The sequence below is a fragment of the Castor canadensis genome, chromosome 8 (genome assembly GCF_047511655.1).
Source record: "Castor canadensis chromosome 8, mCasCan1.hap1v2, whole genome shotgun sequence".
NCBI lineage: Eukaryota > Metazoa > Chordata > Mammalia > Rodentia > Castoridae > Castor > Castor canadensis.
Window position 1 is genome coordinate 109456746 of NC_133393.1, and position 144179 is coordinate 109600924.

General features: G+C 39.6%; 3 protein-coding genes, 2 non-coding genes and 2 pseudogenes across 6 annotated transcripts; 5 read left to right on the forward strand and 2 right to left on the reverse strand.

The window, feature by feature from the left end:
* The first annotated feature begins 38661 nt into the window (after positions 1–38661).
* Positions 38662–39093, forward strand: LOC109688762 (oligosaccharyltransferase complex subunit OSTC-like; annotated as a pseudogene).
* Positions 39094–41166: 2073 nt separating this feature from the next.
* Positions 41167–45726, forward strand: LOC109688756 (lysozyme C, tracheal isozyme-like). The gene is made up of 4 exons (XM_020167289.2): positions 41167–41349; positions 43024–43188; positions 44856–44931; positions 45536–45726. The coding sequence occupies exons 1-4, from the start codon at positions 41214–41216 to the stop codon at positions 45600–45602; spliced, it is 444 nt and encodes a 147-aa protein (XP_020022878.1). The 5' UTR covers positions 41167–41213; the 3' UTR covers positions 45603–45726.
* On the reverse strand, positions 45326–45429 carry LOC141410669 (small nucleolar RNA U13). Its single transcript, XR_012435491.1, has one exon. It is a non-coding gene; the product is annotated as a small nucleolar RNA U13 (small nucleolar RNA).
* Positions 45727–69783: 24057 nt separating the features above from the next.
* LOC109702794 (oligosaccharyltransferase complex subunit OSTC-like) lies at positions 69784–70214 on the forward strand (annotated as a pseudogene).
* Positions 70215–71989: 1775 nt separating this feature from the next.
* On the forward strand, positions 71990–76500 carry LOC109688757 (lysozyme C-like). The gene is made up of 4 exons (XM_020167290.2): positions 71990–72159; positions 73811–73975; positions 75626–75704; positions 76309–76500. The coding sequence occupies exons 1-4, from the start codon at positions 72027–72029 to the stop codon at positions 76373–76375; spliced, it is 444 nt and encodes a 147-aa protein (XP_020022879.2). The 5' UTR covers positions 71990–72026; the 3' UTR covers positions 76376–76500.
* Positions 76099–76202, reverse strand: LOC141410671 (small nucleolar RNA U13). Its single transcript, XR_012435493.1, has one exon. It is a non-coding gene; the product is annotated as a small nucleolar RNA U13 (small nucleolar RNA).
* Positions 76501–87924: 11424 nt separating the features above from the next.
* Positions 87925–113045, forward strand: Yeats4 (YEATS domain containing 4). 2 transcript variants are annotated; one of them, XM_020167293.2, is made up of 9 exons: positions 87925–88072; positions 88767–88929; positions 99374–99493; positions 102155–102261; positions 102685–102751; positions 102851–102945; positions 107739–107831; positions 107927–108014; positions 112403–113045. In XM_020167293.2, exons 4-9 carry the CDS (start codon positions 102196–102198, stop codon positions 112570–112572), a joined length of 579 nt encoding a protein of 192 aa, XP_020022882.1. In that variant the 5' UTR covers positions 87925–88072; positions 88767–88929; positions 99374–99493; positions 102155–102195; the 3' UTR covers positions 112573–113045. The 2 variants fall into 2 exon arrangements, with proteins under 2 accessions (XP_020022882.1, XP_020022881.1); XM_020167292.2 differs by lacking the exons at positions 87925–88072; positions 88767–88929; positions 102155–102261 and adding an exon at positions 96674–96974.
* Positions 113046–144179: the final 31134 nt, after the last annotated feature.

The following is a 144179-nucleotide window of genomic DNA, read 5'->3' on the forward strand; positions in this document are numbered from 1 at the left end:
TTCATCAACTTCCTCTCCCTTGTCTGTAGGATTTGGGAGTTTTAGCCTTAGATCATCAGACAGACTTTTCTTTCTTCTGTGGGGTTTGAAGTAAGACAAGAAGACAAGCTGCATGTCAAGAGTTGTTCTGTGGATGTCAATGGGCTAAGATGTGCCCTCTTGGAGAATAAAATCAATACCCATCCATCTTTTCAGCCATTAAGTTTCCTCACTCCCAGCCTAACTCTGCATCACCTGAACTAGCATCAGTGTGTCCATCAGCCTACTATGGCTCCTGCCTCTGGGCGCTGCACATGTTTTTTAGGTCCCCTCTGCTCCCAATTTCCCACCTCTTCATTTAACCAACACAACTCATCTTTTTCAGCTGGAACCTCCTACTCCAGTTTCTCAGCTGTGTAAATTTCTCCCATAAACACTGTGCTCCCTTGCTATAAATTCACTGCACTAAAGGTGTTTTCAATCACCAATACTAATTTCTAGAAACTCCATGAGGGCAAGAATGATACCTGCCTGGTTCCATACAACCTGAGGTCCTTGCACAGGGATGGCCTAGCAGAGAGTAGCTGTGAGGTAAACTGTGTCAAAGCATTATTTCCCACTAGGAGCATGGGAAGATGGCTCATGGCAAAGACAACTGCTCTAAGAAGAGTGCTAATAGGAACTTAAGATCTTAAAAGCCAGGATGCCTTTCACAAAAATGTTTTTAAACTTTGACAGACCTCTTAAAGTGTCTTAACTTTTATGACTTCTGTAGTAGGGAGGAAGATCAGCAGAAAGTCTAGGCCTGGGTCCTGAGAAATAGCAGGGAGGTAGGGATGGCATAGCAGAGAGATAAAACCTGAGAAAACTGAACATGAGGAAGGTCATGTAGCACCAGGGATAGGAAAATCATGTAGCACTAGGATAAAGTAGCCAATAAAATTAAATATAACCATATATGGATTAGACCTTGCTTTTTGCTTCTGTAACCTGCTTGCACAATAAATAATTTTTAAAAACTGGAATTTACCTGCTTGCAAGGGTATATAAAGTGAGATGCCTTTATTTTCGTGGCTCAGCCTTTGGACATGAGTCTGCTGAGTCTGTGCTGGCACAATAAAATGTTGCTTCTTGCTAACTGCCTCAGTGTCTCATATCTTAGCTAGCTAACTCCAGTAACACTTCTACAGAAATCTCCTTAGACTATGTTTGTGATTCCTCCAGCTGCGGTCCCTCTCTTTGCTCCCTGCCTCTGCTCTCATTGCTTCCTCTAGCCACGACACTGCCCACCTGCCCTCAGACCTCTGCACTGTCTGCTCATAGCTCATAGCTTTTAAGCAAGTCAGTGGGCGTCACTCTCCTGCCTCCTACCCCTGGCCTCCATGCTTGCTCTGTCATCCTAGAATTCCCTGCACCTAGCACAGAGAGGTCCTGTGAGGGCTCAGGTTTTTGGTAAGTGAATGAATTCAAGGTTAATGAAACACTGAGATTTTTTTCTTAAGGGATTGGTGCTCTGATGATTAAAGAAAGACCCAAGGTGCAGATGTGTAGAGCGTCTATAGACTTTAAGTCTCCTGTCATTTCCAATTCAGCCATGGTGGCCACTCCAAGAGCTGGTTATCACTATAAGCCTATCATGTACCAAGATCAGGGCTAGGTGCCATGAGAGACAGACATGTGAGGACCTTCTAGCTTAGAACAAGAAGGAAAGAGACAACCAAGTGAATGCATGGAGCTGTCCTGCAAATTGTATTAGAATAAACATGACAGAATATTTCATTCAGATGGAGCCAAGGGAGATTGATAGAATTAAGCTCTGACAGGCAGAGTGCATGGGGCAGAGCACAGGGACTAAGAACAGAGCAGCAATGAAGTCACAGGGAGAGTGCATACAGCAAGCAGCAGAGCAGTGCATTCCCCTGTGAGGCTGCAAGTAAAATGTACACAGCAGCCACCTACTTGGCATTTTCTTAGGCTAAGTCATCGAGCAACATGTTTCCGACACACTAACCTGTGGTTCTTGATGGAGACTACAGCACGCTGTGGTCTTGGCGCTACGGTAGAAATAATTCCTTTACCCAGGGCTCTGGCGTATGTTGAATGATGTTTTATATCAGTGTTATCCAGTACCTGATGGAGAAGGCAACATCAGCGAGACGAGAGCACCAGGTAACCTCAGATGACTTCTGGAGCCTGGATGGTGTGAGAACACCCAGGAAGGAAAGCTTGGGTCTTGTTTTATTGACTATTCAATGAGCAGGAGCTTACATTGCAAGGGTATTTGAACACTAGAAAACATGAAGGTATCATGGGACTCTGTGTAACCAGATAATATCATGGGACTCTGTGTAACCAGAGTTCCTTATAATGCTTTTGAGCACGACTGGTCACTTATTAAGAATCATTTACTAGGTCTTGATCCATTCCATAATGCATCATTGGATATGTAAGGAAATGTGGGCCCCAAAAGTGACCACGTGGAGAGGAGTGATCTGGCCAAGAGATTCTTTATTGCCAGGTGGGAGAGGGAGAGAGCAGAGAGAGCCAAGAGAGAGAGGGAAAGAGGGGCAGGGGCTTAAATACCCCTCAGTGGGACTCAGCATGATCTGATTGGTTAGGATCTTATGGTTCATGCTGATTGGAGGTTGGGGCAGAAGGAGGGTTCAAGCTAGACTTGAGGCAGGACTGTGACCCTGGGAGGCAGGACCATGACCCAGGAAAACAGAAGCTTAAGGATGCAGTAAGAACTGAAACCTATCGGTGCCATTATTGTCAACATTCCTCCCTTTTTTGTTTGTTAAGGAAGGGGGCGTTGTGTTCACGCTGGCTTCTTCGAGCTGGCAAGGGGCGGCGTGGGGGAAGGGAGGGTTAGTTGGCAGATGACGTCGGAGTAGTGAGTCTCATAATGGCATACACCCAGGCTCCAAAAATGAAGATTTCCTCTTCCCTGAAGTTGATGAAGGTCCCTTGTAGCCATAGGTCATAAAGAGTTGCGGGCCAATCCTCCGACCTCTGCATGGTGGGTATCAGCTAACTATCCTGGCGTTTTGGAGAGGTTGGTATCCCTGGAGGTACAACTGGTTAAATTTTTGATCAGCAATAGCAGACATGCAGTATGATACAGGGAGGAAGCTTAAGAGTAGGAGAGCAAGAAACATAGGCATCAGGATGGGCATCAGCCAGGAGAACCACTGTGAAATGTTGTTCCCTAGACAATTTCAAGAGTCCTCCAACTCCCTTCTCCATTTTCTAATTGTTTCTTGAGAGGTGTAGCCATTGGGGGAGCCCATTGAGCTTGACAGTAGTGGGTGTCAGGAGAATGACCAGATGAGGGCTGGTCCATCAACCAATGGAGAGGGTAGAATATCCTTTTTGGAGAACAAGATGCCCTGGTTTAACAGAAATTGTTATAGGGTGGGACAGGATCTGGTCTGCATGCTCTCTGAGAAGTTCCCTGAGAAGGCAGGTAGTCAGCCAGAGGAGCAGAGTCTGTTGGAGGCAAGTTTTTCTAAGAGAAATGGGTGGCCAAATAGGAATATTAAGAGGAGCATAAAAAGGTGTCTGTTCAGGGACTACATACTTAGGGATCTAAATTCTGCAAAATCCTGTAACTGCCAGGAAAGCTGTAAGCTGTCTTATGGTATGGGGGTTGGGAAATGGAAGATTGGGTTGATGCATTTATGATTCAGTGAATAAGTCTGTCCCTTTAAGGCCACATCTAGGTAGGTGACCTGTGGGAAGCAGGGGCTGTCAGGATTTAAATGTAACACTCTTGGATAAAAGAGAGCTTTAGCTCATTATTTTATATAAATTGACACTTTTAACCCTTTAAATGTTTGTAGCATATTTAGATAAAGTATAACATAGCACTGTTACAAGGTGGTCATTTAAGACACATAAGCAAATATGTAAATGAACTCTGATTTAGTAGTACTTAAAGCTTGACAAGATCAGCAGAAAACACAAATAATTTCTTTGATAAAATCTTTCTCTGTAACAGTTTTTTGTAGATGTTACTCAGAGCAGAACAATATTAAGATAACCTTGTTATTTTATAGACATAGAGGATTTAGTTTGACATGACCCTAAAAATCTTTTAGGCAGCTCTTAGATTATATTCAACTTTAACTTTATCACACACTGAAGCTTTTTATTATACACTTTTAAACTTACTCAGACCTTCATACAACATACTAAACCCTTTGATGGTTTGTCCTCATCTTTCCAATTTGAAACAATCTTTCGGACAAACCCTTCTTTGCAAAATCCCTTCTCATCCAAAAACCATTCCTTTTTCTTTAACTTCTCAAAAATACATTTATTACCTATCTATATCCTTTCCAGTTGTTTACTTTGTAGCTTGTATTTTAAAATTAACTTTTCCCCTGTTAGAATAGCCATCATCAGCAACACCACCAACAACAGGTGTTGGCGAGGATGCGGGGAAAAAGGAACCTTCTTACACTGTTGGTGGGAATGTAGGCTAGTACAACCACTCTGGAAAAAAATTTGGAGGCTACTTAAAAAGCTGGACATCGATCTACCATTTGATCCAGCAATACCACTCTTGGGGATATACCCAAAAGACTGTTACTCCAGAGGCACCTGCACATCCATGTTTATTGCAGCACTATTCACAATAGCCAAGTTATGGAAACAGCCAAGATGCCCCAGCACTGACGAATGGATTAAGAAAATGTGGTATCTATACACAATGGAATTTTATGCAGCCATGAAGAAGAACGAAATGTTATCATTCGCTGGTAAATGGATGGAATTGGAGAACATCATTCTGAGTGAGGTTCAGAAAACCTGGCTCAAAAAACCAAAAATCGTATGTTCTCCCTCATATGTGGACATTAGATCAAGGGCAAACACAACAAGGGGATTGGACTCTGAGCACATGATAAAAGCGAGAGCACACAAGGGAGGGGTGAGGATAGGTAAGACACCTAAAAAACTAGCTAGCATTTGTTGCCCTTAACGCAGAGAAACTAAAGCAGATACCTTAAAAGCAACTGAGGCCAATAGGAAAAGGGGAACAGGAACTAGAGAAAAGGTTAGATGAAAAAGAATTAACCTAGAAGGTAACACCCACGCACAGGAAATCAATGTGAGTCAACTCCCTGTATAGCTATCCTTATCTCAACTAGCAAAAACCCCTGTTCCTTCCTATTATTGCTTATACTCTCTCTACAACAAAATTAGAAATAAGGGCAAAATAGTTTCTGCTGGGTATTGTGGGGGGAGATGGAGGGGGTGGAGTGGGTGGTAAGGGAGGGGGTGGGGGCAGGGGGGAGAAATGACCCAAGCCTTGTATGCACATATGAATAATAAAAGAAAAATGAAAAAAAAAAAAGAGATAGCAAAAAATAAATAAATAAATAAATAAAATAAAAATAAAATTAACTTTTATAAAAAATTTAAATTTATTGTAGGGGCTGGAGCAACTAACTAGTAGCCCTTGTTGTTTTAAGGAATTTATGATGGGCATAAGCCCTCATCCTCCCTCAGGCTTGAGGGGATATTGTTTTGGGTGTGGAAACTGTGAGGGATTTTTGAGTTTTATTTTATAGGGAGGGCCAACCAGGCTCACCCTACACTCATCTCATCAGTCCACACTGTGGAATCTCTTTATTCCTGAAGGAGGGGGCAGCAGAGATAGCTGCCTGGGGGGAGGAGAATTTGAGCTTTTAATTGAGATCGTAAATGCTGTCCCATCAGGGGCAGTAGAGTTTCAGGTACTATGGGGAAAGAGTGACAGAAGAGCAGGTCTCCCCAAGAGCATGCCAGAGGCCAGGTAAACTAGCGCTCTAGGGGCTGTCCAGATTTGCCCTGAACGATAACTTTTGTCATTGGACCAGGGACCGGAAGAAAGAGGTAAAACAGAGAAACGGGCTCCACTGTCTAGGAGGAAAATGGCCTTTTGTTTTTCTGCCATTATGGCTCCTCAACACTGATGCCAAGAAGTGGAGTGTGGACAGGAGGCTTGGACCCATCAATCCATAGAAGGTGGCACCTCGCCTTCCATCTGGTGATGGGGACACTTAGACCTCCAGTGGTTATCCTTGCAGAGGGCAGGGTCCTGGTTGGGGGTGTGCTGTCCCCCCTTAAGCATTCTCTGCAGAAGTGCCCCTCCTGTCCACCATAGTAGCAAGTTCAGGATTCAGGCCCCAGTCAGGTGGGGCCCTCTGAGAGCAGCAATGAGGCCATGGTGTCTCTTATCTTTTTCTCTCCTGTTAGTAAGGTCCTGGACATACAGACTTAGCCATAAATACAGATATGGCTGTATTACTTGGTTCGATGACTTTTCTCTTCAGCCACAGTCTGAGTTTTTTACGATTATCTGTGACTGACTGTTAGAAATTTATCTTTGAGGAGAACCTCCCTCACCTGTGACTCTGAGTCCATCGTGGTATGCTTTCTGATAGGTTGTTGCTGTAAAGTTGTTATTTTACATTGACACCTGACACTCTGGAGAGCAGGTCTCTGAACTGTTCTGGGCCTCAGTTTCCTTGCTTGAAGAATGAGGGATCTGGTCTAGGTTAAACTACATTTTTCTACTATAAGATGGCTGAAGTGACATTAATGCCACTTATCTTCTTTACCGTTATTTATTTATTTATTTATTTATTTTTAGTAATGCTGGGGAATTGAACCCAGGGCTTTGCACATGCTGGGCAGACATTCTCCCATTGAGCTACTTCCACGGCCCCAAATACTATCATCATTATTTCTTACTTTGGCTGTACTGGACTTGAACTCAGGACTTTATGCTTGTAAAGTGGCACTCTACTGCTTGAGCCACATAATCATTTCCAACCTGAGTGGACTGGGCCCAAACCCATTGCTTTTCTAATGAGATAAGAGTCTGGTCTAGTAGAAGCAAAATATCCTTTCTTGTCAGTTGAAAGGTTTGGATCACAGAGCTAATGGCTTGAATGTATTTGTCTGGGCATCAGTACAGCTGTTTAGATGTTTTTAAATTTCCCTTAGATCTGATAACTGGAAGGGGACATAAGATTTGCCCTCTTCCTACCATTGCCTGTTGGAGAGGGAAGCACTCATTAAGAGGTTCTGAGTACTGGGGTGGCTTAGAAGGTAGAAATTTGTATAGGGGACCTCAGTTTACTTTTTTTACTTTTATAGAAAAGGTCTAATTGGAGTATGGTATTGTAATATTTTAAAATTACAAGCTCAAGTGTTAGCGATGGAATGCTAGAATTCCAGTAATAGGTGGGGAAAAGTTTTGGGAGGGAATTGCTGATGGTATAGCATCTTTGAACCTTTTAAAATATTTTTAAATGTATGTATTTACCCTACTTGGAGCTGTCATAATTATACGCTTGTGTTTTGTGTTCTATATAGTCTGTCAAGCCGATAGAGAAGAATAACAACCTAAGAACCACTGGTTCCGAAGCTTGTTATGCTTATCTTGGTGGTGTTAACTTCTGAGTAAAGCTTGCTATGCTTACTCTGTTGCAAAAACAAAAAGGCAAACATGTGGGAGACCATGTGGTGTAATTAATATCAGAAGTTCATGAACTTGCAGCCAGATTTGCTTGGAACACTGAGCATCTGGTTATGGGATGTGATACTGCAAACAGTGTCCTTCCAGCATTGTTCTAATAACTATGAATTCCTTGCATGCATGATTGTTCCTACATTCAACAGTACTAAGTGCTATTTTTCAGAGCACAGAAGCTTAAAAATATATCTTATTATACCCAGAAGTTAACTATTAAACCACATATGCTTCATGAGCGATAGCTATACACAGGCACTCAATAAACACTGAGGGAGTGGGGCTCTCTTGGTCTGAGGTCCTTTCTCAGATCCCCAGCCTTTCCCTTGCTTGCAAATTTTATGCTGACTCCAAGTCCTTCTTTGCAATACACACTTCCTCCCGCTTCTCTATAGGTCCGTGGCATGTGCTGACCTTAAACTCCTGTACTCAGGTTACCCTCCCAGCTCAGTCTCCCATGTAGCTGGAGCTAAAGTTGGGCCACCATGCCAAGCTTGGCTTATGAGTATTGAGATTTCTTTTCTTGATATTTTAATGATAGTTAGAAAGGATCAGAGATAGATTTGTGTGCTCAACCTACCACTTTCGACAAGGCCCATTATCATTCTTTAAACTATCATAAATTTTGGCAAATCTTTGTCTCTTAAGGTTGGTTTCCATTTTGGAGAATAGCCCAATGCCTGAGACATCCTAGGTCAAATTCTGTTTCCTGGGCCTAAGCCCCATAAAAGACAAAAATTAATTATTTTTCTCTATCTTGTGAAACAAGCTGAATTAATTATGAATCACGAATAATTTATACATTATTATCCATAATAACATATCAAAATGAACTGGGATTTTTAAGCACCTTTCCAAAGAAGAAAAAAAAATTCAAGTCAGGTGCAGTGTATCATTTCTTTAATTCCAGTTACTCAGGACACAGAGATTCGGTGGATTTCCCTTTGAGGACAGCCTAGACAAAAAGTTAGATTCTTATCTCAATCAGCAAGTCATTTGAGGTGGCATGCACCTTTCATCCCAATTTATGGGGGATGCTGAAAGGATTGCTGTCTCAGGATAGCCCTGGATAAAAATGCAAGACCCTAGCTGAAAAATAACTAAAGCAAGGGCTGGGAGGAAGGACGCATTCAAATGGTCGATCAACTGCCCAGCAATTGCAAGGCCCAGAGTTCAAACCCTAGTTTGAAGGAAAAAAAGTATAACTTGCACCAAATAAATCATGAAGTACATATAACCTGCTGGGGAAAAACTCTGTCTCAGAGGTGACAGAGTGCCTGCCTAGCAAGTATGAGGCCCTGAGGTCAAACCCTAGTTCCACCAAAAACCCCCAAAACTCTGCCTCAAAAACATGCCTACTTGTTATTTTATTTTCAAATAGCTTGCTCATTAATTCAAATTAAATAATATTATAATTAAATATTATCATTGCCCATAACTCCTACTGTAGGAGAGTAGACTAAGGGGATAAAAACACCTCTTCCCTTGGAGCAGACACATTGTATCAGTGCTATCAGTTTGGCTTTGGCTGGCAAGCAACTTTTTGCTTATTCCACCCTAAGAGAATATAAATCCATTACTGTCCAGTTATGGACAGTTAAAAGAAAAGACAATGTAATTTTCTAAGTGTAATTTTCTAAAGTGGTGACATTTACTTGACTCAGAATCTGTCCTTATAGGCAGATCCAGGGCATGGTTCTTTTTGAGTTCTGGTAGTGCTGTTTCTAAGAATGTGCATGTAGCTAGGTGTGGTGGTGCATGCCTGTAATCCCAGCTGCAAAAGGCAGAGGCAGGATGATCATGAGTTCAAAACCAGCCTGGGGAAAGCAATGGAGCGCCTGTGTTAAAACAAAAGCAAAAGAGATGGGGTATACTTCAAGTGGTCGAGCACTTGCCTAGCCTACAAAGGGACCTGGGTTCACTTCCCATATTCACTTTTTAAAAAACATGCTCAGCCCCCTGAGGTGATTATTTTTAAAGGTAGCATTTAGTTGAATATATGTGAATTGATTTTTTGGGGGTTGGAGGACAAGGCTGGGCATTGATCCGAGAGACCCACAAATGTTCAGCAAGTGCTCCACCACTAAGCTAAATTCCATGCTCCAGTGGGCTTGATTTTTTAACTTATTTATTTATTTTTGCAGGACTAAGCATTGAACTGAGGGCTTCATTAATACTAGGCAAGTGCTCTAAATCCCAAGCCCCAGTGGGTTTGATTTCAAAGTCCTATTGCTTTATAATGACCTTGATGTTCTAACATAGAAACGGGAAGCAAGGCATTTTGGAAATGGAGTTGGGAACATTGTTCATACCAGCTTTCTTTTTAAAACACTGATTTATGACAACATTAGAAAAGAACCTTCCTGTTTTGAAAACAATGGTAATTTATACTTCTTCCTGAGTCAATTGTTTAAACAATATTATTTCATTATTTTCGTGTGCATGAATGCTTAGGATATCAGAACCTCTCTTCAAATATGTATATAATTGAATCAGTGGATCAGTAACTGCTTCCTGCTCTGCACACAGCTCAAAAAGGTGGAGCCCCCAAACCACTACAGGAAGAAGTTAAAAGTCATTAAATACCAGGCTGGCTTACCCTAGTCAGCCTGGTGATCTGACTTCCCTGTCAACATGAAGGGTCTCCTTCTTCTGGCTTTCTCTTCCTTTCTGTCACTGTCCATGGCAAGATCTATGAATGGTGTAAATTGACCAGAACTCTAAAAAGACTTGGAATAGATGGCTTCAGGGGAGACACCCTGGCAAACCATAAGTCTACTCCCCTTCATACCTCTAGATAGTTAGCCACGTAAGGAACAGGGTAGGAGGGAATGGGTGACCATGTGGTGGGGGGGAGGGCACTCCAGGGGTTCTTGTCTTCACTGGGTTTAGGACTAAGCTCACAAGATGCAGAGTGCACACACAGGTAGATTTATTAGGGATAGAAAAGGCTGCAGGTAAAGTAGCACAGTGGAGCACAGAAACCAGTAGCTCCCTGCAGTAACAGCAGAGGGGCTTTTTTATCTTCTGTCAGAAGGAGGGGGGTGGAGGTTTTCTTCTTCCTCCATCTACATGGTCAGCACACATCATTAGCCTATAGGTGGCAACAGGTCAGCACCCATCAGCAGCCTATGGTGGCAATGTCCTGTTTTCCACACTGGTGTTTTTTGTCCTGGTGCTCCTTTCTGGGGACCACTTGTGAAACAGCTCAACTTGTAAAGCAGCTTAACTGGTTATGGGAAGTAGACTAACATGGGGCCTGTACCAAGTTCTATTGTTTGAGACCTAGTAAGTCACCAATTCCCAACAAGTCCCTCCTCTGACAGGGACACCCAACTGTTGTTGGGGTGGGTGAAATGACTCATCTAGCTACTTCCTGTTGAGAGGGGGCAATGTGGGGTGGGGGTGAATGGATGCAGGAGTGTCCATCTCATGGGCGGCCTCCATGTGGTCTCCAGTGGGCCACAGTAAAAACTGGCCAAGGAATCCTGTGTTGGTACTGGGGAGTACTCCTGAACGAGGAACTGGAGTAGGTCCAAAAAAGGCCATCAACCATGACATAGAAGGTAGCCAGCTCTTAACCTGCTCCCACACAGTTATAGAAGTCTCCTGGCTTAAGGCTGTGGTGTTTAGAATTTTAGATCATGACTTACCACAGGAGGTGCAGAAGAGGCAACAAAGCAGACAGAGGCAGAAATAACAACCCATAGCAACCTTTTTGGAAAGCATTCCATGATGGGGGGCTGGCGTGGAAATCAGTCCCAGGCCCAAGAGGAGTGCCAGTAGGATGTAGAAAGACCAGAAGATGATCACGGGTTTGGCAGTCACTTAAGGTTGTCCTTTTTTCTTTTTGAAGAGCAGTTTTAGATATTCCAGGGCCTCGCAGGAATAGGTTGAGGATGTTGAATGTTGATCATCAGGAGTGGGAGTGTCCCAACATTTGACCCCAGGAAATATGGATCCAGGAGTCTAGTCCGGAGACTTTGATACCTGTGGGAGTGGATAATAAAACTGGGTATGACCCCTCCCAAGTGGCTTCAGAGAGACCCTGGGGATCAGGAGACGTTTGATAAGGACCAGATCTCTGGGACAAAAGGCAGCCAGAGAGAGATGTTGGGGTTCCTCTCTCCCCACTTCAGAGAGGATCTGTTGAGACTTGACTAGTCCAGTGACGTGGGAGGCTAAGTTTGCTGCTTCAGGATCCAAGATTAGGTCTCTTTGGAAAAAGGGCCTCCCATACAAGGCTTCAAAGGGAGTAAGGCCCATTTTATTTAGGGTGTTTCTAAGTTGGATTAAAGCTAGAGGTAGTACTTTTTGCCAGGGAAGGTGAGTTTGTTGAGCTAACTTAGCCAAGCTCCTCTTGAGTAGTCCATTGGCCAGGTCAACCTTACCTGAGGATTGGGGCCTCCAGGCACAGTGGAGATGGCATTTGATTCCCAAAACCTTACAGATCCCTGAGTGACCTTGGCTCAGAAGTCTGGCCCATTGTCACTTTGGAGAGTCTGGGGTAGTCCAAATCTAGGAATAATCTCGTTAACTAGGACCTTAATTACTTCCCAGGCCTTTTCAGAGGAGCAGGGGAACACTTCAACCCATCCAGTAAAGGTATCTACCAGAACCAGGACCTCTCCGGAGGTGGGCCCCCTGGCAGGTGGATGAAGTCAAGCTGCCAGCCCTCTCCTCTGAGTTCCAGGGACAGGTAAGCAGTGTTGTGGAGGTTGTTAGGTTGACAGATTTCACATCTTTTAATCATATCTTGGAGGGTATCTTTGATCTTTATCTCCTCAAATAACCTCCCTGCCAAGGAGAGTGTACTATGGACCCCTAGCTGATAGGTCTGATATAGGGTTTTTAGGACCTATTGGCTACTCTGTGGAAGAAATAATTTGTCCTCAGGAGTTATCCACCATCCTCTATGATCTAAGTGATAGCCCACTTTGAAGCCTGTGAATGCTCAGTAGGCAAGTACTAAAGGCATTCAGAAGGAAGGAGGGTTTGTTCCCACAAGAAGGGAGCCTGAACATAAGGTCTTCTGGCAGCCTCCTTTGCTGTCTTATCAGCTCTCTGGCTCCCCTTAGTGACCTGGTCTTCTGACCTCTGATGTCCAGGGCAGTGGATTATCACTATTTGTTTTGGAAGTAAAACTGCTTTTAAGAAGTTTAAGATTTCCCTGGAATGTTTAATATGGATCCTTCAGTAGTTAACAATCCTCGCTCTTTCCAAAAGGCTGCAAGGGCACGTAGGCCCAGGAAGGCATACTTAGAGTCTGTGTAGGTGTGGCAGTTTTTCCCTCAGATAGTTGTAATGCCTTAGTGAGAGCTATCAGCTCAGCCAGTTGGGCACTAGTGGAAGCAGGCAGAGGTTCAGTCCAAAGGGGCTCAGTGAGAGAAACCACAGCTGCCCCTGCTTGTCTATTTCCCTCCTGGACAAATGAACTTCTGTCCGTGAAGAGACTGAGGTCTGGGTCTGGGAGTGGCTGGTCAAGGAAATCAGGCCTAGCATTTGGCTAGCACCTCCTCACAGGAATGCATGGGAGGTTCTCCCTCAGTGGGGAGGAGTGATGCTAGATTTAGGGCAGAGCACACCCGAAGGCTCACATCTGGACATTCTAGTAGTTGGTCCTGATACTTAAGTAGCATGTTGTCTGATAACCATAGTCCTCCTTTAGCTCTTAGAAGCCCTCCTAGATCATGTGGAGTATACATGGTTAAGGACCATCCAAGAATTAATTTCTGGGCCTTTAGGATCAAGAGGCAGGTTGCTGCCAGGGCCCTTAGGCACCCAGGCCACCCTTTAGACACATTGTCTAGTTCTCTGATCAGATATCCCACTGGTTGTGGAGTGGGTCCTCGGAGCTGGGTTAGTACTCCCAGGGCTTCTCCCCGCTTCTTATAGACAGATAGTTGGAAGCAGTCTTGGGTCAGCAGGCTCAATGCCGGGGCTGTTTGGGTGACCGTTTGGGTCTGAAAGGCTTTTGTGCTCTTAGGGTCCCACTCCAAAGGGACTGAGAACCCCACTGAGCATCTTTTAGGAGCTGATATAGGGGCCTGGCAAGGGCTGCATATCCAGGGATCCAGATTCTGCAAAATCCTGTAACTCCCAAGAAAGCTCTAGGCTGCCTTATGGTCTGGGGCAGTGGGTAACTGAGGATCAGGTTGATCTGCTCATGACTCAGGGAGTGAATCTGTCCCTTTAAGACCATGCCCAGATAGGTGACCTGAGGGAGGCATAATTGGGCCTTTTCCTTGGAGACCATGTATCCCTGGGAGGCCAGAAAGTTTAAAAGGGACTCAGTTTCCCTGAAGATGAGGGGCTCTGTGGCTCGCACAGAAGTAAGTCATCAACATACTGAAGAAGGGTGGCATCTGGGTAGTGCCAATCTAATAAGCCTCTGGTTAGGGCCTGTCCAAAAAGATGAGGGCTGTGTCTAAACCCTTGTGGCAAAACTGTCCAGGTTACTTGCTGTGAGAGGTTAGTGGGATCTTCAAAGGCAAACAGAGGCTGACTGTCAGGATGCAGAGGAATGCAAAAGAGATCATCCTTTAAATCTTGTACAGAGTAATATTGGGCCTTTGAGGGTATTTGAGCCCTTTTGGGCTGTCCCCCTTTTGGGCGTTCCCTTCAAAAGTGCCCTTCCTGTCACAATGGTAGCAAGCTTGGGATACAGACCCCCATTGGGTGGGGTACTCCTTGAGAGCTACGATTAGGACATGATATTTCTTATCCTTTTCTCTCTTTTTAGTGAGGTCCCAGTTGTAGTATACAGACATGGCTAGTTGCATTAGTTGGTCCAGTGACTTTTCCCCTTTAGCCACAGACTTTTGGAGTTTTCTATGGATATCTGGAGCTGACTGAGTTAGAAATTTATCCTTGATAAGAACCTCTCCCACTTGTGACTCTGGGTCACTATGGTGTGTTTTAGGACAGCATCCTTGAGATGCTATAGAAAGGTAAGGGTTTTTTGTTGTTTTTTTTTTTAAAATCAGGGTCATCTTGTACTGCAGTTACTTGGGAATAATTTAGAGGCTTAACCTTGCCCTTTTTAGTCCTTCCATTATCAGATGGATAAAATGGTATCTCATGCACTCATCTTTTCCATCATTTTGATCCCAGTAGGAGTCCACCAAAGGAACTGCTTGTGCCCCTGTGAGGATAGGAATTTCTATCCCTTCATTTCCTGGTGCCATGGGTATTGGGGAACAATGTAGGTGGAAATTATCCCCAACTTGGGTGGCCTGGGCCAGGTCTCATTGCTTTTCTAATGAGGAAAGAGTCTGATCTAGGAGAGGTATGAGATCCCTCCCTGCCAATTTAAAGGTTTTAATCAGAGAAATAAAGGCCTGGATATACTGGTCTGGAGTGTCAGTATAATTACCTAGATCTTTTAAATTTCCTTTTTAGGTCTGAAAATTGGAAAGGAACATAAACTCTCCCTCTCCCCACCATGGCCTGTTGAAGGGGGACAGCATCCATTTGAGGTCCCTGGGTAGTGGGGAGGATTAGAGGATGGAGAGGTAGATGGAGCAGTAGTGATGGGGGCCTTGTCACTGGTAAGGGAACTTTTTGGTCCTCCTTCCCACATTTATCTTGTGGCTTGCAAAGAACAGCCAGGGGCTGAGTATTTGGACAGCAGTTATAGAGCCATGCTGGGTGGTCCCAGAGAGAAAAGAAAAGTTGTACATACGGGATCTCAGTCCACTTTTCCTCCCTTTTACAGAAAAGGTCTAATTGGAGTATGGTGTTATAATTTAAGGAGACCTCTAAAGGCCACTTTTCCTGGTTACCCAAGGGATATTGGGGCCAGGCCTCAGTACCAACATGAGGGTGTTTTTTTTTTTTTAAGATTATCAGGGTCGAGATATTTCCAATGTTTTAGTAGACTGGCCAGCGGAGACCACTTAGGTATTGAGGCTTGAAGACCAGAGAGGGCAGGACCCATTTAGAAAAACAACAGAAAAGATTGGGTCTGCTCCCCTCTTGTCAGTGTCCCTACTGGGGATTGACCTGACAGGAGCAGGAGTCCTTATCTCATGGTTTCCTTCTGCCATCCGTGGCCAGGACCAAAGGAAATGGACTAACTGGTCAGATTGTGACCACCCTATTGACATGGTGAACACCTCTAGGATCCTACCTATTGGCCTTCTATCCCAGGTATTTAAGGTGTTTTTGCCAAAAGTAGGCAGGTGTCCCTGTCTTGTGGTTACCTTCTGCTGTTCATGGACAGGACTGAAGGAAATGCATGAACCGGTTGGATCCTACCAATGTGGTGAGGACCTCTAGGATCCTGCCTGTTGGCCTTATATCTCAGATATTTAAGGTGTCTCCACCAGAAGCAGGCAGCCAAATGGAAGGCTACCTCTTTAATAAAGGGGTGGAGTACTTGGAGAAGTGCCTGGTTCTCCTCTACCAGCTGAAGGCTGGTAATTTAAAAATAACTTTATCAGGAAGGGGTTTTAAGTACCAAGAGGGCTTGCATGGCCAGAGGGAGGGCCCTTGTGGAGGCATGAATGGGGACTCTTGATGAAGTAGCCTTTTTGTTCCCCTACATACCCTGTGAGACATATATTTTATAAGAAGAGAGGGAGCATATGAAGGCATTGTTTACCCCCTCCCTGTGGTAAGGAACCTACTTAATCAGATTAAACAGATGCCTAACAAAAACAGTTAAGCCCATTAGAGAACATCACTTTTTGGTATACTCAATTGAAATAGGGCTGTAGAAGAAACACGGGAGCTCTTGAGGACATAGTATAAGGATTAGGCTTTGAACAGGGGATGTAGGGCTCTCTCCCAGACTGAGCTGAAGAAGGAAGCCCAGTCGTGTCCAGGACAAAGAGGGAGGCCACTCATCCTGATCTACTTGGGAAAGAAGAAGGAGAAGCTGAGAATTGTGAGAAAGAGGGTTTCCAGTCTCAACACATGAGGGATTATTAGTCCTCACTGCTGTCCAGGTCCATCCCACCAGAGACAGTACTGCAGCTCTGGAAGCAAGGGGTGACCTCCACTCTCGGGCTACCAGAGCTGTGAAGAAAGTATAGAGATCTAGTTGTCTGTTTGCAGCAGATAGGGCTGGAGGGATCTGACACTGAGTCAACTTTGGAGCCTCAGGGAAGGTCAGGAAGTTGCATCTTCAGCCTTCAGATCCCACTGGGGAGTTGCCCCGGGCAGAGTACACTTATAGCTTGAAGAGAAACTTTCCTTTCCACCGGCTGTTTTTGGACCTCCTCCTTAGCAGGTCAGATCTGAAAGGGAGAGAGTTTAAGGAGGGAGGGAGCCAAGAATTGAGAGGAAAAAAAGCCTCAGTGCGCTGAGCTTTCACCTCCACCCCCATAACACTGGCAACCTGTTTTAAGCCTCTGCTGGCCCTTGATTTCTCAGGTTGCCTACCTTCACAGCTGTAGAGAGTACAGAGCTTTTTCCCCAGGTTCCTGAGGGAGAAGCCCTCCTTAGCAAGAGACAGACAGAGAAAGAGAGAGAGAGAGAGAGAAAGAGAGAGAGAGAGAGTCAGCCTGAGAGATTTTCCATAGCTAAGCCACAGTAGGGGGGCTCTCCTGGAGTACAGACTCCACTGGAGTGCTGGATGGTTATGACCACTTCCTAGGCAGTCCCCTCCAGTTTGGTGCAACCTGTACTGACCTCAGGTGAAGAAATGTCCCTTCATGGTCACCACAAATGTTGGGGGGGGGGTGTCACTCCACGGGTTCTTGTCTTCACTGAGCTTAGGACTAAGCTCACAAGACACAGAGTGCACACATAGGTAGATTTATTAGGGATAGAAAAGGCTGCAGATAAAGTAGCATAGTGGAGCTTGGAAACCAGTAGCTCCCTGCAGTAACAGCAGAGGGGCTCTTTATCTTCTGTCAGAGGAAGAGGTAGAAGCTTCCCCATCTACATGGTCAGCACCGGTCAGCAGCCTGTAGGTGGCAACAGGTCAGCACCCGTCAGCAGCCTATGGTGGCAATGTCCTGTTTTCCACACTGGTGTTTTTCATCCTGGTGCTCCTTTCTTGGGCCCACTTGTGAAACAGCTCAACTTGTAAAACAGCTTAACTGGTTATGGGAAGTGGACCAACAGAGCCTCCCTCCCCACTGGGGCCTGTACCAAGTTCTATTGTTTGAGACCCAGTAAGTCATCAATTCCCAACAACTAGAAGGAGCTTTGAATGATAGACAGTTTTAGTTCTTTATGAGTTTGTACTTATAATGTTTTAAAACAACGATTTGGTCCTTTGGAATCAGATACCTAGTGAAGCAATGATGACCTATGAGGGGAAAATTCTATTTGATTTTAAGTCAAACAGGATCTGTTAACTTTCCTAATTCACTAGATTGGCCAGTACCCTCAGCTTCAATGGCCCATGTAGGCTGAGTAATGGATACATTGAAAGACTTATGTGGAACTTGGTTCTGAGACCCTAAAGTCTCACAATATTTTTCTTAAATTTTGCTGCCATGACATAAGATTTTTTTTCTGAGATTTTTTTTTAACTTCACCACCAAATTTTTGGGATGCTTGAAAATATGTGAGTGGATTCTACATGTGACCAGCCTTCATCATTAATATCCTGATAGAGAAGTTTGCAAAACCTCTGGACTAGATAATGTTAAACCTTCTCCTACTTCTACTATCCTCTAATTTTAAAGGCCTATGAGAGCACAGCTGGGGGAAATTCACTAAGAGTCGCAGAAAATATTTCTGGAGTAAACTGGGATACAAATAAGACCTAGTAGGTGAAATTACTTTCTCTTAGATATCTATGACTATCTATTAAATTCTGAACTTCCTTTTTGAGAAAAAGAAATGCATGTCCTCACCTGGAACTGACCAGATATGGTTGAACACAGCCAACATCACAGAGCATCAACATGAGGCAAGATCACTGTGGGATCAGCCAGGATGGATCAAGACAAAAACAAGGATTTGGAGGGAAGTGGATGGAGGGAGGAGGGGAAGACAGGCCTGCAGGTTACAGATGTCATCACAACTTGGGCTTGGAGCAGCTATGGGGTTGGAGATTCCAGGAATGACAGAACTTCATCTCACAAACAGGGAAAACTTCAAGAATGATGTTGAACTCTCATAAAAGGGCAGGAGGACTGTACTTTCCTCATCACTGTTTGTATAAGGTCCTGTGAAGTTTAACATGAAATGTTTTATTATTAAATGATTAGAAGGGGTTTTGAGTGATTAGATGTTTATATTTCTTTGTGGCTTTGTATATTTACAATGGCTTAAAACATCAGTTTGGTCCTTAGAATCAGAGATACCTTGTTTTGGACTGAGGGCCTAACGGGAAAATTCTACACCATTCTAAGACAAAATGGGGCCTGATGTACATTTCTAGTGTCACTAGATTGGCCATGTAGGCTGAGTAAAAGGTTTATTGGGGGACCTGATTAGGACTTGATTGGGGTCTGAGGCCTTAGAGTGACACAGTAGTTTTGTCTTAAATTTCACTGCCATGACATGGGAATTTTAACAAAATAAATTTGAAAAATTATGTTGAACTCTTAAAGAGGAGCAGTAGGAATCTATTTTCCCCTAGTCTCTCTGTATATAAAGATCTCTGAAATTCAGCATGAAATGTTTTATTGTTCTTATCACCCCAGCTTGACTAATTATTTTTCACTTACACTGAGTCAATTCAAGATGTGACATGAGAGAGCTGTCAGCAGTGGCATGCACATGCAGTCCAGGCTACTCTGAAAGTTGAGACTGGAGAATGACTTGAGCCTAGGAGTTCAAGGCCATCTGGGCAATGTAGCAAGGCCTTAATAGTAAAAAAAAGTGGGGGGAGGGATTGGAGGGTTGATTCATGCAGTTTAGCACCTGCTTTGTGAATGTAAATCCCTGAGTTCAAACCCCAGACCACCCAGAAAAAAAAAAGTCCTAAGGAGAAAAGTTATATTATAGCTTACTCCATATTTTTCAATGTAGCCACTGTACTTTTTAGACTGAAATCAAGCATTTTCCCTTGATAATTATTTTTGAATGGATGAGTAAATAGATGAATGGATGTGTAGGTGATCCCAGTATAAACTTTCCTATCCTATAATTTTTATTTTCCAAATTCATGTTTAGATATTAGAGAAAATTTCTCTTTCTCAGAGAAATCTTTTTTTATTTTTTTTCCTAACGAAAAGCATTTATCCATCAGGCTATGTATCTGCTGTTGATTTGCAAAATCCAGTCAACAATTGTTGATTTTCCATTTAGGCTAAAAGTTGCCTGACAGATAAGAGCAGGGCAAGAAGGGTAAAAACAACAAAAGAAGCAGCTATTTTAATATATATTTTTAAAAACTTATCTTTCTTCACTCTTCTGGCAAATTTATTTGCTCTATGTAGGGTTTCTTTCAGGAAACCTTTAAAGCAAGTTACAAAGTGGACTTGGTGTCCACATGTGTAGCCTCAGCTACTCAAGAGGCATAGATGAGAGGGTCACTTCAGTCTAGGAGTTCAATATCAGCATGGGAAATAGCAACCTTGTCTCAAAACAACAAAAAGAAACTAAAGTGTTAAGATATTTTATAATTAAATACATCTTTGTATCATAAAGTAAGTTGCTAGTAAATAGTAGTAGCTAAGTAAAACTGATTTTGGAATACAACCTAACTCTTTTAGTGTTGGTGCTTATTACTGAAAATAATTTTTTTCAGGGGTGTGTATGGCCTTGTTGATGCTTCTTCCAGAGCAATGCCATTACTCCTATTTACTTATGGGTGCTTAGGGAATATTTGGTCACATGGTTCTTTCTTTCTTGTTTTACCTTTTATCATAAAATGCCCCAAGTTTAGATATTAGTGACATAAATAGCTATATGACTTTGTACTTTTAGCAGCTATTAAGATTTTACCATAGTTGCTTCTTCTATGTATATATGTCTGTATATATAAAATTGTGCTGATTTTAAAGTGAATTAGAAATGTTATATTTTATTTCTAAATTCTTTATTTCACATCTCCAAAACCATAGTTCCTTTCCTAGATTATCATTATCACACCTAACATATTAATTTATGGATTTATGTATATAGGATAAAATTCCTTTTTATAATATACAGAACAAACAGAACTTAGTACATGCCTGAGGCATGAAAATACTAGACTACAAAACTCATATTAAAATAGAAATAATATGTGGAATCTTTATTGCTTGGTATTGTTAAATTGGTAAATGTTGAAATTTCCAACAGAGAAATTTAATTTTAGGATATTTCTTTTGAGTGTTGTTTATCTATTTAAAAATATTTTGGCTCAGTGACACCATAAAGCAGCAAAGGCTGAGAGCAGGGATGGGGGCAGACAAACCAACCGCCTAGAGGAGCCACTGGCACCCAGCAGAGATTGGGAGAGGCATAAAGGCTAAGAGAGGGAGCGGAGTGACAAACTAACCTCCCAAAGCAGAGCAGGTGGTGGATCCCAGAGCCTGGACAGAGGGCAGCATTTAAAACTGAATCATCCCACCTTGCTAGGAGAGGAGCTGACCAAACAGAGCTGCAGCTGAAGAACAACACAGCTGCCTCTGCTGAAAACAACTCTGACCACCCTGCATGAGCTGGCAATCTTACCTCAACTCACAACTGCAACTAACCTTGTGGACAGAAGGTTCAAATACCACTCACAAGCCAGTCACCTGGTGAGATCACATCAGAGCTGTCACTTGAACACCAGTGCCAAGATTAGACACTTAAGGAATCACTCCAGAACTTTTATTAATAGACTGAACTGAACCAGGTTCCTGAACCTGGTGTTTTTTCTTTAATTGCATTTCTTTTTTTTCTTCCTATATTATTAACTCCATCATCTCTATTCTCTTATCCCTATTCTCATCCTCTTCACTCTCCCTCCTTCTCCTATACTACAACCCATTGCTCTCCCTCCCAGCTATTCTTTCTACCCCTTCTCTTTCACTCTTTCCCCTATCTTCACTTCTCCCTCCCATCCTCTCCCAACTTGTCACCACACTACCCCCCTCTCCAACACACTCACCACCTTCTGACTAGCCTATTCTACTAATTACACACAAACCCATCCCCCTGCATTCCCTGGCACAAACACCCACCACTACAACAACAGAAATACACCTAAACACACACAAGTACCACAAAATCCAGCAGCCCCCATAACACTTAACCCACCCACCCACTCCTTTTCCCACATCCCCTTTTTGTAGTGACACCTTCACCAATTCCCCATAATCAATAACTAGCCTAATACCCATTACCCCAACAACTCCGACTACTTATAGATATTATCATCAAGGGGTTTTCTATGAGTACCTTAACAACTGGTTTGTCATTGAACCTGTGAACTTATTATTGCTAAATTACACCCCCAGACCAGGGTCAGATAGACTATGTCAACCTAGCTAACAACTAAGTCAGCCAGAACACAAAAATTAAATCAGGGAATGAAATCAAGCAATCAAATCCACCAACTAGCCTACCAAAAAGTGGAGCAAAGGGAAAAAGAAGAACGGATGGAAACCACTCTCCTCAAAAAAATAATTCAATACAGGATTCAGTGGTAAATGAAAAAACTAGATCCCAGTTCCTGACCTCAACAAAACAATGATAAAAGTAACTAAGGAACTCAGTAATGCCCACAAAAATAGAAATTAAAGAAAAATCAGAAGAACTCTTAGTTAAACAAGTCAAGAGCTGTGAAAAGAATATGCAAGAACTCAGTGACTCCATCAAAAAACCAAACCTGAGAATCATGGGCATTGAAGAAGAGGTGCAAGCCAAAAGGATATGTAACATATTCAATAAAATCATAACAGAAAATTTCCAAAATCTTGAGAAAGTTTTACCCATTCAGGTACAGGAAGCCTCCAGGACACCAAACAGACTTGACCAAAATAGAACCTTCCCATGGTTATCATTAAAGCAACAAGCACAGAGAATAGAGAAAGAATATTGAAGCCTGAAAGAGAGAAAAAATAAATAACATATAAAGTTAAACCCATCAAAATAATAGCAGATTTCTCAATGGAAACCTTAAAAACAAGAAGGGCATGGAATGAGGTATTTCAGGCACTGAATGAAAAGAACTTCAACCCTAGAATACTCTATCCAGCAAAACTATCAGTCATAATTGACAGAAAAATAAGAATCTTTCATGACAAACAGAAACTAAAACAGAATATGACCACCAAGCCACCACTACAGAAGATTCTACAAAGAATTCTGCACACAGAAGCAAACAAATCCCTGAGAGGACAGGAAGCATCAAACCACAAGACAAGAGCAGACAAGCAGAGAGTAGCATTGATTTGACTGCACACAATCAAATCTGTAAACAACCAAAACACTAAATGTCAGGAATCATCACATACCTATCAATATTAACAATGAATGTTAACAGACTCAACTTCCCCATCAAAAGACATCATTTGGCAAACTGGATTAAAAAGGAAGATCCAAAAATCTGTTGTTTATGAGAGATGCATCTTATTGACAAAAATAAACACTGGCTTAGGGTGACAGTCTAGAAGAAGATTTACCAAGCCAATGGCCCCTCCCAAAACAAGCAGGAGTAGCAATACTTATCTCAGACAAAGTAGACTTCAAACTCACATTGGTTAAACAATGGAAGGACACTTCATTCTAATAAAAGGTGCAATACATCAAAAGGAAATAACAATTATCAACCTATATACACCCAATGTCACTGCACCCAATGTCATCAAACACACACTAAAGAACTTAAAACCATATATAGACTCCAATACTGTGGTAGTGGGAGATTTTAATAATCCTCTAACACCAATAGATACATCATCCAAGAGAAAAATCAACAAAGAAATCCTAGAACTACATGACACCATAAATCAAATGGACCTAATTGATATCTACATAATATTTCATCCAACAACAGCACGATACGCATTCTTCTCAACAGCCCAGGGAACTTTCTCCAAAATAGATCATATCTTAGGACACAAAGCAAGCCTCAGCAAATATAAGAAAACAGAAATAAATTCCTGCATTCTATCTGATCACAATGCATTAAAACTAGAAATCAACAACAAAAACAACAGGAGAAAACATGCAAATAACTGGAAGTTGAATAATACATTGCTAAATGATCAATTTAGCAAGAAACAAGAGAGAAAATAAAAAGTTTCCTGGAAGCTAATGAGAATGAAAACACAACATACCAGAACCTATGGGACATAGCAAAGGCAGTCCTAAGAGGAAAGTTTATAGCCATGAATGCATATATTAAAAGGACAGAAAGATCTCAAATATACAACCTAATGCTGCATCTCAAACTCCTAGAAAAGCAAGAGCAAGCAAAACCCAAAATAACTAGGAGAGAAATAATAAAAATAAGGGCCAAAATTAATGAAACAGAGACCAAAAAAACCCCCAAAGAATCAATGAAACAAAAAGCTGGTTCTTTGAATATAATAAACAAGATTGACAAGCCCCTGGCAAATCTGACTAAAATAAGGAGGGAAAAGACCCATATAAGCAAAATCAGAAGCGAAAAAAGGGGAGATAACAACAAACACCAAGGAAATCGTGAGAGACTACTTTGAGAACCTATATTCCAATAAATTTGAAAATCTTGAAGAAATGGACAAGTATTCTAGATACTAATGACCATGCAGAACTGAACTGAGAAGATATTAACTACCTAAACAGATCTATAACATGTAATGAAATTGAAGCAGCAATAATGAGTCTCCCAAAAAAGAAAAGTCCAGGACTTAACAGATTCTCAGATGAATTCTACCAGACCTTCAAACAAGAGCTAATACCAATACTCCTTAAACTTTTCACGAAATAGAAAAGGAAGGAACATTGCCCAACTCATTCTATGAAACCAGTATTATACTCCTCCCCAAACCAGAAAGGACACATCCAAAAAGGAGAACAACAGGCCAATATCCTTAAAGAACATAGATGTAAAAATCCTCAACAAAATAACAGCAAACCGAATCCAACAACACATCAGAAAGATCATTCACCACTACCAAGTTGGTTTTACCCCAGGGATGCAGGAATGGTTCAACATACAAAATCAATAAATGTAATATAGCACATTAATAGAAGCAAAGACAAAAAATACTTGATCATCTCAATAGATGCAGATAAAGCCTTTAATAAGATTCAATATCACTTTGTGATAAAAGCTCAAAGAAAACTAGTAGAAGGAATGTACCTCAACATTTTAAAGGCTGTATATGACAAACCTATAGTTAACATCATAATAAATGGGGAAAAACTGAAACCATTCTCCCTAAACTCAGGAATGAGACAAGGGTGCTCACTGTCCCCACTCCTATTCAACATAGTCCTGGAATTCCTAGCCAGAGCAATAAGGCAAGAAGAAATGAAAGGAATACAAATGGGTAAAGAAACAGTCAAAATATCCCTATATGCAGACAACATGATCCTATACCTCAAAGACCCAAAAAACTCTACCTAAAAACTCCTAGACACCATAAACAGCTTCAGCAATGTAACAGGATACAAAATCAACTTACAAAAATCAGTAGCCTTTCTGACACCAACAATGAACAAATTGAGAAAGAATACAGGAAAACAATTCTATTTACAATAGCCTCAAAAAAAAAATTAAATACCTGGGAGTAAACTTAACAATGGATGTAAATAAATTCTTCAAGGAGAACTACAAACCACTGAAGAAAGAGATCAAGGAAGACTACAGAAGATGGAAAGAGCTCCCATGTTCATGGACAGGTAGAATCAACATAGTAAAAATGGCTATACTTTCAAAAGCAATCTACATGTTCAATGCAAAATCCATCAAAATTCCAAGGACATTCATCACAGAGATTGAAAAATCTACCCAAAAGTTCATTTGGAAACACAAAAGACTGTGAATAGCCAAGGCAATACTGAGCAAAAAGAGCAATGCTGGAGGTATCACAATACCCAACTTCAACTTATACTATAGAGCCATAGCAATAAAAACAGCATGGTGCTGGCACAAAAACAGATATAAAGACCTTTGGAACAGAATAGAGGACCTGTATATGAACCCACACAGCTGTGACAAAAGGCACCAAAAACATATGATGGAGAAAAGACAGCCTCTTCAACAAATGGTGCTGGGAAAAGTGGCTATCTGCCGGCAGAAAACTGAAACTAGATCCATGTCTATCACCCTGTACTAGTATCAACTCAAAGTGGATTAAGGACCTTAATATCAGACCTGAAACCTTGCAGTTAGTACACAAAACAGCAGGGAATACCCTGGAAACAATAGGAATAGGCAAGGACTTCCTCGGTAGAACTCAATCAGCCCAGCAACTAAGAGAAAGGATTGACAAATGGGACTACATAAAATTAAAAAGCTTCTGCACAACAAAAGAAATGTTCTCTAAACTGAAGAGATCACCCACAGAGTGGGAGAAAACATTTGCCAGCTATACAACAGACAAAGGACTGATAACCAGAATATACTGGGAGGTCAAAAAACTAAACTCCCCAAAAACAAATGAAACAATAATGAAATTGGCAACTGAACTAAACAGAACTCTTTCTAAGGAAAATATCCAAATGGCCGAAAAAACACAGGAAAAAAAGCTCACAATCCCTGGTCATAAAGGAAATGCAAATCAAAACCACACTAAGATTCCACTTCACTCCTGTTAGAATAGCTACCATTAAAAACACCACCAACAAATGCTGGCGAGGATGTGGGTTGGGAAAGGAACCTTCATACACTGCTGGTGGGAATGTAAGCTAGTACAACCACATTGGAAAACATTATAGAGGCTCCTTTAAAAAAACTAAACATAGAGCTATCATATGATCCAGCAATACTACTCCTAGGGATATACCCAAAGGACTGTGACTCAGGTTATTACAAAGGCACCTGCACATCCATGTTTATTGCAGTGCTATTCACAATAGCCAAGTTATAGGAACAGCCCAAGATGCCCCACTACTGACGAATGGACTAAGAAAATGTGGTATTTATAGGAATTTTACTCAGTCACCAAGAAGAATGAAATTTTGTCATTTGCAAGTAAGTGGATGAAACTAGAGAACATCATCTTAAGCGAAGTTAGCCAGACTTAGGCCAAAAATCACATGTTCTCCCTCATATGTGGATTATAGACCCAAAACAAATGCAGTAATATTATTGGACACGGGTCACACACTAAGGGGAGAACATGCAGGAGAGAAATAGGGAAAGGAAAGGAAACCTAAAACTTGAATGTGGTTGACGTGCTCCCTGTTGAGGAGCAAATAAAATAATCTTAAATTGGCAGAGTCCACTATGGGAAGGGGAGTAGGAAGTAGTGAAGAGGTCTGGTAGAGATGAACCAATGTGGGTTGCAATACACAAGTGTATGGAGGCAATGCTAGGGATCTCTCTGCATAGCTATCTTTACCTCAAACTAGCAAAATCTTGGTCTTTCTTATCTTTTCTGTTTTCTCTTCAAAATCAGAGTAGAGGGAGGAACAGGTTCTTCCTGGAAGTCGGGTGTGGGAGGTGGGGAGGAGGTGGCACAAATAATGTATACACATGTAAGTAAATGTAAAAGTGATAAAAGGAGAAAAATATTTCGTGTTATATAATATCTGTGGTCATTGAATAAAAGTTAGAAAATATAGTGAGAACAATAGCACCCCAGACCTTAGTTCCCAGAGATTTAAAGCAATTAGTAAATTTGGTAAATAGTCCTCCAGAATGTAATCAGTCATGTATATTAATGTAAAGTTATATCCTGCATATATAAAAACATGGACGCAACATGATTTTACAAAATCTAGTTTTATTGTACATACTGATTTACAGAATGGTTCTTATCACACAGAACTATTTCCATGTCAACAAATGGAAATCTGTATCGTCATTTAAATGGAGGATAGAATTCCACTACAAGAATATTCTATGACTGACTGATCCAACTCTGTTAGGAATTTAGTTAGTTTCCATTTTCCCTTCTTAGATGGCTATGAGCAGCTTTGAGCATCATGTTTGGGTGCATTTCTTATTGTTTCCTTAGGATAAATTTTCAGTGGGAGAATTTCTGAGTAAAAATCAACACTAAGCATATTCTTGTCAGTCTTCGGTCTAAAGAGGACCTTCCATCACATTAGTTAATAATTTCAGAATTCCAGTCTTCGGTAAATGAGAAGAAGACTGTTGATGTCTAATGGGATAGAATAAAGAGGAAATTTCCCCCACCTCAAGAATGGACTCTTGGGAACAAGTTTTAGTATTTTTTATTCTTTATTCCTTCCTCACCCTAAGTAAAGCTGGCCAAATCTAAACGGAAAATTAAATTCTTATGACTGTCATTTCCATTCCTCACCCCCCTCTTTCAGATTTGTTGGAAGATGACATCACTTAATCCATAGCTTGTGCAAAGAGGGTCGTCAGTGATCCACAAGGCATTAGCACATGGAATGTTTCACCCTTTTTACCCTACTGTTGATATATGCAGGGGAGCAGGCTTTCACAGACCAAAGCGCCATGTGAGAACTGAACATTGCAGTGTTTGCTTATACAAAGTAATGTACTTCCACCACCCTTGAAGGAGCAATCACTATAACTGACTGAGACGTTTATCCATTGAATCCTGGAATTATTCAAGGGGTATCCAGGGTTGTAAAGATTTTCCACATTTCTACCACTTCCTTGTGATTCCTTGAGACGATCAGCGGAATAAGTAAATGTGCAATGCACATAACTCAACATTCATGTTCAACATTCTGCATTCTGCTGAGGGTTTGGGGAGAAGCGAAGTACTTTGAAGACATTATCTCTGTTTACTCAATACCAATATCTGCCCGTATTTTATTTATTGATGACCTATTTTGTTTCTACAAAGGATGTGTATTACAATGAGATCTATCTCACCTTTTCTCCATGTGTTACATTTCTCTCTAGGGTGGCATGGAGAAAGCACTGATCTCACTCCATATATTCAGGGCTGTGGAGTGTAACTGCAGAATTTTCCTTCTTCAGTTCATTCTGTTTCTTTACATTAGGGAGTAGCAGATAAATGAAAGGTTGCACTGCCATTGTGTCCCCTTCAAACACATCTTACTTTATAGAAGTAGGAGAAAGATACAGCCAATCTTCTGGGAGCCTTACTCTTTACTACTGTGCTTATTACTTGATACTAAACCACATTTTCAAGTTTGCTATGTAACTAACGCTGATGAAAATTTATTTCACTTGACTTTCAAATATGTCTCCAGCTTTCAGTTCATCAATGAAATAACCCAGACTTACTCTTGAATGATACAAGTTACCCACAGTACTACCTGGAAATATAATAAAAGTTTATCATAAAACAAACTGATATTAGGCAAAATCCTAACTGCACAGGCATCTGAAGCCTTTATCTGTTCATTCCCCTCCAAAAAAAATGGTAAAAACACCCATTCTATTGGGCAAGATAAAAATTTTAAAGGAGCAGAATTCCAAATGCCTGAAAATGGAGGCTGCTTGAATTAGGAATTTTGTTTTCATAAAGTATGTGACCTTTGGCTTTAGTATTGTCTTAGAAATGTTGCATTCACAGATTTTAAAAAACAGATTCACAATTTATATATATGAATATGTTTGAACCCTTGAAAGAATGTTTTCATGCATCCTGTTAATTAGGAAGGCATTGAGGAAGGAATATGAGCTGTTGCTATTCCTTAATGTTCTTAACTTAGATTTGTCCGTTTCAGGTAAATCTCAGGCAGATAAGTTTACATTACTAATAAACACTTGAGTGAAATTATGCATATTGTAAAAAATACAAACATTAACATTAAAAGATTTGCCATGCATACCTTATCTATCATTTTTTAGACCTATCTAGTGTCTCTAGGGAAAGAACTATATAGGTTTAAAAAATGATATCACATTCTTAATATCTTCTGCATTATTGCATGTGCATAAACATTTAGATATTACTAGAGAAAAATCCACTCACATACTGACGAAGCTCACTTCAATTCATAGCCACAAATCTCAGACGGGCCTTCAGTTGGGCTGGCCATCCCCGTCCCTTCTCTGGTATTCTGTGCAGGTGTCCCCACTCTCCAATGACTATGACTATTTTACTTCTCCCTTACTCTGTTCAAATCCCCAAAACACATCTGGCCTCATCCTCCGCCCTCCTCTGCTCTCAGCAGATAATCTGACCTGTTGTTTCACAGAAAGAAAAGAAGTAACTTCATACAAAGTTGTCCCCCCTGTGTCACCAAAACAGCAGTCACTCCTCCTCATGGCTAGTCCTCTCTCTCCCCCCCAACCCCCCTCTTCCAGGGTGAAGGAACTTTGCCCATCAAAGGCAGGGTCTCCACATACAGTCAGGAGCCCACCACTCTCTGCTCCAAGGTAGAACAAGTTTCTCCCTCATTTCTGCATCTCCTCCACGATGTTGTAAACTGCCACAGGAGCCTCATATCTTAAAAATAACACTCCACTGACCCTACAAACCCTCCTATGTACTCATATTAGAAATAATAAATCTCTCCAGAACTTCATATTCCAATTTCATAACACAAGGTTTCATTCTAGAGTTTGTCCTTTTCCAAGCTTTAACTCCCTCTTCAAAGGCATAATAGTCATCTTTCTCTTTCTTTTTAAATTTTTTTAGGTTTTTTTTTAATTTGGTAGTGTGGATGGAAGTCAGGGCCTCACATGCTCTCACAGTGAAGAGAGTGCCTGGCATCCATTATATTTAGTGTCATTAAAATGCATCCTTAGTACATTAATTTCGTTGATTTGTGTGTAGCCAATTTTCCAACACTGACTTACCACACGACAGATGCCCTCCACTCAGGCTCTGAAACCCCTCAGCGGCTGCTCCCTCCCTCCATTCCTGAATGCCCTCTTTACCATGGTACATCTCTCACACACTATGCTGAACCACTGTCCTGCAGGAAGGATGGCAGAAATTTTTTTATTCATGTTCACTTCCATATGCCAAACACCTTGAACAGGGACTGGAATGTAACAGACACTCAATGAGCATAAACTAATGGAAGAATCTGTTGCTGGTTATTTAGTATATTCCCTCCATGTTGAGAAATGTAAGATTTTTCTTGTTCTTCAAGTCCACATGGCTCCAGTACAATAGCTTATGGGATTCCAAGTCATATCTCCAGCTTATGTAAGTGTATTACAGAGACCAACCATGGAAAGGTAGCAGAGGACCTCTTAAACAAGTGCACTCTGAGACTTCAAGAGTTTTGGAACACACTTATGAGAATAAACTCAAAAAGAACCGTGAAGTTTGAGGAGAACAAAAGGGGGGGTTGGCTAGTCAAATGGCTGAAGTGGTAGATCACTTGCCTAGCAAGCATGAGGCCCTGAGTTCAAACCCCCATACTGACAAAATTAAAGGGTTAAAGTAAGGGAAAGACATGTGTGTGACACCAGCAGAGATAGGACATATCCAAGAAGTATTGGGATAACTTAACAAACTGATGAAAGAAACAACTCAGATTACCAAGAGTTGACAGAGGAGAGAAAGCAGTACTTGTGGAAGATTTCATTTTCATGTTTTTCATAAATATTTCTTGACTAGTCTTACTGTAATTAAACATGCAAAGAACTCTTTGTGTGGCACTAATTTTTTTTGTACAAGCACATCACTTGTACGTCTATTAAGTGCAACCACATAGAAATATTTTCTTAAAAGTTGCTATATAGAATTATTAAATATTAGGATCAGTAGTGAATTTCTACTTTTACCTTAATATGAATGTTAGTTCTACGCTATTAAGTATTAGGCTTTTATTGCTTCTTATTGATTTTTGCATTTTAACATATTGATTCCCCAAGATAGAAGATAAAGATTAAGCTCTAAAAACCTCCTCTCCCAGCACCATCAAACATGGCATCCTTTTCCAAAGCCCATCTTTCCAAATGTGTATACACACACACACACACACACACACACACACACACATATATATTCCAACACACACTTACATATATTCTCTACTGTTACTAGATTAAGTTCTAGAAGGTTGTTTCAGTCCAGGATGACTTGAGAAAGTTAAGCCTGAAGTATTGGAATGATTTTGCACCAAAAAATAGTCATATAAAACTTTAAAATTAGAGATTTATTTATCCCTGCTGAATGCTGTGCACTCCTATGGGCATCTTTTTTTTCAATTTAAATAAATTTCATTCAGGTAGAAAGTCTTTGGACAAGTAACACCTTTTTCATCACAGGTGAGCTCTGCACATTCCTAACAATGCCATAGAAGTTTGGACCTGCTCCTCAATTCAGCATCTTCATACCCATTCAATCAGGCCTTGAACCTGAGACCCCATCAGTGATTGCCAACAGCATTGACTGTTCTTATTCAGATTCACATAAGACCTTCCAGCCTTCTGATTTAACTTTAGTTTTGTAAATTTGGGGTTTAGTTAGCTTACCCAGCCATGATTTGAATTTTTTTCCACTCGTTTTCCTTATTTCTTATTAATATTTATTGATTTTATTGACACAGCATTTTTCAAAGATGATACTGCTTCAGATACATTCCTACTAATGGGCAACTGGCCTCAGATTCACATGCAAAACTCCTTATTTTCTCTTCACTTGAAATTTTAAATCTCTTCTGCCACCATCATCTGTCAACACTCACTTCATTGCCTTTGCTGTAATCAAATGTGATGAGAAACTGTACATTCCAAAGCTGAGCACAAATACAGCGAACCTGCCACTGGGTCAGTGCTTACCAATCTTGAGTCACCCAAGTGCCACATTATTGTAACATTTGTATTTAAATATATTTATAAAAGCTCCTTACTAAGCTTTGAAATTGTGAGTTGGAATTTTAGTTACAATTTTTTTTAATGTGGACACAAAGTAAATATGTTAGCTTTTCATTACTGTGACAAAATATCTGAAAGAAACAATTTTAAAGGAGGAAAGGTTTATTTTGGCTCACTGTTTCAGAGGTCCCAGTCCATGGTCTCCCCTGATCACTGTAGGCCTGAGACAAGGCTGAACATCATAGCAGGGAGCGCAGAGTTCAGTGAAGCTGCTCGCTTCCTGGTGTTGGTGGTAGCCAAGAAGCAGAGAGGAAGGGTCAGGGACAATATACCCCCTTCATCAGCACCATCCCAGTGACCTGCTTCCTCCAACTAGGCCTCACCTTCCTAATTGGCCATTCAGCTGTGAACTCATCAGTGAATTAATCTGTTCATGAGGTCAGCACCCTCATGGTCTGGTCACCTTTCGGTAGCACCACCAGCTGGGGACCAAGCTTTCAACCTATGAGCCTGCATGTGGGAAACTTCGTATCTAAACCATGACACACATAGTAATAAAATGGAAAAACAACATTTACCCTTCTTATACTTAAAATTCAGTTCCAAACTGCCTCTGATTTGTGTACTGTGATAATCACAAACCAGTTAATATGATTGTTACCATTTATTGCCACAATTTTTTTTTTTTTTCAGAAACCTTGCTTTCAGGTTTGCAAATAAAGGGCCTTTTGTGTTTGGTTTAACAAAACTCTCAAGCACTTTACATGGTGATTTAAAACATTTTAAAATCTGGAATATTGTAATTAAGCTGGTGTTCAGTATTTGTGTTAATATGAAATAAAAACCCGTGTTTTAACTGAAGTAAATTGTTACACGGCCATTTCTTAAAACAGCTTTCAAAGTTCTACTTTTATTTAGGTAATGATACAACACTTAATGGCTTTTAAATTATCTTTCTTTGAGGGAGTTACTATCGCTAAACCAGTAGTTGGTTTATGGTAATGTTGCTCAATATTTTGGAAAAAAGAGAGAAGTCTTTTTTTCCATCAGTGGACAGTCTATGTAAAACCTTACAGAAATGAGGTAGGCACCTGTTTCTACTGCACCTTTTTTTTTGAAGCTATAGTTTGTTTTGTTCACAGATAAATTGGCCTGTTATAGAAATGTTGCCCACCCCATTTGAAAAACTAAAATGAGAATTTAATCTTTCAAATCTTCATGGAATTAGTAGAAATCAGTCTTCAAAAAATGTTTTCTAATTAAAATTAAGGTAACAGTTATCCTGCTATAAATACAGTACTGGTACACCTTCCAAACATTACACTTAAAATAGTACGTAATCAGATATTTCAGGAATAGCAGTTAATACTTAATGTGATAAAATGAAAAAAAAAAAAAAAGAAAAGCCATCAGAGAATGTGAAAGACATATATCTGCTACAATCTAATTATTGGCAATTTTGTTTTGCTGCTGAGTCTCAGTGTCTGGAAAACAGCCAGTACCTAGTAGATATTCAGCATGTATTTATTGAATTGAATAAAGTTATTCAACTTGTGCCTGAATGTAGGATATTGATTCATAATTACCAAAAAATAGTTACAGCCCAAATGTCTCTGTGATGAATGGATAAATGAAATGTACATCCATGCACTGGGATATTATTAAGCAATGAAAGGAATTAAAGTGGGTGAGGGTTGTGGGCGTTATGCTGAGTGAAAGAAGACAGACAGAAAATGCCACATTTTGTATGATACCATTTAGAAGGAACGTCCAGAACAGACAAATCGATAGACACAGAAAAAGAGATTAGTGGTTGCCAGTGGTTGTGGGTAGGAGGGCATTTGGAAGTGAGTGCTAATAGGTATGGGGTTTCTTCTTGTTCGATAAAGTGTTCTGAAACCGAGTAGGGTGCTGGTTGTACAGCTCTATGAATATACTAAAAACCTCTAATTGCACACCTTATCTAGATGATGCCCAGTGCCCAAGGCTAAGACCCTATTTTACATACAATTGTTAATTAGCATCTGACACAACAATATTGGTAGTCACTCAAGTATTTGTAGAATGCATGAAGTATCGCCAAAGAAGCTTATGAAAATCTGCCTCAGAAGAAATCTTTACAATATAACAGTAGACAAAGCCAAGGTATTAAAGTGTAATCCCAGTGTACAGAGGGGCTACTGGTTTTTGTAAATTGATTTTGTATCCCACTACTTTGCTGAATATGTTTATGGTGTCTAGAGCTTTTTTGTTGCTGTTGTTTAGGTATAAGATCATGTCATCTGCAAACAGGGATAGTTTGACTACTTCCTGTCCAGTTTGTATTCCTTTTATTTCTTCTTCCTGCCTTATTGCTCTGGCTAGGAATTTAAAGACTGTGTTGAATAGGAGTGGAGAGAGTGTACACTGTTGTCTCATTCCTGACTTTAGAGGAAATGTTTTCAGTTTTTCCCCATTTACTATGATGTTGGCTACAGGCCTACAATATACCAAGATCATGGCTAGGTGCCATGAGAAACAGACAAGTAAGAGGGCCTTCTAATCCTAGAAGAAGATGGAAAGGGGCAAACAAATGAATGCAATGGAGGTGTCATGAAAATTCTGTTTGAATAAATAAGAAAGAATATTTCAATCTGATGGCACTAAGAGGAACTTTATAGAATTAAGAGGCTTCCCCGGGCAAAGTGGATGGGGCAGAGTATAAGGATAGAGGGCAGAGCAGCAGTGAAGGCACAGGGAGTGAGAGTACAGCAAGCACCAGGAGCAGTGAATTCTCCAGCATGGTGAAATACACAATGGGCTCCCACTTTGCAATTTCTTAAGGTAAGTGATCAAGCAACATGTTTTTAACACTCTAACCTGTGGTTCTTACCAGAGACTACAGCACATTATAGTATTTTGTGGTAGAAGTAATTCCTTTACCCAGTACTCTGGCATATGTTGAATGATATTGTTTGCTCTGGATAATAACCAGTTACTTGACTAAGAAGGCACCAATAGCAAGACCACAGCACAAGTTAACCTTGGATGACTTCTGAGGGAGGTCTACATGGGATAAGAAGACCTGGGCTTGTTTCATGTGTTTTTCAGTCCAAGGGAACTTAAATTACAAAGATATTCACCACTAAAAAAAACAGCAAAAAGTGTTGGGCATGAGGGTTTAGACCTGCAATCTAAGGACTTAGGAAGCAGAGGCCATATGATTGGGGGTTCGGGACAAGCCTAGGCTACATAAGGAGAACCTATCTCTAAATGAATGAATATAAATAAATAAATAAGGCCGTGTCTCTAGATGAATGAAAATAGTTGAATGAGTGAATGGATAAATAAAAACAAAAGATAGAAAATGATCATTAATCCTGAAGAAAACATACACTGTTCTGCATTTGGCAACCTAAACTATGTACCATTTTCCAAAACCCATCTACCTTAGGGGTCACCAAAATGCAACGTGTTCATTGGGGTCAAGCACACTGCTGATGCAGGGATGTTCCCACAGGAAGCCACTGTGACCCAGGCAGGAAGCAGCTGCTGCAATTAATTGCTGGTCCTGTGTCACAGACTATTTGCACAGCTAATGGAACTACTAGCAGAGAAAGGAATGACTTCCCCTTAACCTTCAGCATCTCATCTTCTCTAGAGAGCCTGATGAGGCTGTCCCACCTCCAAACCCTCTGCATCTTCTCCAGAAGCCATGCCACCACACAGACATGAACAGGGATCCCTTGTAGCCCTCAGCGAAAACCATCAGAGCAGCACTTATAACCAATGAGTGCAGTGCACCTGACCCAACCTCAGTCTTAATGTACTCCTGTACAAGGAAGCAGCTCAACTGCACTGGTTAAGTGACTGTTGTCAATCTAAGACAAAATGCATGGCAAGACTTTCTTTTGTTATCACAAATTTTGATTTCCCTGCATCAGTTTATCTCTGAGTCAATGTTATTTTCTCATGTGTGTTTCATGTTTTTCAGTTACTGCCTCAAGTGATTCAACAGTAATATGGAAAACAGGATTGCAGCAATGCCAACTAAAAGCATAATGGTGACATCAACTGTCAAACAGGATTATGAAGACAGAAAAGTCTGTCCCCATAGTGTGAATCACTGGAAACCAAAACACCTAGCATACCTCTCGTCTTAATGAGGATCTGAGTCATACAAGGAAAGTCTAATTTCAGGGAAACAGTTTAATGCCTAAGACTCCCAAGTAACATTTCAGTTCCTCATTGCCATTCTCCTAATCAGAACACACAAGTCTAGGTCAAATTGTGTACTGGGGTATAAATGTGCAACAGCACAATGAGACACAAGGAACATCACTCTGCTTTATTTTTCTCTAGCAAGCAAAATTGGACTCTTACGCTCCCCTTGCCCCTGAGTGGTGAGGCAGTTATTCCTGTCCTGGGGCTTCCAGGAGTCTCCAAAGTGCACAGTGAGAAAACCTGGGGAGACTTAAGAGCTCCAGTCCATCATGGTCACACGTGTGATGTTCACACAGCAGTCACTGCCCAAGCTGACGTGGTCATTCAAAGGCAAAGCCTCCTTTTCTGGGCTTGTTGACTGCCAAGGTAGGGCAATGAATGCTCAGTTTCCCTGGAAGCTACATGGCATCCAAGAGGACTACTGCCACCGTCGTGGGCACATATACGAGTGGTGTGGCAGGGGCTTAAAACTGCTTTTGCTGAGCACTGTCTCCTTACTGAGCCCACAAATCAACAAATTAACTAAAGGCAGGAAAACAGATGATTGTAACACCCATTTTCCATAGAAATGGAAGGAACGAATGGATGGTGGCAAAATGTAAGCAGGACTACAAAAGGGAAAAGCTTTTGGTGTAGCCAGCCTGCATGCTGACCGGTTTACGGTGCTGACATTTTTTCTCTCTGTCTACATGCTGGAGATCAAAGGTTAACTCCCTTTTCTCTTCAGTTAAACCAGGCAGTCTTTACCCCTTACCTCTCTCTGACAGCAGAGCAGTTAACCAGTCAGCCAAGACCTTCAGCTTCAGATATGTGGTGCCAGACATGTGCAGAACCAAGATGAGCGGCCATGGTGACCATGCAGCTGGTCGTGCAGTCAAGCTGAGCCTTTGAACTCCCATTTAGAAAGCAGACATTTTCTCTCAGAAGGGGGGACAACACGGTTTTAAGAGGTCAGCTCTCCCTGTGTTCCTCCTCATCTGACAAACAACCTATTTCTTTTTCCTCAAAAGCCTGCTCTCCTTATTTATGAATATAAATTGGCAGTGAGGCCAGGGGACCAGTTTTTCTGTAATAGCAGGATACAAAGTGTCTCTTAACTCTTCCATTAAATGTCTCAATGTAGTTTTATTTATAAATACCAGGAGTGTATTTTTTTTAGTTTTTCAGTTAGCTCTACTTTCTCTGAGTTCCTCTTCTGTAAATGTTTATTTTGCTGTGTCTTTCACATTAGTACTATCTTTTGTCCAGTATCTGCTGCTCTTCAGTTGATTTTATATGAGACGGAAGCACTGAGGAGCTGAATAGAAATCTGTGAGCCTGGTGGATTATCCCACAGGTAATTGAGCAAAACTGGCCATTTCATTATAGGGCCCAAATATTTGCATCAGTGCGTTCTTTCCCAGGATTCACACACTTACCCCAGAGGAGAATCCTCCAAGCTCCTGTGTGGGAGATCAATTTGTCAGTCAAAATCAAGGAGCTCAAAAGGTGCGATTAGAAAGCTAGGGATCTGGCTTAGGGCTAAGAATGCAGACTTTTACTTCTCCTTGTTTACATTATGACACTATAACCCTGCCCTTAGCTGTGAATTTTCTTTTTTCTCCTGGAGCTGACATTTAACCCAGGGGCTTGAGGATGCAGTCCAATCACACTACCACTGAGCTACGTCCCCAGCCCTTAGCTGTGCCTTGACTCTCAAGTCCAGAGTCTGTGGCTCATCCTCTGCTAAGAATGATTTTCCCATCATTGTTCTGGGGTGAGAAGGGGAAGCAACCTAGTTTCCTTGACTAGGAGAGAAGATCTGGGAGTTTAACCACTCCCATCCAGACTTCCAGCAAGTCTTGTTTATAGAACTGCCAACCAGTGCTGTTTTCTAGGCTGTAGGGCCAGAACCAGCTCGCTTCATGGACTTCCCATTTTCTTGTTACTCATGTGTCAGCTTTCCCAATCATGCAAAATTCCCAGTCATCCCCTGTTGGTTACAAAATTTTATTGATGTTTCTCATCTGTTGTAATCTTATTTTTCTATTGCCCTTGTTGGCTCTTACTTTGGTCTTGGTTTTTTTCAAGATTGGGTTTGGATATTTTATCCAGGCCTGTTTTAAGCCCATGGGCTCAAGTAATCCTCCCACATGAGCCTCCCAATTACCAGGGGCTATAGGCATGGATCAGATACCTGGGTTGGCCATGTATTTTAAAACTTCTCTTTCCTGTGACCACCAACATGGAGACTTTGTACCATGTCCAGGTCATAATGTCCCAATTGAAGCTGAGAAAGCCGCCCTGGGTGCACATGCCTTTGGCCTTGACAGTGTACGCTTTAATACACTTTCTTCCTCATCACAGGATGAATGATGTAGATGTTATTGTTGAACGTCCAAGTGTTGACTCTATGACTGATGAACAAGGAGGGCCTCAGCAGCCAGTAGCTTTTTTGACCTACAGAGTAAATGGAGAAGATATTATGGAAGGACTCATATCTAACTTCCTGCTTACAATGTGACATTTAGGGCGCATAATACTGGATGCGTCAATGCAGAAAATATTCCAAAACTCAGAAATTTCTCTAGTCATTGGATTTCTGTGTGTCCTATTGAGTTTTTCCATGGCTAGGGTATTCATGAGAATGATGCTGTTGGGCTCTCTAATGGCATAGAGTGCCTTTTGAGAAGAAATCAAGGGAAACAGGATATGTCCTACTAATGAAGTCTTAAAGGCTTACCAATACTCTATGAAGAGCATTGTAAAAATAATATCCCTTCCTGGGATATTAAAACTTGGACTGAAATAATCCTGTTATCAGAGAAAGGTTTATCATGGTATTTTTTTCCTGCTCTACTGTTCTGTTAACAATGATGTTAATGGCATTTTTTCTCCTTAGTTTTTTGTTTTGTAAAGAAAATGTATGTCAATTCTGAAACTGTAATACCAATAAACTGTAATTCAGAAAGTATGATACAATAATTAATTTTTACAACCCCTTTATCAATTTTTATCTCTGATTTTCAAAAAACAGTGTGAAACCACGAAGTGCCACTAGAACTCAGGCAGTTGACCAGTTTTCCTGACTGTGCTTTGTTTTACACAATATATGTGATAGTGCCTTATGTTTTTAAGACTTCCCTGACTATAAGATGTGTGAGTGTGGCAGAAATGAATAGTTTAACTAATATCGAATTTGTTTTGTTGATATTTAATGAGATTTTGAAGATATCTGAAACATAACTGTGTGCCCAACCCACCCCCTTTAACAGAGATCCTTTCCATAGCACCTCCTGTAAAGTGCCATAAATTGTGGAAAATCTTTGTCTTTCAAGACAGATTCAGTTTGGGGAATAGTCAAAAGTCTGATCCTTTGTCAAATTCATGTTTTTTTAATCCAGAAGCTTCTAATATGCACAATATTTTTCTCTATTTTGTAAGCTTAATTTTATGAATTATGAATAATTAAAAATCATTGTGCATAGTAATACAACAAAAAATCCAAGATCCTTAAAGCTCCTTTCTTAAGGAAACAAATGCACAGATTGCACTTGAACACCAAGTGGACAAAAGACTAAATGTTTAATGTTTTACCTGGTTCTGTATGTTTGGGTAGGAAAATCTGTCTCAGTATTGATTATTAAAGAATCCACATGAGGTGAAGTCTGAAAAGGTGGGATTATTCTCAGTTTTTGAACTGGATTCAACCGTAAGTTAGAGCCAAAGCTGGTACTGCCAATGGTAGAAAACAAGGGTGGTTACCAAGTGATGATGTTTATGTGGCTCTGTCCTCATAGTCAAATCCAGGGCAGAGGTCTTTTGAGTTCTGTAATACTGTTTTTAAAAAATACACAGCTTCTTGAGATGATTATTTTTAAGCTAGAATTTAGGTGAACATATTTGGGGTTTTGGGTAGGTTTAGTTGTGGGTTTTTAGTTTTTGTTGTTGTTTACAGTGTTAGGTTTAAGGGCTTCACTGGGCTAAATCCAAACCCCAGTAAGTTTATAATGACCTTTGTGTTCTAACAGGGAAACAGGAACAAGGCATTGTGGGAAACGATTTAGGAACTTTGTTTACAACAGCCTTATTTATAGTAGTGAAACACTGATTTATAATAATACAATAATTACAGTGACATTAACAAAAAAGCCTACATAGAAAACTAGCTGAGGGAGGAGAGGGTGGGGGTGGGGTCATGGGGAAGAAATGACCCAAACAATGTATGCACATGTGAATAAATGAATTTAAAAAAAAAGAGAGATCCCAGAACATTAAAGAAAAAAACAAAAAAGGAAACTAGCTGAGCCACATGCTGTCATGTTATATACCATTTAAAGGACAGGTACATGTGCTAAATCCATTTTAAGGAAAAGCATATGTATAAATAATTATATTTGAAAAAGAGCAATACAAATTAGTGAATGTAACAAAAAAATTTAATAAACATGACAATTGCTCAAAAGTCACAGTTGATTTAAGCAGTACAAATTGTTATTACTTTTTTCATTGCAGTTACACAAGGTGACTTTAAAACAGAAGAAATTTCATGCTTTGGAAACAGTGCTACAGAGCCAAGTTTTTCAACAACATTTCCCTATACAATACTTTCTTAGGACATCAGAATATCTCTCCTCATGCATAAAAAATGGGGACGGATCAGTAAATATTTCCTGCTTTGCATACAGCACAAAAGGTGGAGTTCCCAAAGGCTGGAGGAAGAAGGAAGTTTAAAGATGCTTAAATACTGGGACCAGCTTACGCTAGGCAGCTTAGTGGTTGGTCTTCCCAGTCAACATGAAGGCTCTCCTTCTTCTGGGGCTTCTCCTCCTCTCTGTCAGTGTCCAAGGCAAGCAGTATAAACCGTGTGAGTTGGCCAGAACTCTAAAAAGCAAGGGAATGGATGGCTACAAAGGCATTAAACTGTCACAGTGTAAGTATACTCTACTTTCTAACTGCAGATAGCCAGGTATGGAGCAGAGACTAGGAGGGAATGAATGGGCAGAAGGAGCTTTGCGTGTCTAAATAAATGTATGTTTTTGTGGGTTTGTGTATGTATTGTGTCTAAAAACATCAGTTTGTACAGACATGGTGGTAGACTCCTGTTCTTGCACTGAGGAGATGGCAGCAGGAAGACTGAAAGTTGGAAACGAGCCAGAGCATGGGAGACATACCAAGACTGGTCTCCAGAAACCAAGGGCGGGGATGCATCTCAGTGGTAGAGCACTTGCCTAGCATGTGAAGGGTCTTGGTTCAGTCCACCCACTGCAAATAATAACAGTGATGATCATGGTGATTATGCTGATTAACAAATACATCATTTGGTCCTATAGGATCAGAGATACCTTCCGAAGGAATGAGGGCCTGAGATGGGGAGATTCAATGAAATTTTAGGTTAAACAGGACCTGATGTACATTTCTAGTGCCTCTAGGCTGGCCAGTTGTCTCAGACTTAAGGCCTATGTATGATGAGTAAAAGAACATTGCAGGGCCTGATTGCAACGTGGGTTCCGAAAGCCTTGGGTCACACAGCATTTTTCTTAAATTCTGATGCCATGCCATGGGGTTTTCAACAGCAAGATTTTGAAAAATTTTGTTGAACTCATAGAAATTATTGGTAGGAACCTATATTCATCCTGTCTCTCCGTATATAAGGATCTCTGATATTCATCACGAAATGTTTTGTAATTTGAACACTGTACCTTGACTAGTTTTGTTTCATTTTCTTTGAAACAGTTCAAGGGGCTATGGTACATACCTGTAGTTCCAGCTACTCTGAAGGTTGAGGCTAAAGGATCGTGAGTCCAGGAGTTCAAGGCCAATTACACAACATAGTGTGTCCCTTTTCAAAAAAAAAAGAAAAAAATGTCTCATGAGACTAGGTTACTTTGTACCTTATTCCATATATTACTCATCATAATCACTGTTCTTTTTAGATTGAAATCTATAACTATTTTTGCATGAATGAGTGTAGAGATGATTGGATGGGTGGGTGATCCCAGTATAACCTATTCTATATTCCTAGTCTATATTTTTTTTCCAAATTCACCTTTATGTATTAGGAGAAATTTTCTCTTTCCCAAAAAAATAAAAAATAAATACCTTTTTATTTTCCCCATGAAAAGTATTTTTTTCATCAGCCTGTGTATGTGTTGTGAAGTTACAACGTCCTCTCAACAACTTGATTTTCCATTCTAGGCTTAATGTTGCCTGAGGGATCAAGCAACATTCAAAGGAATCACCAGCTATTTTAATATTTTCCAAAGTGCTTTATATTGTTTCATTAGTATGACAAATTGATTTGCTCTACAAATGGATTCTCTCAGGAGCTCTTTAATAGGTGTGAGATAGAAATAGGTCCACATGGGTGGTTTCAGCTACTGAAGAGGCAGAGGTGGAGGGATCACTTGAGTCCAGGAGTCTGATGCCAGTGTAGGAAACAGCAATCCTATGTCAAAATAAACAAAAAACTAAAGTGTTAAGATATTTTACAAGTTAAATATATCTTTGTACTTATAAAGTAAGTCAGTAGTAAAATAGAACTGATTGGAATACAGTATAAATCATTTAGTGTTGGTGTTTATTACTAAAAATAATTTATTTTTAGGGATGTGTATTGCCAAATGGGAGAGCAGTTATAACACAGGAGCTACAAACTACAATCCTAGAGACAAAAGCACCGATTATGGGATATTTCAGATCAATAGCCGCTACTGGTGTAATGATGGCAAAACCCCAGGAGCAAAAAATGCCTGTGGTGTGTCCTGCAAAGGTAAGACATGATAGTAGGGGTTTTGGCTAGGAACCATCTGGTTATTCTTTAAAGAGTAGAGATCTGCTATATATGAAAGATTCACTAGCAATGTAGAGGAAATCCATCTCAACTTGGTTTTGTGGTCTGTTCTTATTTTATCTTTTATAATGAAATGTTCTAAATGTATAGAAAATTAGATCATGCTGTAAAAAAAAGAACCATATACCTGTCATTTTTAACACTTACTGACATTTTGGAATAGTTGCCTTTTCTCTATATAGACGTACAAACATTTTTGGTGGTACTGAGGTTTGAACTCAGGGCCTCCACTTGCTACGCAGGCATTCTACTATTTTAGCCACACTTTCAGACCAATATACATACCTTTTTTGTCTGGGAGATTTTATGGTGAATTAGAAACATTATGATATTTTAATTCTAAATTATTTAGATTGCATCTCCAAAAAGTATGGTTCCTAGATAAACATTGGCACACCTAACATTACTTTTTAGATTCATGTATTTAAGATAAAAATCTTTTCTTATAAGATACAGAATGTGGGATTTATTACATGCTTAAGGCATGAGAGAATTATGCCCCAGAACTCATATGAAAATGGAAATAACATTTGGAGTCTTTAGTCCAACATGGTATTGTTAAATTTTTAAATGTTAAAATTCCCACCAGAGGGGTTAGGGGAATGGCTCAAATTATAGAGGGCTAGCCTTGCAAGCCAAGACCCTAGTTCAATTCCCACTACCACCGAAATAATCCCAAGAGAAAGAGTACTTTTAGGAATTTTTTTAAGTATAGTTTATTTTTAAAATATTCTTATTAAATAATTATCCTTGACCATTGAACACATTTAGAAAATACAAATAAGAAAATTAGCACCCCAGTCATACTTCCCTGATGTATATAACAATCGGTAAATTTAGAGGGCTGAGAATTTGGCTCAAGTAGTTGAAAGCTTACCTACCAAGGGCAATTCCTGATTTCAAAACCCTGATCACCCCTAAAAAATTGGTAAACATTCTATAAAATGATAACAATCTTGTAGTTAAATGTAAAGTTATATCATGTATTTATGTACCCATAAAAAATATAAACAATGTGTTTATAATATTTTATTTTTATTATATATACTTTTAAAAAATTTGCTTCTTATCATAAGAAATTATTTCCATATCACCAAACAAATCTGCATTATCATTTTGAAGGGTGAACAGAATTCCACTATATGAATATTCTATGATTGAATTGACTGATTCAGGACCTACTGTTAAATACTCAGTTTGTTTCCATTTCTCCCTTCTGTGGATCACTATGAAGAGCTTTTTGCATACATGTTTGGGTGCTTTTCTTAAGTTTCCTTAGGGTACATTTTCAATGGAAGCATTAGTAGGCAATCTTTTCAATGTTGGGTACAAAGAAGACCGCCCATCATATTAGTTAATAATTCCAAAGTTCTGATGTCTTCAGTAAAAGAGAAAAAGACCGATTTATATCGTGTCAAATTGGGAGGAGCAAAGAGAAATTTCCTCCCACAAATACCAGCATGTGCACTGTTGGGAAATAAATTCTCAGTCTTCTTTCCGAGCCTAACTCAGTAAAACTGGGTAAATCTAAACTAATGATGAAAGTTCTATGAAAATCATTTGCAATCTTCACTCCTCTTTTTCAGATTTGTTGAAAGATGACATCACTAAATCCGTAGAGTGTGCAAAGAAGGTCGTTAGTACACAAGGAATTAACGCATGGTAGGTTTCACCCTGTTGACCCTACTGTTGATCTATGTGGGGGAGCAGGCTTTCACAGACCAAAGCACCACTGTGAGAACTGAAAACTGCAGGGCTTCTACAAAACAATGTACTACTCCATGCTTGCAGAAACAATCTACTGTAGCTGATCAGAATCTTACTCTTTTACTCCTTTGCTTACTTGAGGGTATCTCCACAGTTTTGAAGATGCTCCACACTGTACTGCTTGTCTATCTTCAAATTGTTTGCAGACTAAGTAAATGTGCAATATCTCTAAGTCAGTATTATGTTCAGCCTTCTGTGCTGTCCTGAGGGCTTTGGGGAGAAGCAAAGTACATCTCTTCATTTAGTAAACAGCAACACTGGGGACTGGCTAAGCCTGTATGGTTTTTCACATCAGAAGGGTAACGCGCTGGCATCCTAACGAGGGTGAGGGAGGCACGTGTCACACAATGGCGTGAATACCCAGTCACCACATTGTGATTTAAATAAAAAGACCTGTAATTTATCATTGCTAAAATATTCTGTTTCCTCAACGGTTGTGAGAAAGTACTTCAGTGAAGAATTTTTAACCCTCTTCTCTGTGTGTTTCACTTCTCTCTAGGGTGGCGTGGAAAAAGCATTGTCTAAACAAAGATCTCTCTCAGTACGTTCGCGGATGTGGAGTGTAACTGCAGAATTTCCCTTCTTCAGCTCATGCTGCACCTTTTTCCCATTATGGGAGTTGCAGTTAAGTGAAAGGTCACACTGCCATTGTGTCCCCTTCAATAAAGCAATTTATATAAGTAGAAAGAAGATGCGTCCTTCCTTCTCAGAGCCTGATGTTCACTGATGCTTTCATTATCAGATGATATTAAGTCTACATTTTTCAGGTTGCTCGTGGATCTAATGCTGTGAAAATGTACCTGAAACCTTGATTGGCAAATACATCTCAAATACCACTCTTTATAAGGAAAAACCCAGACTTAATCATGAATCACATGAGTACTCCCTAATATTAGTTGGAAATATAACAAAAGTTTCTTTTAACACAAATCGAGCTTAGCAAAATACCAGATGTGTAGGTATAGACGCCTTCATCCATTCAGTCACTTCCACAAACAGCAAAAATAACCAATGTTTTGGGCAAGATCAAGTTTAAAAGAAGCACAATGTAACAAGCCTAAAAATGGAAATGTCCTGATTTACGGACTTTATTTGCATTAAGTATATGTCCTTTGGTTTAAGTATTTGTTGCTTTCATGGAATTTAAAAAATAAGTTCAGAATTTGTTTATGAATTGGCTTTAACCCTTGAAAGAATGCTTACCTGCATCTCCCAGATCATGAAGGCATTAAGGAACAGTAATGAACTCTTGATTTTCCTTAATTTTGTTAACATAGATTCACGAATTTCAACAAAATCTGAGACAGAGGAGTTTCCATTAGTAATTATCCAGAGGAGTGTAGTGTTATCATATTATAAAAAGAAAGGGACAATGTTATCATGAAGGGATTTGCATGCATACCTTGTCTGTCTTCATTTAGACCCATCTAGTGTCTTTGAAGAAAGAACTATATAAGTTTCAAAAAATGTCAGATTCTTAATATCTTCTGTATCATTACATGTACATAAACATCTAGATATTACTGGACAAAAGTCCACTCATGTACAGACAAGCTCATTTCAATTCATAGCCGCAGATCTCAGATGGGCCTTCAGGTAGGGCTGCCCATCTAGTCCCTTCTCTGTGATCCTGTGCTGGTATCCCCACCCTCCAGTGACTATGACTGTTTTACTTGTTCGCTGCTCTCTTCAATTCTCCAAAAACATGTTTGGTCCCACTCTGCCCGTCTTCCTCTGCCCTCCTCTGCTCTCAGCAAATAATCTTGTCAACTATTACACTGAAAGAAAAGGAGCAACTCTATACAACATCATCCCCTCCACGTCACCAAAGCAATAGTCACACCTCTCCTAGGGGAGCTCCATCCACCCACCTCATTTCTGGGGTGAAAGGTCTTTGCTCCATCATAGGCAGTGTCTCCATATAGACTCACAGTCCTGCTCTCTTGCTGCTCCAAGCTAGGCTGAGTTTCTCCATCTTTCCTGCATGTCCTCCATCATGGTCCAAACTCCCCAGGAGCCTCCCATATGAAGAACAACACTGTTGGCTGCACAACCCTCCCACCACAACTTTACATCTGTTCCTTCACAGCAAGACTTGCAGAACAAGATGTCTGTACTCATCCATGTCCATCTCCTCACATCCCACTCTTTTCTGTGCTCACCCAGCTAATACTTCTTTCCTAGAACTGCTCCAATGACTCCGTGGTGCAATCCCAGTGATCATCTGTTCTCTGCTCTTTCTTGCTCTCTCAGCAGCATTTGACAACGTGAACCCCTTCGTGCATCTAGAAACTTTACTTATCCTGCACTTAATCCTGTCTTTCCCAGTACTCCTTGTCAATCCTGCTGGCTGGTTCTTTCTGTTATTTCATTTCTAAATATGAGTGTCCCTATACATTTTACTTATTATTTATAATATCCCATTATCCAGGAGTTCACTCTCCATGATATAGGTTATCTATGGTCAAAGCAATCTGAAAGTATTAAGTGGGAAGTACCAGAGGTAAATAATTCATACAATTTATCTTTCATGCCATGCTAAATTGTATGATGAAATCTCCCACTGTCCTGCCTAGAACGTGAATCATTGCTTTTCCCATGTATCTACACTGTGTATACTACCCTCTCATTAGTTACTTATTGGTCAACTCAGTTATCAAATTCACTTTGGCAGTATCCAAGTACACTTATACAAGTATCTCATCTTACTTATATTGTGTTGTTCTGTGTTATTACAGGTTATTGTTTTCTCTTAATATGGCTTATTTATAAAATAACTTTATTATGGGAATGTATGTATATGTGAAGTGAAAAACATAGAGTTCTTTATGATCTGCAGTTTCACACCTGCACTGTGGTTCTTGAAATGTATCCCCACGGGGGATTGATCTCTTTCCACAATGCATAACTTACAAAGGAGAGAGTTTTTTCTCCTTTAAAAATATTGAAATGTGCTGGGAATGTAGGTCACTGGTGCAGCTCTTCCCTACCACACAGAAGTTCCTGGGCTCAATCTCTATTATGATAAAGAAATAAGTATTCAACTGTTTTGAATTCAAGTCCTAATTCTTCCACTTACTAGCTATTTTTATTGGGAAAGTGACTCTAACATATGGGAATCATGTAACTATATAATTCATCTATAAAATGAAAATAATACCCATAAGACCCTCATAAAAGTTATACAGTTTAGGCTAGATGTGGTGGCTCGAGTCCACAGCCTTAGACAGTTGAAAGGCAGAGACAGGAGGACCATTGTTTGACACCAGCCCAGAAAAAAGGTTCACAGTACCCCATGTCACTCATCGACTGAGCACGGTAGTGCACGCCTGTCACTACTCCAATGACTCCGTGGTGCAATCCCAGTGATCATCTGTTCCTCACAGATAGGAGGATCGTAGGCCTGCATAAAGTGAGACCCTATCTCAAAAATAATAACCAATCACAAAGGGCTGATAGTGTGGCATAAGTGGGAGAATGCAAGTGGTAACAAGTGCAAGTACTTAGTTGAACCTCCCAAAGACATCCTGTAAAAAATAACTATAAGGTTTATTAAGCGACTAGTATATTGTGCACATTCAAAGGAAGAGAGCTAGTGTATTTCCTTTGGTCTTTCCCTTTCCTTCAAATAGTCTGGATAACCATGAAGTTCTCAGTATTCAACCTCTTGGGTACCTCCTGGTCCCTCTCAGCTCTCTCCATACCCCAGGATCAACCGCCACCTGGATTATTTATGCTTTCTGGCATCTCTCCCTCAGTATAATCTACAGTGACATTTTTGGATAAAAGATTTGGATTCTGCTACTCTCCAGTTTAATACTCATGAAGATTCCCACTACCTTCAGAATTAAGTTCTAAATCCTGCTGTCTTTGGGGATTAAGAACCTAGGTCTGGTCCTGCTGCTTTTCACAAGACAGGCCAATGTCACCTGGTCTGGGGACATGAGGTTCTTGGTCTTGTAGAGAACTCAAGGATGGACACAGAGGAGACCTAGAGGGAGCAGGTTTATTAATGAGAAGCAGAGTGAAAATATGTTCAGGAAACAGGAAAGCAGTCAGACCCAAGAATGAGTGGCGGCCCTAAGAGTATTAAGATTTTTTGGTGTGTGTTGGGGGGGTTCATTCCAGGGAATAGAAAAGAATTTTTGTGAAAACTGGATTATTTACCATTAAGTACTGGAGACTGGATTTTTCATCAACTTCCTCTCCCTTGTCTGTAGGATTTGGGAGTTTTAGCCTTACATCATCAGACAGACTTTTCTTTCTTCTGTGGGGTTTGAAGTAGGACAAGAAGACAAGCTGCATGTCAAGAGTTGTTCTGTGGATGTCAATGGGCTAAGATGTGCCCTCTTGGAAAATAAAATCAATACCCATCCATCTTTTCAGCCATCAAGTTTCCTCACTCCCAGTCTAACCTCTGCATCACCTGAACTAGCATCAGTGTGTCCATCAGCCTACTATGGCTCCTGCCTCTGGGCACTGCACATGTTTTTTAGGCCCCACTCTGCTCCCAATTTCCCACCTCTTCATTTAGCCAACACAACTCATCTTTTTCAGCTGGAACCTCCTACTCCAGTTTCTCAGCTGTGTAAATTTCTCCCATAAACACTGTGCTCCCTTGCTATAAATTCACTGCGCTAAAGGTGTTTTCAATCACCAAGACTAATTTCTAGAAACTCCATGAGGGCAACAATGATACCTGCCTGGTTCCATACAACCTGAGGTCCTCGCACAGGGATGGCCCAGCAGAGAGTAGCTGTGAGGTAAACTGTGTCAAAGCATTATTTCTCACTAGGATCATGGGAGGGTGGCTCATGGCAAAGACAACTGCTCTAAGAAGAGTGCTAATCGGAACTTAAGATTTTAAAAGCCAAGATGCCGTTCACAAAAAAATTTTTTTTTAAGTTTAAGCATACCTCTCAAAGTGTCTTAACTTTTATCACTTCTACAGAAATGTTTTACCTTTAAGACTATTTTTGGTGATTCCTCCAGCTGTGGCCCCTCCCTCTGCTCCCTGCCTCTGTTCTCATTGCTTCCTCTGTCCACACACAACACTGATCGGTGCCCTCAAACCCCTACAGTGTCTTTCTGGCTCATAGTTTTTAAAATCTTAAGTGGGACTCACTTTCCTCCCTTACTACTCTTCCTTGAAAGCTTGCTCTGTTACTGTAGAATTCCCTGAACATAACACAGAGAGGCCTAGTGAGGGCTCAGCTTTTTGGTAAGTGAATAAATACAGGGATAATGAAACACTGAGATTTTTTTCTTGAGGGATTAGTGCTCTAATGATTAAAGAAAGACCCAAGGTTATAGAATCTGACCACATAGACATTAAGTCTCCTGTCATCTCCAATTCAGCCATGTGGCCACTCCAAGAGCTGGTTATCACTAGAGGCCTATCGTGTACCAAGATCAGGGCTAGGTGCCATGAGAGACAGACAAATAAGAGGACCTTCTTGCTTAGAACAAGAAGGAAAGAGACAACCAAGTGAATGCATGGAGCTGTCCTGCAAATTGTATTAGAGTAAACAAGCCAGAATATTTCATTCAGATGGAGCCAAGGGAGATTTATAGAATTAAGCTCTGACAGGCAGAGTGCATGGGGCAGAGCACAGGGACTAAGAACAGAGCAGCAGTGAAGTCACAGGGAGAGTGCGTACAGCAAGCAGCAGAGCAGTGAATTCTCCTGTGAGGCTGCAGGTAAAATATACACAGCAGCCACCTACTTGGTAATTTCTTAAGCTAAGTCATCAAGCAACATGTTTCCAACACACTAACCTGTGATTCTTGCTAGAAACTACAGCACACTGTGGTACTGGCACTATGGCAGAAATAATTCCTTTACCCAGGGCTCTGGCTATGCTGAATGATATTGTTTCATCTCAGTATTAACCAGTTACCTGACTGAGAAGACAACAGCAAGACCACAGCACCATGTAACCTTAGACGGCTTCTGGAGTCTGGATGGTGTGAGAACACCCAGGAGGGGGCATTGTTTTATTGACCATGCAATGAGCAGGAGCTTACATTGCAAGGGTATTGAACGCTAGAAAACGTGCAGGTAGTCCTGACGTGGTGCGTAGGCCTACAATTCTAGCACTGGGGAGGCAGAGGCAGTATGGTTGGATGACTGGGAGTTCAAGGCCAGCAAGACTCCACCTCAAAAAGAAGGAGGAGGAGAAGAGAAGGAGAGAGAGAGAGAGAGAGAGAGAGAGAGAGAGAGAGAGAGAGAGAGAGAGAGAGAGAGAGATTGGTCTGCATTTGGCAAACCCAAACTCTGTTTCCCAAAACCCATACACATCAGGGGTCACCATAATATCACGTTTGGATTGGGGTCTAGCACGTTACTGAGGCAAGGATGTTCCCACAAGAAGCCACCCTGACCCAGGCAGGGAGCAGCTGTTCCAGGTGCTGGGCCTGGGGCACAGTCTGCTGCACAGCTCAATGGAGGGTAAATCTACTAGCAGAGAAAGGAAAGACTTCACCTTAACCTTCAGCAGCTGGTCTTCTCTGGAGAGCCTGATGGAGCTGTGCCACCTCCACTCCCTCTGTGTTTTTTTCCAGCAGCCATGCTGCCACATAGGGATGAGCCAAGGTCCCCTGCAGTCCTCAGCCAAACCCACCAGGGCAGCACTGCTGAGCAATGAGTGCAGGGCAGCTGCCCCAACTTAAGCTACAAGGAAGTAGCTTGACTCCACTGGCAAGTGACTATTGTTACCCCAAGACAAAATGCATGGAAAGGCTTTCATTTTTTTGTAACCAGTTTATTTCCATTGACTTTCTGAAGTGATTTTGTTCATACGGTCTTTCACATCCTCCTAAACTGACCCAGGAAGATTTCAATTATCTAAAACAAATGGAGAATAATTTTATGAAAACAACAAAAGAAACATAGTGGTGACGTAAAGTATAGTGAAAGAAGATTATGAAGACAGAGGGTACAGTCCCTGTCATCTGAGTCATGAAAAGTAAACACCTAGCATAGGCACTAGGGTTAAAAGGAATCTGAATGAAGTAATCCAAGAAGCTTTTTCAAGAAAACAGTATAATCCCCTGGACTCCCATTTACTATCACACTTGCTAATCCCCAATCTGATAGTCAGAGCTATCATGTCCCCATCAGTTTGCCTAGTAGGTATATTTGCTGTGCCATGAATAGATATAAGAAACATCACTTTTCTTTTTTTTCCTAATCCCACAAAATTTGTCTCTAAGTTCTATTTGCCCCTGTGTGGTAAGACAATGATGGTCTTTTAAAAACTTTTTAGCCAATTCCATGTTCAGAAGCTTCCAAGTGTCAAGAAACTACACAGTCAGAAAACTGGGCAGACCTTAGGGAATGCAGTCTCACGGTCAGAGCTGAGGCGTTCATAGATGGTCATTGCCCAAGTTGATGTGGTCAATAAGGCAGGAGGCTCCTTTTCTGTGCTTGTTGACTCTATAGGTCTATAAGGAGTGCTCAGTTTCACCTCAGCTAGAAGCCCTCCAAGAGGACTCTTTGATTGTCCTGGGTCACCTGTAGGAGTGGGAGGCAGGGCATCTCTTAACTCTTCTGTCAGCTATGTTACCAGGGCTGGTGGAGTGACTCAAGTGGTAGAGCACCTGCCTAGCAAGTGTGAGGCCCTGAGTTCAAACCCCATAACCACACACACACACACACACACACACACAAATTTGTTACCACTGTAAACACCATGGGCTCCTTTGTTTTTCTCTGAGTGTTTTCTTTACTACATCATCTTTTCTTGCTCCCTTGCTGTGATATTTTATGCCTCTGAGATAGTCATATAATTCATGTTTTATATTGTGTTGCCTCTGTTTCCTCCCAGTTTGTCTTCTGTAAATATTTGTTTTGATCTCTCTTTCACATTAGTGACTTTTGTGAAGTACCTGATGATCTCTGGCTGATTACATATAAGTCTAAGCACTTAGTTGCTGAGTGGAAAATCTGTGAGCCTGGTGCATCATACAAGAACAAAACTGGCCATTTCATTGTAGGGCCCAAATATTAACATCTGTAGGCCTTTTCTCCTGGTTCAGACAGTACCCCAGAAGATTTCTAACAGATCCTGCCTTGGTGGTGATAGTGGCAGGCAGAAGTCAAGGAGCTCGGTGGGGCAAAGTGAAAGCAGTGCAAGTAGCTTACAAAATGCAGACTTTGCCTTCATCTCCACTTGCAAGATGGCATTATAACCCTGCCTTTTGTTGTGACTTTTCTTTTTCTTCAGTCCTAAGGATCAAACTCAGGGCTTTGTGCATGCTCGAAAGGTACTCTACCACAGATCTACATCCCAGCCCTTTAGCTGTGCCTCGACTCTCAAGTCCAGCAGGCTCATCCTCTTCTAAAAGTGATCATCCTATCATTCTTCCTCATTGAGAAGGTGCAACAACCTAGTGTCCAGGTCTGTGGGAGAAGATCTAGGAGCTTAACCACTCCACCTACAGACTTCCAGCTATCTTCCTGTTCATAGACTGTCATCCAGTGCTGTGTGCTGGGTTAACTAGTATTTTCTAGGTTGTAAGGCAACAACCAGCTTGCTTTTCATTGATTTTTCCTTCTGCAGGGTCTTGGGTGTGAGCTTTCCTAAATTAATACTCAACCACTGTGAATCACAAAATTTTCTTGGTGTATATGTTTTTTTGGTGGTGGTACTGTGGGTTGAATTGAGGACCTCTCACTTGCTAGACAGGCACCACTTGACCCATGACCCCAGACTTTTTTTGTGTTGGTTATTTTTGATATAAGATCTCATTTTATGCCTTAGCCAGCCTGGACTGTGATCCTGATACATAAATATATTCCACATGTAGCTGGAATAAGAGGTGTGTAGTACCATACCCAGCCTTTGGTTGATACGGGATCTCAAACTTTTGCCCAGGCTGGCCTTAAACCAAAATCCTCCCAATCAATGACTGCAGAGTAGCTAGGACACTGGTTTCCTTGGTGTTTCTAATCTGTTTTCTCTTCTGGTTTTCCATTGCCTTTGGTGACTTATACCTTCCTCTCCTTCTCCTCTTGTTTTTATGTATTTATTTTTTGAGACGATGTCTCACTATGTTGGCTGCTCTGGCCTTAAACTACTGGACTCAGTTGTCCCTTCCCATCTCAGCCTCCCATGTAGCTAAAGCTAAAGTTTGGACCACAATGTCAAGCTTGGCTTATGGGTGTTAAAATTTCTTTTCTTGATATTTTAATGATAGTTAGAAAGGAGCAGAGGTAGATTTGTGCGCCCAACCTACCACTTTCAACAGAGGTCTATTATTATTCTTTAACTATCAAAATCTTGGCAAATCTTTGTCTCTTAAGGTTGATTTCAGTTTTGGAGAACAGTCCAATGTCTGAGACATCCAAGGTCAAATTCTGTTTCCTAGGCTTAAGGCCCATAAAAGGCACCCACCATAATTAATCATTTTTCTCTATCTTGTGAAACAAGCTGAATTAATTATAAATTATGAATAATTTATACATTATTATCCATTGTAACATATCAAAATGATGTGGGATTTTTAAGCGCCTTTCCTAAGAAGAAAAAAAAATGCAGGCCAGGTATGGGGTATCATGTCTATAATCCCAGATACTCAGGAGACAGAGCTGAGCGCAGCCTGGGCAAAAAGTTAGACTCCCATCTCAATCCACAAGCCATTCAAGGTGGCACGCATGTGTCATCCCAATTGTGGGAGAGGCTGAAAGGATTGCTGTCTCAGGCCAACCCCAGCACAAAAGGACAGGAAGGATTTACTTTCCTCATCACTTTTATGTAAGGATCTGTGAAGTCCAACATAACATGTTTTATTATATTTCATGATCAGAAGGGGTTTTGAGCGACTATGCGTTTATATTTCTTAGTGGGTTTGTATATTTATAATGATTTAAAACACCAATTTGGTCCTTTAGAATCAGAGATCCTTGTGAAGAAACGGGAGGGTAAATTTCTACACCATTGTAATTCAGACAGGGTCTGATGTACATTTCTAGTGTCAGTAGGTTGGTCAGTTGCCTCAGACTCAATGGCCATGTAGGCTGAATCAAGGATTTATTCAGCCTGGACCTGCTTGGACTTGACTGGGGTCTGAGGCCCTAGAGTAGCATAGTATTTTCTTAAATTCCACTGCCATGTCATGGATTTTTAGCAGCACAATTTTTAAAAAATTATGTTGAACTCTTAAAAATCGAGTAGTGGGAACCTACTTTATATAAGGATCTCTGAGATGCAACATGAAATGTTTTATTATTTTTCTCGCTCTAGCTTGACTATTTTTCTTTTTTCTTTTTTTTCTGTTAAATGTTTTAATACTTCAAACCTTGGAAAGATTTTGATGTAATATGACAAGCCTAAATCAGATACCATCTTAAACATTTTAAGTCACTGATTTCCATGGTGGCTGAATTAGTTCACTTTCCTTTTATTTTTTTAATTTTAATTTTTTTATTATTCATATGTGCATACAATGCTTGGGTCATTTCTTGCCCCTGCCCCCACCCCCTCCCTTACCACCCACTCCGCCCCCTCCCTCTACCCCCCCACCCCCTCCATACCCAGCAGAAACTATTTTGCCCTTATTTCTAATTTTGTTGAAGAGAGAGTATAAGCAATAATAGGAAGGAGCAAGGGGTTTTGCTAGTTGAGATAGGGATAGCTATACAGGGAGTTGACTCACATTAATTTCCTGTGCATGTGTGTTACCTTCTAGGTTAATTCTTCTTGATCTAACCTTTTCTCTAGTTCCTGGTCATCTTCTCCTATTGGCCTCAGTTGCTTTTAAGGTATTTGCTTTAGTTTCTCTGCATTGAGGGCAACAAATGCTAGCTAATTTTTTAGGTGTCTTACCTATCCTCATATCTCCCTTGGGTGCACTCGCTTTTATCTTGTGATCAAAGTTCAATCCCCTTGTTGTGTTTGCCCTTTATCTACTGTCTGCATATGAAGGAGAACATAAGATTTTTGGTCTTTTGGGCCAGGCTAACCTCACTCAGAATGATGTTCTCCAATTCCATCCATTTACCAGCAAATGATAACATTTTGTTCTTCTTCATGGCTGCATAAAATTCCATTGTGTATAGATACCACATTTTCTTGATCCATTCATCAGTAGTGGGGCATCTTGACTGTTTCCATAACTTGGCTATTGTGAATAGTGCTGCAATAAACATGGGTGTGCATGTGCCTCTGGTAGCTTGACTATTTTTCACTGACTTTGACTCTATTCAAGATGTGACATGAGAGAGATGTAAACAATGGCATGCACCTGCAATCCCAGCCACTCCAAAAGTTGAGACTGGAGAATCACTTGAACCCAGTAGTTCAAGGTTATCTGGGCAATATAGAGAGACCTTGCTACTGAGAAGAAAGAAAAGAAAGAAAGAAAGAAAGAAAGAAAGAAAGAAAGAAAGAAAGACAGAAAGAAAGAAAGAAAGAAAGAAAGAAAGAAAGAAAGAAAGAAAGAAAGAGAAAGAAAGAAAGAAAGAGAAAGAAAGAAAGAAAGGAAGGAAGGAAGGAAGGAAGAAAGAAAGAAAGAACAGGGAGGGAGGAAGAAAGGGAAAAAGAAAGAAAGAAAGTGGTTCTAGGAGAAAAGTTATATTATAGCTTACTCTAATTTTCAATGCATTCACTGTACTTTTTAGACAGAAATCAGCATTTCCCCCTCAATAACTATTTTTGAATGAATGAATAAATAGGTGAATGGATGAATAGTTGAACCAAGTATAGCCTTTCCTCTCCCACAATTTTTGTTTTCCAAATTTCCCTTTATATATTAAAGAAAATTTCTCTTTCTCAGAAAAAAATTTTTTTTTCTTAATGAAAAGCATTTTTCCATCAGGCAAAGTATCTGCTGTTAATTTACAAAATTCAGTCAACTGTTGATCTTCCATTTAGGCTGAAAGTTGCCTGAGGGATGAGAGCAGGACAAGAAAGGTAAATGCAATGAAAGAAGCAGCTATTTTAATATTTAAAAGAAACACGTCTTTCTTTACTAGTGTGACAAATTCATTTGCTCTACGAAGTGATTCTTTTAAACTAAGGTGCGAAGTTGACATGATGTCCACATGTGCAGTTTCAGCTACTCAAGCAGCAGAGATGAGAGAGTCACATGTGTTCAGCGTCAGCATGGGAAATAACAACCTTGTCTCAAAACAGCAAAAAGAAACTACAAAGCGTTAAGATATTTTATAAGTTAATTACATCTTTATATCTTATAAAGTAAGTCAATAGCAAAACAGTAGTAGCTAAATAAAACTGATTTTGGAATACAATGTAAATCCTTTAGTGTTGACGCTTGTTACTAAAAATAATTTCTTTACAGGGTGTGAATTGCCCGAATGAGAGAGCAGTCATGACACATGAGCTACTCACTATAATCTAGGACACAAGAGCACCGATTATGGGATATTTAGATCAATAGTCATTACTGGTGTTATGATGGCAAAACCCCAGGAGCAAAAGGTGCCTGTGGCATATCCTGCAAAGGTAAGACACGATAGTAGGAGTGATGGCAGAGGATCCACTCGCTGTTCACAAGAGCAGACATGGCCTTGAAAGATACATCGGGAAACTAGACAAAGTCTGTCTGAATTTCTAGAAAGTGAGTGCTAACCACCTCAAAATTCACTAAGTGAGAAATTTGACCTGGGATAGAGGTAGTGGTAGGGTACCTGCTTAGTATGTATAAGGGCCTAGGTTCTATTTCCAGCACCCAACAAAAAAAATTAAAGAGCTCATATGATACAAAAAAGGTTTGTGCTTTATATGTATACATGTTTCTATAATGATCTACAAGTTTATTGTAAATGGCTTTGTCGATGCTTTGTCTCATAGGAGAACAATACCATTTCTCCTATTTACTTATGAGTATTTAGGGAATGTTTGTTTTGTTTGTGGGAACAATGCCACAGGTCCCATAAGCCAGCAGAGGGCATAGTCTATCTCCTCCTGACTGACTGGACTGTTATGGTTTACATATAGTAGCTGACATACCCATTCCTCATCAGAGCCAAATTTAGGTCAGAATACAGAAGGTCTCAAGATGAATTCTTGTGTCCCAATAAAAAAACAATATTTGGCTTTTTTTCCTCTCAGTTCTGGAATTCTGTGACCAGGATTCTAACATTGGGGCTAGAGGGCTATCAGGTAGAATGGTGGATGACGCATTTATTCTCTTGGGAGTTTTCCTCTTTGGAAGTGAGTTCTTGTTACCCATCTCTTAATCTTGGTTGTGTGTCTCCCCAGAAAAATGCTCAACCCTCTGTATTGGAGGTTTCTTGCACTTGACCTGAAACATTTCCTCCTTCTCCAGCTCCCTTCCCTCTGGCTACCAGAACTATAAATTTGGAATCTGTACTCACTTCATGTCTGAGACACGTCTCAGTCACAGATACACAGCCTCTGGGATGTCCTGACCACCAAAGCAGTACTTGATTTTCTTACCTTGGTCCATGCGTGGAGTTGCCTGGTCACCGCAGTGCTTGCCTGTGGGGACCCTTTCCTCGTGTTGCTGATTAACTTTTCAGTCCATTGTCACCCACAGGGATCGCAGGTTTCTGTCAGCCTGGGGGCCACTGCAGTGGGGCAGTGAGATGGGTCTCCTTCTAGGAAGGGGGGGTCCCTGTGACCCCCTGGACAATGTGAAGAGGTCTATGTTCGATGCCACATTTTTGTAAATACACTTGGAGTTCAGGAGTGTCACATCAGAAATGAAGACACAAACTCAGCAAGGCAAAATTTTACTTCTGCAGAAGGGCATGCTACAGACAGAGTCCAGTAAGCAAGTGCACTGAGCCAGAAATCCAGTCAGTTTTTATCTCTAATGCAAGTCTTCCCCTTACCCTGATGGACAGGTTTGGGTTCACAATCTTTGCAATTGGCTAATTTGAAAAGGGAGTACATGGGGACCTCAGGGCAGGGAGAGCAAGAAAATTTTGGGCAATAATCATCTTCAGCAAGCAGTTTGAGATAAAGACACCTGGTGGTTAACAAGAACTTATTCAGTTGAGAAAAACAGCCCTTTTGTTCAATCACAGAAACCTTGCAAGGTCAAGCAATGTTTCACAAACATGCAGGCAGCAACTCAAGGAGGTTAGCTGGCGTCTACACATGATAGTTGTATTATACAGTAACTCCTTTGCAGAAAAGACCTGACTTTAGTTTATTCTCACATGAAGCTGAGAAGAAGGAGTCAAGGACGATATACATCCTTTAAAGCCACCTTCCCAGTGACTTACTTCCTCCAACTAGGCCCCATCTTCCTAATTGGCCATTCAACTAAGAACTCATCAGTGAATTATTCTGTTGATGAGGTTAGCACCCTCATGATCTGGTCACTTTTCAATAGCTCTGCGAGATGGGGACCAGGCTTTCAGCACATGAGCCTGCACGTGGGAAACTTCACATCTATACCATAACACACATAGTGAGAAAGCATAAAATATTCACCCTTTCTGTACTTAAAATTCACTTGCAAACTGCCTTTGATTTTTGTTGTGTGCTGAACCAAGCCAGTTAATATGATTGTTACCATTAAGTGGTCCAATTTTTTTTTTTTTGGGTACCTTGCTTTCAGGTTTGTAAGTAAAGGATCTTTTGTGTTTGTTTTAACAAAACTCTCAAGTGCTTTGCATGCTGATTTAAGTTTTTAAAATATGGAATATTACAATTAATCTGGTGTTCAGTTACTTGTGTAAATATAAAATAAGAATTTTTGAATAAATTTGAGAAAAATCCATGTTTTAACTGAACTAAATTATTAGACTGTGATTTCTTTTTTTTTTTTTAATTCACATGTGCATACATTATTTGGGTTGTTTCTTCCCCCTGCCCCACTCCCTCACCTTCTCCTCCCTTCCCCACTCAGTTCCAGGCAGGTCGTGTTCTACCTCTATCACTAGTTTTGTTGAAGAAAAGAGACAAGCCTAATAAGGAAGGAAAAGTGTTTTTGCTAGTTGAGTTGAGGATAGCTATACAGAAATATTCCTAACATTGCTTTCGTGTACACGTGTTATGACCCATGTTGATTCATCTCTAACTGATCTTTACCCTGGTTACTGATCCCCTTCTCATGATAACCTCTGTCACTTTAAAGTTTCTGTATTAGTTCCTCTGGAGTGGGGACAGCAAAGGCTTTCATGTTTTGGGTTTTCTACCTATTTCTATATCACCGAAATGTGCTCTCCCCTTATCATGTGATCCAAGTCCAACCACATTGCTGCATTTGCCCTAGATCTAAAGTCCACATATGAGGGAGAACATATGATTTTTGGTCTTCTGAGATTTTGGTCTTCTAAATTATTAGACTGTGATTTTTTAAAACAGCTTTCAAAGTTCTCAATCTGTTTATTTAGGTAATGATACAATACTGACTGGCTTTTAAATTATCTTTCTTTTAGGGAGTTACTGTCCTTAAGGCAATAGTTTATGATAATGGTGAAGGATATTTTGGAAAGAAGAGAGAAAATGGGCAAATCCATCAGTGGACAGTCTATGTAAAACCTTACAGAAATGAGGTAGGCACCTGTTTCTCCTGCAACTTTTTTTGAAGCTATAGTTTGTTTTGTTCACAGATAAATTGGCCTGTTATAGAAATGTTGCCCACCCCTAAATTTGAAAGACTAAAATGAGAATTTAATCTTTCAAATCTTCATGGAATTAGTAGAAATCAGTCTTCAAAAAATGTTTCTAGCTAAAATTAAAGTAACAAGAATTATCCTGCTGTAAATACAGCACAAGTATACCTTCCAAACATCACACTTAAGATAGTATATAATCAATTTTTTCAGGAATAGCAGTTAATACTTAATGTGATAATGTGTTTTAAAAAAGCCATCAGAAAATGTGAAAGACATATCAGCTACAATCTGATTATTGATCATTTTGTTTTGCTGCTGAGTCTCAGTGTCTGGAAAACAGCCAGTACCTAGTAGATATTCAGCATGTATTTATTGAATTGAATAAAGTTATTCAACTTGTGTCTGAATGTAGGATATTGATTCATAATTACCAAAAAATAGTTACAGCCCAAATGTCTCTGTGATGAATGGATAAATGAAATGTACATCCATGCACTGGGATATTATTAAGCAATGAAAGGAATTAAAGTGGGTGAGGGTTGTGGGCGTTATGCTGAGTGAAAGAAGACAGACAGAAAATGCCACATTTTGTATGATACCATTTAGAAGGAACGTCCAGAACAGACAAATCGATAGACACAGAAAAATAGATTAGTGGTTGCCAGTGGTTGTGGGTAGGAGGGCAGTTGGAAGTGAGTGCTAATAGGTATGGGGTTTCTTCTTGTTCGATAAAGTGTTCTGAAACCCTGAGTAGGGTGCTGGTTGTACAGCTCTATGAATATACTAAAAACCTCTAATTGCACACCTTATCTAGATGATGCCCAGTGCCCAAGGCTAAGACCCTATTTTACATACAATTGTTAATTAGCATCTGACACAACAATATTGGTAGTCACTCAAGTATTTGTAGAATGAGTGAACTGTCACCAAAGAATCTTCATAGAAGCTTATGAAAATCTGCCTCAGAAAAAATTCCTTACAATCTTAACAGTAGACAAAAACCAAGATATTAAAATATAATCCCACTTTTTAAAAATATAGGTAGAGCTGTTGACTCACACTTATAATCCCAGCTATTCAGATATTGGAAAGATCACAGTTCAAAGCCAGCCAGGGCAAAAAATAATCACGACTCCACCTTAACAACAAAGTTGGGTATGGTGGCACATTTATATCATCCCAGCAATGTGGGATGGATTATTTGGAGGATGGCAGCCCAGGCCAGCCTGGATAAAAATGTGAGAAGCTACCTAAAAAATGACTAGTGCAAAAAGTGCATGGCTTCAGTAGAAGACATTAGCCAGCACAAGACCCTGAGTTCAAACTGGGATACTGCCAAAAATATATGTGTGTGTGTGTGTGTGTGTGTGTGTGTGTGTGTGTGTGTGTGTGTACATATAAGCACATTTTGAAATTTCTAAAAATAAGAAGATAATAAATGTTACTATTCGGTGTAACTTACTCTGCTTTGCATTTTTAATTTTCCTATAATGAATTATATAAATTGTGTGTGTGTGTGTGTGTGTGTGTGTGTGTTTGCATGTGCACATTTTATAGTTTTTTTGAGGCTGGGTCTGTGTGGCCCAGGCTGGTCTTGAACTCACTATCCTCCTGCCTCAGCACCTCAAGTGCCAGGATTACAGGTGTGCACACCCTGCCCAGCTTATGAAAAAAAATACATTAATGTCAGAAGTGTGGCTCTGTGCTTCTCAGTAAAATTTAGAAAAGAAGGAATGGTTTTATATCTTTTTAAGTTTGCTTTTGTTTGTTGTCCTTACCTTCATGTAATATAACTTTGTTCTTTTTTGGAAGGCGATACTGTGAATTAGACTCAGGGCCTCACACTTACTATGCAGGTGCTCTACCACTTTAGCCACTCTGCCAGCCATTTTTGTGTTGGTTACTGTTTTGTTTTGGTTTTGGCAGTACTGGAGATTGAACTCACTGCCTCAAGCTTGCTTGGGAGGCACTCTGCCATTTGGGCCATTCCATGAATTGTGTTGATTATTTTTGAGATGGGGTCTCACCTTATGATTGGGCTGGCCTGGAACACAATACTCTATTTGTGTTTCCCCCAAGTAGCTGGAATGATAGGCATATAACACCAAACACACCATTGACTGAGACATGATCTTATGAACTTTTTTGCCTGGACTGGCCTCAAACTGAGATTCCCCTTAGTCTCCACTTCCTGAGTAGCTAGGATTACAGTCTTGAGTCACTGCATCTAGTCTATAATTTTGTTCTTTTAAGGTGACTGTCAGGAGGCAGAGGCAGGAGGATCTCTGAATTGAAGTCTAGCCTGGGATACATAGCAAGACCCTGTCTCAAAAATCTTTTAGGGCTGGAAGTGTGGCTCAAGTGGTAGAATGCCTGCCTAGCTAGCCCAAGGTTCAGAGTTCCAACCCTAGTGCTGCCAAAACAAAAAGTCTTTTTTAAAAACTTGAGGACAGATATCCTTTGGTTTATATGATTATTTCTATAAAAATACCAGAAATCTTACTATTGTCCTTGTGAGAAAGTCAAAACTGATTGAGAGTATTATTTATTGAGGTATATAAAATCAGGATTTGAAGCAAGGTGTGGTGTGCACAGCTATAATTCCAGCACTCAAGAGGCCAAGGCAGAATTTTGTTCTTTAAAGGTGACTATATACCAGGAGGAAGAGGCACACTGGGCTGCATAATGAGACACTGTCTCAACCTGTCTTCCCTGCGGAACAACACCCGGGATTGGCAAAAACAAGTGAGTAGGGGTATAGGTGTCTTCCTATATATTATGAATTATGAAAGAATTTGGCATAGGCCTCCTTTGTTTAAAAAAAGAAAAGAAATACCACTCCCTAGGAATAATTCATGACATTGTTTGGGGTTTTATTTTTTTGTCATTTCATATGTTTTAGTTATGCTTTTGGTACTGAAGAATAAACCCAGAACAACTGACATACCTCCCCAGTCCTTTTTAAAGCTTTATTTAGACATAGAATCTTGTCAACTGGCCCAAGCTGACCTTGCTATAGGGATCCCCTTGTCTCAGCTTCCTGATTAGCTGAAATTACAAGTGTGTACCACTGTGCCCAGCTAATCCATGGGTTTTTTTTTTTTAATTGGATTTTACAAAATCTGAAGGGATATGTTGAGTGTTATTTCCATTCTAGTTTTTACAGGTGGAAGATAGAACTTACTTTTTCTATGTTTTAGGATGTCAGCATATGTGAAGAAAATCCAGTTTACAGTTACATGAAAGCTGTTGGAATCCTTTAAGAGGTATAGTACAGTCTTTTGACTTATACTCTACCTTGTGGACTGCTGGTTGTCAGTCATACTTGCTAACTTTCTCTGCTATTTCATTTCTAAATGTGTGTGTCCCAGGACTCAACTGTATAACCGTAACCAGAACCTGCAATGCTTCATGGAGGAGATGTCTGCAAGGGAAAAGCCTCTGCCAGGCCCTTGGGTACCCAGTTCTTGACAAAAAAGAATTTAGGATGCATCAGGGTAGAAACCAAGAAAGTTTATTCGTAAAACAAAGCAAATGAAAGACAGAAGATAGTAGGCAACCAAGACATGGGTATGGGCACATCTGATAACAGATACAATAAGCATCTTAACATCAGGAGTATTTTTGGTGAAAAAGAGGATTGGGCATGGCTTGAATTCACCTTAGGAAAAGTACTCTCTTTGTTCTGATAGCTGGTATAATTAGTTGTTTTTGATGTTACATTGTCTTATCAATTGAGCTCAAAGATTTCAAGGTTGGCCCACTCATTAAATATTGATCAATATGACATAAATGTTTAACATCCCTTTAAACAAAGAATAGGACCTGCCAGATGCTCCCTTCAGGACAGGTGTCCATTCTTGTGATAAGTATTTTTCTTTGTAGACACATTTTTTTGCCCAGAGGAGTTGTTTTCTCCCCCATAATAAATGTATTTAAGATAGTCTTACTCAGTTCTCAGGGTGCACTGTTTATTTTGGGGGGCAAATGGGCAAGGTCAGGGAGAGAAAGCTGCTCTTTTTCCCTTTGTTTTCATTTCAGTAAATGTTGTAGCTTTTTGATGGGAGAGTATAAGGCATTAAGTTATGGAAACAATGTCTATGTGCTTTTAACAAAGCCCTTTATTAACACAGTGTTTATCTCTGAATTCCTTTCTGCTGCTTCCCATGCCTCAATTTTCCTGAACTTTGTAACCATTTAATATAGCCTCAATTGTCCTTATTCATTTACAGTATCCCTCTTATCCAATATTTCACTCTCCAAGATGTCAAAAGGAACTAGAGTCCATCATGGTCAACCATGGTGTGAAAATATTCAATGGTAAAATTCCAGAAATAGACAAATCAGAAAACTTAAATTTAATGCTGTACTAATACTGTGATTAACACACCCCTGGCATGCTCTGTCCTGCCCTGGACATGAATTAGCTTTGCACAGTGTATTTACACTGTATCTACTACCCACTCATTAGTCACCAAGTGGCCAACTCAGTTACCAGATTGACCTTGGAAGTATCCAAGCGTTTATATTTAAGTATCCCTTATTGCTGTCAGAGGGGCTCAAGGTGTAGTGTGCCTGCCTGAGTCATGAGACCCTGAGCTCAAACTGCAAACCTCCCCCTCCCAAAAAATAGATATTCTTTATTTAGTATACTAATCATTCTGTTTTATTATTAGTTATTAATCTCTTAATATGTCTAACGTATAAATTAAACTTTATCATAGTAATAAAGGAAAAAAATAGCGTCTACACAGAGTTCAGTACTATCTGCAGTTTCAGACATGTCCTGGGGTTCTTAGAATGTATCCTCAATGGATGAGGGAGGACTACTGCATTCACTTCTTCTCACCAATATATAACTTTCAAACAGCAGATTATTCCACGTTTAAAACACATTGAATTGAACTGGGGATGTAAGTTACTGGTAGTACACTTGCTTAGCATGTATGAGGCCCTGGGTTTGATCCCCAGCACCACTCCCCCAAAAAAAAAGAAAGAAAGAAGGAAAAAACCCACAAAGGAACTGTCCTCAATTCAAAACCCAGATCTGCCATAACTAACCATTTTTCTTTAAGAAAGTTACTTTACCTCTATAGGGTACATACTATTCACCTATAAAATGCACATAATATAATACTTTTGTAAGGCATAATATTTATTAAGTGACTAAGACTAGATTACCATTTGAAAAACAAAGTATTTTTTTTTTTGCCGTGAGATTTCCAGACAGTCTGGATCACCACCAAGTCTTGATTATTCAGCTCCCAAGAAGCCCTCTGATCCTCTCAGATCTCTACATACACCTATATCATCTGCCACCTGCATTATTTTTCAGGTTTGTAGTAGCTCTCCCCGAGTTCAGTCTACAGTGACTTTTTAAAAGTAGGTAAAATCAAAAGGAAATTTCTAAGTAAGACAATGGGAGTTAGATCAGGCAAAAACAATTAATCCAGGAAGAGTGTTAAAAGGACATTTAGAGCTTAAAACCCAAGACAACTTTCAAAAAAATTTAAACTTCAAAGTTTAAATTTAAAAGTGTCTTAATCTTAAATATACTTTCTAAAGAAATGTTCTTACCTTTAGAAATGTTATAGTTATTCCTCTAGGTGTGACTCACTCCCTCTATCTCAACCTGTGCATACTTTGCTTCCTCCACTACAGTCTGTCCTCCACAGCCTAGAGATCCTGTCTGGCTTACAATTTTTTAATGATTTAAATGGGCCTTCCTCTCCTCCCTCACTACCCATTCCCTCCACACTTGCCGTATTGTCATAGAATTCCCTGCATCCAGCACAGAGGGGTTTAGTGGGGACTCACTTTTGCTTGGTATCAACAATGTCAGGGTTGATGAAACACTGAGAATTTCCTGTTACAGGATTGGTGCTTTGATGATGAAAGAAAGATCCATGATTATAAATGTATGTAGGAATCTTATACAGACCTGAAATCTCCTGGTATCTTCAATTCAGCCATGATAGCCACTCTAAAAGCTGGTTATCACTATAGGTTTACCATGTACCAAGATCAGGGCTAAGTGCCATAAGAGACAGACAAATAAAAGGACCTTCTAGCCTAGAACAAGAAAGTGAATGCAGTGGAGGTGTCTTGAATATTCTATTAGAGTAGATAGGACAGAGTATTTCATTGTGATGACACCATGGGGAGCTTTATACAAGTGGGAGGTTTCCATAGACAGAGTGCATGGGGCAGAGCACAGGGATTGAGGACAGAGCAGCAGTGAAATCACAGGGAAGAGGGACTATACAACACGCACCAGGAGCAGTGAATTCTTCCATGAGGCTGCAGGTAAATTGCACCGCAGATTCCTATTTAGCAATTCCTTAGGGTAGGTGATCAAGCAACATGTTTCTTGCCAGAGACTATAACACACTAGAGTATTGGTACTATGATAGAAATAATTCCTTTAAGTAGCTGTGGCATCTGTTGAATGATATATTCATTTCAGACCACACAGCTCAAGATAACCTTAGATGAGTTCTAGAGTCTGAATGGTGTCAGAAGACCCTGGAAGGAAAGTCTGGGCCTAGTTTGATATGATTTTCAATGAAAAGGAGCTTAAATTGCAACAATATTGATCAGTAGTTTAAAAAAAAAAAGGGGGCAGATAATAGTTGGGTAGGTGGCTTAGACCTGCAATCCCAGCAAGCAGGAAGCAGAGGGCATATAATTAGGAGTTCACAACGAGCCTCTGCAACATAAGGAGGCCCTGTCTTTGAATGAATGGACGAATAAAAATGAATAAATAAATAAAACAAAAAATAGAAAATGATCGTTAACCCTTGAAGAAAACATATTTGACAAACCCAAACTATGTGCCACTTGCCAGCACCCATGCACCTCAGGGGTCAACAACATGCCACGTGTGGATTGGGGTCAAGCACACTGCTGAGGCAGGGATGTTCCCACAGGAAGCCACTCTGACCCAGGCAGGGAGCAGCTGCTCCAGATGCTGTCCTGGATCACAGACTGTTGCACAGCTCAATGGAGGGCAGCTCTACTAGCAGAGAAATGGATGATTTCACCTGTGGGCTGAGCTCCCTGCAGCCCTCAGCCAAACCCACCAGGGCAGCACCCAGGAGCAATGAATGCAGGGCAGCTGCCCCAACCTCAGTCTCAAGGTCCTCACCAGCCACAAGGAAGCAACTCAGCTCCACTGGCAACTGACTGTTGTCACTCTAGGACAAAATGCATGGCAAGGCTTTCTTTTCTTATCACATACAATTTTGATTTGTCTCTGAGGCAATTTTTTTCTCACTCTATTTTTCATGTCCCTCATTTACTGCCCCAAGTAGATTTTAGTTATGTAGTACTAACAGAGAACACAGGATGGTAGGAATAACAACATAAAAACAGTGGTGATATAAATCATAGGGAAACAAGAATATGAAGACAAAGCGTCCCATAGTCTGAACGTTGGACACCAAAACACCTCCGGTTGCCTCTAGACTTATGGGAATCATAACCATATAAACAAAGAGCCAATTCCAGGAGCATAGTTTAATCCCTAGAACCATCTCATTTTCCAATTGATAATCTCCTTTAATCAGAACTAACATGTCTAGTTCCAATTGTTTAGCGGGTATAAATTCGCTTTACCACAAATAGTTGCAAAAACATCACTATGCTTTATTTTCCTAATGAAGCAAAATGTGTCACTAAGGTCCACTTCCCCCTGAGTGCTGAAGCAATGAATGCCTGTCCTGGAGCTTCCAAGAGTCTCAAGAAACTACACAGTCAGAAACCTGAGCAGTCCTTACAGCTCCAGTCTCTTGTTCACACCTGAGATATTGATACAGTGGTCATTGCCCAGGCTGAGGTGGTCTTTCACAGGCAGGAGTCTCTTTTTCTGAGCTTGTCAACTCCCAAGGTAGGGTAATGAGTGCTCCATTTCCCCAGCAAGCACATGCCCTCCAAGGGGACTCTTGCCACTGCCCAGGCCACATATAGGAGTAGGATGCAGGGCATCTCTTAAATCTTCTCTTAAATGTGTTGTCTATGCGGCCATAGAGCATTTTTTATTCTCTGAATGTTTTCTATATTACAGCATCCTTGCTTATTCCATGCATATGATATTTAGAGATGCTCATTGTAAGTTATGTTTTCTTTTCTGTTGCCTCTGTCTTCTCTGAATTCCCCTCCTCTAAATGTTATTTTGATTTGTCTTTCACATCAGTGGCTTTTGTGACTATCTCTTTATATTTTGTGAATATCTATGTATATAAGAGTTAAGCACTGAAGCGCTGAATGGAAAACATATTAGCCTGGGTGGATCACACCAGAGGCAAGTGAACTACTCTGGACTCTTCACTGTTGGTTCCAAATATTGGCATTAATACATCTTTTCTCTTGTGGACATTTACCATAGGTATGAATCCTCCTGGGTCATGAATAGAAGGTAATTTTGGCAGGAAGAAATCAAGGATTCAAAAGGAGCAGGTTGAAAGTGAGGGGGGTGGCTAATGGCTCAGAATTCAAACTTTTATTCATCTGCCTTTTTGTATTATGGCATTATAACCCTGTATTTAGCTGTGACTTTAACCCAAGGTCTCAAGGATGCTATCTGATCACACTACCGCTCAGCTACAGCCCCAGCCCTTAGCTGTGCCTTGACTCTCAAGTCCAGAGTCTCTGGCTCATCCTCTGCTAAGAATGATCTTCCCATTATTGTTCTGGGCTTAAGAGGCAGCAACCTAGTATCCTTGCCTAGGGGAGAAGATCTGGGAGTTTAGACACTCCCATCAAGACATCCAGACAGTCTTGTTGCTCATAGCAGTGTCAGCCAGTGCTGTAGGCAGGGTTACCTAGTGTTTTCCAAGTTGTAGGGCCAGAACCAGCTCACTTTTCGTGGACTTCCCATTGTCTAGTCACTCGTGTGTCAGCTTTCCCAATTGTCCTAAATTCCCACTCATCCACTCTGAATTACAAAACTTTATTGATGTTTCTCATCTGTTGTAAACTCTTCTACTTTCCATTGCACTTGTTGTCTTTAACTTGGTCTTTTTCTTTTTTTCAAGTTTGGGTTTTAATATTTTATGTAAGCTAGTCTTAAACCCATGGGGTCAAGTGACCCTCCAACTTCAGTTCCCAAGTAGCTGGAGCTATAGGCATGGACCACAATGCCTGGGTAGGCTATATGTTTTTAAACTTCCCTTCCTGTGACCACCAATATGGAGACTTTGTACCATGTCCAGGTCATAATGTCCCAATTGAAGCTGACAAAGCCACCCTGGGTGCACGTGCCTTTGGCCTTAACAGTGTATGTTCTAGTACACTTTCTTCCTCATCACAGGAGGAATGATTTAGATGTTATTGTTGAACCTGCAAGTATTGGCTCTATGACTAATGAACATGAGACTCAGAGGCCAGTAGCTTTTTTGACCTACAGAGTAAATGGACAAGATATCGTGAAAGGACTCTTGTCCAATTTCCTTCTTACAACGGGAGGTTTAGGTTTCGAAATCCTGGACCTATTGATGCAACCAATACTCCAAAACTCAATTGATTTCTTCTAGTCATTGGATTTGTGTGTATCCCATTGTGTTTTTCCACAGCTAGAGAATTCATGAGAATGAAGCTGTCGGGCTCTCTAATGGCATAGAGTGCCTTTTCAGAAGAAATCAGTGCATACGGGATTTGTCTTACTAAGAAGTCTTAAAGGCTTACCAATACTCTATGACATGTGGAAAGGAATGAAGAGCACAGTAAAAGGAGCACTGAGTGAAAACCCAGGAAGGATATTAAAGCTTGGACAAGAATGTCCTGGTATCTGGTTTATCACAGTACTTTTTTCCTGCTCTCCTATTCTGATGTACCACTGATATTAAGTGGCATTTTCATTTCTTAACGAAAATATGCCCAGTTCTGAAACTATAATATTGAGTAAAGTAATTATTTTTTACAAGCACTTTAACAAGTTTTTGAGATGACATATCTGATTTTCAAAAACCAATGTGAAACCATGAAGCAGGATCAGGACTCAGGACAGCCCATCAGTTTCACTGAGTATTGTGAATACTCATGTCACTGCCCATAACTCCTGTCCCAGGATAAATAACTAAGGGATCAAACGACTTCCTGCCTTTGAGGAATCACACTGAACCATTGTTGTCAGTTTGGCACTGGGTAGCAAGCAAGTATTTGCTTACTACACCCAAAGAAAGTATAAGTCCATAACTATTCCAATATTTGAAAAGAAACATTAATTTCATCATCAAAAGGCCCAAACAAGCATAGATCACCGGGTGTTCTTTAAGCATTAAATTAGGAAGAACATCCAGTGGACAAAAGGCTAAATGTTTTAACTGGTTCTGTCTTGTTTGGTTCTGAAAATCTGTCTCATTATTGATTATTAAAGAATCCAAACTAGGCCTAGTCTGAAAAAGTGGAATTATTCTCAGTTTTTGAACTGGGTACAACAGTAAGTTAGAGCCAAAGCTGGAACTACCAATGGTGAAAAGCAAGGGTGACCACCAAGTGATGACATTTACGAGGCTCAGAATCTGTCCTCATAGTCAAATCCAGGGCACAGTTCTTTTGAGTTCTGGTCATGTTTTTTTTAATGTTCACAGCCACTTAGATGATTATTTTTAAGATAGTACTTAGTTGGACATATGTATTTGGGGGTAGGTTTGACTGTGGGCTTTGTGGATGGGTTGTTTTTTCGTACTGTTGTTTATAGAGTTGGGTTTAACCCAGGGCTTCACTGAGCTAAATCCAAACCCCAGTAAGTTTATAATGACCTTTATGTTCCAACAGGGAAACTTGAAGCAAGGCATTGTGGGAAAGGATTTAGGAACTTTGTTCACACCAGCCTTATTTATAATAGTGAAACACTGATTTATAATAAAACAGTATTTACAATAAAACCAACAGAAAAATCTAGAGTAGGAAACTGGCTGAGACACGTGGTGTCATGCTATATATCTTTTAAAGGGCACATACATGTGCTAAGTCCATCTTGAGGGAAAAAATTTATACAATAATTTTATGTAAAAAAGACCAATACAGATTAGTGACTGTACATAAAACAATTTAAGAAAAATGACTGTTGCTCAAAAGTCACAGTTGATTTAAGCAATACAAAAGTGTTGTTAATTTTTCATTATACTTACTAAAAGTTACTTTAAAACAGAAGAAATTTCATGTTTTGGAAACAATGCTACAGAGCTAAGTTTTTCAATGTTTCCTGTACAGTTTTTCAATCATTTTCTTGGACATTACTCTTTTAGGACATCAGAATCTCTCTCCTTATGCATAAAAGAATGGGGATGGGTCAGTAAATACTTCCTGCTTTGCATACAGCACAAAAGGTGGAGTTCCCAAAGGCTGGAGGAAGAAGGAAGTTAAAAGAAGCTTAAATACTGGGACCAGCTTACGCTAGGCAGTTTAGTGGTTGGTCTTCCCAGTCAACATGAAGGCTCTCCTTCTGGGGCTTCTCCTTCTCTCTGTCAGTGTCCAAGGCAAGAAGTATGACCAGTGTGAGTTGGCCAGAACTCTAAAAAGCAAGGGAATGGATGGCTACAAAGGCATTAAACTGTCACAGTGTAAGTATACTCTGCTTTCTAACTGCAGATAGCCAGGTATGGAGCAGAGACTAGGAGGGAATGAATGGGCAGAAGGAACTTCATGGGTATAAATGCGTATCTTTCTGGGTTTGATTATATACAAACATCAGTTTGGACAGACATGGTGGTAGACATCTGCTTTTGCACTCAGGAGGTGGCAGCAGGAAGATTGAAAGTTGGAAACCAGTCAGGGCATGGGAGACATACCAAGACTCATCTCCAAAAACCAAGGGCTGGGGATGCATCTCAGTGGAGAGCACTTGCCTTGCATGTGAAAGCTCTTGGCTCAATCCCTCCCACTGTAAATAATAATAAAGATGATAATGGTGATGATGATAAATAGACATAAATAAACACATCGTTTGGTCCTATAGGATCAGAGATACCTTGTAAAGGAATGATGGGCTGGGAGGAGCCATCATTCCATGAAATTGTGGGTCAAACATGCCCTGATGTATAGTTCTAGAGCCTCTAGGCTGGCCGTTTGTCTCAGATTCAAAGGCCCATGTAGGGTAAGTAAATGACACATTGCAGGACCCACTTGCAACTTGGATTCTGAAAGTGTAGGGTCAGACATCATTTTTCTTTCTTAAATTCTGCTGCTATGCCATGGGGTTTTTAAAAGCAAAATTTTGAAAAATCATGTTGAATTCTTAAAAATTAGTAGCAGGAACATACATTCTTCCAGTCTCTCTGTATATAAGGATCTCTGAAACTCAGCATGAATGTTTTATTATTTCATCACTCTAGCTTCACTATTTTTCATTTTCTTCTACACAATTCACAGTGCAATGGCACATAACTGTAGTTCAGCTACTGTGAAGGTTGAGGCTAAAGGATCACTAGAGTCCATGAGTTCAAGGCCAATTACACAGCACAGTGATGCCCTTCTCAAAAAAAAAAAAAAAGTCATATGAGAAAAGGCTACTTTATAGCTTATTCCTACTTATTATTGTAATCATTGTACTTTTTAGATTGAAATCTGTAACTATTTTTGCAGGAATGAGTGTAGAGATGAATGGATGTATGAGTGATCCCAGTATAGACTTTCCTGGCCTATAATTTTTTCCAAATTCACCTTTAGGTATGAAAAGAAAATTTCTCTTTCCCCAAAAAAATCATTTTTATTTTCCCTATGAAAAGCATTTTTTTCATCAGCCTATGTAAGTGTTGTGAAGTTATAAGGTCCTGTCAACAACTTGATTTTCCATTCTGGGCTGAATGTTGCCTGAGGGATGAGAGCAGGGGAAGGAAAATTCAATGGAAGAAGCAGCTATTTTAATATTTTGTAAAGTACCTCATATTGTTTCATTAGTATGACAAATTGATTTGCTCTACAAATGGATTCTTTTAGGGACCCTTTCACAGGTTTGAGGTGGACAGTGTCCACATGGGTGGTCTCAGCTACTGAAGAGGCAGAGGTGGAGGGATCAGTTGAGTCCAGGATACTGACTCCAATATAGGAAACATAGCAACCCTGTGTCAAAACAACTAAAGTATTAAGATATTTTACAAGTTAAATACATCTTTATACTTATAAAGTAAGTCACTAGTAAAACAGAACTGATTTTGGAATACAGTATAAATGATTTAGTGTTGGTGTTTATTACTAAAAATAATTTATTTTCAGGGATGTGTATTGCCAAATGGGAGAGCAATTATAACACAGGAGCTACGAACTACAATCCTGGAGACAAAAGCACTGATTATGGGATATTTCAGATCAATAGCCGCTACTGGTGTGATGATGGCAAAACCCCAGGAGCAAAAAATGCCTGTGGTGTGTCCTGCAAAGGTAAGACGTGATAGTAGGAGTGATGGCAGAGGACCTGTCCGATTATTCTTATAAGAGTAGAGATTTGGAGTTTATGAAAAATTCATCAGAAATCTAGAGAATCATCTCAAGTTAGTTTTGTGGTCTTTCTTGTTTTACCTTTGATAATGAAATATCCTAAATATAGAGAAAATTTGATCCCACTATAATAAACAACCATATACTTGTACACTTTTAGCAATTATTGACACTTTGTAATAGTTGCTTCTTCTATGTGTATTTATACAATTTTTTTCAGTTGTTCTGGGGTTTAAACTCAGGGTCTCCCACTTGCTACGCAGGCATTCTACTATTTGAGCTGCACACTTAAACCAATATACATACAACTTTTTTTCTTGCTGAGAGATTTTAAACTGAATTAGAAACATTAAGATATTTTCTTTCTAATTGATTTAGTTTACATCTCCAAAAAATAGATTTCCTAGATAAACTTTGCCACACCTAACATTAGCTTTTAGATTTATGTATTTAGAATAAAAATATTTTCTTTTTAAGATAAGGAACTCATGGAATTTATTACCTGCCTAAGGCATGGGAGAGTTATACTCCAAAACTCATTTTAAGTGGAGATAACATGTATAGTCTTTAGTGCATAAATTCTGCCAACTTGGTAATGTTAAATTTTTAAATCTAAAAATTCCTAACAGAGAGACTAGGGGCATGACTCAAATGGTAGAGGGCTTTCCTTACAAGCACAAGTCCCTGAGTTCAATTCCCATATCACTACCACCAACAAAAAAAAAATCCCAACAAATTGATTACATTTAGTGTATTTCTTTTCAGTATAGTTTATTTATTTAAAAAATATTTTTACTACATAATTATCCTTGATCATTGAATAAAATCAGAAAATACAAGTAAGAAAAATAGCACCCTAGTCATACTTCCCAAGATTTGTAACAATTGGTAAACTTGGGGGCTGAGGTTGTGGCTCAAGTAGTAGCATGCTTGCCCAGCAAGGGCAATTCCTGAGTTCAAACCACAGTATACCCCTAAAAAATTGGTAAACATTCTTCAAAATGTGCATCAATCTTTTATATAAATGTAAAGGTATATCATGTGTTTATGTACCCATATAAAATTGTAAACAATGTGTGTTTATAAGAAATTTTTTCCATATCACCAAATACAAATGTGTATTATGATTTTGAAGGATGACCAGAATTCCATATGAATATTCTATGATTGACTGACCCAAGTCTTACTGTTAAGTGCTCAGTTTGTTTCCATTTTTCTTTTCTATGGATGGCTATGAAGAGCTTTTTGCATACGTGTTTGGGTGCTTTTCTTAAGTTTCCTTCGGATACGTTATCAAAGGAAGAATTACTAGGCAATTTTGTTCAGTGTTGGGTACAAAGAAGACCTCCCATCATATTAGTTACTAATTCCAAAGTTCTGATGTCTTCAGTAAAAGAGAAAAAGACTGATTTATATCATGCCAAATAGGGTTGAATGATGTGTAATTTCCCCCCCATCAAACACCACCATATGCACTGTTGGGAAATAATTTCTCAGTCTTCTTTCCGAGCCTAACTCAGTAAAACTGGGTAAATCTAAACTGAACATGAAAATCGTATGACAATCGTTTGCATTCCTCACCCCCTCTTTCAGATTTGTTGAAAGATGACATCGCTAAAGCTGTAGAGTGTGCAAAGAGGGTCATCAGAGATCCACAAGGCATTAAAGCATGGTAGGTTTCACCCTGTTGACCCTACTGTTGATCTATGTGGGGGAGCAGGCTTTCACAGACCAAAGCACCACTGTGAGAACTGAAAACTGCAGGGCTTCTACAAAACAATGTACTACTCCATGCTTGCAGAAACAATCTACTTTAGCTGATCAGAATCTTACTCTTTTACTCCTTTGCTTACTTGAGGGTATCTCCACAGTTTTGAAGATGCTCCACACTGTACTGCTTGCCTATCTTCAAATTGTTTGCAGACTAAGTAAATGTGCAATATCTCTAAGTCAGTATTATGTTCAGCCTTCTGTGCTGTCCTGAGGGCTTTGGGGAGAAGCAAAGTACATCTCTTCATTTAGTAAACAGCAACACTGGGGACTGGCTAAGCCTGTATGGTTTTTCACATCAGAAGGGTAACCCGCTGGCATCCTAACGAGGGTGAGGGAGGCACGTGTCACACAATGGCGTGAATACCCAGTCACCACATTGTGATTTAAATAAAAAGACCTGTAATTTATCATTGCTAAAATATTCTGTTTGCTCAACGGTTGTGAGAAAGTACTTCAGTGAAGAATTTTTAACCCTCTTCTCTGTGTGTTTCACTTCTCTCTAGGGTGGCGTGGAAAAAGCATTGTCTAAACAAAGATCTCTCTCAGTACGTTCGCGGATGTGGAGTGTAACTGCAGAATTTCCCTTCTTCAGCTCATGCTGCACCTTTTTCCCATTATGGGAGTTGCAGTTAAGTGAAAGGTCACACTGCCATTGTGTCCCCTTCAATAAAGCAATATTATATAAGTAGAAAGAAGATGCGTCCTTCCTTCTCAGAGCCTGATGTTCACTGATGCTTTCATTATCAGATGATATTAAGTCTACATTTTTCAGGTTGCTCATGATCTAATGCTGTGAAAGTGTACCTGAAACCTTGATTGTCAAATACATCTCAAATACCATTCTTTATAAGGAAAAACCCAGACTTAATCATGAATCACATGAGTACTCCCTAATATTAGTTGAAAATATAACAAAAGTTTCTTTTAACACAAATTGATCTTAGTAAAATACCAAATGTGTAGCTATTTATTGCAGATATTTATGTAGATATTTATGTCCAAAACAGTAAAATAGCCACTATATTGGGCAAGATGAAGTTTGAAAGGAACAGAATGTCAAAAGCCTAAAAACAGAGCCTGCCTGAATTAAGTATTTTCTTTACATAAACTGTCTGACCTTTGGTTTAAGTATTTGTTGCATTCATGGAATTTTAAAAAATAAATTCAGAATTTGTTTATAATTTAGCTTTAACCATTGAAAGAATGGTTTCATGAATCTCCTAGATCATGAAGGCATTAAGGAACAGTAATGAACTCTTGATTTTCCTTAATTTTGTTAACATAGATTCATGAATTTCAACAAAATCTGAGACAGAGGAGTTTCCATTAGTAATTATCCAGAGGAGTAGTTGTCTCCTCCAGGTCACCAAAACAGCAGTTGCATCTTCCCTGGCTGATCTTCCATATCTCCTCTCACTCATTTCTGGGGTGAAGGATCTTTGCCCCATCATAGGCTGTGTCTGTACATACAGTCACGATCCTAGCCCTCTCGCTTCTCCAAGCGAGGCTGAGTTTACCCACTTTCCTGCATGTCCTCCATCATGGTCCAAACGCCCCAGGAGCCTCCCATATTAAGAACAACACTCTTGTGGGCCACCAAAACTCCATCTTCTGTCCCCTTCACAGCAAGATTTCTGGAACAAGATGTCTAGACTCTACCATCTCCATGCCCTCACCTCCCACTCTCTTTTCTGTCCTCACTCAGCTAAAACTCCTCCCCCAGAACTTCTCCCATGGCTCCTTGGTGCAATCCCAGTGGTCATCTGTTCTCTGCTAATCCCTCTTGCTCTTTCAGCAGCATTTGACAACATGAACCCCTTCATGCCTCTAGAAACTTTACTCACCCCTCACTGAATCCTTTCTTATGGACTATTCCTTGTCAGTCCTCCTCGCTGGCTCTTTCTCTGCTGTTTCATTTTGAAATTTGAGTATCCATACAAATTTTACTTATTAATTATGGTATCCCCACTATTCAGGAGTTCACTCCATGATTTTGGTTATCTGTGGTCAATGTGATCTGAAAACATTAAATAGGAAGTTTCAGAAATAAACATTTTATAAGGTTTAAATTTCATGCCATACTAAATTGTATGATTAAATCTCCCTCTGTCCTGCCTAGCAAGTGTGAGGCCCTGAGTTCAAACCCCAGTACTGCCAAAAAAAAAAAACCTCCACCTCAAAGTCATGTCTACTTGTTATTTTATTTTCAAATAGCTTGCTCACTAATTCAAATTAAATAGTATTATAATTAAATATTATCACTGCTCATAAATCCTACCCCAGGAGAACAGACTAAGAGGATAAAAAAACACCTTTTCCCTTTGAAGCAGACACACTGTATCAGTGCTATTAGTTTGGCTCTATCTGGCAACAAGTTTTTGCTTATTCTACCTGAAGAAAGTATAAATCCATAGCTGTTCAGATATTTGAAAAGAAAATGTAATTTCCTCAGCAGAAACTGAAATCTGCAAAGATAACAATGCTTAGGATTTCCTAAGCATTGAACTGGGAAGAGCACAGGGGATCAATGACTGTTCAACTGGTGTCTGTCTCTTTGGATCCCCAAAGTCTGTCTCACTATTGATTATTAAAGAATCAAAAGTAAGTATAGTCTGAAGATGGATTCTATTCTTAATTGTTGATCAGGATTCCCAAACAGTAATTTAGAGTCAAAGCCAGTAATCTTTACAGGCCAAACAGAAAGAAACTGCCATTGATGAAAACTAAGTGTGTCTACAAAGTGGTGACATCTGTGTGACTCAGAATCTGTCCTTATAGGCAGATCCAGGGCATGATTCTTTTTGAGTTCTGGTAGTGTTGTTTCTAAGAATGCGCATATAGCTAGGTGTGGTGGTGCATGCCTGTAATCACAGCTACTTGGGAGAAAGAGGCAGGAGGATCATGAGTTCAAAACCAGCCTGGGAAAAGGCATGGAGAAGAAGAATGAAATGTTATCATTCGCTGGTAAATGGATGGAATTGGAGAACATCATTCTGAGTGAGGTTAGCCTGGCCCAAAAGACCAAAAATCGTATGTTCTCCCTCATATGTGGACATTAGATCAAGGGCAAACACAACAAAGGGATTGGACTTTGAGCACATGATAAAAGCGAGAGCACACAAGGGAGGGGTGAGGATAGGTAAGACACCTAAAAAACTAGCTAGCATTTGTTGCCCTTAACGCAGAGAAACTAAAGCAGATACCTTAAAGCAACTGAGGCCAATAGGAAAAGGGGAACAGGTACTAGAGAAAAGGTTAGATCAAAAAGAATTAACCTAGAAGGTAACACCCACGCACAGGAAATCAATGTGAGTCAATGCCCTGTATAGCTATCCTTATCTCAACCAGCAAAAACCCTTGTTCTTTCCTATTATTGCTTATACTCTCTCTACAACAAAATTAGAAATAAAGGCAAAATAGTTTCTGCTGGGGAGGGGGCAGAGTGGGTGGTAAGGGAGGGGGTGGGGGCAGGGGGGAGAAATGAACCAATCCTTGTATGCACATATGAATAATAAAAGAAAAATGAAAAAAAAAAAAAAGAAAAGGCATGGAGACCATGTGTCAAAAACAAAACAAAAGCAAAAGAGGTGGGTATATTTCAAGCGGTAGAGCACTTGCCTAGTATGCAAGAGGTCCTGGGTTTAGTCCCCATGTTCACTTTTATTTTTTTTTTTTTTTCATTTTTCTTTTATTATTCATATGTGCATACAAGGCTTGGTTCATTTCTCCCCCCTGCCCCCACCCCCTCCCTTACCACCCACTCCACCCCCTCCCGCTCCCCCCCTCAATACCCAGCAGAAACTATTTTGCCCTTATCTCTAATTTTGTTGTAGAGAGAGTATAAGCAATAATAGGAAGGAACAAGGGGTTTTGCTGGTTGAGATAAGGATAGCTATACAGGGCATTGACTCACATTGATTTCCTGTGTGTGGGTGTTACCTTCTAGGTTAATTCTTTTTGATCTAACCTTTTCTCTAGTTCCTGGTCCCCTTTTCCTATTGGCCTCAGTTGCTTTAAGGTATCTGCTTTAGTTTCTCTGCGTTAAGGGCAACAAATGCTAGCTAGTTTTTTAGGTGTCTTACCTATCCTCACCCCTCCCTTGTGTGCTCTCGCTTTTATCATGTGCTCATAGTCCAATCCCCTTGTTGTGTTTGCCCTTGATCTAATGTCCACATATGAGGGAGAACATACGATTTTTGGTCTTTTGAGCCAGGCTAACCTCGCTCAGAATGATGTTCTCCAATTCCATCCATTTACCAGCGAATGATAACATTTCGTTCTTCTTCATGGCTGCATAAAATTCCATTGTGTATAAATACCACATTTTCTTAATCCATTCGTCAGTGCTGGGACATCTTGGCTGTTTCCATAACTTGGCTATTGTGAATAGCGCCGCAATAAACATGGATGTGCAGGTGCCTCTGGAGTAACAGTCTTTTGGGTATATCCCCAAGAGTGGTATTGCTGGATCAAATGGTAGATCGATGTCCATCTTTTTAAGTAGCCTCCAAATTTTTTTCCAGAGTGGTTGTACTAGTCTACATTCCCACCAACAGTGTAAAAGGGTTCCTTTTTCCCCACATCCTCGCCAACACCTATTGTTGGTGGTGTTGCTGATGATGGCTATTCTAACAGGGGTGAGGTGGAATCTTAGTGTGGTTTTAATTTGCATTTCCTTTATTGCTAGAGATGGTGAGCATTTTTTCATGTGTTTTCTGGCCATTTGAATTTCTTCTTTTGAGAAAGTTCTGTTTAGTTCACATGCCCATTTCTTTATTGGTTCATTAGTTTTGGGAGAATTTAGTTTTTTAAGTTCCCTGTATATTCTGGTTATCAGTCCTTTGTCTGATGTATAATTGGCAAATATTTTCTCCCACTCTGTGGGTGTTCTCTTCAGTTTAGAGACCATTTCTTTTGATGAACAGAAGCTTTTTAGTTTTATGAGGTCCCATTTATCTATGCTATCTCTTAGTTGCTGTGCTGCTGGGGTTTCATTGAGAAAGTTTTTACCTATACCTACTAACTCCAGAGTATTTCCTACTCTTTCTTGTATCAACTTAAGAGTTTGGGGTCTGATATTAAGATCCTTGATCCATTTTGAGTTAATCTTGGTATAGGGTGATATACATGGATCTAGTTTCAGTTTTTTGCAGACTGCTAACCAGTTTTCCCAGCAGTTTTTGTTGAAGAGGCTGCTATTTCTCCATCGTATATTTTTAGCTCCTTTGTCAAAGATAAGTTGCTCATAGTTGTGTGGCTTCATATCTGGATCCTCTATTCTGTTCCACTGGTCTTCATGTCTGTTTTTGTGCCAGTACCATGCTGTTTTTATTGTTATTGCTTTGTAATATAGTTTGAAGTCAGGTATTGTGATACCTCCTGCATTGTTCTTTTGACTGAGTATTGCCTTGGCTATTCGTGGCCTCTTGTGTTTCCATATAAATTTCACAGTAGATTTTTCAATCTCTTTAATGAATGTCATTGGAATTTTGATGGGAATTGCATTAAACATGTAGATTACTTTGGGGAGTATCGACATCTTTACTATGTTGATTCTACCAATCCATGAGCATGGGAGATCTCTCCACTTTCTATAGTCTTCCTCAATCTCTTTCTTCAGAAGTGTATAGTTTTCCTTGTAGAGGTCTTTCACATCTTTTGTTAGGTTTACACCTAGGTATTTGATTTTTTTTGAGGCTATTGTAAATGGAATTGTTTTCATACATTCTTTTTCCGTTTGCTCATTGTTAGTGTATAGAAATGCTAATGATTTTTCTATGTTGATTTTATATCCTGCTACTTTGCTATAGCTATTGATGATGTCTAGAAGCTTCTGAGTAGAGTTTTTTGGGTCTTTAAGGTATAGGATCATGTCGTCTGCAAATAGGGATATTTTGACAGTTTCTTTACGTATTTGTATTCCTTTTATTCCTTCTTCTTGCCTAATTGCTCTGGCTAGGAATTCCAGTACTATGTTGAATAGGAGTGGAGATAGTGGGCATCCTTGTCTGGTTCCTGATTTTAGAGGGAACGGTTTTAATTTTTCTCCGTTAAGTATAATGCTGGCTGTAGGTTTGTCATATATAGCTTTTATAATGTTGAGGAACTTTCCTTCTATTCCTAGTTTTCTTAGAGCTTTTATCATGAAATGATGTTGGATCTTATCAAAGGCTTTTTCTGCATCTATTGAGATGATCAAGTGGTTTTTGTCTTTGCTTCTGTTAATGTGGTTTATTACGTTTATTGATTTTCGTATGTTGAACCACCCCTGCATCCCTGGGATGAAGCCTACCTGGTCGTGGTGGATAATCTTTTTGATGTGTTGCTGAATTCGGTTTGCCATTATTTTGTTGAGGATTTTTGCATCAATGTTCATTAAGGAGATTGGCCTATAGTTCTCCTTTTTGGAGGTGTCTTTGCCTGGTTTTGGGATAAGTGTAATAGTGGCTTCATAAAATGTGTTTGGCAGTTTTCCTTCCCTTTCTATTTCATGGAACAGTTTAAGGAGGGTTGGTATCAGTTCTTCTTTAAAGGTCTGATAGAATTCAGCAGAGAATCCATCAGGTCCTGGACTTTTCTTTTTGGGGAGACTCTTGATTGCTGCTTCAATTTCATTTTGTGTTATAGGTCTATTCAGGTGATTAATTTCCTCTTGGTTCAGTTTTGGATGATCATATGTATCTAGAAATCTGTCCATTTCTTTTAGATTTTCAAATTTATTTGAATATAGGTTCTCAAAGTAGTCTCTGATGATTTCCTGGATTTCCATGGTGTTTGTTGTTATCTCCCCTTTTGCATTCCTGATTCTACTAATTTGGGTTTTTTCTCTCCTCATTTTAGTCAGGTTTGCCAGGGGTCTATTGATCTTGTTTATTTTTTCAAAGAACCAACTTTTTGTTTCATTAATTCTTTGTATGGTTTTTTTGGTTTCTATTTCGTTGATTTCAGCTCTTATTTTTATTATTTCTCTCCTTCTATTTGTTTTGGGATTTGCTTGTTCTTGTTTTTCTAGGAGTTTGAGATGTATCATTAGGTCATTGATTTGGGATCTTTCAATCTTTTTAATATATGCACTCATGGCTATAAACTTTCCTCTCAAGACTGCCTTAGCTGTGTCCCATAGGTTCCGGTAGGTTGTGTTTTCATTTTCATTGACTTCTAGGAACTTTTTAATTTCCTCTTTTATTGCATCGATGATCCATTCTTCATTAAGTAATGAGTTATTTAGTTTCCAGCTGTTTGCATGTTTTTTGTCTTTACTTTTGTTGTTGAGTTCTACTTTTACTGCATTGTGGTCAGATAGTATGCACGGTATTATTTCTATTTTCTTATATTTGCTGAGGCTTGCTTTGTGCCCTAGGATATGATCTATTTTGGAGAAGGTTCCATGGGCTGCTGAGAAGAATGTATATTGTGTAGAGGTTGGATGAAATGTTCTGTAGACGTCTACTAGGTCCACTTGATCTATTGCATATTTTAGATCTTGGATTTCTTTATTGAGTTTTTGTTTGGATGACCTATCTATTGATGATAATGGAGTGTTAAAGTCTCCCACAACCACTGTGTTGGCGTTTATATATGCTTTTAGGTCTTTTAGGGTATGTTTGATGAAATTGGGTGCGTTGACATTGGGTGCGTACAGATTGATGATTATTATTTCCTTTTGGTCTATTTCCCCTTTTATTAGTATGGAATGTCCTTCTTTATCTCGTTTGATCAATGTAGGTTTGAAGTCTACTTTGTCAGAGATAAGTATTGCTACTCCTGCTTGTTTTCGGGGGCCATTGGCTTGGTAAATCTTCTTCCAGCCTTTCATCCTAAGCATATGCTTATTTCTGTCGGTGAGATGAGTCTCCTGTAAGCAACAAATTGTTGGATCTTCTTTTTTAATCCATTTTGTCAAACGGTGTCTTTTGATGGGTGAATTAAGTCCATTGACATTAAGTGTTAGTACTGATAGGTATGTGGTGATTCCTGCCATTTAGTTATCTTAGTTGTTTGAAGGTTTGATTGTGTGTACCTAACTTGATGTTACTCTCTACTGTCTTGCTTTTTCTTATCCTGTGGTTTGGTGCTGCCTGCCTTTTCATGGTTAAGTTGGGTGTCACTTTCTATGTGCAGGATCCCTTGCAGAATCTTTTGTAATGGTGGCTTTGTGGTCACATATTGTTTTAGTTTCTGCTTATCATGGAAGACTTTTATTGCTCCATCTATTTTGAATGATAGCTTTGCTGGGTAGAGTATCCTGGGGTTGAAGTTATTTTCATTCAGTGCCCGGAAGATCTCACCCCACGCTCTTCTTGCTTTTAATGTTTCTGTTGAGAAGTCTGCTGTGATTTTGATGGGTTTACCTTTGTATGTTACTTGTTTTTTCTCTCTTGCAGCCTTCAATATTCTTTCCTTAGTTTCTGAACTTGTTGTTTTAATGATGATATGTCGTGGAGTAGCTCTATTTTGATCTGGTCTGTTTGGTGTCCTGGAGGCCTCTTGCATTTGTATGGGAATATCTTTCTCTAGATTTGGGAAATTTTCCATTATTATTTTGTTGAATATATTACGCATTCCCTTCGCTTGCACCTCTTCTCCTTCTTCGATGCCCATGATTCTCAAGTTTGGTCTTTTGATGGAGTCGGTGAGTTCTTGCATTTTCTTTTCACAGGTCTTGAGTTGTTTAATTAATAGTTCTTCGGTTTTTCCTTTAATTACCATTTCATCTTCAAGTTCTGAGATTCTGTCTTCTGTTTGTTCTATTCTGCTGGATTGGCTTTCCGTTTTGTTTTGCAGTTCTGTTTCGTTCTTTTTTCTGAGGTTTTCCATATCCTGGCTGTTTTCTTCTTTATTGTTGTCTATTTTTGTCCTGAGTTCATTTATCCATTTATTCATTGTGTTCTCTCTTTCACTTTGGTGTTTATACAGTGCTTCTATGGTTTCCTTTATTTCTTCTTTTGCTTTTTCAAATTCTCTATTTTTATTGTCTTGGAATTTCTTGAGTGTCTCCTGTACATTTTGGTTGACCCTATCCAGTATCATCTCTATAAAATTCTCATTGAGTACTTGTAGTATGTCTTCTTTTAAATTATTCTTGTAGGCTTCATTGGGTCCTTTGGCATAGTTTATCTTCATTTTGTTGGAGTCTGGCTCTGAGTTTCTGTTCTCTTCATTCCCCTCTGGTTCCTGTACTAATTTTTTGCTGTGGGGAAACTGGTTTCCTTGTTTTTTCTGTCTTCCTGTCATTGTCCTTGGTGTTGTTACTGTCCCTGTACTGTGTGTAATTAAGTATTTTCTAGCTTGTAATAATAACAATGGTAATATTGAGAACGGAAGAGTGAGCTGAGATGGAAAGCAAGAAGTTAAAGAAAAGGGGAAAACAAATATACAGACAAGAGGGAGAAAGCAGAACAAGGTATCAGACAAGAGAGTTTCAAAGGTATAAACAGGGAGTGTTAGTGTACTAATCGACAGTAAGCTGAACAGACAATAGAGAGACAGAGAGAGGATTGAAAATCAAAGATAAAAAAAATAAAAAATAAGTATATGAAAGTAATATCTATTTATAAAAATGAATTAAAATAAAATGGAAAATAGGAAATTAAAAAAAAAAAAAAACCAAAAAACTTCCAAGTTTATATGCAATGCAATTTCAGTCTTAATAATTTGGATGTCCGTCTTAATCTCCAGTCCTGGAGTTGGTGCCTCAGATGTTGTTCTGTAGTTGTCTCATCAAAGGGGATGCATAAAGTAGAACAAAACTACACTCACACACACACAGAAGAAAAAATAAAAAAAAAGCCCCACCAAGTGTCCCCAGTTCAAATGCAATAGTTTCAGTAAGTTTTTCGGCTTGCAGGTGTAATTCGATTGTTCTCTCATCAAAGGTAGGGAGAAAAAGAAAAAAAAGCGTCTGGAGGCAGTTCTGAGAGTGGTATCTGCAACTGTGGCTCGCCTGCCTGCTGCTCTCAGCCTGTAGCTGGCGGCGTTATTTATGCAGATCTCTGGGGTGAGCTTAGCACTCACCTGGTCCCACAGGCTTTGTTTGCTCAGAGTTCTCCTGTGCGGGGGAGGGGGGCCTCTGCTACAGGCTTTTCCCTTTCCAAGCACTGGGAAAGGCGACACTGCCCCACGTTGTCAGGCCTGCGTGTTTATTTACAGTTCACGTGGGAAGTGGGTCTTCCCTCCTCTCACAAGCGTCCCCGCTCCTGGTTGCTGGGCGCGCGCCCCGCTCCCGCCAGAGCCTCTCCGGCCCGCCCGGCTCGTTTATTTACAGTCCTGGGAAGGATTCCCTTCCCCCAATCTTCAGCGCTCAGGGCACCCCACCCTCTTTCCAGCGTGCCTTAACTGTTCTTATTGCTTAGTACTCAGTTTCTCTTTTTTTCCCGGGTGGAGGTCAGTCTGTCCAGGGGGCTATGCTGCTCTGGCCCAGGCTTGTCTGTGGGGCTACCGCGGTACCGCGAAGCTCACCTGGTCCGCGTCTTCCCAAGCCGTATGGGCGCCGGCCACTGGCGGCCCCGGGGGCCTCCTCGGTTCTCCGTTTAACGTGAAGTGGAGATTCTCTGCGCCGGCTGGAGATGTGGAGGAGTCAAAGTTATGCCTTTTCTCGGTGATTATGCCTGCAAAGTGTGTCTCCAGCGTCTCTCCAAGATTTCACTATAGGAGGCTCGCTTTCTGCTTCCTACCTCTAGCCGCCATCTTGGAATCTCCCACTTTTTTTTTAAAAAGCATGCTAAGCCTCCTGAGATGATTGTTTTTAAAGGTAAAAAAGGAGGAGGAGGAGGAGGAAAGAGGGAAGAAAGAGGAAATGGAGAAAGGATACACTTTCAAAACCCCAGCACCCACATCACCTTCCTTTACTGAGAAAGGGTAGGCACAGATGCGAAGGAAGAGAAAGTTGAGAGAGAGAGAGAGAGAGAGAGAGAGAGAGAGAAACACAGAGTAACAGAAAGAGACAGAGACAGAGAGAACTACTGCCTACTGCCTGATACGAAAAAAAAAGTTGCTTTAAATTGATATCACTAAGCCCCCTCAAGGAAGCTGGAACCCTGTCAGAACTGTAAGTCTGAATAATTTACCACTAAAGATTTGTTTTTATTTAGGTTTTTTTTTTCCGGTGGCACTGGCGTTTGAGCTCAGGACCTCACACTTGCTAGGCAGGGCTCCACCACTTGAGCCACTCTGCCAGCCATCACCAAAGATCTGGCCACTGGCCACAGACATGGACAACTGGTCTACTCTTCTTCAGTGCACCCTGGTGTCCACTACACCAGGTGGACACCTGGCTTATATAACCAATAGGCACAGTTGTCCCCCTTATCTGCAGGGCACAGGTTCCAAAGCCCCCAGTGGATGCCTGGAACAGATTATTACCAGTCCTTATGAATGCTATGTGTTTTTCCTATCTATTCACACTTGTAATCAAATCGAATTTATAAATTGGGTAGAGTAAGAAATTATCAACAATAATAAAAATAGAACAATTATAACAATGTACTATAATAAAACTTATGTAAATGTTCTCTCTCTCTCCTGCCTGATATATAAAAAAGCATGCTAATCCTCCTGAGATGATTATTTTTAAAGGTAGCATTTAGTTGGATATATATGACTGTATAATTTTTTTTGGCAGTGCTGGGCATTGATCCCAGGGCCTCCCAAATGTTCAGGAAGTGCTCTACCAATAAGCTAAATCTCACACTGCAGTAGGTTTGACTTTAAAGACCTATTGCTTTATAATAACCTTGATGTTCTGACATGGAAATGGGAAGCAAGGCATTATGGAAAAGGAGTTAAAACATTGTTCACATCAGCCTTCTTTATAACAATAAAACACTGATTTATGACATTGGAAAAGAAACTTTCCTGTTTTGAAAACAATGGTAATTTATAATTCTTCCTGATCCAATTGTTTAAACCATACCATTTCATCGTTTTCCTGTGCACGAATTGTTAGGACATCAGAATCTCTCTCTTCAAACATACATATAAAGAAAATTGAATCAGTGGATCAGTAACTGCTTCCTGTTTTGCACACAGCTGAAAAAGGTGGAGCCTCCAAACCACTACAGGAGGAAGAAGTTAAAAGTCATTAACTACCAGGTTGTCTTACCCTAGTGAGCCTGGTGATCTGACTTCCCTGTCAACATGAAGGGTCTCCTTCTTCTGGCTTTCTCCTTTCTGTCACTGTCCATGGCAAGATCTATGAACGGTGTGAATTCACCAGAACTCTAAAAAGAAATGGAATGGATGGCTTCAGGAGAGTCAGCCTAGCAAACTGTAAGTCTCCTTCCTTTCATACTGAAATCAAGATTTTCCCCTCAATAATTATTTTTGAATGAATGAGTAAATAGTGAATGGATGTGTGGGTGATCTCAGTATAGACTTTCCTATTCTATATTTTTGTTTTCCAAATTCCCCTTTATGTATTAAAGAAAATTTCTTTTTCTTGAAAAAGTCATTTTTTTTCCCTAATGAAATCATTTTTCCATCAGGACATGTATCTGCTGTGAATTTGCAAAATCCAGTCAACTATTGATTTTCCATTCTAGGCTGAGAGTTGCCTGAGTGATGAGAGCAGGGCAAGAAGGGTAAATGCAATGAAAGAAGCAGCTATTTTAATACTTTTTTAAAAAACTCATCTTTCTTCACTATTATGACAAACTTACTTGCTCTATGAAGTGTTTCTTTTAGGGACCCTTTAAAGTAAGGTGCAAAGTGGACTTGGGGTCAACACGTGTAGCCTCAGCTACTCAAGAGGCAAAGAGGAGTCCAGGGAAACATGCATGGGAAACAGCAACCTTGCTCAAAACAACAAAAAGAAACTAAAGTGTTAAGATATTTTATAATTAAATACATCTTTGTATCATAAAACTGGTCGCTAGTGAAATAGTAATAGCTAAGTAAAACTGATTTTGGAGTACAACAAATCCTTTAGGGTTGGTGCTTATTACTAAAAGGAATTTCTTTTCAGGGATGTGAATTGCCAAATGGGAGAGCAGTTATGACACATGAGCTACTCACTACAATCCAGGATACAAGAGCACTGATTATGGGATATTTCAGATCAATGGCTGCTACTGGTGTGATGATGCAAAACCCCAGGAGCAGTTGATGCTGTGGCATATCCTGCAGGGGTAAGACATGCTAGTGGGACCCTCTTGTTAGTCTTACAATAGCAGAAATGGCCTTGAAAGATACATCAGGAACCTAGACAAAGTCTGTATGAATTTCTAAAAAGTGCTTGCTAACCCCCCAAAATTCACCAAGTAAGAAATCTGGCCTGGGATATAGCTAGTGGTAAGGTACCTGCTTAGCATGTACAAGGTCCTACATTCTATTCCCAGCACCCAACAAAAAGACGTTAAAGAGCTGATATGATTTAATCAAAGTTGGTGTTTAATGTGTGCACCTAAGTTTCTGTAAATAGCTACAAGTTTATTGTAAAAGGCCTTATTGATGCTCCTTCCAGAACAATGTCATTCTTACTATTTACTTATAGGTATTTAGGGAATATTTGTTTTATTTTGGTGGCACCTGGGTTTGAACTCAGGGTCTCATGTTTGATAAGCAGCTGCTCTTACCACTTGAGCCATTCTGTTGGCCCTTCAGGGAATATTTCATTGCATGGTTCTTTCTTTATAGTTTACCTTTTATAATAAAATGCCCTAAATATACAGAAATTTAGGTTAGTAACATAAATAGCTATATGACTACACTTTTAGCCGCTATTAACATTTTGCTATAATTGCTTCCTCTATGTATGTATGTCTGTAAATATAAAATTTTGCTGAGAGATTTTAAAGTGAATTAGAAACATGATATTTTATTTCTATATTCTTTAGTTCACATCTCCAAAAACATGGTTCCTTTCTTAGATCATCATTATCACACCTAACATATTAACTTACAGATTTAAGTATTTAGGATAAAATTCATTTTTTATAATATAAAGAACACAGAATTTAGTACATGCCTAAGGCATGAAAATATTAGACTGCAAAACATATTAAAATAGAAATAACATGTGGAATCTTTAGTGCACACAAATAGCACACAAATAAATACTGCCCACTTGATAAATTGCTAAATGTTAAATTTCCAACAGAGAAGGTTAATTTTAGGATATTTCTTTTTAGTATTATTTATTTAAAAAAAATTTTCTGTTGTATAATATCTGTGGTCATTGAATAAAAATTAGAAAATGTGAGAAAAATAGCAACCATCATATTAGTTCCCAGATTTATTACAATTAGTAAATGTGGTAAATATTCTTCCAGAATGTAACCAGTCATGTATATTAATGTAAAGTTATATACTGCATATATAAAAACATGGAAGCAACATGATTTTACAAAACCTACTTTTATTATACATACTGCTCTACAGATTGGTTCTTACAACACAGAACTATTTCCATGTCGACAAATGCAAATCTGTATCATCATTTAAATGGAGAATAGAATTCCACTGTAAGAATAGTCTATGATTGATCCAACTCTGACTGTTAAGTACTCAGTTTCTTTCCATTTTCCCTTCTATGGATTACTCTGAGCAGCTTTGAGCATCATGTTTGGGTGCATTTCTTATTGTTTCCTTAGTACAAACTTTCAATGGAAGAAGTTCTGAGTAAAAAACAATACTAAACATATTGTGTTGTTTGGTACAAAGAGGACCTTCCATAATAGTAGTCAATAGTTTCAGAATTCCAATAACTTCAGTAAATGAGAAGAAGACTGTTCTTGGATAATGGGTTCAAATGAAGAGGATGGATTCTTGGGAAATAATTTCAGTATTGTTATTCTTTATTCTTTCCTCATTCAATTAAAGCTGGCCGATCTAAACTACAAATTAAATTCTTCTGTTATTTGTTTTCCTCACCCCCTCTCTTGTCATTGAGTGATGACATCACTCTGTACCTTGTGCAAAGAGGATTGTCAATGATCCACAAGGCGTTAGCACATGGAATGTTTCACCCTGTTTACCCTACTGTTGATATATGCAGGGGAGCAGGCTTTCACAGACCAAAGCGCCATGTGAGAACTGAACGTTGCAGTGTTCAGTTATACAAAGTAATGTACTGCCATGACCCGTGAAGGAACAATCACTGTAACTGACTGAGAATATTACTCTTTTACTCCTGGAATTCTTCAATATATATAGGGTTTTTAAGGTTTTTCACATTTCTCCTACTACCTTGTGATACCTTGAGACTATCAGCAGAATAAGTAAATGTATGATGCACATAACTCAACATTTATATTTAACATTCTGTGATCTACTAAGGCTTTGGGGAGAAGCAAAGTACTTTGTAGATATTATCTCTGTTTAGTCAAGAGCATATCTATATCTAGCTATAGCCTGTATTTTATTTATTGATAAAATATTTTGTTCCTGCAAAGGATGTGAAGCATGTGTATTGCAATGAGATCCATTCTCACCTTTTCTGTGTTCCATTTCTCTTTAGAGAGGTATGGAGAAAGCACTGTGAAAACCAAGGTCTCACTCCATATATTGAGGGCTGTGGAATGTAACTGCAGAATTTTCCTTCTTCACCTCATTCTGTCTCTTTTTCACATTATGGGGCATATTTAATTGAAAAGTCATACTACCATGTTCCCCCTTTAAACAAATAGTATTAGCCTTTCTCCTAGAGCTTTAATGTTCACTAATGTGCTTATTACTTGATACTAAACCACATTTTCCAGTTTGCTAATGTAACAGTGATGAAAATCTATTTCTTCTTGATTTGCAAATACGTCTCCAGTTTTTTAGTTCGTCCATGAAATAACCTAAACTTAATCTTGAATGCTACAAGTAACCATAGTACTAAATAGAAATATAACAAAACTTTATTTTAATACAAACTGATCTTAGGCAAAATCCAAACTGCACATGCATGTGCAGGCTTCATCTGTTCAAGTCTCTCCAAAAAACAGTAAAAATAGTCATTCTCTTGGGAAGATAAAAATTTTAAAGGAACAGAATTCCAAATGCCTGAAAGTGGAGACTGTCTTAATTAAGAATTTTGTTTTCATAAGGTGTGTGACCTTAGGCTTTAGTGTTGTCTGTTACATTCACAGAATTTAAAAATAGATTTACAATTTATATATGAGTCTGTTTTAACCCTTGAAAGAATGTTTTCATGCATCCTGTTGATTAGGAAGGCATTGAGGTAGGAATATGAGCTGTTGCTATTCCTTAATGTTCTTAACTTAGATTTGTCCATTTCAAGTAAATCTCAGGCATATAAATTTGCATTACTAATTAACAACTTGAGTGAAATTATGCATATTGTAAAAAATACAAACACTAACACTAAATGATTTGTCACGTATACCTTGTCTGTTTTTGTTTTCACCCATCTAATGTTTCCAGAGAAAAAAATATATTTATATATTACATATTATATTATATAGTATATATATTTTATATATTTTAATTATATCGTATCTATCTTCTATATTGTCACATGTACATAAATACATAGATGTTGCTGGAGAAAAAGCACAAGCATGCTGACAGATCTCACTTTTATCCACAGCCACAAATCTCAGATGGGCCCTCTGGTCAGGCTGGCCATCACAGTCCCTTCTCTAAGATCCTGTACAGGTATCCCCTCCCTCCAAAATCATTATGACTGTTTTACTTCTCCCCTGCTCTGTTCAAATCCCCTCTCTGCCCCTCATCCTCCAGCCTCCTCTGCTGTCAGCAGAGCCTCATGTTGCATTGAAAAAAATGAAGCAACTTCATACAAAGTTGTCCCCTCCATGTCACCAAAACAGTTGTCACATCTTCCCTTAGCTGACCCTCCCTCCTTCCCTCCTGCCCCCCCCCACCATTTCTAAAGTGTAGGGAATTTTGCTCTTGTGAAAAGCAGTGTCTTCACATACAGTCCTGGTCTCAGCTCTCTCTCTGTTGTAAGCTAGGCTGAGTTTCTCCCTCTTGTCTGTATCTCCTCCATCATGGTCCAAACCGCCTCAGGAGCCTCCCGTCTTAAAAACAACATTCTATTGACACTACAAACCCTCCAACCTCAGCTATATCTTCCCTTTACAGCAAGACTTCTGGGACAAGATGTCTGTAGTCAACCATCTCCATGTCCTTGCCTCCCACTCTCTTTTCAACTTTTTCTGATCTGTCCTCACTTAACCAAAACTGCTCCCCCAGCACCTCTCCCATAACTCCTTGGTACAATCCCAGTGATTGTCTGTTCTCTATTCATCCTACTTGCTCTCTCAGCAGCATTTGACAATGTGAACCACTTCATGCCTCTAGAAGGGTTTCTCCCACAGCTTCTCCAGCATAAACCTGACCTCATAGACTGCTGCTTCTCACTCATTCTTGAAGCTCAGCTCTTTCTCTGCTATTTCACTTCTAAATATATGACTGTCCCAAGCCTCATGCCTATAACCTTTTGATACACTACAAATTTTTCTTATTTATTTATATTATTCCCCTTATCCAGAATTTCACTCCTGTGCTTTCAGTTTTCCATAGTCAACCAAGATCTGATCTCTTAAATGGGTAATTCCAGAAATACACAATTCATAAGGTTTAAACTATATGCTATACTGAGTAAGTATGATGAAATCTCTCACAGTCCTGCTGTGTTTTGTCTGGGACTTGAATCATCCTTTTGTCCAGTGTATCCACACTACATACACTACCCATTCATTAGTCAGTTAGTAGCAAACTAACTGACAGTCAGATTGACTGTAGCTGCATCTAAGTCTTATGTGCAAGTATCTTAATATGAGTAGCTGTTCCATTCTATTATTGGTTATTGTTAATCTCTTATTGTGTCAAATTTATAAATTACACTTTATCACAGATATGTATATAAATGATAACATAGTATATATATGGTTTCAGATATCCACTCCAGGTATTGGAACATATGTCCCATATAGAAGCAAGGACTACTGTAGTTGTCTTTTCTCACCACAATATAAGTTCCAAAGGTACAGAGAGTTTTCCACTTTTTAACTATATTAAATGGGCTCATGCATGTAATCCCAGAGTTCAAGGGGCTGAAGCCAGATGATTTTGAGTTGAGCCAAGTCTGGGCTACGTAGTGTGACCTTGTGTCAAAAATGTATGTGTGTGTGTGTGTGTGTGTGTGTGTATTTCTATGGGCTAGAACTGTAACTCAGTGGTAGAGTACTTGATTACAATGTGGTTTGATCTCACCACAACAAAAAGGGAAAAAATATTGAAATAACCTCAATCTTTCCAAAAATTGGTAAGAAGTAGCCACTGGCCTTTTGTTTTTCTGAACTGTTTGAGAGTGCGTTGCCAACATAGTATCCAGTAACCCTGATTACTTCAGCAGGTAATTCCTACAAGGGCATTCTCCTGTATACCCTCAAAATAATCACTCCAATTAGGAAATCAAAGTGATACATTACTACCATCTAATTATCAGATACCATTCCATTTCATCAATTTTCCTAGGAATTCCTTCAAAACAAAAGTATCTAATTCCAGAATTGTGTGGTGTACTTGATTGTCTCTTTCCATATGGATCATTTTTTTAGTTGTCTTTTTTTTTTTCTTGATTTTTATGACCTGGACACTTGAAGACCACAGAGCAGTTGTATTGTAGACTGCCACTATGATTTTTCTGATATTCTTTTCTTTCCTTTTTTTTCTGTCTTTCTCTATTTTTGGTACTGTGGATGGAACTCAGGACCTTGCTGTACCACTGAACCACGTCCTCAGTCCTGATATTAAACTAGGTTATGCATCTTAGGCAGGAATGCTGCAGAAGTGATGCCCTTCTCACTGCAGTCCTTTAGGTGGCATGTAGTTCTGATCTGTCCCATTACTGATAGTGTTCACATGGAACACTTGACCAAAGATGATTTCTGCTAGTGATCTCCGTTGTAAAGTACTTGGTGGAGGAGACACTTTGAGACTGTTGCACATCAGAATTTCAATTTATATATCTATTACATTAGCCTTGACCCTTTGTTTCTATTCAATTATGAGTTATTATCCGTGATATCATTATTTTGATGTTCACATTGTTCCTGATTTGACCAGCGAGCCTTTGCAATCTGGTTTCAGTGCCTTCGTGATACAAACTCTCGTTCTTTGAGCACTTCTCTTTTATTGGCACAAATACTGTAAGGCTTATTTTGTCCTTTCCTCACTCCAGTCCTGGAATAACATTTCTCCAAGGAGCCCTGACTTCTTGTAGTACATAATAGTGTTTAAAAAAAAAAATCTGGCTGGCAGAGTGGCTCAAGTGGTAGAACGCCTGCCTAGCAAGCATAAGGCCCTGAATTCAAACCCCATTACTACCACACAAAAAAAGGTCAAAGTAGGGGAAAGACACTTGTGTGACAGCTGAGAAGGAGAGATAGGACATATCCAAGAAGTATCAGGATACCCTAACAGGCTGATGAAAGAAATAACCCACCCAGAAATTAGCAAAAGTTTACAGAAGAAGGAAAGCAATATTTGTGAAAGATTTTGTTTTCATAAATATTTCTTAACTATTCTTACTATAATTAAACATCCAAACCAACGCTCTACTCTTATTCTGAGAATAAAATAAAAATCAGTATCAATCTTTAATTATTTTTAAAAGAAACTCAATTTTTATGTTGCTGTGTGATATTCTATACCACAAACTGAGCTCTTTGAGTGGCACTAATTATAAGTAAGCCCTCAGCACATCGCTTGTACTTCTATTTGGTGCAATCACTTAGAAACATTTTCTTAAAAGTTGTTAAATGAAATTATTAAAAATTATGATCAGTAGTGAGTTTCTACTTTTACTTGATAATGTTACTTTTAAATATTGGGCTTATATTGCTTCTTCTTGATTATTGCATTATAATTATTGATTTCCCAGGACAGAAGTTCAAGATTAAGCCCTAAAATCCTCCTCTCCCAGCCCTATCACACATGGCATCCTCCTTCAAAGCCCATCCTTCCAAATGTAATCATTATATATATTTACTTAGCCCTAAATACAAGTACTTTTCTTCTAGTGTTTTGTTTTCTGTAGAGCTAATAACTGCATGATTCTTAGGTCTGTTTGGTTCTCTGCGTAACTGTCCTTAGTTCAACCCTCAAACCTAATATTTAAGTCTCTCCTTGCATCTTCAGACACAAGTGGGTTTTTGTCCATTCCATCGTTCTTCTGATGGCAGTGTTTCTCAAAGACTTCTGAGTCTAATCTGGACGAGTTGCTGTCTATGCCTGCATTAGCTGCCATCCTGGCTCTTTCTTTCGGTATCATCTTGAGATTCTATGCTTTGCTCTGTATGCTTGATATTTTGTGTGTGTGTTTCCTGTATTTCATAATTTCCTTTTTTTTTTTTTTTCTTTTTGCTCGTTTTGGTGGCTCGTGTCTCCAGGACCTACTTGGAAAAGGGTGCATGAGATTTTTGATGACTTAGCACGTCTGAAACTTACTCTGTGAACACCCTCGGTTGATAGTTGGGTACTGAGGACTAAATTGGAAGTATTTTCGTCAGGATGTTGAGAAGGACTTTATTTGCCTGCTAAGTCCCAATGTTGGCCCTGAGTAATCTAAAGCAATTCTGATTCCAGAGTCTCTATAGCCCGGACGTGTGGAGGATCTTCTTTTTATCCCCACATTCTCAAAGTTCATAATGATAAGCTTCGATGCTGATCAGTTTTTATCTGGGTGCTGGCAGCTTGGTAGAATCTTTCAGTGCGGAAACTCATATCCTTCAGTCGTAGACAGCTTTCTGAAATCACTTAGATAACAATTAGTGATCTTTTCTTTCAGTTTCCGCGTTCTCTCCACAACTCCTAAAACAGGGCCTCTCCCGTTGTCATGGCAGCGGCGGGGGCGCATGCGCGGTGAGCACGGCGGGAGCGCGAGCCTTAGCGCCTGCGCACAGCGCGCCGTCGCCCCTCCTCCCGCTGCGCTCTCCAGCCGCGCAGGGCTGAATGGCAAGCCCGGACCCCACGGGCCCGGAGGAGTCGGCCTTTGCTCAGCGCCGCGAGCCCCGGGTGACTCGTCGTCCTTCTGCCAGAAACCCTCCGTCCCGGCCCGCGTGGGAGAAGCGGGGCCTCTGAGGGGAGCGGCGATCCCGCCGGCCCCGGCGTCTTTCCCTGGCTGCGGCGGCTTCTTCCGTGGGACAATATGTTCAAGAGAATGGCCGAATTTGGGCCTGACTCCGGCGGGAGAGTGAAGGTCAGTGCTCGTCTCCGTGTGCGGCGGGGGCAGCGTGGTTCCCCGGGCGTCTTCTTAACTCGGGCGGGAAGCGCGGAACGCAGCCGAGAGCGAGTCCAGCCCCGCGCGAAAACTCGGTGCTCATTGGGCCCCGGCTCCGGTCGTCACCGCCACCCTCCCATCCCGGCCTGAAATTCAGCGTTCCCGGAAGTGGCCTGGGAGACCTGCGCGTGGCCGCCGGGAGGGAAGTCCCGGCCCGCTGCTCCTGGGCTGCCGGCTCCGGTCGTCGGCGAAGTGAGGATGCCACCCACCAGGTTGTGAGGACAGTGACAGTGCCGGATAGTCACGAGCGCCTACGGATTTGCAAATGGCAGGCTGCAGGAATCTAGTATTTGCAAATAGGATAACTGGGTGTAGATGTGCCCGACAGTCCCAAAGCTAAGGCCAAGTGTTAATCAGTCAGTGCAAAGACCTCAGTAGTGTGCCCAACACATGGGGAGCATTTAGCTTCTTTCCTGCTCAGTGAAGGTTGTCACAGAGCCTAACAAGATGTTGGACGTGGTGACAAGTAGGAAATTACTACCGAGGAAAACGGGTTAAATCACTGGATTATGGGGAAGAAGTTACAGATCTTTTCTCTACTTGTACCGTGTTAGGTTGTAGAAGATTGTAAATTTCAGTGCAGGATGACTTGAGGAAGTTAAGCCTGCAGTACTGGAATGATTTTCCACCAAAAATAGTCACGTGAAACTTCAAAATTAGGTTGTTATTTCTTCTCGATGTTTGGTGTGCATTCTTATGGGCCTCCTATTTAAGCTTAAATAAATTTAATCCAGGTAGAAAGTCTTTTGACAAGTGATGCCTGTTTCATCACGGAATAATTCTGAAAATTCCTAACAACACCATAGAAGTTGTGGGACCTATTGCATGCTCCCCAGGTCAGCACCCTTATATTCATTCAGTCAGACTTTGAACCGGAGGCCCCATCAGTGATTGCCAGCAGTAGCATTTACTATACTTAATCAAATTCACATAAGAACTTCCAGCCTTCTGAACTAACCTTAGATTTGTAAATTTGGGGTTTAATTAAGCTACCCAGCCATGTTTTGAAATTTTTCCCACTGTTTTCTCTACTTTTCCATATTTCTTACTAATAATTATTGACTTGATTGACAATTTTTCAAATATGTTGCTTCAGGTACATGCCTACTGTTAGACAGTTGGTCTCAGATTTGTTTGCAAAACTGTTTTATCTCTTCACTTGACATTTTAAATCTCTTCCTTTCAACACCCATCTCTCAACACTCATTGCCTTTATACTAATCAAATGTGATGAGAAATGTATATACATTCCAGAGCTGAGTGCAAATGTAGCAAGCATGCGTGCCACCAGGCCATTGTTACCAAGCTTGAGTCATAGAAGTGCCAGTTTACTGCAACATTTGTATTTAAATCTATTTGTAAAAGCTTCTTACTAAGCATGTTGAAATTGTGAGATCCAATTTCTAATTACGGTTTTTTTTTAATGTAGCTACAAAGTAAATACATTGTGTTAGTTATTTTTTCATTACTGTGACACAATACCTGAAAGAAACTATTTTAAAGGAAGAAAGGTTTATTTTGGCTCACAGTTTCAGAGGTCTCAGCCCATGGTCTCTTAACCTGCTGAACATCATATGTAGCAAGTAGCTGAACAAAGCTGCTTACCTCATAGTGGTCATGATGGTGGGGAAGCAGAGAACAAGGAAGGGACAAGATATACCTTTCAAATGCACCATCCCGTTGACCTACTTCCTCCAACTAAGCACCACTTTCCTAATTGACCATTCAGCTATGAACTAACTCACCAGAGAATTAATCTGTTCATGAAGTTAGCACCCTCAAGATCCATCCACCTTTCAGTAGCTCCATTGGGTGGGGACCAAATTTTCAACAAATAAGCCTTTGTGTGGGAAACTTTATATCTAAACCATGACACACATAGTAATAAAATGGGGGGGAGGGGAAATGTTTACCCTTCTTATATTTAAAATTCACTCCCAGATTGCCTTTGATTTCTGTACTGTGGTAAACACAAACCAATTAATATGATTATTACCATTAAGTGGTGCAGTTACTTTTTTCAGAAGCCTTGCTTTCAGGTTTGTAGGTAAAGAGCCTTTTGTGTTTCTTTTAACAAAACTCTCAAGTACTTTACATCGTGATTTAAAACATTTTAAAATATGGAATATTGTAATTAATCTGGTGTTTCTTGTGTAAATATGAAATAGGAATGTGTGAAATCAATTTGAGGAAAATCCATGCTTTAACTGAACTAAATTGTTAGATTGCCATTCCTTAAAACAGCTTTCAAAGTTCTCGGCCTGTTTGTTTATGTAATGATACAGTACTTAATGGCTTTTAAATTATCTTTCTTTTAGGGAGTTACTATTGTTAAACCTATAGTTTATGGTAATGTTGCTCGATATTTTGGAAAGAAGAGAGAAGAAGATGGGCACACCCATCAGTGGACAGTCTATGTAAAACCTTACAGAAATGAGGTAGGCACCTGTTTCTACTGTAACTTTTTTTGAAGCTATAGTTTGTTTTGTTCACAGATAAATTGGCCTGTTAGAGAAATGTTGTCTCCCCCTAAATTTGAAAAACTAAAATGAGAATTTAGTTTTTCAAATCTTCATGAAATTAGTAGAAATCAGTTTTCAAAAAATGTTTTCTAACTAAAATTAAGATAACAGAGTTACCCTGCTATAAGTACAGTACAAGTACACCTTCCAGACATCACACTTAAGATTGTATATAATCAGCTATTTCAGGAATAGCAGTTAATACTTGATGTGATAATGTGTAAAAAATAAAAAACCACCAGAGAATGTGAAAGACATATCTGCTGCAATCTGATTACTGGTAATTTTGTTTTGCTGTTGAATCTCAGTGCCTGCAAAACAGCTAGTACATAGTAGATGTACTTAACATGTATTTATTGAATTGAATAAAGTTAATCAATCTGAATGTAGCAGATTGATTCCATAATTACCAAAATAGGTACAGTCCAAATGTCTCTGTGATGAATGGATAAATGAAATGTACATCCATGCAATGGAATATTATTAGACAATAAAAGAAATTAAAGTACTGATACCTGCTGGCACCTGGGTGAAAGTTGTGGGCGTTATGCTGAGTGAAAGAAGACAGAAAATGCCACATTTTGTATGATACCATTTAGATGAAACATCCAGAACAGGCAAATCGATAAACACAAAAAATAGATTAGTGATTGCCTGTGGGTGGGGGTAGGAGGGAAGTTGAAAGTGCATACTAATAGGTATGGGGTTTCTTTTTATGTGATAAATGTTCTGAAACCCCGATTAGGGTGCTGATTGTACAACTAATAATTGCACACCTTAGTTAGGTGATGCCTAGTGCCTAAGGGTAAGACCTTACTTTATATGCCATTGTTAATTAGCATCTGACAACAATATTGGTAGACACTCAGATATTTGTAGAATGAGTGAAGTATCACCAAAAGAATCTTCAAAGAAGCTTATGAAAATCTGCCTCAGAAAAAATCCTTACAATATAACAGTAGACAAAAACCAAGTTATTAAATTATAATCCCATTTTTAATAATATATTTGTAGAGCTGGTGCCTCAAACCTCTAATCCCAGGTATTCAGGAGGCAGAGATCAGAAAGATCATAGTTCAAAGCCAGCCAGGGCAAAAAATTATCAAGACCCCATCTTAACAAAAAAGCTGGGCATAATGGCACACTTATGTCATCCCAGCAATGTGGGGTGGGTGAGTTGGAGGATAGCAGTCCAGGCCCACCTGAACAAAAATGTGAGACCCTATCTGAAAAATGGCTAATGCAAAAAGTGCATGGCTAGCCAGCCCAAGGCCCCAAGTTCAAACTCCAGTACTATAGATATAAGCACATTTTTAAATACCCAAAAATAAGTAAGAAGGTAGAAAATGTTAGTATTGGGTGTGACTTACTCTATTTTGCATTTTTTAATTTTCCTATAATGAATTATATAAATTGTGTATGTGTGTGTGTGTGTGTGTGTGTGTGTGTGCATTTTAGTTTTCGTTTTTGAGACAGGGTCTGTATAGCCCTGGCCTTGAACTCACTATCTTCCTGCCTCAGCACCTCAAGTGCCAGGATTACGGGTGTGCACACCTTGCCCAGCTGATGAAAAAAAGCACTTTACTAGCAGAAGCCTTTTTATATGCTGGAACTATAAATGTGGCTCCATGCTTCACGTAAAATTAAGAAAAGGAGGAGTTGTTGTATTGTTTTTAAGTTTGCCTTTGTTTGTTGTCCTTACCTTCATGTAATATAACTTTGTTCTTTTTTGGAAGGCGATACTGTGAATTAGACTCAGGGCCTCACACTTACTATGCAGGTGCTCTACCACTTTAGCCACTCTGCCAGCCATTTTTGTGTTGGTTACTGTTTTGTTTTGGTTTTGGCAGTACTGGAGATTGAACTCACTGCCTCAAGCTTGCTTGGGAGGCACTCTGCCATTTGGGCCATTCCATGAATTGTGTTGATTATTTTTGAGATGGGGTCTCACCTTATGATTGGGCTGGCCTGGAACACAATACTCTATTTGTGTTTCCCCCAAGTAGCTGGAATGATAGGCATATAACACCAAACACACCATTGACTGAGACATGATCTTATGAACTTTTTTGCCTGGACTGGCCTCAAACTGAGATTCCCCTTAGTCTCCACTTCCTGAGTAGCTAGGATTACAGTCTTGAGTCACTGCATCTAGTCTATAATTTTGTTCTTTTAAGGTGACTGTCAGGAGGCAGAGGCAGGAGGATCTCTGAATTGAAGTCTAGCCTGGGATACATAGCAAGACCCTGTCTCAAAAATCTTTTAGGGCTGGAAGTGTGGCTCAAGTGGTAGAATGCCTGCCTAGCTAGCCCAAGGTTCAGAGTTCCAACCCTAGTGCTGCCAAAACAAAAAGTCTTTTTTAAAAACTTGAGGACAGATATCCTTTGGTTTATATGATTATTTCTATAAAAATATCAGAAATCTTACTATTGTCCTTGTGAGAAAGTCAAAACTGATTGAGTGTATTGAGTGTATTATGTATTGAGGTATATAAAATCAGGATTTGAAGCAAGGTGTGGTATGCACAGCTATAATTCCAGCACTTAGGAGGCTGAGGCAGAATTTTGTTTTTTAAAGGTGACTATATATCAGGAGGAAGAGGCACACTGGGCTGCATAATGAGACACTGTCTCAACCCATCTTCCCTGCAAAAAAAAAAAAAAAACCCAGGATTCCCAAAACAAGTGAGTAGGGGTATGTGTATTTTCTTGTATGTTATGAATTATTAAAGAACTCAGCATAGGCTTCCTTTGTTTATAAAAAAGAAAAGAAAAACCACTCCCTAGGAATAATTCATGACTCTCTTTTTTGTCATTTCATTTTGTTTAGTTACGTTTGTGGTACTGAAGAATGAACCTAGGTCCATTGAAACTATATTTTGACATAGGGTCTTGCCAAGTGGCCCAAGCTGGCCTTCAATTTGGGATCCCCTTGTCTCAGCCTCCTGATTAGTTGAAGTTATAGGTTTGCACCACTGTGCCCAACTAATCCGTGTTTTGTTTTGTTTTTTTAAATTGGGTTCCACAAAATCTGAGGGAAATGTTGAGTGTTATTTCTATTCTAGTTTTTACAGATGGAAGATAGAACTTACTTTCTCTGTATTTTAGGATATGTCAGCATATGTGAAGAAAATCCAGTTTAAATTACATGAAAGCTATGGTAACCCTTTAAGAGGTATAGTACAGTCTTTTGATTCCTAATATAGAAAGTTTAAAAAGGACCAAGAAATTAAATCAGTAATTTGCAGTTTCTTTTTTCTCCTCCTCTATTTAGTTGTGACTAAGCCTCCGTATGAAATTACTGAAACAGGATGGGGTGAATTCGAAATAATCATCAAAATATTTTTTATTGATCCTAATGAAAGACCTGTAAGTAATATATTAATTTTGCAAGTAAAAAATAGTTTTTTTCAGTAAAAGTGTAGGTGTAATAATACTTGTTGGATAGGTAGTGTTTATTCAGATGTACTTGTATAAGCTTATGACTTGTGTATCTTGCCATGAATTAAGGTTTTCCATTTTTAAGTGAAACCCCTTTTCTTCCCTCAAGAATGGAAAGAGAATATGAGCATATATTGGAAATGAACTATGGAAATTAGATGATATGCAAAAAAAATTAAATTTTAATTCATTATTGTCATTTAGTTATTAGCAATAAACAAGTCCATGTGCTATCTAAAAAGAATATTCATTTTTTATGGTTAAACCCTTTAAAACAGTCTTTTTGGTTTTTTAAGCTGTAATCAGTATCAACAGCTTTATTTTATGTCTTGTTTGCAAATCCTTACTTATAGCTAACTTTTTCATCTTTTGATCTGTTACCAGATTATTGCTTTATAATATTAAAAAAACCTCTCCAAGCTTTTGCTTTGAACCCTCAGCATTTGTGAGGTTGGCAGTATTCCTTATTTTAGAGATAAGGATATTAAGGCTCAGAGGTCAAGTTGTGCTCAGAAACTCTCAGTTAATTGTGGTAGGACAAGTTTTTGAATCCAAGTATTTGAATTCAGATTTAACACTCTTTCTAGTATTTTTTCTTTTTCCTAAGACCCTAAGCCTTGTTTTAAATATATACCTGTATAAAGTTACAACTCACTTATGGCTAATTCCACCTATGTGTGTCTAGGGTTTAATATTTATCACCATTCATTTTCATCTTGTTAGAACCATCTCATTCTTTTTGGCACCAAACTTTTACACCTTAATTATTCAGGATACAGATTTTTAACCTTATGTGCTTTTAAAGGAGTAGAATATCAACTGGGCCAGTTGTTCAAAGATCCAGTTCCTAACTGGAGGCATCAGAAATGCCTGGGGTACCCTAAAAATTCAGATTCTAGGCCTTATCCCTGTGAGAGTCTGATTCTATAGATTTTGGAGTGGGGCCAGAAGCGCAGATGATTTTTTTGATGCACAGTGAAACTTGAGGCAGTCTCCCAAATGAGATTCTAGTTTGGGTTTGCACATCTCCACTATGGAGAATTGACTTTTGTCATTAAATGAAACGTCCTATTCAATTTTGGAGTAGTTGTGGGTTTAGGAAGGCTGTACTTGCCAGGTGGCAGTGACTCAAGTCCATAATCCTAGGTACTTGGATGGCTGAGATTGAGAGGATTAAGGTTTGAGGCCAATCCAAACCACTCCCCCACCCCATCTCCAAAATAACTAGAACAAAATGAACTGGAGGCGAGGCTCAAGTGTTTGCAAGTGTGAAGTCCTGCCTTCAAAAGAAAAGAAAAAAGAAAAGAAAGCCGTACTTTATGTTATGCTTCCTTAAAGTTTCATTGATAATTCTTCATATGTTAGTTTTCTTTTCTCTTGAATTAAACATTCATAGCTCCTTTAAATATTTTTTCATGTGATAGGTTTACAGATCTACCATGCTTATTGTCCTTCTAGAACATTCTCACAGATACTCTGTTTGGCAAGAAATTGTGAAATATCCATTATTTCAAGATACTGTTTAAGGAATTGTGAAGGATACAAAGATGAGATACTGTGTCTGACTTTAGTGAGAACACTCTGTTAGGGAGAACAGGGCATAGAATTCAGCAGATGTTAAGAGGAGAGAGAGGGCTGGCAGAGTAGCTCATTGGTAGAGTACGTGTCTTGCAGGCATAAGGACCTGAGTTCAAACTCCAGTTTAAACTCAGAAAAATAAAAAAGAGAAGAGGAAAAGCTCGTGAGGTTTGGTTTAAATAGCAGAAGGCTTTTTGGGTTTTTTTGAGACCCGTTAGCTGGGCTCAGGCTGGCCTCAAACTTCTGATCCTTCTTCCTCAGCTTCCTTAGTGCTAAGATTACAAGCATGCACTGTGAAGCTCTTTTTAACTTTGTAAGATTGCTCTGTTTTTATTTTGAAAAAATGCTCCTTTAACTCTCTTCCTCCTAATTTGTCATCCTCTAACCCAAATTGGAAAATATATCTGTGAAAGAAGTTATATTTTGTATCCTCTTTATGAGACAGGTCTTAAAGTCATTCTTGGAAAGGTAAAATAATACGGTCTGTTGCACTGCTGTAGTGATTAATCTGTTGCATAAAGTTCTAAACAGATCTACATAGGTTTAAATTTCATTCCCTAAAAATTGGTATAGTGTTCTTTTTAGTATAATGAAACAATTGTATTTTTCAATAACTGGCTCTTAAAATAGGCCATATGAAGGTTTGCTTCAAATACAAAAAAATTATAAATAAAAGACATAGTAGTTTGTGATTTACTGTTTCCAGTAACCTATTATAGGTCATGCACTGTAAAAAAATAAAAGCACAATGCTAAAGCTGAGGTTTCCTTCCTGAAAACAGAAGTTTTTCTAGTTAATTATAGGCAGTTCCATTGCACTAAGAATCATCAAACACCACTTAAAATTAGAAACATTTGTCTTACATTCTTTTATTGATTGAATTTCCATGAATGTCTTTGGAAGTCTGAATAATAAATTTAGTAGACAGTTTTATGATGTAATTCTTAATTTGTTTTAAATTATAAAAGGAAAATGTATGTGGTATTTTAAAAGATTTTTAAAAAGTCAGGAAGTTAGCTCAGTGGAGAGCCTAGTTTTGGTCCCCAGTACTGAGTGGGGGGAGTGCAGTCTCCTGTATTAATTTCCTGGTACCACAACTTAGATGGCTTAAAACAACAGAAATTTATTCTCATAGTTTTGGAGGCTTGAAGTCTGAAATTAGGGTGTTGATTATAGTCTTTCCGAAACCTCTAGGGGAGGATCTTTCCTTGCCTTTTCCAGTTTTTGGTAGCCCTTGGTGTTTCTTGTCTTTGGGCAGCATAACTCTAGTCTCTTTCTCCATGACACATGGCCTTTTCTCTCTCCCTGTCTGTGTCTCCTCTTGTTAGAAGAACACCAGTCATACTCAATTGAGGGCCCATGCTAATGACTTCATCTTAACATCTACAAAGACCCTGTTTTCAAGTAAGGTCATACCCACAGTACTAAGACTTAGGACTTCAGCATATCTTTTTGGGGGAACACAACTCACAGCATCTTCTTTTCCCATCTCCCACCCCTTCCCCAGGAAAACTACTTTTTAACAGTTACTGTTTTAGTCCCTCTAGAAATTACCCCCATGCCTCTCATATATTAAATTTCTAATTTTGAATTTTACAATTTCAGGTAATACCTGTTATTACTAAGGATGCCAGGTGATTTCTTTTCCTTCTTTTCAGGTTTCTTTAATTTTTTTTCTCCTTTTGCTGGAGGAATTTCTTTAAAGAGGATGCTTGAGAAATGAACTTTTAAAAAGCTATTGCCCAAAAGAAAATGTCTACATTTCTCCTTCATACTTGACTGTTGATTAAAAAATTCTAAATTCAAAGGCAGATGCACTGTGTTTTCTGTAGAGGAGGAAGAAGGGAGGATCAACAGGCCCATCTACCTTACAGCTTTCTTAATAGTGATCCTTCAGCCCTGAGCTTGGTGCCTCTCTGAAGCTCCTAGGAGCTTTGATGACATCTGCTTCCTTAAGGTTTCAGGTTGTGGTTTTTCTCTGTTATGACTTACTGTCCTATTATATATTAGCATCTGCTTTCTGTCTATTCCAGAAACTTAATAAATGATCTCTTTTAAATGACATGTAATTTGTGCTATCTAATTTTGTCTATACCATTAGTGGAATTTGGTGCATTTCCCCTCTCCCTTTTCTGTATTCTCTGCCGCCACCATTCCACCACAACACCCCCACCCTCCCAGGAATGGCAAGTGCTCTGCAACTGAGTAGTCCCTTCTATATTCTCAGTGTACCATCTCGAATCTGGAAAAATGTCCTCTAAGTAGGATACTCCATGGGCTAAATCTTGTCCAGAGACAACTGACATTTCTTTGAGTTGAGCTAGATTGTTCAAATTCAGTTGCAAAGGTTTGTGTATTTTCTGGCTTCTTTGGGGTACTCTCCTCCCTTTTTTGTGATCATTTTAAAGAATAGCATTCTTTTATAATCATTTTATCTAACCTTTTGGAAAATTCTTTGAGGCCTCTGAAATGCCTTATGCAACTTCAACATGAACTCTGATGTTTTGCCAGCTGCTTTTTGTTTTGCTAAAATAATCACACATTGTACTGCAGAGCTTTTCCTTTGATGTCTTACTACACCTGCTTTAAGTGTTTGAAGACATGTTGCTCTTGCCAAAATGAATTATCACCAACCATCTTTTTTGTTTATTATGTTACCTATGTAATAATCTTATGATCCCTAGAGTATTTTGCTCTCACTGAACATTTTAATATTGGTTATTCCTTTTGAAAATGTATTTTTTTCCTCACATAAATTTGTAAACTCTAATCTTCACAGACAGCTGATACAGTTAATCTAATTTCTCTTATGCAAGGAAAATAATTTATGCCTTAATGGTTCTCTAAGTTTAATTTCCATAGCTGTATCTTGTGCTGTTTTTGTTTATAGTTAATTCTCTAGAGAGGCCTAAATAAATCCTTACTTCTTCAAAACATTCCCTGTTAAATAGAGTGGGAGGATGGTGGTACCTAATAGGAAAGTAAAAGGATTATGTGATTTGCCACAGTAAGTTGCAGTTGAAACAAGATCCTGAATTTAATATGTTTACTGTTTCAAGACTCTAATTCACTTAAAGAAATGACAGTGTCTCATAATGATGATGAAAACCATGCATAGATGTGATATTGTTTTCATTTTACAGGTAACCCTATATCATTTATTAAAGCTGTTCCAATCAGATACCAATGCAATGCTGGGGAAAAAGACAGTGGTTTCAGAGTTCTATGATGAAATGGTAAGATTTTATAGTGAGAGTTTTAAAAGCATTTTAAGTTGGAGAATTTCACAGTTATTTGGCTTTTTTTTTTTTTTTTCATTTTATCTCTTAAGATATTTCAAGACCCAACAGCAATGATGCAACAATTATTAACAACGTCTCGTCAGCTAACATTAGGAGCATATAAGCATGAAACAGAATGTAAGTGCCATGTATTTATAATTAATCCTGGAAAATAATGTATTCTGTAATGGTGGAAGGAGTGTTTGATTAGTGGGTATTACATTCTTTTTTAATGATGTCGGTAAATTTCTTAAGGGGTCAAAAGGTATATGGTACTGTAGAACAAGTAAGATTTTTCAGGTTGGGGAGCAGTACTGGCGTTTGAACTCAGGGCCTTATGTTTGCTAGGCAGTCACTCTATGAGGAGGGGAGAGAAAGAGAAACACAGAGACAGACATCTGCATAGTAATTATAATTTTGCCAGTTGGTTGCCATTGAGAATTTGTTTACTTAAATTTCTACATCTACAAAAGTATTTGTCTGACCTACTTTGTTATGCGTGTAAAAGGGGTATTCATATGATCACCTTGAAAAGGTGGAAAGCACTACCTATGTGATACTTTAATTTATTGATCACTTTCTCTTGTTCATGAATCCTCTTTCTGTAATATAAAATGTACTCAATTCACAGAAGAAATCTCTGTTAAAATTCAAGTACCCACATTTTTGTCTTCAGCAAAACCATTAACTTATGTGTAATAAGTAGATACAGGACTGGAGGCATGGCTCAAGCAGTAGAGCACCTGCTTTGTGAGTGTGAAGCTCTGAATTCAAATCCCAGTCCCACCAAAAACAACAAAAAAAAGTAGATACAAAAGGTGTGTTTTATGAAAAGGCCCGTTCTATAAATCTGATTTATTAAAGCTTATGTGTAGAACTTCTAACTTTGAGAAGTTTAATCAGTAAATTATGTTTTGTATTATCTTCAGTTCATTTTCTTAACAATATAAAAACAGTAAGAAAGAAAAAAGTTAATTCCATAAGTGGTGTTGTTGCAGTTGGTGAGCTTCTAGGAGAAAACTTAATTTAGATAATTGCTTCATAGTTCTTGCCAAAACAAATTCCAGTTTAATTAAAGAAAGTTATATGGTTTTTTTTTTAATGAACCTGTTTTTTAAAAATTAGATTATGATCCACCCTAGCTAGGAACAACTTTCTAAATTTAAAGATTTAGAAGAAATTACATTAAAGGAAAGGCAAAGAAAAATGAATTTACAGAACATATGGGAAAGGGTTAATATATTTATTTTAGAAAATAAAAATAAGAAAAACCATGTTTAGCATTCATAAGGCGCCACAGAAACTAAAACAAAACCTTAAAATTGATAAATAGAAAAAAATGTAAACTTTAATAACTAAACTGGCAAAAGACATAGATAGGTGGAAGAAAAAAATAGCCAATAAATAAAATAGGCAAATATTTGTTCCTGCTAGTAATTTTAAAAATCAAACCCAACAGTAATGAGTAAACTATATTTGCCCTATCAAATTAGCCAAAGGGATTTTTAATAGTTAGACCTATTAATGATATGGTGAATGTTGCATTCTTATGAATCATTTGCATTAGTATAAATTATTTTAGGTTTTTAGGAAAGCTATTTGGGAATATTAAAGACCTAAAAAAGATAGCTATACTTTTACTAATTTTATATCATTATACCCAATATTTGGTAATAAAATATCAGATTTACTAAGTTCTTACTATTTGTACACTTCTAGTCTATACATGTAAATACTCATTTGTTTCTACAACTACTTTATTAGGTAATCCTGTTTAGAAAGGGAAACTAATGATCTGATTTTTAATTGTATTAATTGACTCTTTAAGGAATTTTTTAAAATGATAGCAAACATTTACTGAAATGTCCCAGACAAATGCTTTACATTTGTCAACTTACTGAATACCTATAACGACCCTAGGAGGAAGGTACTATGATTAGCCCCATTTTTTATGTAGAGGCCTTAGAGACATTGGACATCTTGCCCAAAATTACCCAGTGAAGCCTGGATTTAAACCCAGAGCGTGTCCTGTTAACTAATAAGTTACAGGATCTCGTTGCTGGTTAATTCAGGTCTTCCAAATGTATTGTTCCCTTTGCAATCTTCACAGTTGTTAAAAGTATTGTGGCTAAGTCATCCAAGAATCTGTTAATAAATGCTGTCCTCCTGACAATTGAGTTAAATTAGTCTCACTGACTACATTTAAATCTACCTTTTACAATCTTACAGATCTCCCAAATGTATATATCTCACTTCCATGACCTGCTATGTCCACTTCGCCTACCTAACTCCTTTCTCATTCTTTAAAACTCAGTTTAGATTTTACTAATGCCAGGAAGCCATTCTTGATACATATGTACCATTCTTCCCCGCCAGGAAGCCATTCTTGATACATATGCACCATTCTTCCCCTTTTGTTTTTGCAGTACTGGTGCTTGAACTCAGGGCCTTCACCTTGAGGCACTCCACCTATTTTTGTGAAGGGTTTTTTGAGATAAGGTCTCTCTAACTATTTGCCCAGCCTAGCTTTGAACTTTGATCCTCCTGATCTCTGCCTCCTGAGTAGCTAAGATTATAGGCATGAACCACCAGTGCCCAGCCTATTCTTCCCCTTCATGTGAATCCAGCCTGTTGTGGCTCCCTGTGGTTTTTCATAACACTACTGCATATTTTTCTTGCCTCTCTCCTACCTCTGTACCCCAACATTTAACAAAGTACCGAACTATCACTCAACATTGATGGGCTTTTTTTGTTTAGTGTTTTTTGTTTGTTTGTTTGTTTTGACTGATATGGGATATAAAGAAATAAAAATTTCTGCATAATAAAAAACACTGTGGACCTCAGTGTGGTGATACATAGCTATGATCCCAGTGTTCAGGAGGCTAAGGCAGGAGGACCAGGAGTTCACAGTCAACCTGGGTTACATAATGAGTTACAGGCCAGCCTTGACTACATAGTAAGATCCCATTTCAAACATCAAAAAGTCAATGAAGGAAATTCCAAAGAAAAATACGGATTGTTTTGACAATATGGAAATTTTTTTCTGTTGCAATATACGTCCAAAAATTGAGTTAACGACAATGAGCAATATAAGGAAATCACTCAGTATTTATTGCTTTTTTTATGTGCTAAATGCTTTAAATGTTAATTATTTCATTAAAAAATGTAGAATAAATTGAGAGAAACTTAAGAGATGTCTACATTTGTCTAATAAGGGACCAAGGGTGTATTTTAACTCAAATCTTTCTGATTTCAAAGTTGGAGGTTTTTTTCACCAAACCACCCTACTGCCAATTACTGACCATCATTTTTTTTTTTTTTTTTTTTTTTTTTGGTGGTACTGGGGTTTGGGCTTTGAACTCAGGTCCTACACCTTGAGTCACTCCACCAGCACTTTTTTTGTGAAGGGTTTTTTCAAGATAGGGTCTCGAGAACAGTTTGCTCAGGCTTGCTTGAACTGAGATCCTCTTGATCTCCCTCCTGAGTAGCTAGAATTACAAACACGCTCACAGCTAGTGACCATCTTTCATAATTGCGAAAATACAACTGTACTTCATTAGTCACCAGCAGAAATTACCTAAAATGTCCACAAGATGGAGCAGTTGGATGCAAGCAGACATTTTTCCTTGTGAAACATAATGTTACACTATCCAATTGTCATATTTAAATAGATGTATTATAGTTTTCAGTAAGGACACTTTCTTCAGTGATTTTTATGGACCCAGCCAGAACTTTTGTTTTTATGGTGTTGGGGATTGAATCCAGGGCCTCATACATACTAAGCAAGGGTTCTGCTATTGAATTATATCACCAACTACTAGAATTTTTCAAATTTTACTTCATGTTCCTTTGTCCTCATTGGTCATCATAATAATAGTTGATAGGGCATTTGATGTGCCAGATAGTACTCTAGGTACTTTATATACATTAATTTATGTAAAATCTTCTCAAGAGATAATATAAGTCATGTTCCATTATAATTGCTGTTTTGTAAGTGAGGAAATAAGCATAGAAAGGTAAAATTTAGTGTCACACTAGTAAGTGGTAAAATTTAGTGTCACAACTAGTAAGTGGTAGAGCTAAAATTCAAATTTAGACAGTTATTTTTGAAAAAAAAATAAGCTTATTTTGACAGTGTGATTTTGTTTTATGTAAGTTTTACTTGTACATAAGTTAGGAATACTTTTAGTTAGCTCTCTCCTTAGCTAGTGTCTCTTGGGTTTGTATACCCCTTATTTCCAAAGGAATATGTATATGGAGAAAAACAAAGAAATAATGTCTCAAAACCTTAACTGTGAGTTAGTGGCCAGAATTTCATTCTTAGTTGTAGAAAATAGCTTAGCTTCTCTGTTAGAAATCTGGACTTTACCTTCTCCCATCAACCCATATTTAATGTTAATGTATCTTAAGTTGTCTACATTTTATCATGGAAACATTGACCTAAGGAAATACTATGTTTATTACTCTAGGACATATCTTAAACATATGAAAAATAATAAATAAGTACATGTATTTGTTTTCCTTAGTTGCAGAACTTGAAGTGAAAACCAGAGAAAAATTAGAAGCTGCCAAGAAAAAAACAAGCTTTGAAATTGCAGAGCTTAAGGAGAGATTAAAAGCAAGTCGTGAGACTATAAATTGTTTAAAAAATGAAATCAGGAAGCTTGAAGAAGATGATCAGACAAAAGACATATAAACAGTTCTGAAGAGAACTTATTAGTAAGACTTAAATGGCAGAATGAACTTAATGCAAATGCTGTGACGTTTCCGAGAGGAACTGCATGTATAATTGTCGACCAGGGATGTCTCAGCAAGGAGTCAAGGTATTCATTCTATTTAAGCAATCTTTAATGGGAAATATATGTGTAATAATGGATGCTCTCTATAGGCATTTCACCTTCCCATTTTTAGAGAAATTGTATGATGGTAAGCACAATTTTTAAAAGTTTTTATTGGGGTATGTGTGTAGCTTATTTTCCTTTTGGCAGGCATCAGAATTTCATTATAAAACACAACTTGTACAAATTTTCTATTTCTCTAGTAGTTAGAATTAGTGAAAAGATTAGTATGTGTATTTACTTTTTTTCAAGTTTGTATCTGCTCCCATCCCATTTTATATATAATGTTGTTGCCCAATATGTATTCAATAAATGTAGTTTATGGGTCCTATTTCTGCTTCTTGGTGTGTGTTTTTTCCTCTTTGAAGACTTTCTGGAGCTCCCTCAGTACAAGTAATATATCTCATAGAATTGTGACTTTATATCTTTATTCAAAAACACCTCATTTCTTTGTAAGTTTTGGTATTTGTAAGCATTATAGGTTTCTAAAGCGTGAAATTTCTACCAGAGCCCTCTGGGACTTGAGGTTGGCACTTACATTTGTTGCTAGTATCCACCTTTTAGTCCGTTGCCTCCAGGCCCATGAGGATAAGATTGACCACACTGTAGGGTAAGACCTGGGACAGATGAGAAAAATTAACACGGAAGAAGTTTCATTCTTCTTGAGAAACCTTAACATGGGAGATCATCCCTTTGTTCATCAAACCAGAGCCCACGTAGACAGGTGTGACTTTATGCAAGCATGACTGTAAAAGTTCAGGGTATCACCGTTCCTCAGGCTTTGCCCCGTCAGCTCTTATTGCTGTGTCGGCTATAATCTTGAAAAGATCTCCCCATTATGAGGTTATAAAGAGCGCCTATAACTCAATGATTTAAAAAAAAGATTTTTTGTTTTTTGTTTTTTGTTTTTTTTTTTTGAGGTACTCGGTGTTGAACTTAGGGCCTCACGTTCACTAGGCAGGCGTGTACCACTTGAGCCACTCCACGTTTTGCATTGGTTATTTTTGAGATAGGATCTGGTTTTATGCTTGGGTGAGCCAGGACTGCAGTCCTATTCATGCTTCCCCAACAAGCTGGAATGATAGGTGAGTACCTCCACACGTGGCCATTAGTTGAGATGTGGTCTTGTGAACTTTTTGCCTGGGCTAACCTTAAACTGCAGTTCTCCCAGTCTCCACCTCTTGGGTAACTGGGATTACGGTCTTTAGCCCCCGTGTTCAGGAATGGGCAAAGGCTTTGAATAGTGTTTCCCCAAAGAAGATCTAGAAATAGCCAATAAGAACATGAGAAGATGTTCAACATCATTTGTCAGGAAAACGCAACTTAACTACAATGAAATTCTACTCCACACCCACTAGCATGGCTGTACTTTTTTTTTTTTTTTTTTTTTGTTTTTACATTTACTCACATGGGTATACATTGTTTGGGCCACTTCTCCCTTCCCGCCCCTCCCCCATGGTTGTACTTTTAATAAAACAAACAGAAAAGTTGATGAGGATGTAGAGAAATTGGAACCCTCATATACCACTAGTGGGAATGTAGAGTGGTGCAGCCAGATTGGAAAATATTTTGGTAATTGATCAAAAACTAAGTGTAGGCAGACATTATGGGGGATCAGGAATTTGAGCCCATTGGGCTACCATAGCAAGACCCTGTGTAGGGAAAGGAAGGAGAGAGAAAAGCACAATGAACAAAGTCTAAAGAGGGGCAATCATGGAGTGTCACAGATGACTAACATGAAGAGCCTAACAAACCAATAAAAAAGCTAATACTCCTATAGAAAATGTGTCTTAGGCATATAAAAAGACGTGATGGCACATGCCTCTTTTCTCAGATACTCAAGAGGCTGAGGCAGGAGGATCACAAGTTCAAGGCTAACCTAGGGAACATAGCAAGAATCTGTCGCAAAAAAAAAGTAAGCATACTTATTCAATGACCCAGCAAGTCTACTTCTAAATAACGTATCCCAAAGAAGTGAAAACACAAAAAAGTTGTACACAAGTGTTCAGAAATTGCCAATAGGAAACCACCGAAATATCTATCAGCTGAAGAATGAGTAAAGTGGTATAACCATGTGATGGAATATTATGGAAAGGCAGCACTGATTGTGCTACACGAATGAATCTTGAAAACATTATGCTAAGTGATAAAAGTCAGACACAAAAAGCAACATATTATATGATTCCATATGTATGAAATGTTCAGAAAAGACAAATCTATAAAAAATAAAGTTGATTAGCCAGGGGATGGAGAAAAAGGGAAATGAAGAGGGTTTCCTTTTGGGGCGATGAAATTCTCTGGGTGGTAATAGTTGCACAATCTTCTAAATGTGCTAAAAACATTGAATTGTATATTTCAAAATGGTTAAAATGGTATTATGTGAACTTAGTAAAAAAATTTCATTCGTTAGTTTTGTTTAGAATTATAAGAACCTTTAAAATATTCTACAAAATACTAATTTCTATTTCCCCATTCTTCCACAAATGGAAGAGACTATTTGCCAAGGAATAATTCCTTCACTGAGGTAAAAACTAAGAACAATTAAAAGAAGCTCAGCTAATTAGGCAGCTCATTTCTTTAAAGAAGATCAAAGTATAAGTCTCATTTTTCTAAGCAGTGCGGGTAGTTGGTGCTGTTATCCACATTTGACAGATAGGAGATTAAAGTGTTATTGAATCAACCAGCAATGACTCAGTCTAGCAATCTACAACTGTGGTCTCTCTGCCTCAAGAATACTTAAGTCTCATGTTCAAAGTGCTAACATTTTTAATTGTTCCTCATGCTTAAATACTTCTCAATCCCCTTTAATTTAAAACTATTGCCAAATAATGAAAAACAGGTGGAATAATTCAAAGAATCTTGCTAGTCATTCACTAATGGGAAAAGAGTTTACATGAGAAAATTCTGGTGCCTAAGTCCTATTGAATAGAACCGTAAACAATGGATATTTGAAATCTGTGAAGACATGTCAGGTATATATTAATATGTTAATGTTATGCCAGTGTCCCCAGTTTTGTTTCCTAATAGACTTCAAACTGTTAAGATTACAACCAAAGCAAATGAGATCACAAATATTGGTGAGGAAAAAAATATATATATAAATAGACATCATTTTCTTGAAGTTAGAAAAAGTCCTTAAGCACAATGTGAAACCCAGAAATCTCACATTCAAATGAATTTAGAAATCTCTTGAGATTTGCTTTAAAATAGTCTGGGTAATGAGGGATGGTAGGGGATAGGAAATGCAGATGAAACTACATTGCCTGGAGGTTCATAGTTGTTGAAGCTCGGTAAGGGATATAGGAGTTAGTTATTTTCTCTCTATTTGCATATGTTTGAGAGTTTCCATAATAAGTTTGTTTTTAATGTTAGAGGAAACCATTATTTCTTTTTTCTTCTGCCTGAAGTCAACAACTGATAAAAAGATCAAATAATTTTGATTTTCTTATTAGATCAGCACACTCAGAAGATGACAACAGCTTTTAATTGCACGGTTAACATATTCAATATTCTGATAATTTCAGTAAGTCTAAAAAATTCTTCAGTACTGATCATTGAATATAATGAAAAGTCTGGAAGGATGGATGAAAAAGGGAGGATAAAGAAAATTCCCTAGGAAGCTTTTTGTTTGGTTTATTTGGCGGGGAGTGGTGTTTTGAGACAGAATCTTGCTGTGTGGCCTCAAACTCATGATCCTCCTTAGTCTTCTGAGTGCTGGAATTACAGACATGTGCACTACCACACCTGGCTAATTATGTCATCCTTTTTTATTTGTTTGTTTGTTTTGGTGGTGGTGGTACTGGGGTTTGAATTCAGGGCCTATGCTCAAGTGGTAGGCAGGTGCTCTTCCACTTGAGTCACATCCCCTGCTCTTTTGGGGTTAGGGTCTTATATTTTTATGCTTCCCACATACCAATTGTAGTTGGGTGCCACCACACCCAGCTGTAATTCATTTGCTTAACTTTTCATTGAAAGCAACTAGACTTTCAAGAAAAAAATATTTAGAAACATCCAAATATGCAAGATACATACAAGGATGCTCCCTGAGGCATTGTTTATAATGTACAATAGAAAAAGTTAGAAACAAGGTAAATGTCTATCAATAAGAGCTACATGATTATGATATATAGTGATTCATTGGACTCTTGGTTCTATCAAAATGAATAAAGTAGATCTATATGCCTGACAAAATCTGGATTATGCTGATTAGTAAAGGGGGTGAGGGAAAACAGTTTTAAAAACTGTGTTATGATTTATTTTATGTGAATGATATTCGGGTGTACAGAAGAAAATAATTTGGAGGAATTTTCACCAATGTTAACATGAAGAATTAATAGGACAACAACTACATTATGTATCTAATGTTTGGATTTTTTTAACAGTAAGACTACATTTCAATTGAGTAAAAGAAAAAAAATACCAAAAAAGAAAAACGTGTCTTGATTATCAGAATATTGCATCCTGTGAACTAGATCAAGAGTTATGCAACAGTTGAAAGAAATGAAACATGCCCCGTAAGTAATGTGAAGGACTAAGGAGCCAAGATTTTGTCAGTAGTTTAACTGGGTACATATTTTATTGCCATTTAACAGATTGCTGAGGTTTGAGGTGATTATATGCTGTGCTCAAGATTACATACTAGGTTAGTAGATGCCAGTGACTCCCACCAATAATCCTAGCTACATGGGAGGCTAATATCAGGAGGATCATGGTTCGAGGCCTTAAGACCCCCATCTCCAAAATAACCAGAGCAAAATGGACTGGAGTTGTGGCTTAAGCAGTAGAGCGCCTGTTTTGTAAGCACAAAGCCCTGAGTTCAAACCCCAGTCCTGCCAAAAAAAAAAAGATTATATACTAGGAAGTCATTAACTCAAATACAACTCCAAAACCCTAACATTCAGCCACCAAGCTATGTTGAGCAAAGGTTCTTATTAGGCCCCATTACATATCTGCTAACATTCAAAATATTTATTATGTGTACATAAACAGTACTTCCATATGCCACATATATTCATATCACACAAATCAATTTAAAAAGTCAATTCAATAAAATGGGCAAAGGAAAAATACAAAAGGTGGTCAATAAATATTTGAGAAGATACCTGAACTCATGAGAAATCAGGGAAATGCAAATTAATACAGGACTGTCTCTCATTCTTATAAAGAACATTATAGATTTCTACTATACAATCAGAGAGTGAAAAGAAATTTGTACTCATACATGGTTAGAGTGCATTAAGATAGTCATTTAATATTAAATGTCAGGCCGTGTGCTGGTGGCTCACGCCTATCATCCCAGCTACTCAGGAGGCAGAGATCAGGAGGATTGCAGTTCAAAGCCAGCCCAGAAATAGTTTGAGAGACCGTATCTCAAAAAAAACCCCTCACAAAAAAGGGCTGGTGGGGTGGCTCAAGGTGTAGGCCCTGAATTCAAACCATAGTACCACAAAATAATAATATAAAAATAAAAAATAAATTTAAAAATATTAAATGTCAGAATTTAGGATTTACTACTTAACCAAGTCACTTCACTATTAGGAAATATTCTATGTGTGCATAAGGATGTTCATTGGTTGTTTGTAATAGTGAAAATTGGATCTAAAATAAACATTACCAATATGTAAATTCATGCAAATTCTTAGAAAAATTATTAAAGGAGTTATTTTGAGAAAAGTAATAAAATTGGAGCAGGTTTTGTAGAGTATGGGCAAAGGATTAACAAAACTGTTTCCTTCCTTCCTGAGAATTTGACTTTTAAATTTGTAGCTATTTCTCCAGGAACTTGTCAGCCAAGCTGCTAGGCAACAATGCATGTGATAAAAATGTTCCCGACTGTTAAATTACATCTGGAGTGAGAGAACTACCAATCCCTGGCAGAGGTCACATTCCTAGAGTTCCCTGCTATGACTCTTGTAATTGGCATGTCTCTTAACAGAGAAGCCCTGTAAATTATACCATGACATCTTTACAAGAGATATCAGCTTTTGTAGAAAATGAGGTCAGTAATCCCAAGGGGCTCTCACACCAGCCTGACGGCTCTCTTGTTGGATTGAACCTAAGCAGCAAGGAATCCTGGGAGTGCCACCCATGCCCTGATGGCAATCCCTGCTTCCTTTGGAGTCACTGAGTATGGTCTCCACTAGGATTGTGAGTCAATGGTTAGTTAAAAGGCTCCCTGCTGGGCATAGCTGGAAGGGCATAAATGGTAAATAGAAAATGAATTTCTATAAATACAAAATAATACAATAAATATGGCACCGCATATGTTACATTGTCAATATGTAATAATTTGGGCATCACCTGCTTTTTAAGTCTCTAGGAAAATAAATGTAATTTTTTTAACTTTAAAAATAAGAGGGCTGGGGGCTTGTTTGGTATATAAAAGGCCCTGGGTTCAATCCCCAGTACCAAAACAAAAAGGAAAACAAAAGTTGCAAGTTAAAAAATCAGTTCATATGGACTGGCAGAGTGACTGAAGGGGTAGAGCGCCTGTCTAGCAAGCATGAGGCCCTGAGTCCAAAGTTCAGAACCACCAAAAAAAGGGAAAAAATTAGTTTATACACACCCTCTACTTCATCATTTTCCTTAAATGTACCCTAAACTTTCTAGAATCACACTTTCCATCTTCTTCCATCGTTACGTTTCTTTCCTTCTAACCTGAAGTTCCCCATCCCCAAGTCAGTGTGCCTTCCTCTGCCACACCCAGTGTTTGCCCCTCTTTTATTGTCCTTCACTCACAATAAAGGGAAAGACAGAATCCATGACCTCCCAGGTCTAGCTGTGAGCCTAGGATTTTAACTCTACCCTTGAATTCCCTTCCTTCACACTGTAAGCTTCTTAGTGAAAAGCGGATGAGGGGCTAGTCATGATTGTCTTGACAATTACATGTAAAGCATACTTTCTATCTAATAAGTGCTCAGTAAGCTCTTTGTGTGTGGGGGTGGGGGGAACTGGGGTTTGAACTCAGGGCTTCATGCTTCCAAAGCAGGCACTCTACTGGTTGAACCACACCTCCAGTCCATTTTGCTCTGATTATTTTGGAGATGAGGTCCCTTAAACTGTTTCCCTGGGCTGGCTTCAAACCTCTATCCTCCTGATCTCAGCCTCCCAAGAAGCTAGAATCACAGCAGTGAGCCACTGGTACCCGACTTCAATAAACAATTGTTGGCATTTTGGTTGTTGTTTTCTGCCACTTACCTCTGGTGCCCCTTATTGACCTGTTCCACTGCAAGGCACCAAATCTAGTTGAGGATCGTGGTTTTTTATCTCTCTATACTAGCCAGCTCCAATGTTAGGCACAAAGTCTTTCCCTGCTGTGTCCCAACACGTTACAAATAACTACATAGCTCACTGCCTGTCAAAAGTGAAAACCCGCTGGTGTGGTGGTACATGCCTGTAGCCCCAGCACTCAGGAGGCCAAGGCAGGAAGATCCCAAGTTTGAGGCTGGTCTGGGCTACTTAGCAAGATCTTGTCTCCAAAAAATAAAAAGAAAATAAAAATGAAAGAAAAAAACTAGAGAAAAAAAGAAAAAGAAAAAACCCTGGACTTGACCTAAAAAGGGGCCATCTGTGCAGATCTAGTTATGGTGGACCTGGTTGTGTAAGATTGGGTTGTTTCTATAGGTAAGACTTAGGAGATTATACAAATTTATGGTGTGTCTTTGTTGAGGCGTGGTGACCATAACCTAGCTATTTGTATATCTCTAACAAGCATCCTAAAGCCCCAGGACTGCCCCACCTGATCTTCTTAGGAAGAGACCAAGAAACCTTTTCTGGAAAGAGCTAGAAAGTATTTTGTGGGCTTTGTCACAGTTGAGGGACCCTGCCATCGTAGTGTAAAAGCATTCGTACATGAGAGAAAGTTGTGATTGAACACAAATTGATTTACTGACACTGAACCTTGACTGTCATGTAATTTTCACATGCCTAACTTGATTGTTTTTCAAACAATGAAAAAAATGTAAAAATTATCCTTTGTTCATGGGCCTGCCGGCCGCCAGCCAGATGCAGCCAAGGGTAAATAAAGGTGGCACTGCCTTGTTCTACTCTTTCAGATTAGCAATGCAGAAGACTCACCCCTAGAGGGCGCTCTATGATTTACTTTGTGATTCAGAGTTTGCAGTTGGGCTCTGAGCTGGCTAGGTTAGTCCAAGTTACCTAAAAAGAGATTGCAGAAGAAACACGAAGCACAAGCACACTGATTTACTTTCTTCACCTCATGGAGGATTATTTGTCACTCATTCGTTTCATGAGTATTGGGAAAGCATTACATAATGAGGAGCTCAAGGTCCATCCTAAACTGCATTGCAGTTTGGCTTCTTCCTTCACTCTGATGCTACATCATCAGATGCCTTCTTGGGGCCACATCCAAATGGGCAGCTTTCAGGGATTATCTTATATGACCTCTTAGCAGCATTTGACAGAAATGAACCACTTTCTTTTACCTGGAGCTTCCTTTCTTGTTCCTCTCTCTCTCTCCCCCATCACCATGATTTCCTTCCTTCCTTCCCTCCTTCCTTCCTTCCCTCCTTCCTTCCTTCTTTCCCTTTTTCCTTCCTTCCTCCCTCCCTCCCTTCCTCCCTTCTTACCTTCCTCCCTTCCTTCCTTCCTTCTCTCCCTCTCTTTTTCTCCAGTCCTTTAGACCAATTCTCTTCAGTCTTTTTTGTTAGGATTTTGATTCATTTTGTAAATATTTTTTAATTCTCTTAAGAGTGTATTCTGATCCAGCTTTTAAAGAATTCTTACCCATTTTTTTTGTTGTTGTTGTTTATTTGTTTGTTTTTGCAGCACTGGGAATTTAACTCAGGGCCTCATGTTTGCTAGACAAGCACTCTGCCACTTGAGCCACACCTCAGTCCTTTTGCTTTTTGTTTGTTTTTCAAGCAAGTTTTTCCAGGCCAGCCTTGAACCTTGATCCTCCTGTCTCCACCTTCTGAATAGCTGGGATTATCAGCTTGCATCACTGCACCCACTTTTTTTTTTTTTTTTTTTTTTGGTGGCCAGCACTGGAATTTGATCTCTGAGCCTCATACTTGCTAGGCAAGTGCTCTTACTACTTGAGCCACTCCACCAACCCTTTCTTGTGATGGTTTTTTTCAAGATAGCGTCTCATGAACTAATTTCCCAGGGTTGGTTTCCAACCAAAATCCTCTTGATCTCTGGCTCTTGAGTACCCACCGGCATCCAGCCAACTTTGTCCACTTTTACCCATAGTTTTAAATACTGTTTTATGCTAATTGTCCCAAGCCCAGATCCCCTGTTGAGCTTTAGACTCTATATTTCATTATCTCTTAGACGATGTATTTGGATGTTCAACACACTACTTCAATTAAATGTGTCCAAAACTTAAGTTATCATCTCCTGTTTTTCAGTCTTTTCCCATCATTAATTCCCTTCCCTGGCAGGGGGCCATATTACCAGTAGTAGACAGCATCTCCCCAACTTAGACTCCTCTGAGGAAAATTGAAAACCACACTCACAGAAGAGTCCTGTGACCATATTTATGTTAAGTGACCCTTCCTCTGGCTAGATTGAATTTGGGGAGTTCCTAACCCAGTCTGGACCATCAGATTATCTCCAAGATTCTCTTTAGCCATTACTGATGCTTGAACCAGAACTGGTGCCACACTGTGAATGGGGAAGAGCAAAGCTGGTCTAAATGTGCCAATGTAGGTGATGTGGAAGGCAGAGAGAGTGGAAATGAGGAATAGAATAGTCCTGCTCTTGCTCTCCCGATCCTCCACCTGCCTGTGCCAAACCTGCAGGGTGTTCCGTGTCCCTGCATCACACTCTCTGGATACAGAAAGCTTGCCTCTAAACTTTTGTAGTGAATTTCTATATTAAATTCCATTTTCTGAATTATTTGTCATGAGTTTTGTGTTCTTGGATGAACCTCTTTGTCTGTAAACACGAGACTCTATATCATTTATTTTAAGAGCTGCCTATTTTTCACTGTATGAAGGTTCTTTCTACCATTTACTTGTTCGTTTGGCTGTTGGTGAACATTTAAATTTTCTTTTTCTTCTCCTCCTTTTCCTCCTCCTCCTCATTTTTGCTATCAAAACCAGTGTTGTAATTGCCATCTTTGTGTATGTATGTATTTCCATAGAACAAATTTCTAGAAGAAAAATTACCAGGTCAAAGCATTTTACTATGTAGAAGATACAATACAAAGTATTTTATTGTTTGCTCTGCATTTCTTTAAATTCCAAGTAAATTAAGTGTCTTTCCATATATTTATAAACTATTTGCATTTCCTTTTCTGTAAACTATCATGCAATTGGTTTTATTTTTTGCTTTTCTACTTAATATTGTTTGGCATGGACTGTATCTAGGACAATAACTAAAAACATCAATAAGTACTGCCTACTGCAGAGCGCCAGTGGCTCACACCTGTAATCCTAGCTACTTGAGAGACAGAGATCAGGAGGATCAGTTTGAGACCAGCCCAGGCAAATAGTTAGAGAGACCCTATCTCAAAAATAGCCAATACAAAAAAAGGCTGGTGGAGTGGCTCAAGCTGTAGAACACCTGCCTAGCAAGTGTGAAGCCCTGAGTTAAAAGTGCCACCAATTAAAAAAAGAAAACTGTCTATATTATTTCATTCTGTGGCTGTACTATAATTGATCTTTTATTATTAGACAGATTGTTTCAATTTCCCTAACACATATAAATTCATTTTTTTAGATGTGGAAATGATTGAAGAATAGGAATAGCTCAGAATGAGATGGTCACAATAAGTTATCAGTAACAGGATTTCCCTTGTGTCATTAGACAGACCTACCAGCAGGGGGAGCGACTTCTCTAAATCTCTGTTTCCTTTTGTAAAGATCAAATGAGAAAATATACGTAAATAGTTTGCACAGTCCCTGACACAGTGGGCACTAATCTGTATCAGCTAACATTACATGAAATATAAAATGAGTCTGTTAATTACAAAAAATATTATGAAATATACTTTTTATCTAGAATTGTTTGCTATGTCCCTATTTTTCAGTGTTGTCATTTTATGACTGTATTTTATGAAGGACCCAGAAAACTCTGTGCAGTAGTATTTCAGGGCACTGGAGATTTCATGATGCATGTGGGGGGGTGGGGAAACCCTAGAACAACTTCTGTCTCTAAGATAAATACCCTTTGCCTTAGTAATGGTTCTCATTGATTCTTATGAGTTGTGACCACTGTGATGACCACTGAAGTATGTGTTAATGTGGAGAAGGTCTTGGGCTCTCCAGGCCTCTGGGAAGACAATTGGGAAATGCTATTGGACATTACAAAATCATCGTCATCAAAGACACCTCAAACTTCCTAGTGACCCAGGAGGTTGAGACTGAGAGTGTGGGCTTAGTGCTAGTAACAGCTTACATTGCCCTATATTTGGTACTAGATTAATTTATCGGTTTTATAGGCGAGTGGATTCAGGGTGATAGCAGGAGAGAGATTGTAACGGTAGAAGCATTCTCTGCTTGATGTAAATTGAACATTGTTTGCTAAATGGAAGTGGGTTAACATAAATTCTCAGATAAGGAATTATTCCTACGGAAGAGGTGTGTGTGTGTGTGTGTGTGTGGTTGTGACTTTTTTTTTTTCCGACACAGGGCCTCACACTTGCTAGGCAGGCACTCTACCACTTACTTGAGCCACTTCACAAGCCCTATTTTGTGTTGGGGTTTTTCAAGATAGGGTCTGGTGAAGTATTTGCCTGGGGCTGGCTTCGATCCTCCTGATCTCTGCATCCTAAGTAGCTAGGATTATAGGTATAAGCCACCAGCACTGGCTGTGTTTAAGGCTTTCAATGCATGTTGCCAGGTTACCCAATGAAGAAGATTACCCCATTTGCACTGACACAAGCAGTGTACGAAGATGCCCATTTTTCTAAGCCTATTTTGTTGCCAGGTGAGGTGGTGGGCCTGTAGTGCCAGCTACTTAGGAAGATGAGGTGGGAGATTGCTTTCAAAGCCAGCATGGGTAACAGCAAGACCCTGACTCAGAACACAAAAAAGATTCCCTGACCTGCGGTGTAGGTAGTTTCCAGACTGGCAGGCTTGAGGCAGCTCAGTGCAGCAGTGTGAGCAGATGTCTTTGTCTATCACAGTGAAGCCAGAACCACAGACCAGCCTTTTCACTATGTTCTCACTCCACAACCAATCTTGTGGGTCAAGAAGCATTTTCCTGCAAGAGACGTCTCCCATCAAAAATGGTGAGAGCCACAGTTTTGTGCAATTAGAAATTTCATGATGTAATGGGTTTTGGCGAAACCCAGTTTCAGACTGGGTGGACTCAATTTCCTGGAGCCTCCGTTTTTTTTCTTGAATATAATTGAGATTATAAAGCTTATACCAGAGGGCTAATTTACAGCACCTGACCTAACTGGTCACTGTAGGGATTAAGAGAGTGGCCTCTGGAATGGAATTACTTAGTATGAATGATGACTCTATTATTTACTTGCTTTGTGACCACAGGCAAGTTATTTAACCTCTCTGTGCCTTATTTTCTTCATGATTAAAGTGGGCATAATTATAGGTACTTCATAGTGTTATTGAGAAGATCAAATGAGAAAATGTATGTTAAGAACTTAGCATAAAAACCAGGTGGTGGCTCACGTCTTTAATCGTGGCTACTTGGGAGGCAGAGATCGGTAGGGCCGTGGTTCAAAGCCAGCCCATGTAAAAAGTTCAAAAGCCCCTATTTCCACCAATAAAAAGCTAGGTGTGGTAGTGTGAGCCTGTCATCCAGTTATCTGGAAAACGTAAATAGGAGGATCACAGCTCAGGCTGAATCTGGTGTAAATAAGAGACCCTATCTGAAAAACAACTAAAGCAAAAATGTCTGGGCTGTGGCTCAAGTGGTAGAGTATCTGCCTAGCAGGCACAACACCCTGGGTTCAAACTCCAGTACTTGAAAAAAAAAAAAAAAAAAAAAAGCCTAGGAATTGTGCTAGGAAAGGCACAATTAATGTAGGTTATTTTTGAAAACAGCTTTAGTAAGGTGTAATTTATATACTACCCTGGGCTGAATTGCGTCCCCTCCAAAATTCATGTTGAATTCCCAACTTCCAATACCTCAGAATGTAACTGCAGTTGGAGATAATGAATTTAAACATGTGACTAAGCTAAGATGAGGTCAGGAAGGTGAGCTCTAGTCCAATATGACTGGTGTCCTTATAGACAGCAGACACTGGGACGTGAACAGACAGAGGGCGAAGATGAGTTAAAGCAGAGAGTACATGAAGACCAACAGAGAGATGGCCACCTAAGAGCCAAAGAGAGGCTGGGAACACATCTTTCCCTCACAGCCTTCAGATGGAACCTGTCTTGCCACTCTTTGATCTTGGAATTTCTGCCTCCAGAACTGTAAAAAAATAAATTTCTGTTGTTTAAACCACCCAGCCTGTGATACTTTGTTATAGCAGCCCTAGAAAGCTAATACATATAGTTCTAGTTCTTCCTAAAGTTCACCCAATTTAGTGTATAATTTTAGTAAATTTACAACCATTGCCTCAATCTAATTTTAGAATATTTTCTTTGCCTTGAAAAGAAACCTTATGTCTATTTTCAGTCACTCCTCATTCCACCTCTGCTCCAGGCAAGCTCCAGGTAAGCTCTTCCTGTCTTTATAGACTTACCTTTTCTGGATATTTCATATAAATATCTCCAATGATTAGAATATTTTAGATATTGAGAGTTAGCCCATTCTATAACCTTATCATCTTCTTTGAACTTCTAATAATGAACCGAAATCTTCTGCTCCATAACATCTTCTGTACAATACCAAACTCCTAGTACAGCTTATTTGCAATATAAGTAAGACAAAAATTGTTATATTGCCACATGGGAGTTGGAATGAGAACTGAAATAGTCAAAACGATCTTTGTAATCATTATTTAAGAAATAGCTACTTATTTTTAGCAATCAACAGGAAAAAGAATGGTAAAAGGAGACTATGAGAGCGAGTGCTGTTTTGAGTTGCCAGAGGACAGAGACAGCCCAGGAAGAGTTTCAGTAAACTCTGAAGGAAATCTGCTTCTCCGAGGTGAGACGTGAACTGACAAACTATTCCCCAAGCTGCTCAGACCCATTCATACGGAATTAGAAATTCCATCCAGGCCACGTGTCCAGGGCCACAGCCTCACTGCTGAGCATCCGAACTGCTGGAGAAAGTGCGGAGCTACATAAAGAAGGACTTTTTTAAATGGATCTTTTGTTGGGGTTAGGAGGGGTAAGGGAGGGGGTAGGGGGAAGGGGGGAGAAATGACCCAAACATTGTATGCACATATGAATAAAAAAAAAAAGAAGAGAAAAAAATGTATAATAAAAAGCTTCAATGTGTAATAAAATTAAAGTTGAGTATAATCTAAGTGTTGCCTAAAAGATTTTTAGGGTCATGCCAAACTAAAATCAAATTCTCTATGTCTATAAAATAACAAGGTTATCTTAATTTTGTTCTGCTGTAAGTAATATCTACAGAAAACTGTTATAGGGAAAGATTTTTTTTAAATTTTTTCTTTTATTCATATGCACATACAATGTTTGGGTCATTTCTCCTCCCCTATAAGGAAAGATTTGATCAAAGAAATTATCTGTGTTTTCTGCTGATCTTGTCAAGCTTTAAGTACTACTAAGTTAAGAGTTCATTTACATATTTGCTTATGTGTCTTAAATGACCATCTTGTAACAGTGTAGTGTTTATATTTTATCTAAATGTGGTATAAACATTTACAAAGTTATATAAAAAATGAGCTAAAGCTCTCTTTTATCCAAGAGTGTTACATTTAATCCTGACAGCCCCTGCCTTCCACAGGTCACCTACCTAGGTGTGGCCTTAAAGGGACAGACTCACTCCCTGAGACATGAGTGCATCAACCAATCTTCTCTTTCCCTCTCCCCCATACCATAAGGCAGCTTAGAGCTTTCTTGGGAGTTACAGGATTTTGCAGAATCTGTATCCCTAGATATGCAGTCCTTTAGCAGACATCTTTTATGCTCCTTCTAATAAACTTGCCTCCAACAGACCCTGCTCCTCTGGCTGACTACTACCTTATCTTAACCTTCTCAGGGAACTTCTCAGAGAGCATACAGACCAGATCCTGCCCCACCCAATAACAATTTCTGTTAAACCAGGGCATCTTGTTCTCCTAAAGGACCTTCTACCCTCTCCATTGGGACTTCAGTGGACCAGCCCTCATCTGGTCATTCTCACAACACCCACTGCTGTCAAGCTCAATGGGATCCCCCAGTGGCAGCACCTCTTAAGGAATGGACACTTGGAATCCTCTAGGGAAGAACATTTCACAGTGGTTCCCCTGGCCAATGCCCGTCCTGATGCCTATGTTTCTTGCTCTCCTATTCTTAAGCTTCCTCCCTGTATCATACTGCATGTCTGCCATTGCTGGTCAAAAATTTAACCAGTTGTACCTCCAGGGATACCAACCTCTCCAAAACCATCCAGGGGACTGCTATGAGGGCCCCCACCAGGACACCACAGGAGTCTGAGGATCTCGCCCCATACAGCACCCCCTGCCAGCAGGAAGCAGCTAAGAGGCTGACGCTTCACCCCAATTCCCGATCCTCAGCCTTACCCCCATCATTATTAAGGAAAAAATGGGGGAATGATAGAGTAATAATGTCACCATTTTGTGAATCAGCCAAAATGGCAGCCCCGCCCCTTAACAGAAATTCCCATGCTCTAAGACAGCCCCACCCCTACCAGAGACTACCGCGCATGCACTAACTTCCTTAACCTCCCCCTTCTATAAAAGCCACGCCTGGCCCAGAGTCTGTGCTGCGCCATCTTTCCCCAGCCAGCCTAGTGGTTTGAGCCTGCCATTAAACTTTGCTCTTGGACGTGGAAAAAAAAAAAAAAGATGGTGGCATTTCAGTGAGACATGGAGGAGGTGAAGGAGTGAGGAGGCACAGGCAGAAGGAATAGCAAGGGCAAACCTCCTGAAATAGAATCATCCATGATGTGTTTCAGGAAAACCCAGAAGGCCTTGGGGCTAGAGCCAAGCAAGCAACGGGAGAGGATCAATTCCTGGGAGCCAAACCACGGAGGGCCTTGGTATCCATTGCAAGGACTTTAGCTTTTATACTGAGTGAGGCAGGAGGCCAGAAGAGCAACAAGCTCACTTACGTTTGTAACAGGTGCCTCAGGCTGGCCTCGAGGGAGGCTGGGGAGCCAGTTTCAGGATCCAGATGCAATGATGGTGGTGAGGGTCGAGAGTGGTGGATGTGTTATATTTGAGTCTCAGGAGATTCATCTACCCAGAAAATGCTCATAGGTACTGTACCATGTACTGAGATACCTGGTAACAGCCTAGTCACAGTCCCTCCCCTATTACCACAAACAAAGAAAGAGTTAAAGACTTTTGGGTTGGTTTGGTTTTTGGTTTTTTGAGACAGCGTCTTACTTTGTAGCCAGGCTGGACTCATACTGGTGATCCTCCTACTTCAGTCTTCCAAATGCTAGTATTACAGGTGTATGCCAGCATGCATGGCTGAAGAGTCAACATTGATGCAAGGCTTGCTGCAAGTGAGATTGGCTCTGACTCCAAAGGTATTCTCTCTGTGAACCTGAACCTACTTCAGGGCTCAGGTGCCACTATCGTTCCCATTTAAAGTAAACTTTGCCTGTATAATAAGGCAAAGTTAGGATTCGAGTACACAGAGTCAGGCCACAGAGTGCCTCCTAAAGATGGTGAGTTTGATGACAGTTATGATAGGATTGTATGGGGGAGGACCACCTGGAGGAGGTGACTCTGAAGCTGAGGCTTAACAGGAGTTAGCCAGGGGAAGAGTAGGAACAGGAGAAGGCAGATGTAGCAGAGGGAGTACTCTAGTTTGAGGGAAGAGCAAAAAAGTTCCCTGAAGTGAGAAAGCAGGACTGTGGAAGGCTGAAAAAACTCACAATTTTGGAGCTGGACATGGTGTGCACTACTACAGTTCTGGCTACTTGGGAGACTGAGGCAGGATTGCCTGGTGCCAGGAATTCCCAGCCAGCCTGAAAAACATGGTGAGACTGTCAGCTCAACAAACAAACAAACAAAAACAAAGAAACAAAAAATCCCAAACCAACAACTAAAAGAAACCCCTCACAATGTAGTTGGCTGTCCAATGTGTGAATGTTGGTAATACAGAATGAACAAAAAACAGGCAGAGAATAAGTCTATTAACAGATCATCTATTAGTTATAAATGTGTCTTTAAATTGTTCTTCCTTGGGGTCTTACATTGTAAAATACATCAACGGAAAGGAAGTAGATCTTCAAGTCAGAGAAGCAATGGCAGCGTGAGAAGTAGCCTCCATCTCCCCCTCAGGAAAACCCAAATAAACGCAGTAAGTAAAACAAGAGCATAGATCTGCAAACACCACCTCAAGACAAGCCTCCTGCCCACATTCCTCTAAAGCAGCTCTCCCCCTTCCCCACACCTGCCCAATACAAACATCTTGGAGCCTCTGTTATGGTCAAGTCTAAGGGAATCTTGCTCTCCTACTTATGAGCTTTGAAAAAACTGTTACTTCATGCCTATAAACCTCACTTATCTGCCCTGTAAAATGGATGTGATGTTGTCATTACCTCTCAACTGAACTAATGCATATGAATTCCTGATTTGACACCTCCATCTGCAAAACTCATAGCTATAAACAATGACCGCACGTTCTGATAGAACGCACTTTTTATCATCCCACAAGTTGGCCAAAATATTTAATCTTAAGTGATTTAGGACTAGAAAAAGATTCAAATGTTTGAGTTCCACAAACTCTACCCACTTTCACCCAGAACTTTCAAATTTGGTTTACTTCAAAAAAATAAAATGGGACTTTCTTAGGTCTAGAAGTAGGACAAGGCACCAACTTCTTAACAGAGAATCCTCAGGTTTTCCAAGGTGGAGCTTGCTTGGCTCTCTGAGAAGTTCCCAGATATTGGGATTAGACTGATTTGGGGTTGGGAGAGACTTTCAGGAGAAATGTTTGTTATCAGTTGTTTTGTGAGCTATCAACTACTTGGTAAGGAAAAATGTCTCAAAACTCCAAGAAATCCCACTCAACTTCTTGTGGGATGCACACGGGCATATTCACAAATGATGTACACTAATTCCAAACCCATACACTCATGCCTGCCTGGTCCAAGAACAGAGTCACATACAGGAGGAGTGGCACCTGGGCACAGGAGCCAGGGACCAGGAAGGCAGCAAGAGGGGGACACGGAAACTTATTTCCCAGGCTGGGTTTGTACTCCTCTACTTAGTATTTCTAACTTATGTGGGCACACATCCTGTGTGCTCAGTGGCTCCAGACCAACATTGAGTGTCAAAAAAGTACAGCCATGTGCCACATAGTGTTTCTGTTACCAATAAACCATATATACTACCGTATCCCATAAAATTATAATGGCGCTTAAAAAATTCCTATCACCTAGTGATGACAAGGCCATCAGAATGTAACACAATGTATTAATGTGTTCATGTGATGCTGTGCTACCGGCAGTATAAAAGTATAGCACATACAGTTATGTACAGTACATGATATTTGATAATGATAATAAGTGTCTGTGTTACTAGTTTAGGTATTACTAGACTGCACGCTTATTATTTTAGAGTACAAATGCCATGTGAAGTGATTGAGCTATTATTCATTCTAGGGTTGTAGGAGTACATTGTGATGTTTACACAGGAAATCTCCCCAAAACACATTTCTCAGAACATATCCCTATCATTAAGTGACGTATGACTTCATTTAGAGCTAGCAATGGACCCAGTGACGGTGATTTCGAAGCACGTATGAATCCAGTGGTATAAATGGAAGAGGTGCCGCTTCAATGCTTAGTAAGAGGTGGTACAGCCATGACAGCTAAGACTGTGTGAGGAAAGGTGGGGGAAGCATGTGTGCAGGGGGAGGGCCACACGTGCAATGGATGCTGGGGAAAGACCTTTGGGAAGTTAATGCCAGAGGACACCCACCTGTCAGGGATCATGAGCTGGATTGCCAGTCCTGTAAGATGCTATGAGCATGGCTGCCTGAAGGTGGCGTCTCTCACTCTGAGGAATCCCTATGAAGATTAAGAAGTCTTAAAATACATTTTTGGAAGGTCGGGCCACATCTGTTTTCTATTTGTCATGTTCTGTCAGCACTTCTGTGAGAACAGAGCCATTACAATGGCCTAGGAAGCCAGAGGCAGCCAGATCCTTCAGACCTGGCACCTCCCAGGCCCTCAGTCCTACTCAGTGGGAGAGGAGTGAAAGATGCTGACGCCTCCCAGTTTCAACTCTGGATCTCTGCCAGGGGCACTAACTCACCTGCAAACTGTGCTTCAAAGAACAAACAGATACAAAGAATTTGACCCAATCAGTCAATTGTCTTCCTCCCCCATCAAACAACACGACATCAACAACAAACAACTTAGAGGCCTTTCAATCTTCTGGTGGGTTCCATTTGTTATCTAGGAAGCAAGAAAAGGAAAAAAATTCTTCTGATTTTTAGTACTATTTACAGTCCTCTTTAGCTAGGGAACTGGAGTATGTCCAAGAGGCACACTGCAAAGTAATTGGCCCCAGGGAAAAACCCAGAAAGCAGTAACACTCACTTTGGCCTGGTGGTGGTTATCAGAGGAGTGAAGATTTCCAAATGGTGCTTATCTGAGTGTGGGGGCACTTATCGTGAGGAGGAGAGCTGGCCATTGATTTGGTTCAAAGGGCAGCTGAAGCAATGCCTGAGTCACATTCCTGCTCATCTCCCTGCAGTCCCTCCACCACCACCATGACCAGGCTGGCTTTGCCAGGGTTTGGATTTGAAATTGCATGGCCTCAATGACAGTTCAGTTCCCTCATAGGTCAGGGAGTAATGACTAACCTCCAATGCTTAATTTTATAAGGATGCATGTGGTAAGAGCTCAGTGGTCAGCACCCAGTTTACTCAGAGCTAAGTCATCAAGATCTTAAGTGGATATTTTCAAAGCTTCTGAGCAGATGAGAAAGGATGAAAAGCTACTATGCATAAAAACTGCCTAGGAGAAAGGCAAAAATATTTTTTTTCCCAGTGAAACATTTAACAGGATGGCTTTAATCAAGAGAAAATTTCTGAAATAATATTGATACTTCAAGAAAAAGTATCTTTGGTTTGAATTATATAGCATAGCCATTTTCAATAAACTAATAAATCATCAAATATATGAATTGTGAGTCTATTCTTTTAAGACTGATTTGGTCTTACAAGAATAATATGCTGTTCTACTTTCTTTCAAATAAAAATCTTGTGGCTATAAACCCTTTGCTTTTCAAGTCTGCTTCCCTGTGTTTTCCACTCATAATTCTTTGGTGTTTTAGAACTAGCTTGAAAATTAAGAAATGCCTAATGTTATTGATCACTGTCCATGTGCTGTGTTTTTAGGATTGTTTATTGCTGTTTCTGTAAAAACAACAGCAACCACTTGTTATTGTAGACATTCTCCTGGAAATCAGCAGGACTTAGCTGGATGCTGGCATTTTTGTTGCATGCCTCCCCAGAAATGCTTGACTTAATATTTTTACAATGGGAGGGGGGAAAAACAATAAAAACTTTGGAAGCCAGATGTCCCTTAAAAAACTGCTGATGGCGAAATCTTGTCTCGTGGAGAGATTTTTCAGTTAGGATGATCAAATGAAATGTTATATTTGAAGTTTCTGGCTTTCTTATTTGTCATAGTCAAATGAAGCTGTGTATTTTAGAGATGAACTCAGAGGCCATTCTTATGATGGAGGCAGATTCTGGGGACTGCCTTGTGACAGTGAAGCTATTCTAGCAGTGGGTTCAGCTTTGTCAGGTGACAATGCTGGCCACATTCAGTGTATAAGAGCTCCAAGATCTAAGTCACGTTTGGACTGCAGATACAGGGCTGGCAATATAAGTAAGATATTTTCTGATCTGCACTAAATCTTGATTGCCAACTCTCCACCCATCTTTTTTAAATGTCTATAAGAAGCTGGGTATCAGTTGCTCATACCTATAATCTTAGGTACTTGAGAAGCTGAGATAGGAAGGATCACCGATGGAGGCCACCATGGGCAAATAGTTCGTGAGACCCCCATCTCAAAAATAACCAGAGCAAAATGGACAAGAGGTGTGTCTCAAGTGTTAGAGCACCTGCTTTGCAAGTGTGAAGCCCTGAGTTCAAACCCCAGTCCCACCAAAAAAAAAAAATGTCTAAAACATTTGCCAAAGAGATATATGTATGTGTGGGAGGCAGTCAACAACCAAGAATTAGAATGACAGGCTCTTTCCCCTACTTATTTCCTCTGGTACAATCTATCCTTCTGTCCTACGAGTACCTCTCTCTTATCTATTTTGTACTAAAATAAAACCTACATAATCTAAATACATTTGGGCTAATCCTTCAACATTGTTGTAGCTGCCAATGGATTATAAATATAGTTGGCTTAAGTTTTACTTTAATCATTTCTTGCCACCTCTCTGATCATTCTTCCTTTAGTGCCCAATTCAAATGTCAAAACCTCTAAGGTCCCACGTAGCCATCCTTAGTCAATGTCCATGAAGAAATCCTCCCTATGCTGTACGTATGCCTCTACTGTGCTCATCGTATGTAACTGTCACAGGTGTGTGTGTCATTCTCACCAGTGTGAATAAGAGCCCCATCAGAGGGACTGTGCCTCTTCCTGCAGGTCAGGCCTGGCTCAGTGCCTACCATTACAGAAAGCTTGTGTAAATGCTAGTTGAAGGAAAGAATGCTATGTTTCAGGCCCTCTGATGGGATGAAAAATGGACCACTCAGTTCTTACTCTCAATGAGCATATGAAGTAGCAGGTCACGGAGGATCTGGCAATGAATATAATGCAAGAATGGAGGTGAAACTAGGTACAAGTGGCTCATGCCTATAATCCTAGCTTCTCGGGAAACAAAGATCAGGAGGATCACAGTTCAAAGCCAACCCCCCAGCAAATAGTAAGACTCTACCACAAAAAAAAAAAAATTGGGTGACAGATAGCATTATTGGTCCAACATTTGAAATGGGCCTTGAAGGAAGCTGAGAGAACCTTCCAAATCATGGAATTGCATCAACGAATGAAGAAAGTTATCTAGTAAATTTTAAGTTGTCCAGGTGTTGTTAAACAGGTGTCAGGAAGTAGGGGGATATAAGACTGGAAACCTGATTGGGTCTCAAAAATCCTGTTTTGGATTTTCTTCTTCAAATGATAGAGAACTACCAAAAGTCTCTCATGGATCGAGAATGGTGGGGGGAAGGTAAGCTATCAATGTTTGGAGGTTTAAGTGTAACTGGATCTCCGAGTAGGAAGTGGACAGGAATCTTTATGAACTGCCACGTCTCATTCCCTCAGCTACTGAATGTTGAGTAGGAGAAAGACATTATCATAGCACTGTTATAGAAAGATGATTTTACCAGGGTGCAAGGAATGAGATTTGGATGTAGGGCAGGAAGCAGAGAGACCAGTTGGGAGACCAGGAGTTATGACAGCCTGAAGAAATGCTGCCAAAGGAAAGGGGTTGGCAAAATGATCTGCAGCCCAGCTCACTGTGGGAATTTCAAAAACACTTAGCTAGTTGACAGAAACCTGGTTTGGTTAGGTAGTGGGGGTAAGAGGCAAGATGACAAGTTGTGTTTCAGATATATTAAATCTGAGATCCTAGAAACACACCTAGAAGGGTATTTGTAGCAGTCTATTGAAAATGTGTGAAAGAACATGAAGGGAAGACACTGGGACATAAAGGAATAGTTGGCAAAAGTCACATGACTCCACTCAGCCCATGCAGGTGAATGGGATCCTAGATAGAGAATCCTAGAACCAAAACTTAGGAAAAACCTTCATTCAGAGTGCTAGGGGTGGAGCTCAGTGATAGAGCGCATGCCTAGCATTCATGAGGCCCTGAGTTAGATGGAAAACACACAACACACACACACACACACACACACACACACACACACACACACACATCAAAATATTATGTTTTAGGGCTGGTGGAGTGGCTCAAGTGGTAGAATGCCTGCTCAGCAAGTGTGAGGACCTGAGTTCAAACTTCAGTACCACCAAAAAAGAAATATATATAACTCTGTATATATTTATATATTATATTTTATCTTATGTAAATTTTAACATATAAAATTTTTTATCCAGGGGAAAAAAAGGTTTAGCTACCACTCAGTTCCCTAACCCTCACCCCATGACTTAAGTCTACTTCTGTCTCTGAGAGCATCTATCCTGGATGATTTGTACAGATGGATTTGTGATGTGATTTGGGTCTTTTGCGTCTTTCACCTAGCATAGTATTTGGGGGTTGTCTATGTTATGGCATGTGTCAATATTTTATTTTTATTATTTCATTTGTTTTTTTAATCTACAACATTTTGTGCTATGGATCTACCATATTTTTGTGTATCCACTTTCCAGTTGGTAAACATTTGGATTGGATTGTTTCCATCTTTTGGTATTATGGACAAACACCACAATAGATGTTCTTGTGCAAAAAAAAAAAAAAGAGAGAAAGAGATTAAGAACCATTAGATGAGAAAGTTGACAAGTCACATGAAGCAAAAATTGTAGGAAAAACTGATATAAAGTGTCAGGCAGTGACTTAGTAAAAACTCCTGATTTTATAATACTCTCAATTTTTATATTATATAGTTTTCTCTTCTATTGTAAGTTAATATTCATATTCACACCAACAAAGACTGGCATTTATCTAAGGTGAATTTTAACCACATAGAAAATCTAGAAATCTAATAGAACCAAAAACATGAGACGCCAAGGAAGCTAAGCTACTTATAGTTTCTAGAGAGGATGGAGAGGTGCAGAAAATTCAAGCACAATGAAGACAAAGCCAACACCTGAGGACGTCATGACTAGCAAATCCCCAGTGACGCTCAAGAGGGGAATTTCAACTGAAGGCAGGGACAAATGCACAAATCTAGGAGGTCGTAAACTCAAATGCTTACAAGGATCTATCAGGTCACAGGGGTGTGCAGAGGGTCACTGGATACTCTGCAACCTGGTGACCACATGCCCCACCCAAAGGGAAGGTAACTCAGGGCAGCTGAGTCTGACTTTCATGGAAAAGACTGAATTCCTTATTTCTAAGTGAAATTCTCTCTCTCTCTCTCTCTCTCTCTCTTTGAGATGTGTATCCCAGACTGGCCTGCATCTTCTTATCTCCACCTCCCAAATGATGAGATTACAGGTGTCAACTACCATGCCCAGTGAAATTTTCCAATTCTAAAAACACTGTTCAGGTCAAGTAAACACCCTATGGCTTATGTCTGGTATTTGAGCCACCAATTCTAGTAACTCCTGCTCTCAGGGTTTGATTTGAGGCATTGATGACTTGAATCTTTTGAAATGTGAGAAGTGCAAGGGTAGCCAACCTGATGTGCATTTTAGGGTTGGTAGACCAGAATGCCAGCAGGTATCAAAGGGAAGATTGAAGATTCTGCAAAGAGTGATCCGAGTACAGGGAGAAAGATGCAGGATCATTGGGAGAAAAGACTCCTCTTTCCCCCTCTTTTTTTTTTTTGGTGGGACTAGAGTTTGAACTCAGGGCTTCACACTTCTAAAGAAGGTGTTCTACCACTTGAGCCACAACTTCAGTCCATTTTGCTCTGGTTGTTTTGGATATGGGGTCTTTTGAACTATTTCCCCAGGCTGGCCTTGAATCATGATCCTCCCAATCTCAGCCTCCCAAGTAGCTAGGATTACCGATATGAGCCACTGGTGCCCGGCCTCCTTTCCCTTTTACATGGAAGGGATGAAGAGAGTGAGCACCAGAAAAATGTCAGGTGTTAAGAATGAGGCTGAAGGACCAGGTACAATGGCCCATATCTGTAACTCCAGCTACTTGGCAGGCTGAGATCAGGAGGATTGAGGTTCGAGGCCAGCCTAGGGCAAAACGTTCAAGAGATGCCCATCACAACAACTAAGCCTTGTATCGTGATGTGCGCCTGTAGTTACTCTGGAGGTCATTAAGTAGGAAGATTGAGATCCAAGGGAAGCCAGCCAGGACAAAAACATAAGATTCTATCCAAAAAAACTAACTGTGGGTGTGGCTCAAGTGATAGAGCCCCTACCTAGCAAGCATGAGGCCCTGAGTTCAAACCCCAAGACCATGGGTGGAGTGGGGGGAGAATAAAGATTGAGGCAAATGGAGAAAAGATGAAGGATCTTGAAATTAGTGTCATCAATGATCAATGAATTTTAAGAAATAGAAGTTGAGCTCTTTCAGGTCCTCACTTCCAAGAGAAACAAAAAGAAGGAACGGTGGTTGTACTAAAAAGCTGCGTATTCATTTCATCAGCCTCACATATGTGTGTCCGAGGACAAGGCCATTAAGTTTGGCACTGGAAACACAGCGAAGGCCCTAGTTGCCAGGGACACTTCTGAAGTGGGTGTCTTCCACATCTGTGCTTCCCAAACTGCAGGTGCTACATTAGTGCATGAGTAGTGCCAGCCACAGCAAGGTAGGAGGTGAGGTCATGGCTTTGGCGAAAAGAGCTGAAGAAAACTATTCTTTTGAGGTGAAAAAAAATAGAATGGAAATTATACTAAAAAACAAACAAACCACCAAAAGGGAAGTTGTGCTGGGGATGTAGCTCAGATGTACAGTGCATCCTTAGCATGCACAAGATGCTGAGTTTGATTCCTAGCACCAGAAAAAACCAAAACCACAAAGACAACAAAAAACCCTGAACGAAGTTGAGGTCATCTGCTGAAAGTGAGGGAGGGCTAGGAGGAGGGTATGAGGAGGGTGAGGGAGGGTGTGAGGAAAGTGAGGGAGGGCAAGCAGCATATAGAACTGTCCCTGGGGTTGGGATTTGGTAAGGGACAAGTTCAACAAATAAAGACCTGTTTTGAGTTGAAAGCATACATCCACAGGGATTTTTCCATTTAATCAGAATTTTAAATTTTTAGTATTTTTATTTACTTAATGAGTTAATTAATTTGAGGTTTGGGAGTCTTCCTATGAAACCCAGGCTAGCCTGAAACTCACTGTGTAGCCCAAGCTAGCTACACATTCACGATCTTCCTCCCTCAGCCTCCTGAATGCTGGGACGACATGTGCGCAACCACCATGCCTGGCTTCATGAGCCTCTTTTAAGTGGCTCCTGCATCCTGGCCATTAGGCTAAGTCCTAGGGATTTCCAGTCAAGTGAAAAAGATACATGAAGAAATGAGTAATTGGCACAGGGCTGTAGCTGTCATAAAAGGGTCATTAAATAAACAGGGCATCATTGAGAAAACAGAGAAACATTCTGGAAAGCTTTGTAAGGAGGAGGAATTTGAGTTTATGCTTGAAAGATGAGTTGTAGTTGCTATGAAAATACTGGGGCAAGCCCACAGAACAACATATACAAAGCACAAACAGTAATGAGCATGGTGCATTCTGGGAATTTTGGCTAATTCCATGCATCTGAAATAGAGTGCTGTGGGCAGAGTGGGAGAGGATGAAACTGAAGAGTTGCCATGAAGAGGCATGATGGTCTTGACACTTGGACCTGTCCTATAGACAAGGAAGAGCCAGAGAAAAATTTCAAGCCTGACAGTGATATCACCAGTTTGTTAGGAAACTGATTGGCTAGAAGCAAGAATATTAAGGTGGTCATTTCTTATATTAGCTTTTTGCTAAGTATATATTAACTACAAAATAATGGGCTTCATTATGACATTTTGTGTGTATGTGTGGTTCTGGGACTTGAACTCAGGGCCTACACCTTGAGCCACTCAACCAGCCCTTTTTTGTGGTGAGTGTTTTTGAGATAGGGTCTCTCTTTCAAATTACTTGCCTGGGCTGGCTTTCAACCTTGATCCTCCTGATCACTGCCTCCTGAATAGCTCAAATTACCGGCGTGAGCCACCAGCACCCAGCTCATTATGACATTTCATATACATATATAATGTGCTTTGATCATATCCATTCCCCTCATTGCCCTTTCTTGTCCTCCCTCTCCCCTCCCACTAGTCCCCTTTCTTATTCCAAATAGTCCCCTTTCTACTTTAATGTCTTTCCTTTTTTTTAATCTAGATTCCTCATGTGAAAGAAAACGTGATATTTATCTTTCTAAGCCTGATTATTTCACTGAAAATGTTGATCTCTAGTTCCATCCATTTTCCTGCAAATGACATAATTTCATTTCTTTTTATGCCTGAATAATACTCCATTGTGTATATACGCCACATTTGCTTCATCCGTTAATCTGTTGACGGACACCTAGGCTGATTCCATAGCTTGGTATTGTGAATAGTGCTGCAGTAAACATGGGTATGCAGGTTTCTCTACTATATGCTGACTTTGATTTCTTCAGGTATGTTCCAAGGAGTGGTAGAGTTGGATCATAGGTAGTTCTAATTTTATTTTTTTGAGGAACTTGGAAGGAGGTCAATTTTGATGTGCAGGTATGTGCTCAGCAGTAGATCTTGTTAGATCTAAATGAATTATGGCAATCTTAATCTCCTTATCCACTGACTGATCCAGGGTTGGGCATGCAGCTCATGTCAATAGTTGTAATGGGATATCTATAAGAGGCCTCTGGCAAGTATTTCTTTGATAAAAGAGAAATGCTGAAAAGAAAACTTCTGTTGGACCTTTCTTTTTCTTTTTTTCTGGATAGTGTTCTGTGAAGAAGTGATGTTTGAAGCTACAGCAACCATTGGGGATTATGAGATAATCTAAGGATGAAAGCAGCAAAACAAAGATGGCAGAACAGAAGAAAGACCCTGGGTTCTTGGTGACACTTTTGGTTTCCAAAAATCTGTCAGGGATAGCCTGCCTTGAACTAACCAATCAAGATGAATGCCTCCATGGTTTAAATCACGATTGGTTGGATTTTTTGTTAATTGGCGCCTTACCTGTAGCCATCGAAGTAGAAATTTTTTGGAGTAAAAGATGCTAACTTACTAACTGAGTCACTCAGGAGTAGCCCCCCTCCCAGGCTCAGGAGACAGGATGCACATTCTTGCCTTGTCTTCCACATCTGTCACCATCTGTACCCATCATGTCCACATGTCTTACCTAAATTAGATAAAGCTACTTACTTAACCTCATCCACGTTTTCTTCTTTGCACCCTTCCTTGCTCTCTGCCAGAGAGAATTCACTTCTCTCATTTAAAATCCCAGGCTCCTGGTATTTATCCACTTATATTAAATTATAGCCAATTACAAGACCAGAAGCCTTTAAAAAAAAAGAAAAAAGAATACCTTAGTACCCATTGTAGAAAAGTGGGCAAATAGTAGACTCTCAAAAAGTGTGTTTTAAATGAAATTGGAGGTAGGGAGCCTGAATAACAAGAGAGCATTGACCTTATTTTTTCCTTTCACTAGGGATCAAACGCCAGGCATTGGTACATGCAAGGCAAGTACTGTACCCCTGAGCTCTCCCCACAACCCCTAAATAGACTTTCCAGTGGCTTCCTCAGCTTGGCCTTGCTGGTCTTAAGCCCCTTGCTAAATAGGGCGTGGCGGTGTTTATAACTGCAAGGGTGAGGAGCAGGGGGCAGAGCCTCCATCCCACCCACAGTGAGCAGCAGCAGAACCAGCTCCCAAGCCAGCCAGACCTGACAGGCAGGACCTCAGTCCGTCCCCACCATCAGAGGCAGAAGCAGCTCTGTGTCCTGGCTATAGCATGCCGGAGGCTGCCTGGAGGTGTCTTGAGTTGCACAGCCCTGGAGTGTGAGGGAGTGATCACCCTGTGGGGTCTATTTGAGCAAAGGCAGAGGCAGGAGCCAGCATTTTACACATCCTCTTGCTGCTTGATGGCTGCTCTGTGCACCTTGATTCTACTTTCTAACTCACCACTTGAATTTGCTTTTTCTCTGTCCTCAGTGACTTCCATTTTACTTACTCTTGCTGACCTGGAACTGAAACCCCTCCCTTCTAATAAAACATTAGCATAGACTCTTACCTAAGACTAAGTGTTATGGCTGTTAATACATCATTTAAAATCATATATTTGTGGGTATTACTTTAGTTTAAATTTTCTTTCAAACTGGGTAGGGTGATGCTTACTTATAATCCCAGGACTCAGGAGGCTGAGGCAGAATTGTGAGTTCAACAGCCTGGGCTACATAGTGAAATCTTGTCTCAAAATAAATAAATAAGCAAATTAAATTAGATTAATTAAAAAATAAAGCCTGGTGCTAGTGGCTCAACCCTGTAATCCTAGCTACTGGGAGGCAGAGATCAGGAGGATCATGGTTCGAAGCCAGCTGTGGCAAATAGTTTGCAAGATCCTATTTTGAAAATACCCAACACAAAAGGACTGCTGGAGTAACGCAAGTGGTACAGCCCCTGCCTAGCAAGCATGACACCTGAGTTCAAACCCTAGTACCGCCTAAATAAATAAATAAGTAAACTCTTGAGGCAGCCAGGGATGCCAAAATAGCACAGGATTTTTAAATTTATTTTATTTTTTGGCAGTGCTTGAACTCAGGGCCATGTGAGGCAGGCACTCTACCACTTGAGTCACTCCACCAGCTCTTTTATGTGATTTCTGCTCCCTGCCCCCCCCCATAGGATCTTGAGACTTATTTCCCCGGGGCTGGCTTTGAACTGAGATCCTCCTGATCTCTGCCTCCTGAGTAGCTAGGATTACAGGTGTGAGTCACAGGCACCTGGCTATGACACAGGATTTTTACATTTTCATTTTTAAAAAAAAAAACTATTATCCACAAGGGCATTTATTAAAAACTGGTCTGAGCTGGGAATGGTGTGCGCCAGTAATCCCAACTATTCAGCAAACTGACGTGGGAGAATTGCCTGAGCCCAGGAGATCAAGGCCAGCCCCAGCAACATAAAAAGACCCCCATCTCCAGGAGAAAAAAAAAATTACTGTTAGTTTTTAAAATACTCTTACTCTTTAAGGAGGTGAAGGAAAGTCTCAAGATCAGTCAGTTATCCATGAAGATAAATGTTTAATTTTCTTTGGTTTTAAACATTGAGTTGTCAGTTTGAGCTTGATAATGAGTCCTTTAAAGTGGCATTGTTTCTCCATGCATGAAGCCTGTGTTGACAAGTTTCTTAAAAGAGAGATGGAAGAATAATTGACATGTAATTATCATTTGCTTGATGTTTAGTTATCTTAATGCCATCTAATGTCAATAAAAGCAAATGAGGAGTGTCTAAGTTACTTTCTTTTGACAGATGTGGAATACCATATTATTTTTAAGCATTATTCTGTTTACCACAGACATCTTTTTGATGCTGTTGAATTTATTTTACATTGAATGCATTTAGGAGTTATTAATAACTCTTCCTCAGGGAGGAAATACAAGGCTTGAATCTTAGTGGCAGAACAATCACCTTGAATTTCTGGATACCTCTGCCCATAGGGGTGTGGGATCATTAACCAAGATAAATGAAAAATATAGTTTATAATAAAGATATTAACCTACATAATCTTATCTGACATAACAAACAGATTTTAAAAGTTTTAGCATATTGCTAGACCACCCAGAACAGAATCATATAAGCAAACTAAAAAAAGAAAAAGTATTGAGTCTGCTCTGACAAAGACCAATAGGAGAATTGTACATGTGGAGAGAAAACCACTTAAAAAAAATGGGATACAGTCAATCTGGTAAAGGTGACACTCTTGATCATTTGAATTTTAAATTATTCAACCCTTCTTTCTTGAGACTAAAAGAACCTTCAGAATGCCCCCAAGTGAGATCTGGAAATAATAGCATTCATATTGACATGTGTACATGTTAAACAGTCAATTCAAACCCATCTTACTAATGGATGAGAGGATAGTGGGCCCTCAGTCAGTCAGCAAACATTTCTTATATGCTAAGGATGAGGATTAAAAATGAGGCTTTTGTCTAAGCACTGTTGCCTAGTTTCTGCAAGTATGTTCTCTGATCAAACAGGAAATGACCAGCATCAACCATGGCCTGCATTCTGGTTGAACTTGTCCTTTCAACAGGTGCCCTGGAAAAGAGCAGATAACATGTTTCAAAGGAGGAAAGAACCAAATATTATCCTAAAAACAAGAAGAATAAGAAAAAGCCTTTGGATTTACCCAGCGACAGTTACTGATGTTCTTCAAATGAGCAAGTTCAGACACTGAACCTGGCTGTCACGGGATAACTGGATCTGAAATTAACCTCAAACAACTAGGAAAATAAACCAAATATATGAAAATATGAAACTACTGTTTTTAGACATTGAACAACAGGTAGTGTGACACTGTGATCCCCAAGAGAAGGTCTAAGATCACTTTGTCTTCCTGACTGGAGACATAGGGAAGGAAATCAAGGAGCTAACATCTTGGCTTCAGACTTCTAGCCTCCAGAACTGGAAGAGAGTAAGTCCATGTTGTTCTAAGTCACCTAGTTTTGTGATACGTTGTTAAATCAGTCCTAGGGAACTAATACAAGCATTATAGTATGAATTTATCTCAAAATTATTCTTTTCAAGCATGGTTGTCATGGGAGCTCAGTGTAGACTCTACACCAAGGAGAAACACTTGAAGCTTT

Coding starts and splice junctions, on each gene's coding strand:
- LOC109688756 (XM_020167289.2), top strand. CDS start 41,214: ATGAAGGCTCTCCTTCTTCTGGGGCTTCTCCTCCTCTCTGTCAGTGTC. Junction 41,350..43,023: donor AGGCATTAAACTGTCACAGT/GTAAGTATACTC, acceptor ATTTATTTTTAG/GGATGTGTATTGCCAAATGG. Junction 43,189..44,855: donor CTGTGGTGTGTCCTGCAAAG/GTAAGACATGAT, acceptor CCTCTTTTTCAG/ATTTGTTGAAAGATGACATC.
- LOC109688757 (XM_020167290.2), top strand. CDS start 72,027: ATGAAGGCTCTCCTTCTGGGGCTTCTCCTTCTCTCTGTCAGTGTCCAA. Junction 73,976..75,625: donor CTGTGGTGTGTCCTGCAAAG/GTAAGACGTGAT, acceptor CCCCTCTTTCAG/ATTTGTTGAAAGATGACATC. Junction 75,705..76,308: donor CCACAAGGCATTAAAGCATG/GTAGGTTTCACC, acceptor ACTTCTCTCTAG/GGTGGCGTGGAAAAAGCATT.
- Yeats4 (XM_020167292.2), top strand. CDS start 96,924: ATGTTCAAGAGAATGGCCGAATTTGGGCCTGACTCCGGCGGGAGAGTG. Junction 102,752..102,850: donor CTATGGTAACCCTTTAAGAG/GTATAGTACAGT, acceptor TCCTCTATTTAG/TTGTGACTAAGCCTCCGTAT. Junction 108,015..112,402: donor ATATAAGCATGAAACAGAAT/GTAAGTGCCATG, acceptor TGTTTTCCTTAG/TTGCAGAACTTGAAGTGAAA.